Source organism: Lampris incognitus, chromosome 2 (genome assembly GCF_029633865.1).
Source record: "Lampris incognitus isolate fLamInc1 chromosome 2, fLamInc1.hap2, whole genome shotgun sequence".
NCBI classification, from domain to species: Eukaryota; Metazoa; Chordata; class Actinopteri; order Lampriformes; family Lampridae; genus Lampris; species Lampris incognitus.
In genome coordinates, this window is record NC_079212.1 from 32,257,008 (window position 1) to 32,401,186 (window position 144,179).

General features: G+C 43.0%; 5 protein-coding genes across 6 annotated transcripts in view; 4 read left to right on the forward strand and 1 right to left on the reverse strand.

Moving 5' to 3' along the window:
• The window catches only part of si:dkey-11f4.7 (piezo-type mechanosensitive ion channel component 2), a 70,960-nt gene extending 39,161 nt beyond the window's left edge, over window positions 1-31,799 (reverse strand). Inside the window, exons 1-16 of the mRNA XM_056299401.1 lie at window positions 31,736-31,799; window positions 28,017-28,112; window positions 22,203-22,304; window positions 21,344-21,389; window positions 19,760-19,919; window positions 16,847-17,057; window positions 16,124-16,337; window positions 13,444-13,636; window positions 12,926-13,024; window positions 9,312-9,353; window positions 8,123-8,255; window positions 6,835-6,989; window positions 5,211-5,477; window positions 3,143-3,251; window positions 2,593-2,714; window positions 1,824-1,883 (exon numbers count right to left, since the gene is read on the reverse strand). Of these exons, the coding sequence (XP_056155376.1) occupies window positions 1,824-1,883; window positions 2,593-2,714; window positions 3,143-3,251; window positions 5,211-5,477; window positions 6,835-6,989; window positions 8,123-8,255; window positions 9,312-9,353; window positions 12,926-13,024; window positions 13,444-13,636; window positions 16,124-16,337; window positions 16,847-17,057; window positions 19,760-19,919; window positions 21,344-21,389; window positions 22,203-22,304; window positions 28,017-28,112; window positions 31,736-31,799 (2,073 nt within the window). The remainder of the gene's footprint in view (window positions 1-1,823; window positions 1,884-2,592; window positions 2,715-3,142; window positions 3,252-5,210; window positions 5,478-6,834; window positions 6,990-8,122; window positions 8,256-9,311; window positions 9,354-12,925; window positions 13,025-13,443; window positions 13,637-16,123; window positions 16,338-16,846; window positions 17,058-19,759; window positions 19,920-21,343; window positions 21,390-22,202; window positions 22,305-28,016; window positions 28,113-31,735) is intronic.
• A 21,926-nt stretch (window positions 31,800-53,725) lies between these two features.
• On the forward strand, window positions 53,726-107,451 carry LOC130134086 (guanine nucleotide-binding protein G(s) subunit alpha). The gene is made up of 12 exons (XM_056302151.1): window positions 53,726-55,193; window positions 72,919-72,991; window positions 81,255-81,309; window positions 81,772-81,891; window positions 94,820-94,917; window positions 100,341-100,395; window positions 101,095-101,168; window positions 101,476-101,534; window positions 101,884-102,004; window positions 102,344-102,474; window positions 103,946-104,013; window positions 104,324-107,451. Exons 1-12 carry the CDS (start codon window positions 55,055-55,057, stop codon window positions 104,468-104,470), a joined length of 1,140 nt encoding a protein of 379 aa, XP_056158126.1. The 5' UTR covers window positions 53,726-55,054; the 3' UTR covers window positions 104,471-107,451.
• Window positions 107,452-110,172: 2,721 nt separating this feature from the next.
• Window positions 110,173-119,492, forward strand: LOC130106970 (vesicle-associated membrane protein-associated protein B/C-like). 2 transcript variants are annotated; one of them, XM_056273341.1, is made up of 6 exons: window positions 110,173-110,424; window positions 111,915-112,067; window positions 112,797-112,900; window positions 115,146-115,226; window positions 115,861-116,034; window positions 117,494-119,492. In XM_056273341.1, exons 1-6 carry the CDS (start codon window positions 110,367-110,369, stop codon window positions 117,680-117,682), a joined length of 759 nt encoding a protein of 252 aa, XP_056129316.1. In that variant the 5' UTR covers window positions 110,173-110,366; the 3' UTR covers window positions 117,683-119,492. The 2 variants fall into 2 exon arrangements, with proteins under 2 accessions (XP_056129316.1, XP_056129317.1); XM_056273342.1 differs by having other exon boundaries at window positions 115,864-116,034.
• A 15,905-nt stretch (window positions 119,493-135,397) lies between these two features.
• On the forward strand, window positions 135,398-141,611 carry LOC130107665 (charged multivesicular body protein 4b-like). The gene is made up of 5 exons (XM_056274376.1): window positions 135,398-135,722; window positions 137,081-137,258; window positions 138,442-138,556; window positions 139,319-139,445; window positions 140,286-141,611. The coding sequence occupies exons 1-5, from the start codon at window positions 135,539-135,541 to the stop codon at window positions 140,354-140,356; spliced, it is 675 nt and encodes a 224-aa protein (XP_056130351.1). The 5' UTR covers window positions 135,398-135,538; the 3' UTR covers window positions 140,357-141,611.
• Window positions 141,612-142,210: 599 nt separating this feature from the next.
• Window positions 142,211-144,179, forward strand: part of LOC130107332 (eukaryotic translation initiation factor 2 subunit 2-like) — a 16,418-nt gene continuing 14,449 nt past the window's right edge. The window contains exon 1 of the mRNA XM_056273875.1: window positions 142,211-142,315. Coding sequence (XP_056129850.1) covers window positions 142,301-142,315 — 15 coding nt within the window. The 5' untranslated portion in view covers window positions 142,211-142,300. The remainder of the gene's footprint in view (window positions 142,316-144,179) is intronic.

Here is a 144,179-nt window from a genome sequence, read left to right on the forward strand (position 1 = left end):
CTGAACACATTGTATCCACAAAAGACATCACCCAAAATTGCAACTCTAACATCAATAATACAAGTATCCGCACTGAACACTTCTAATATGCTGCTGATGTGTTCAAAACAGATGGATGATGTTGCCCTACACCACCTCTTGAGCCATTAGGCATTTATGTAAGTGGTCAGCAAAAACCCAGGCTGAGGAAACCAGGGAAAAGCAGCAAAAATGTTTGTGTCCACGTTCATAAGTCATAATCAATACTCTCAACTGTAAAACAGTATTGATGAGAGTTTGAGAGCTTCGCAACTGTGTTTGGATGTGTTTGGGGCGGGGTGTGTGTGTCTGCTTGTGTCTGTCAATAGGGTCTAATTTCAAGCTTTCATGTGCTTGTGTATTTATTTCATTGTGTAGTGTGTTTGTGTGCGTGTGTGTGTTTTCAGGGTTCATGGTAGAGCAGGACCTTTTCTGAACCTCTTCATACACTGCTCAGTCAGCTTAAAATTGATACCTGATAACACATCTAACTGTTAGCGGAGATGAAAACAGCATCAGCTTTGAGTTGTTATGCAGCAGAAACAGATTTCCTCTCTAAAACCTGAGGATCATATTTCGCTTTAAAAAACAAATGGATTTTCCATTCTACATCCACATTAATTTACTCTACAGACTCCATTTTGTACAAAGTCAGAAAAATCTGCAAACATGTTGGCAAGTTTTCACGATAACTCAGTCTTAGCCTAAAAACATTTAAGATGTTAGCATGAGACAGAAAACACATACTGGACTTAACTCATTGTGGAATAACAAGCTGAGAACAATGAATTCCTTTAAACGAGACAATTTATCACTCATCCCCACTGATATAGTTATAAACAGGACCTGATGTAACTTCACATAATTTCACATGCAAGTGACCGCTACGATGAAAGAAAAACCTCTCAAACCTGGAAAGGTAAAGGGTTTAGTGGGATAAAACAAGGTTGTGTACTGGAATAATGTTACGAAACTGTATTTCAGAGTGTTGTAATGAGCTGTAAGCGGATACAGAGTGATTGCTTTCAACCGTCAGCACTGAGTTAACTTAGGTCACTTCCAGTAAACGCAACACATGCAAGAAGATGCAAAGCACATATCAAAGGAGAACAATTTAACCCTCATCACAACTCCTCATGAGAGGGACTGACACATAATGACCATTTACCTTTGACCAAGAAAAACTGACCAACAGCCTCTAGCTGTCAGTTTACCTCATTCAGAACCAATGAGGTAACCTTCCTTGTATGTTTCCCAAAGTATTCATGACTAACTAGTAGCAATATACACTATTGGGGAAAGGAATTTTATGGATAAAGACGATCCAATATGTTGTAATTTGCTGAACAGGTTACTGCTGACTGTGGACTGTGGTCCAAATCTCGCCTCTCTTTAATCACGGCATGGTGGCCCAGTGGTTAGCGCTGTCACCTCACAGTAAGAAGGTCCTGGGTTCGAACCCTGAGGTTGTCCAACTTTGGGGATCATCCCTGGTTGTCCTCTGTGTGGAGTTTGCATGTTCTCCTTATTTCTGTGGTGGGTTTTCTCTGGGTGCCCCAGTTTTCCCCACCATCAAAAAGACATGCATGTTAGGGTTAAAACTCCTGTCTGTGCCCCTGCCCAAGGCATGGCAAGATGAACAGGAGCTGGTCCCCGGGTGCTGCACGGCGACTGCCCACTGCTCCTAGCTACACAGCTATGATGGGTTAAATGCAGAGAAAGAACTGCTCCACAAGGATTAGTAAAGTAGTGGGGAAAAAAACTAGTCAGCATATCTGTGTGTATTTAATGCAAAAGCAACTAACCTGGTAAAGGACAACACATAAGAGGAAGAGGACAATGTAGAGGATCTTGTAGACCATCACCTGGACAATTGAAAAGTTAGCCACTGTTAGCTAAACACTTTCATTGAATATGACGGACAATAAACTTTCCTATACATATTTTTTTCAATTGTCCAAACCCTTCATTACTCCTGAAGGATTTCCCAGAAAAGAAATCTCAAGTGCTATAACGGTTCAGTGAACAGGTAAAAAATGAGACTCATCCCATGCTGTGTACAAAATCATCATTTCATATTAAAATAGTTACATATAATTTTTCCCCCTTTTTCTCCCCAATTGCACTTTGCCAATTACCCCCACTCTTCCAAGCTGTCCCGGTCACTGCTCCACCCCCTGCCAATCCGTGCAGGGCTGCAGACTACCCCATGCTTCTTCCAATAAATGTGGAGTCGCTAGCCGCTTCTTTTCACCTGACAGTGAAGAGTTTCACCAGAATTGCTATTCCCTGCAGTTCCCCCTCCCCCCTGAACAGGTGCCTCGACCAACCAGAGGAGGCACTAGTGCAGCGACCAGGACACACACCCACAGCCAGCTTCCCACCAGCAGACATGGCCAATTGTGTCTGTAGGGACGTCCGACCAAGCCGGAGGCAACACGGGGATTTGAACCGGGATCCCCGTGTTGGTAGGCAACGGAATAGACCGCTATGCTACTCGGACGCCCCAATATTATATATAAAATGTTGTATGCATATATTATGAGATTAACAATCATTTTAATTTGAATGCACCTTGCCAGAGAAGCTGACCACAAAGAACATGGAACAGCAGAAGAAGATCCAGTATTTCACCAGCACTCCTTTCACTGCAGAGCATAACACGGCCACCAGAGGTGATGTCTCACCTTCCTCCGCTGAAGAAAAGGAAGAAGAGGGCAAACAAGAAACGATGAAGAGGAGATAATTGTGGTGGTGGTGGTTGACGAATGACAGAACATAAGCAGAGGGGGTGGGATGAGAGAGGGAGTGGAAGAAAGAGGACAAAATGTGAATCTCAAGGGAGGGAGAAGGCAGGAAGAGAATGGAAAAGGCCACAAAATGTTTCACCACCTAAAATATCTTAATTCACTGAAAATGACAACTTGAGGTATACCTTCACTGACCTGATACAAAGAAAAACAGTCATGTAACCCTTGCTTAAAACTAACTTGGGTATCCAGGGTTAAAGGTCACCATATTGCCATAAGAATTAACCTCAATTGTTTGGAAGCACAGATTTAATTTTTTTAACTCCATGGAAACAATGGGAGAAAAACAAAACATTAAAAAACAGGCTGATTACGTGGTACGACTTTGACTTCCTCCAACGAGTCCTTCTTCAAACTTTGCTCCTCTTGTCTCTCCTTCAACTGCTGACGGAACATCAACCAGAAACTGAGGGTATAAAGGACCTGTAACACAAACGGTACACCCTAAATACAGTGTCTACTCTATGTCCACGTCTGGACTGTTTCTCTATTTTATAGTACTTAAGAATTAGGTTCTATTTTTTTTCCACTTTCTCTTCCAGTTGTACTTGGCCAATTACCCAACTCTTCTGAGCAATGCCGGTCACTGCTCCACCCCCTCTGCTGTTCCAGGAAGGGCTGCAGACTACCACATGCCTCCTCCGATACATGTGGAGTCACCAGCCGCTTCTTTTCACCTGACAGTGAGGAGTTTTGCCAGGGGGACGTAGCATGTGGGAGGATCACGCTATTCCCCCCAGTCCCCTCTCCCCCCTCCCCCCTGAACAGGTGCCCCGGCTGACCAGAGGAGGCGCTAGTGCAGCAACAAGGACACATACCCACATCCGGCTTCCCACACGCAGACACTTCCAATTGTGTCTGTAGGGATGCCTGACCAAGCCGGAGGTAACACGAGGATTCAAACCGGCGATCCCTGTGTTGGTAGGCAATGGAACCACCACACCACCCGGACACCCCCTCGGAATTAGATTCGTTTTGACACAGATGGAAAACCTGCAGTAGGCCTACAGTTGTGCTATCGCTCAGACTGTAGTAAACTTTGTCCTCATTTGGATAGACATGGATTGGTGGGAAGGAGCTGGCATGTAAGATTTTTTGGAACTTTTAATACACATAACTAACAGGACAATCCACTTTTTAGGTTTTAAAAACAAATATGAAATAGGAAATGACTAGTGCACATTTTCAAAGCAATAGTCTCAACACTAACTGATTTCTTCACATTTGTGAATTATATGGAATCTATAAGTAAAAATTGCAGACAAAATGTTTTTTAAGCAATTATTTGTATTTGTGGATTAAATTTTCACAATTCAATATTTGCTTTTAGGTGGCATGGTGGCACAGTGGTTAGCACAGTCGCCTCGCAGCAAGACAGTCCTGGGTTCAAACCCTGGGGTAGTCCAACCTTGGGGGTCGTCCCGGGTTGTCTTCTGTGTGGAGTTTGCATGTTCTCCCCGTGTCTGCGTGGGTTTTCTCTGGGTGCTCCAGTTTCCTCCCACAGTCCAAAGATATGTAGATCAGGTGAATCGGCCTTACTGAATTGTCCCTAGGTGTGTGTGTGCATGTGTGTGTGTGTGTGTGTGTGTGTGTGTGTGTGTGTGTGTGTGTGTCAGCCCTGTGATAGACTGGCGGCCTGTCCAGGGTGTCTCCCCACCTACTTCCCAATGACTGCTGGGATAGGCTCCAGCACCCTGCAACCCCAACTGGGATAAGCAGCTTGGATAATGGATGGATGGATTTGTTTTCAATTTTGTCGGTTATCAAATGACAAAACAAAAATTATGTGAAACATTTAAAGGCTTGTTCTGTGGGTTACATTAATTAAATATAGCCTGTATAACTTTTTAATAATCATAAAACATTATCAGTCATTGTTATGATACATTAAATTCACCAAAATCACTGCAGTAGATTGTCTCTCCCCAGCTTCCCACAAGTCTACCCAGACTTTTTTACTTTCTATTGGCCCAACACAATAGACCCCGTGTGTCGCCTACGTCACACAGGTTTTGATGTCTCTGATGTCTCCATATTAGATATGCACCACGGTGAGGGTTGATCGTAATGTGTTTTTTCTTCCGGACATAAGAAAAAGTCTAGATTTTCTTCCTCAAAATGGCCATGTGATGCGACTAATTTTTTTGTTGAATTTATCATGAGGAGAGTCATTTCTACCACCCTAGATCCATACCAACATCTTTTCAGCTCAAAAAGTGTTTAAAAAAACAACAACTAAACCCCCCCAAAAATCATTCACAAAATGCTGTAGGCTCTGTGTGTGTGTGTGAGTGTGTGTGTGTGCATCCCTCTCCCTATCTCTTTCTCTGTCTCTCATCTTTCTCTATCCATTTTTATCCAACCCCCAGTCCTTCTCCTCACCTTAGCACCCAGGTGAACGCAGGGTGCAGGGTGGTAGCTGTTCAAGTCAAAGTCCACAATCACGGCTGGGGGCAGGCCGCGGTATAGCTCTGCCCGACTCAGGCGCAACCCACTCAGGAATCCCAGCACCACCAGAACAGTGCCATATGCGGCCAGGAAAGGCGCCGACATCATAGCGTACCGGCGCCTGTCTCTCATCATCCAGATGATGCAGGACCACACCAGCAGGGCAAAGGTAAGCCAGCTGTTGTATGTGATGCTCCACACCTGCAGGAGGAGGGGTCATATTAAAGGAAGGCGCTGCAGACACAAGATGATCACAAGTATAGAATGCTGGGAAAAAAACCATTCAGATTCAAAAGATCAAAAGAAGGCCAAAGAGGGCACAATGGGCACAAGGACGAAGGGTCGGGGAGGAGAATGTCAATCAGTCTATGAAGAACTCGTCATGCGTAGAAAGTGTGAAGGCATGAGGGTCCGCGGTGGTAGCGGTCTAAGCATCGGCTTTGTGTCGATGCAGTTGCCCACTGGGGACTGGGGTTTGCGCCCCGGTCTCGTCAGATCCGACTATGGCCAGACTCGATGAAGCAGCAATAATTGGCAACGCTGTCTTCGGGAGGGGGGTGGAGTCGGCTTGTGTTCGTCACATGAAGCAGTGGTTCGGCCTGGATTCACCTTGTCACAGAAGTGGTGAGGCGTCTCCTTCGAGACTGCCGGCCGGAGAGATGCAGTTGGCGAACGCATGCAGTACGAGGGTGGGTGTTTGAGCTAAAATAGGGATCGATTGGCCACTAAATTGGGAGAAAAAAGGGAAAAATCAGAAATAAATTTATAAAGAAAGTGTGAAGGCATGTTATATGGTGGGGACTGACAAAGATGGATTTCAGATATCTTGGTGAAAGAGAGATCCTATTCTGATTATCGTCTCATTACAAATATAATAAGAGACCATCCCAAGAGGAACTGCTGGTAAACTGTCAATAATTCTGCTGCATAAACCATTAAGATGTTTTTCACATTTGAATGAAAATATAGCTCTGTCCCCCAGTCAGTTTGGATTTTGAAAAAATGTCATACTGAACAGACTGCAGAGGCTGGTAAGAAAACCAAAAAATATTCCAACGTAATCCTTTTTTTGGGGGGGGGGGGGGTCAGGAAGTGTGTGGCAGTGGTGAGGGGACATGCTGTTAAAAAGCGGGATTTCACAATGGCTACATCGGTACATTCATGTTTACATTTTTTTCATTTAGCAAACATTTTTATCCAAAGATGCTTACAAGACAGTCAGCAAATGGCAGATGTAGTCATGAGTCCACTTACGGGTGTCTTAGGGCACCAATAATTAACTAATTAATATATATTAACCATTATCATAATCAAGATGGCATGTCATGTTAAATGCAATTCGTATAAGTAGGCAACAAGTAAATCACCAAAATTACAAATTTGTTGGACAATAATGCCACAAATCAGTATAACAGTGATGCTTAGACCATTATACATTGATGGTTTAATGCAGGACTGGATTTTAGGCAGGAAGTCTGCCGCCCTGGCTGAAAACAGGAGTTCATTCCACCATTTTGGGGCCATATGAGAGGAAAAATGCGTCATACATGTAGTTTACCATCATCATGATGAGGGCGCTGATGTAGCTGTGTTTTTGTACCAAGCATCCAAGGACTACCAGACCGCTAGGGTGTGAAGAAGAGGGCATGTTCTCTGCCCCGCTCTGAAGAGCTCCCTCACTCCTCTCTCCTATGTCAACCTCACCTTCCATCTCTAGCAAGAAAAAATGAGAGTGAGAAAATGAAAGAAAGTGGTGAGGAGCTTTGATGACAGGTTAATCAGAGCTAGACTGCTAAGAGCGGATGATATGGTGGATAGTTTGTCTTCCACTTATTGACCCATTGACTTGCCCTTGTCCTTGGCCTTTACTGTTCAGGTGTATCAAGATGCATAGTATTCCAGGTTTAGATGCAAATAAGTCTGGTTTTGCTCACATTGCTGTAGAATATTAAAAACCCAGAAAGTCAAGTCCTAAAACGGGCATTTTGATCAGAATTTTATATAGTCTGGCTGTACTCCAACCATAATGGGTTAATGTAAAAAAAAAGATGGAGAAGGAGATTTTGGAAAAAGTAAGGCTGGCAGGAGATTTAAATAAATCCAACCAAAGGAGAAAGATAACAGTCTAGCATGGACACAAGTAACAGTAATTTTATTGAATTTTATCCCTCACATCAGACCTCAAATGTCATGTCAACATAACTAGAACATTGTGGGTTTGATTTCAGCACAGGACCTGTGCTATATACCATGTTTCCTGTCTGTCTCCCCACTTAACCATCAAATAAAGGCTAAAACTGCCAAACATATCTTAACAATAACAGGGACAACTGTAGCTACTGATGGTTCTATAAGTCAAGTCAAGTCATTTTTATTTGTATAGCCCAATATCACAAATTATAAATTTGCCTCAAAGGGCTTTACAACAACACAACATCCTGCCCTTAGACCCTCACATCGGATAAGGAACAACTCCCTAAAAAAACAAAACCTTTAACAGGGAGACAAAATAGGACGAAACCTCAGGGCCAGCAACAGAGGAGAGATCTCTCGCCCAAGACAGACAACATGCAGTGGATTTTGTGTTTACACAATTAAACAGATTGTAAATACAGAGTGACACCTTGTTGTAGTCAAAGCACAACTTAAAATGTCTCCAAGGCTTATTCTCCCTCCTATCTGACTCCCCTTTACAGATAGGAGCATTTAACATCCCTGTAGTTGTTTCGTGTATACATATTTATTAGACAAATACATAGAAACAGCACACCAAATCAACCAGACTTGTTAATTTAACACGGGAAAGGTGCTGCACTTTTTGAGGTTGTGAAAATGTGAAAGATTACCTTGTAATGGGGAACCTTTGTCCCCATACTGTGGTAGAGAGTAACAGTTTGTGTACCCCGCTCCCCCTAACAAAGATCCAAACTCATTCCCAGGGATATCATGCCAGGAACTGCCCATCACCAACACCCTTGACTGAGGAGGGGTTCAACACAAGATTAGATCAGAGACGTTTAGATCATACAAAGCGGACTAAATCACCATGATTTTTCAGACAACATGTGTTAGGCTACTGACAACAATTGGTGCATTTAAAGACGCAATCGTCTGTCTGATGCTTCCAGCGTGTCTCTGTTGCTTCACACTGTACATAGTAGCCCAATTTATGATGTTCTCAGTCACAAAAAATTGGGTGTTAATGCGAAAACAGTCTGCGTGCAACAATTAACAAGCTATTTCTAAAGTCAAGTGCCTTGAAGTTCAGGGATTTAGTAGAATTTGACACAGCACAAATAATGTTCAAAGCAAGAAACAATCTACTACCGAGTAATCTATAAAAAATGTTCTCAGATAGGGAAGGGGAATATAATTTGAGGGGAAAATTAAACTTCAAGAAATTATGTGTTTGTACAACTTTGAAGAGCATGGGCATTTCAATCTGTGGGGTAAAATTGTGGAACAGTCTGAGCATGGAACTCAAACAAAGTACAAACAAAGGACTGGTCAAGAGATAAAGGGATGATGAAGAGTTGTGTTAACTGTCTAAGTTTTATTTATCTCTAAACATTTCTTATTACATTTTTTTTCCATTTTTCTTTCTATGACACCGAGTGGCTAATTGGGTTGCATGTAGCACTGAGATCTGTTTATTCTTGGTGCATGACATTAGAATATGTTTTTCTTTTTCTTTTTTGTTCTTTCTCTCATGTGTTTTTGATGTGGTTTTTTCTCTTATTGTTCACAGTAGTTGAATTTGTATTGCGCGGCACAACTTGCATTGAATTTGAACTATACAGTACAGTGGGAATTGAGTTTGAAAAGAGTAGGTGAGAAGGGGTAGGAAAAAATAAGTGTTTACTTCCTCCTACTTCTTTTCAAACGTAACAAACATATGGAGATTTGTTCACTGAGTTTGATGTGTGGATTTGTTGATCACTTCAGATTATTGGCAATGGCTTATCTGTATGTTATATCCTGCTTGTTTACATGTTGAAAGTAAATCATCACTCATTCATTCATTAAACGACTCACCTCATCCGGCAAGCAGGTTTCATAATCAATACTGGTCAGGACCTTCAAAGTGGATGAGAGAGACGGTATTATATACACAGATAAATGTCGAGGAAGTGCAAAGTAAACCTCAAGCTCCTACTTGTGTCTCTTTGAAATATGGTACAGGATGTTCAAATGGTGACTCATGTAGATTAGCACTTACAGCTGGGTTAGCATTTGCGCTCTCCTAACCTTACAGCATTAAAACTGCAAACCTGCATTGAATTGTTTATTAGTTACATTACAAGTAACTCGTGTAGCTGTCACTTACCTGTATCAACTTAACATGGAGGGCAACAGTCAAATAAGCTGCTACCTTACTTTTCTGTTACCCTTATCGCATGTTCCTCTGCTATAACTTATTTCATAATAGTAATGATAATAATAAAAATAATAACAATAACTTTCTTTATATAGCACTTTTCTAAAACAATGTTACAAAGTGCTTTACAAAGAAGTAAAACCAGACAAGGCAAAAATAAGAGTAAGACCAAATAAGTAAGAGTTAAAATTGAAAAAAGAAACTGAATAAATAAAAACAAATATCAAACATTTGTAAAAGCTTTCACAAAAAGAAAAGTTTTAAGACGAGATTTAAAAGAAGCTAGAGACTTTGTTTGTCTTAGTTCAACAGGAAGAAAGTCCCATAGTGCGGGGGGCTCCCTGATCACCCTTTGTGACAAACCAAGACCTGGGCATAACCAGTAGGGCTCCATCTGCAGAGCTTTATGGTCGAGAGGGTGTATGTAAATGTATGTAGGAGATAGACAGTTTAAGGCGTTAAAAGTGAGCAATAAAATGTTTAAATCAATACAAAATATAACAGGGAGCCAGTGTAGTGAGGCAAGCACAGGAGTGATATGGTCATGCCTCTTTGGCCCGGTAATGAGCCGAGCAGCAGCGTTTTGTACCAGCTGCAGACGGTGGAGGAAACCCTTGCTGATACCCAAGTAAAGTGCATCGCAAGAGTCAAGCCGAGAATAGATAACAGCATAAATCACTTTTTGCAGATCAGCAATTGATAAAAATGACCTAATTTTACCTGTATCAACTTAACTGTATCAACTTGGAGATTGCCTTGAGCTGGGGAAAGCATGACTGAACAACATGTTTGATTTGATAATCAAAAACAAGGTTAGCATCGAATAGTACCCCAAGATTCCTAGAGGCCTGCTTAAGACTACCTGACAGAGCACCAAGATTAGTGCCAAAAGGGCTGATGAAATTTGGGGGACCGAACAGAATGACCTCAGACTTATCAACATTAAATTTAAGAAAATTTTTGGATATCCAGGATTTAATGTCAGAGAGGCAAGTTATGAGATTTGCTAGGGCGCTAGGATCTGTACGTTTTAGTGGCACATATAATTGAGTGTCATCAGCATAAAAATGGTAAAACACATCGTGATTTTGAATGACCTGGCCAAGCATGTACACTACCGTTCAAAAGTTTGGGATCACCCAAACAATTTTGTGTTTTCCATGAAAAGTCACACTTATTCACCACCATATGTTGTGAAATGAATAGAAAATAGAGTCAAGACATTGACAAGGTTAGAAATAATGATTTGTATTTGAAATAAGATTTTTTTTACATCAAACTTTGCTTTCGTCAAAGAATCCTCCATTTGCAGCAATTACAGCATTGCAGACCTTTGGCATTCTAGCTGTTAATTTGTTGAGGTAATCTGGAGAAATTGCACCCCACGCTTCCAGAAGCAGCTCCCACAAGTTGGATTGGTTGGATGGGCACTTCTTTGAGCAGATTGAGTTTCTGGAGCATCACATTTGTGGGGTCAATTAAACGCTCAAAATGGCCAGAAAAAGAGAACTTTCATCTGAAACTCGACAGTCTATTCTTGTTCTTAGAAATGAAGGCTATTCCATGCGAGAAATTGCTAAGAAATTGAAGATTTCCTACACCGGTGTGTACTACTCCCTTCAGAGGACAGCACAAACAGGCTCTAACCAGAGTAGAAAAAGAAGTGGGAGGCCGCGTTGCACAACTGAGCAAGAAGATAAGTACACTAGAGTCTCTAGTTTGAGAAACAGACGCCTCACAGGTCCCCAACTGGCATCTTCATTAAATAGTACCTGCAAAACACCAGTGTCAACATCTACAGTGAAGAGGCGGCTGCGGGATTCTGGGCTTCAGGGCAGAGTGGCAAAGAAAAAGCCATATCTGAGACTGACCAATAAAAGAAAAAGATTAAGATGGGCAAAAGAACACAGACATTGGACAGAAGAAGACTGGAAAAAAGTGTTGTGGACGGATGAATCCAAGTTTGAGGTGTTTGGATCACAAAGAAGAACGTTTGTGAGACGCAGAACAAATGAAAAGATGCTGGAAGAATGCCTGACGCCATCTGTTAAGCATGGTGGAGGTAATGTGATGGTCTGGGGTTGCTTTGGTGCTGGTAAGGTGGGAGATTTGTACAGGGTAAAAGGGATTCTGAATAAGGAAGGCTATCACTCCATTTTGCAACGCCATGCCATACCCAGTGGACAGCGCTTGATTGGAGCCAATTTCATCCTACAAATGGACAATGACCCTAAACACACCTCCAAATTGTGCAAGAACTATTTAGAGCAGAAGCAGGCAGCTGGTATTCTATCGGTAATGGAGTGGCCAGCGCAGTCACCAGATCTGAACCCCATTGAGCTGTTGTGGGAGCAGCTTGACCGTATGGTACGCAAGAAGTGCCCATCCAACCAATCCAACTTGTGGGAGCTGCTTCTGGAAGCGTGGGGTGCAATTTCTCCAGATTACCTCAACAAATTAACAGCTAGAATGCCAAAGGTCTGCAATGCTGTAATTGCTGCAAATGGAGGATTCTTTGACGAAAGCAAAGTTTGATGTAAAAAAAATCTTATTTCAAATACAAATCATTATTTCTAACCTTGTCAATGTCTTGACTCTATTTTCTATTCATTTCACAACATATGGTGGTGAATAAGTGTGACTTTTCATGGAAAACACAAAATTGTTTGGGTGATCCCAAACTTTTGAACGGTAGTGTACATAGAAAACAGAAGGGTGCCAAGAACTGAGCCTTGAGGGACACCACAACTCAACTGAGCCATCAGGGGAGTAAGTCACCCAGAACAACAGAAAAAGTTTGTTGGTGAGGTAAGAGCATAATAAACTAAGAGTCGAGCCCTTGATGCCAACCCAAGTCTCTAAGTGATGTAAAAGGATGCTGTGATCGACTGTGTCAAAGGCAGCAGCACTTAAGTCTAAAAGAACTAAATTCGAGCAGTCACTTCTGTCTGCAGTCAGCAGTAGGTCATTAGTGACCTTAACTAGAACTGTCTTGGTACTATGAAGTGCTCTAAAACCAGACTGAAACCTGTTAAAAACACTATTAGTGTTCGTAAAAAAATCATAGAAGAACCCATAATAGTATGGTAGAAGAACCCATAATAGTATAACAAGAACAGAATAGAAGTAGAATAGAAAAAGGTGTACTTCATATTACAAGCAGCCAATTGCTTGAAGTGGAAGAGTCAGAGCGGAGAACAATGCCATGGTAACTTTAATGAACCCCAACAGCAGTGATGTAGGAGAGTACCAATCTCTTAATCTTAATTACCTCCTGTTTCTCTCCAGAGACAGAGAGAATCCGGGAGAAGCTGGGAGGAAACTCTGGGAAATCCAGTGGACTCTCACTCTCTTCAAGATCAATAACATCCTAAAAAAACAACAAACAAGTTCCATGAAATCATATTAAAATTGATATTAGCTAAATACAACCTGAAGGACAAGCAATAAATTCAAAGCACTCTATGAGATACACGTACCCACATGCACATGCATCGAACTATACAGTATTTTTTGGAAGAGTATTGGTAGTGGTAATTAACATAATAAAAATGTTAGCAGTGATGGAAATAGTGAAAGTTTAAGTAGCACTGGTAGTGTCAGCTGTATTAGCAGTAGTGAAAGTGGTACATGTAGTGAGAGGTACTGGTAGTAGTACCAGCATCAGTAGCTGTAGTAGGATAGTAGTTAAGCACTACAAGAGACCAGCCCATGTATATGTGCAAGCACACACACACACACACACACACACACACACACACACACACACACACACACACACACACACACACACACACACACAGGCAAATTCACCTCCTCCTCTGTCACATGGACCCATTCGTGCAGCAGGACCACCAGTGTGTAGTACAGCAGTAGCAGAACCAAAGGGTTGATGAAGTCGGGCCAGCTAACATCAGAGTTCAGACCAATACTGTACGGGTCTGAACTGTTGGTTCTGATAACTCCTGTCATACCAAACAACCTGGGAGAGGAGGAGAGAGAGGCAGGGAGAGAGAGGAGCAAAGATTGACTGACTGACTGACTGACAGTAGCCCGGGGGGTAGAAAATCAGACTTACATCAGGGCATTCTGGTGGCTCACCCAGATAAGCATACCACATAGACTCAGGCCTAACAAGCAACAAACCAAATAGCTCTGTCCTTGCTTCATATACAACCCAGGACCATCCCCCTCTCTTAGCCCTCTTTTTTGCTGTTCTCTCCTTACCCTATTTCTTTATAAAAAACAGAAGATGCCCAAACAAAAGTTAAAAAAAAGAAAAAGAGGATCACTTGTCTGAATCTGCCAAGTATTGTTGACGTATTGCCTGAACAAGACAGTGGAGCTGCTCGGTGGCCCAGTGGAGGGTTGTGGTCTGTTGCCTCTCTTGGTAGCTATGAAGGAGTGTAACTGTCTTAAAGTTGAAGCAGCTGTAGAAACAGCATGTACAGTATACCCAGTCAGCTTTTTAGGCATAGATAAAGATTAAAAGAAAAAAAGACAAAGGGGCATAGAATAACAATGATACAGTGCTGTTTAGTTTGTTACAATGGGCCCCTGAGTGCAGATGCCTAACCCCCCCCAACACACACACACAGGTACTCAATTAAAGCCATTAGCACAGTAACAAAATACACCTCTCTCAATATGAAATCAGTTAAAGCCTCATATTAATGATGACAAAGCCTTAAAAAACAGTGACGTGAGCTTTTATTGAATAGGAATGACTCAGTCCTCCAACTCTGCAGTGAGAACTGAAAGGTTCATAATAATGACTTCACACAGAGACTTTGGCTCAGGGCCCCCCTGACCCTTTTGGCCCCTGGGTCTATGTGCGGTAGACCTGTTCGGTTATTCATCCATTCACATGAGCAGAAAGCGAGTGAGTGTGACATGTTCAGTTATACCTAGAGAGGTGAAAAGCCAAAACTGAGTCGCCAGTATATCCTTTTTCCTGGCACAGAAACTCAACTTACATCACCATAAGGACTAAAGGTGTGCTTAATTTATCGTATTTTGCTGTGGATGTGTCTACTTTTAAACATACTTCAGTGCGGCACAAGATAATAAATAAGTCAAGTCACAGAAAGGTGAATCAGTTCATCTGGACACAACCATGGACGGATTAATGCACGGGCCGACGGGGCCCAGGCCCCAGGGCCCCGCCCTTCTGGGGGCCCCCAAGATAAGCGAAATTACGTCCTCTGAAATCCGCCCAATGATTACCCCTTCTATAAATAATCATTACAAGAGGTAATGTCGATTACCAGGGTTTATATAAGACATGATTTCACTATAATTCTCAATCATGGTGGCAAAATATTGTAATGTGCATGGATAAGTAGACACGCTGGCCGCTGGCTGGCAGATCTGACCCTTTAGGCGAGCGGTTAGCGATGTCTCCTGCGGTGCGGGCGATATGGGTTCGCTTCCCGGCCGCGGCAGTTCCTGTGGTTGCGTTGTCCCCCGAATTCGCTACAATATATTTTTCCAATTGTATGCCAAAAATATTCCTGTATTATTTCAAATATGGATTCATTAGCACCAATGTACAATTAAATGTTATAGGCTACACATACAAACAAAAACAAAAATCATTAGGGTGATTCAAGGGTGATGCAGGACCCCTCTGCTTCGCGTCGGGGTCCTGCATCACCCTGTCAGGGTTTATTTCGTAATAATAACCGGCTCACTGTACATTATCCCTTACATATTCAATGCATTCTGGGAGGTAACGTTAACGTGACGTTTGCGCGCCTTAGCAGTTAGTGCTGGTGATGGGTGAAATAATAATAACAACAACAATAATAATAATAATAATAATAATAATAATGTAACGTTTTGTAGGTCCTTTAATAATATCACATGCGTTGCGTTGTTTCCGGTGATTACTGTAAATCACATGACTAATCAAAACTGCTTGGTGAAATTGCATTCAGACTCTCTGGTGTTGTTATAGGGGGGCCTCGTGAATTATTGTGCCCCGGGCCCCAGATTGGTTTAATCCGTCCCTGGACACAACGTTTAGTGGGAGAAACGATTCATCACTCATCCAAGTGACTTCATCAGTCTCAGCTGACTGAAGGTATCCCCAACCTCATAAACTGCACACTTGCATAATGACTGAAACCAACGATTGGTTTTATATGCAAATTGCTTGACCATTAACTAGTTACAATGGCCATGTGTACTATTCATAGAGGGTTGCGGAATAGTTTGGGAATAGTTGCAATCACAGCATTGTAAGATGGTGACAGATGTACTCTTGCCCCCCCCCCCCCCCAGTTCAGGGATGGTTGTTCTCTCTTCACACAGATGGCCTCTTTGACTCCCCGTTCAAACCAGCGTTTCTGTGATTTCCTTAGCTGGATTATTGAGCATGCATAAAGATAAGTCAAACGCCTCAGGCCTTTTAAGATTTTAAGACCACTTTTTATAGGTTGGATAAGGCATGTTATAGCCCTCATACCTGGCGTAGATATCTTGTGGGGGCACTACACGTTGGAAAAGGGGCAGCTGGTAGAGGTACAAGGCCAGTAGGTGCCCTGCACTGAAGATTGCCATCATGACACATAGGGTACTGAAGAGGAGCAGGGTGATGGAGCGATTGAAGACCCACCACCACACCAGACCCAGAAACACAGCAAAGTACACACCTGATGTCAAGGAGGGTAGCATGATGCCTGGACAGGAAAACACATTCATGTATAAAGCAAGCGTGAATGCATACAGACAAATGCAGGCACTTCCACATAGACGCATGTGCGCATGCTCGTGCGCATGCTCGCACGCACACGCACACGCACACACACACACACACACACACACACACACACACACACACTTAAGACAAAATAAGAGGGAAGTGATATTTAACTAAGTTAGAGAAATTGTATTTTAACAGTTATGTATTGAAGCATTCAACATATTGTGCAAGTATACTCTTACTGTACAAATACACACATATGAGCATACATAGAAAAAATGAGTTTTCAAAACGTTCATATTTCCACCCTGCTTGGCCTGCTTCTTTTCATCATATGTTCTTTTACAAAGTTTTATAAAAGCTTGTCTAATCCTTTGAAAATTATTTTATCAAACAGCATTTTAAGATGGTAACACATTAATGAAATGTGTTGTATATACAACTATTATTGACAATAATTGGTCAATAATAGCCACTGTGCTCTACCTGCCAGCCCCAGCAGCACTGTTACCACCACTTTCCCCGCGGTGTTCATGATGGTGGACAACAGAAGACGCAGTCCGGCCACAAACACAATGAGCTTCTGAACAAACTTGGGGGGACCCGTTTTGACCGCATCGGTGCTCTCATCCAAGCTGGATGAGCCATCTGTGATGTCACTTCCTCCCTCCGACTCCGTGTCAGAGGTTTCAGGTTCCTGTCAGGTCAACAGAGAGCTAACAGTCACATGCCCCACAAAGTGCAATGTAATAGGTAGAACTGGGAATTGGCAGGTACCTCCTGATTTGATGTTACAACGGTACTTTAGTAGCAATACGATACAAATCGTGACTTTTTTAAGATTATAAATATTGCAGTTTGATATTACAACTTATTGACCTTGCCAACACATATGGCTCAATACTCCACAAGCTGATCGAAACTACCCTGAACCGACACCATGTACCTATTAAGATCAAGGACCTCATCCTTAACTACTACAGGAACTTCAGGCTCAGAATCATTTCTGGGAACACAACATCTGACTGGCACCGGCTTGAGAAGGGGATCATAACTGGGAGTACTAGCTCAGCTACACTCTTTACTCTTGCCATGAATATGGTGGTCAAGGTAGCTGAAATTGAGTGCAGAGGCCCTCTGTCCAAGTCTGGCGTTTGGCAGCCCCCCATCAAAGCCTTTATGGACGACCTCACTGTCACCACATCATCAGTGCCTGGTGGTAGGTGGATCCTGCAGGGCCCGGAGAAGCTCATCTCCTTGGCAAGCATGAGTTTTAAACCAACCAAATCCAGAGCCATGGTGTTGAAGAGGGGAAAAGTGGTGGACCAGTTTCGCTTCTTTCTAGATGGCATTGCAATCCCATCCATTACCGAGAAATCAGTCAAGAGTCAAGGCAAGGTCTTTGACTGTAGCCTTAGAGATACAGCAGCAATCCAAGCAACCATCAAGGAGCTTGAGAATTGGCTCACCACAGTAGACAAGTCTGGCCTACCTTGCAGGTTAAAGGCTTGGATTTATCAACATGGCATCTTTCCCCGAGTCCTCTGGCCTATGCTTGTTTACGAGGTAACTCTGTCAACAGTGGTGACCTTTGAGAGGAAGATCAGTGGCTACTTCCAGAGATGGCTCGGTCTGCTGCGCAGCCTTAGTGGTGCAGCACTGTATGGGAGGAGCAACAAACTCCAGCTCCCTATCAGCAGCCTCGACAAGGAGTTCAGGGTTTCTTGCACGAGAGAGGCACTGCTTTACTGGGACTCCAAGGACTCTAGAGTGGCATCAGCAGGAATTATGGTGTGGACAGGCAGGAAGTGGAGAGCCCAGGAAGGCCTAGCGATAGCAGAATCTCAGCTGAGACACAGGGCTTTGGTGGGAACATTGGCAACTGGACAGGCAAGGCTGGGAGCCATCCCACAACCTCGCTATGATAAGGCCCATGGCAAGGACAAACGCCATCTAGTCCTGGAGGAGGTGTGGGCAGGTGTTGAGGAGAAAAGGACCAGCAGAATGGTGGGCATATGGCAGCAGGGAGCATGGACAAGGTGGGAGGGTGTACTGGAGAGGAAGATATCCTGGGCAGATATCTGGCAGGCAGAACTGCAGCAGATCAAGTTCAGGGTACAAGCTGTGTATGATGTTCTACCTAGCCCAGCAAATCTCCATCTCTGGGGCAAGATTGATTCTCCATCATGTCCTCTGTGCCCTGGAAAAGGTTCACTTGAGCACATCCTCAGCAGCTACCCATCAGCCCTGGGGGAGGGCCGTTACTGCTGACGACATGACCAGGTGCTGAAGACAGTTGCAGAGGCCATCTCCAAAGCTGTGGCCAACAACAAGCAAGCCTGCAGACAGAAGAACATTGCCTTTGTCAGGGCTGGTGAGCCGCCTCAGTCATAGCCCAGATCAGCAGCCGGTTTCCTCACCTCTGCGTCAGACTGGGAGCTGCAAGTCGACTTGGGGGGGCAGCTCAGATTGCCAGACCACATTATGACAACTTCGTTGAGGACAGACATAGTGCTATCAACAGCCTCTTCAAAACAGGTGCTCCTTATAGAGCTGACGATTCCCTGGGAGGACCGGATGGAAGAGTCAAATGAGTGGAAGCGGTCCAAGTACTAGGAGCTGGTGGATCAGTGCCAGAGGAGAGGCTGGAAGGCGCGTTGTGAGTCCACTGAAGTGGGGTGTAGAGGCTTTGCTGGCTGCTCACTGTGCAAGGTCTACACTCTACCTGGCATCACTGGGGCTGTTAAAAGGAAAGCCATCAAGTCTTCCATGGAGGCTGCAGAGAGGGCCTCCAGATGGCTTTGGATCAGGAGTGATCTGTGGGCCAATGCTGCTGGGATACATGTCAGGGCCTTATCAATCCTGGCTGGGTCACCTGAGTGAGGGTGTATGATGTTGAAAGACCCAAAACACCTGAGGACCTCAGGAAACATCACTGATGATGTGTCCCAGTGCATCCTAGGATGTATTTTCGAATCACTGAAGACTCCATCCTCTTATCTACAGAATAATAGGAAAGATGCAGTAATCCAAAGAAAATGTACAACCTACCCACAGCAACCAATAAAATGAGTGGCTACAAAACTATTCATGATTCAGATATTCAAGGATTAGCTATTGTGTTAAATATGACGATGATAGAAAAAAAACCCCAAAAAGAACATTTGTTTGCATGTGAATCTTCAGAATCATAATTTAAAAATAGGATTGGGCTTGGCAAGTTTCACAGCCCACATGACAAAGATGCCTCCACAAAACTTGTTGTACAAACTGAAAAAAAGACCACAGGTGTCAGTGTGTCAAATGAGGGTTGATGTTAGCATTCTGGGGGTGCTATGTTTTGATCAGACACCAGTGTGTTTTGTATGATGTCTGCTCTATAGGTGCGTATGTCTTTACCTCGGGGTCAGAAGGGACGATGCCGTTGTCATGGAGGCTGATTTGGGGTGCAGGATGCAGCAACTTGTTGCACAGCCTCAGTACAAAGAGGGAGGAGACGAAGAGGCCCACATCTGGCGCCAGCAGACGCACAACATTCCTCATGTCCACAACACTGAATCTGGCGACACACATGTAGTATATGCACATATGTACACTTGCATATACACATTTTTATACAGTCAGGTACACAATACATACACACATAGACCATACACACATATACATTTATAAACAGAAACACACACATATGTGCATACACATATATGCATGCACACACACACCATCATCATCATCGGCGGTCACTTGGGGTCGAGTATGATTGTCCCCTTCTAGGTCCTTGCAGGTCTTCAGGTGGGCATAGAGGCCGATCCTGGAACCTCATATTTTGAGGCAATGTGGGCACGGGTGGGAAGTAATGGTTAAGGATGTGGTTTGGGCCTTTCTGGTAACTTGTTTTCAGCAGCACAGTGGAGGTCATGGTTGTAGTGCCCAGCACCCTCATGGACAGCCAGTCTCCAGGCCTCTCTGTTTTTTGCTGCTTGTTCCCAGGTGTTAAGGTCAATGCCAAACCTTTTGATGTGGGCCTTGATGTTATCTATATATAACTTCTTTTGTTCTCCTGGGGCATGGCGTCCTGTCACGAGCCGAGAGTAAAAGACTTGTTTCGGGAGGTGAGAGTCAGACATGCAGAGGACATTGTCAGTCCATCTCAGCTGATGTTGTGCGATGGTGGCAGTTATAGTAGGCATGTTGGCCTCCTCGAGGATGCTGAAGTTGGTGCGTTTATCCTCCCAGCTGATGTTAAGGATATTCCTGAGGCATCGCTGTTGGTATGCCTTGAGTGCCTTCAGGTGTCTGCTATATGTGGTTCAGGTTTCTGACCCATACAGGAGGATGGGCAGCATTACTGCTTTGTACACCAGAATTATTGTTCTGGCCTGAAGGTCACGGTTTTCAAAAACCCTTTTACTCAATCTTGAGAAGGCCCAGCTGGCACAACTGAGATGATGGTGTATTTCAATATCAATGTTGGCTTTGGAGGAGAGAAGACTGCCAAGATATGGAAACTGTTCCATGTTTTTGAGTCTGGAGTTGTCTACAGAGATGGATGGGGGAAGAGCAGACATATTTGTTGGATGGGGGTTGGTAGAGGATATGGATCTTTTTTATGTTAATGGCCAGGCCAAACTGCTTGTATGCCTTTGCAAAGGCGTCCAGTATGTTCTGTAGTTCCTCTTCTATGAGGGACATTAAGGCGTGGTCATTGGTGTACTGCAACTCAATGATGGATGTGGTGGTGGTTTTACCTTTAGCCCTGAATCTGTTAATATTCAGAAGATTCCCACCAATCCTGTATATGATTTTGACTCCCTGAGGCAGATTGGGACCCGTGAGGTAGAGGATGGTGGCAATGAAGACAGAGAACAGGGTTCACTCACACACACACACACACACACACACACACACACACACACACACACACACACACACACACACACACACACACACGGAGTGCAGGGAGTGTGACGTGTTCACCCATACCTTATGATGCCCAAATGGTAAAGGAAATCCTCCCAGTGGCCACTGACTGTTGAAAAAAATACATCGATAGATTAATCAACTGAATCACAACTATTTTCATTTTGTCTCTTGACTTTCTGAGTGTTGACAATATGCCAATAATAATGCCACCACACTCATTTTACATCCATTTAGTTCGTTCAGGACCCACAGCAACCAGAAATTCCAGCATTTCCCTTTTGAGACGTTAAGACACAAGCCACTTTTCATTACAAATATTAACACTACAATCATGAAGATTTACAATGCAAACGAGAGTCCATTTGGAGTCTTTCTATTGCTCTGTTATTTACAGTAAGACAATATCAATCCTCACATATCCAAGTCCCAATGTTTCTGTCAGGAAGGATTATCTTGGCAAATTTATTGTGGCTGATAGCATTTCACATCTTCAAAATGGTAGGCAGATAAGTGACAAGTCTGAAGGAAGTAAATCTGTTGTGGCTATAGAAACAGTGTGTGTGTGTGTATATTTAAATATATATATAGTTTTTTTTCCCGGAAACCATCAATGGTGTTGGTAAGAATGCTCAACAAACAAGGAGCGGGGAATATTAAGATACACACACACACACACACACACACACACACACACACACACACACACACACACACACACACACATCGGGGTAGTTGCTGACACAACAGCACTGATGACTCCATTTTGTTTCTAATGGATCTCCAGTATTTAGAGTGGACAAACTCGAATGCATTTACCATTATCACTGTCAGCGCCTGAAAGGTAAACAAAAACACAGATCTTCAGGATTTGTAGCTTTAACTTCCTTCCCATGAGAAGTGCCCTAAGTCTTGTTCTCACCATGCTGAGGGATGTAGGCAAAGGGGATCTGCATGAAACATTGCAGGGTCAGGAACGTTATGCTGGTGTAGCTGAGCAGAAGAAGGAACTGACCAGATTTGCCTGAAGAGAACCACAAAAAATTCAGACAAACTGGGAAGAAAAGATGGCAAACATTGGACAAGGACTACTCTACAGAGGTCTGACTGGTCATCTGTTAGATTCAGCATTACAATCTGATTTATTTGGTTAGTAGGTTATCACAAAACATCGATCCGATACAGCAGTTTGCTCACTTGGATACTTGCAAAATTATAAAGGTAATATAACTGAACATATATATTTTAAGTCTGCAAGCCTCAGATGTAGGGAAATAGTCTTGACTGAAGCTTTTTTCTGATGGATAGACGAAATTACACTTGCTCTAAATTTGCCTAAATTTGTCAAAATAAAAGTCCTAATGGGAGAACGTCAGTACACCATAACAAACTGACATTTAAGCTAACCAAAAATATTACCAAATAACATTATGGCTCTTACACAGTGAACACGTCAAGACTTCTGGTGTCAGAATAAAAGTGTAAATAATAATGTGAGAAAAACATAACAGTGTAAGCATCTATACTATGTACAGATAGAAATAAACATAGACACAGATGTTTATACACAAAAACACAGAAATGAGCACACACTTATGCAGAGACAACAACACACACACACACACACACACACACACACACACACACACACACACACACACACAAAGCATGTACAATTAATGCACACTTTTTTACTTTATAGAGATATTGTATGCTACAATATATTCAGACTGTCTCTCCCAGACATCTCAGGGCAGTGACTAAACATATATCAAAGCTTTTACTTTGTGTGCTCATTAGGTTAGAAAACGTAGGAATTACAGGTCTAGTCTCATAGTAGTCTTATAGACCAGTCTTATAGTCAAAGCATAAAACTCCTTATACAAGGATTTAGCATTCCATTCAAATTTACAAGTTCATCTGTGTTTTCTCTGGTTCTCCGATGACAAGAGTACTGCTACATTTCAGTTTTCCCGGGATCCAAGCTAAGGCAAAATTTACTTAGTTTTAGGGACACACACATGTAAAAAATGTGAGCTACCAAAATATACAATCCGTTTTGTACAGTTCACACTAAAGAAGAAGAAGAAAGAACAAAGCAAGCCACTTTATTTTTGTTATTGTAGGTTACAATGAAATCTGTTCTCTACATTTAACCCATCCTGTTATATAGGAGCAAGGTGCAGCTACAGCACCCAGGGCCCAATTCCAGTTCTTCTTTCCATTGCCTTGCTCAGGCGCACAGACAGGAGTATTAACCCTAACATGCATGTCTTTTGGATGGTGGGAGGAAACCGGAGCACCCGGAGGAAACCCACACAGACATAGGGAGAACATGCAAACTCCACACAGAAAGGACCTGGGATGACATGGGGTTTGAACCCAGGACCTTCTTGCTGTGAGGCAACAGTGCTAACCACAGGGCCACCGTGCTCCCCCTAGACTGGACACCTAGAGAGGATGTGTTAAGGGGGTTGGAGAGGGTCAATTCATTGACTTTTCACATCATAGTTGTCACAGGTGGTCTGATTGAAACTGGCAACGTTTTGGTGACACTCCTTTCCTCTCCAGCTTTCGGGGTGCATTCATTGAGACCCCCCTGATTTTGTCAGAAATGTTGAGTCAGTAATAAATAACGGATGGCTGCTATTTTCAGGTTTTGAGTTGCAGTATGCCCCACAGAAGACTTTCAACGAGAGTGCTCTTAAGATGGCGTTTACTTTTGGCTGCTTCCATTGGATCATCCGTTTCCATCTCTTCCTGTCCTCTGCATCTTCCTCTGTCACACCAGCCACCCATCCTCCCTCACCACATCCATAAACCTCATCTTTGGCCTTCTTCTTTTCCTCTTCCCCGGCAGCTCCACATTGAGCATCCTTCTCCCAATATACACAACACCTCTGCTCCACACATGTCCAAACCATCTCAATCTTGCCTCTCTTGCTTTGTCTCCAAACCATCCAACCTGAGCTGTCCCTCTAATATACTCGAGCCTAATCCTCACTCTTAAGATGGTGTATCTTTTTTAAATGTGTCTTCTTTATCTTCTTCTTCTCCTTCTTCTTTTTCTTCTTCTTCATAAACAAGTTTTGCAATATTGGAAACTGTTGTTTAAACACAACTTTACCCCCCATGCAGTTCCAATTTGGAATAATATAAGTATCCTGTTTAAGGGAAAATCTTTGTTTTTGGAAGCGTGGTGGAAGAAGGGTATTTGGTCCTTTACACACATTATGGATGACACAGGCAATTTATTGAATTATAATGAGTTGTGTTTGAAATATAGTTTATCCTCCTCTGTAAAGGTCTATGACATGGTAATAGGTGTGATCCCTATACAACTCAAGATGATGGTCTCACAGTGTCTTATTTACTCCTCCGTCAGCCCCATACTTAATGATTGACAACTTAAAATTTGTCGACAGAACTTGCAATAATCTCTTTATCAGAAACTCTCTGTTGAAGATATGTTATCCTAACCCTTTAAGAAGGAATTATATTTTAGGCATGTACTCAAATTTGAATGCCCATGAAATTAGAAAAAGATACATTTCATTCCCTATCCCCCCCAAAGCCAAAGAGGTTCACTTTTTTTTTTAACCTTTATTTAACCAGGAGGATCCCGTTGAGATTACAAACCTCTTTTTCAAGGGAGACCTGGCCAAGATAGGCAGCAGCAATTAGAAAGCGCAGTTACAAAATCACACAGTTGCAAAATTACACATTTGAAAACACAAACAACAGACAAAAATATTTAGAAAAAAAGTAAATTACAAGCAGATTATAAAAAAACAAGTACATGTTGTGAAATCAGCTTCAAGTACTCTCAATTTGGATTTAAAACGGCTCAGTGAGATTAACTCTGTAAGTTTCCAGTCATTCTGCAACATATTCCAGGTTAAAGGTGCAGAATGAACAAAAGCCTTTTTACCCAATTCAGTGCGGGCATATGGAACAGAAAGCAACACATAGTCAAGAGAACGAAAGGAGTAAGGGCCAGCACTTCTCAGTGCAATTAAGTTACAAATGCAGGAAGGCAATAGACCAAGGATTGCCTTATATATAAAAGTATACCAATGACTGATACCAATGACTATACCAATGACTGATACCAATCACTTCAAGATAATTAATGATATTTACCCCTCCAGTGAATTTATAAGATTAAAATTAAATGTAGACAGTAATTTCTGCCAATTCTGCAAGACAGACATAGAAACAACGGATCATTTATTTTTCCACTGTAACATTACTTATAAGTTTTGGTATAATTTGTATGTATGGATGAAGTCGAGCATTGGTGCTTTACCACCATTTCTACAAGTAAGTGTCAAATTTGGAATGTTTATGGAAGATAGAAATATAGAGTTCTTGTTGAATAATGTGATTATTTTGGCAAAATATTTCATACACAAATGTAAATATTGCAAAACGCATCCCTGTTTAGCAGCCTTTAAAACCGAATTAATAACTTTGTCCAAATCTCTAAAATGAAAAACAGAAATGCCCAAAAATTATTCTTTGCATTTGAATAATTTAATGTAATTTAACCCCTGGAATATTGTATTGTCCTATTTTATTTTATCTCTTTTTAATGTTCCTTTTCTGTTTCCTTGTTTTGTTCTCATTGTCTTTGACATGTTTGATGTACTGTTCTTAGCCTATTCTGTTGTTTTAGAGTATACTGGCTTTGTTTGATGTGTTTGTATATTTGAAGTCTTGATTAAAAAAAAACTTGTTCTTTTTCTTCTTCTTCTTCTTCTTCTTCTTCTTCTTCTTCTTCTTCTTCTTCTTCTCCTCCTTCTTCTCCTTCTTCTTCTTCTGGCTTGTTCCCTGTTGCTCGGGAGTTTATCTGTGTCTTTCACTATTGCTGTGATAGCAACTATCTGGTCGTATAATTCCCTTTGGTTGTGTCTACTTGGCTTGGCTTATCTTGCTGCTGCTGCACTAACATTTCCCCATGGTGGGAGAGAATCATAAGCGTATCTATCTGGTCAAAGTTTCCATAGCTCATCATTAGGAATGTACTAAAACCTCCTTCTCCCCTTGTTATACCTTTAAAACTTTTGCAGTTTATTTTCTACAGAATTTAGAATGAACTACTGGGGAAATAAAGGTAGTTTTTGTAGTTAACATTTTCCAATTTGTAATTTTTTACTGTTCATATTAACCTGCTGACAGGACTAGCTCATCTTAACAAGTCTTTAGCTAGCCAGTAGAAAGGCTTGACTCTCACAATCAAAAACATAGAGAAAAAAAAGCATTAATAGCAAGCCAACACCTCTCTTCCTCCCACTAAGACCTGCATGCAATTGTCAACACACACACACACACACACACACACACACACACACACACACACACACACACACACACACACACACACACGCACACACATACACACACAAATGCCTATACACACAGAAAAAATGCATACATGCATAAACACACACATGGGCACACACACAGGTACTATCTATACACAGAATAATTTGTTAAGATGCAAACAAACATGTACACATATGCAAAACAACACACACACACACACAGACTGTACACACACAAACATACACTTATCCACACACGCATGTAGCTGCCCATTCTCACACTCGACCACTTAGCCTAAGGAGGGTGAAATCGTATTAGGGAAATGAAGATAACCATGGGATCTACAAAGCTTTTAAATACAGCCTGACAGGCAAACTGTTTTAGATGGAGGGACAGAGGAACTGCAGTTAAAATGCTGACACCACATCTTTTAATTCCACACAGTAATTACCAGGTAATGTATAATTGATTTGACCGTTGTGACCGCATCCCCTTTACAAAGTACTCTGAGGGAGGACTGTGGATACTTTAATTCATCATAATGCATTGATCAATACAGAGAAAGCACACACACACACGCACACACACACACGTGTGTGTGTGCGTGTGTGTGTTAGCAATGGTTATAAAAGACATGCACACACAAATGCACAAGCATGCACACACACACACACACACACACACACACACACACACACACACACACACACACACACACACACACACACACACACACACACACACACACTTTCGTTCTTTCTTTCTTTCTTTCTTTCTTTTTCTTTGTCTGCCTTTCTCTCCTCCTCCCTCCCCATCTTTTCTCTGTTTCAAACATTCACACTGTGCCTTCACTGTTGCACCCCCTGGACTCTGGAATAGGCGTCAGGTCTGGCCCCCACCATTGCCCTATTTCGATCCCATATCAGAACCCATTTCTACTCTTTAGCATGTTACCACTATGATCTGGTATGTGTGCTGGTGTATGCTATGTCTCCTCATACCAGCTGTTTGTTTTTGGTTTTTTTTTTGAAATTATTGTTATTATTATCTACTGGCAGCAATTTGTTTTGGATGTACTTGAAAACTTGTGTGCCACTTCACACTTAGTGTGTTTTATAAGTGCTTTACATACATACATACATACTGACTTGTTTTGACGTGACGGTGACATTCCTTTCCCTCACCTCACTGCTGTTAAGGTGTGCATTTATCGCATATGTAGGGCAGTATTTTTTGTTCGATTTGTTTCCATCTCAGTGTGTGTTTATTTGTTTGTGTCTGTACGGTCGGCGGTAGTGTAAAAAAACAATATTTGTGTGTAAGAAAACCACAAGTACAAAGACCCAAACTAAGACTGGGATAGGTGACTGAGTGAATGCGGGGGTCTTTGTCTCTGGGGGTCTCTTACCTCTCAGAGTGATGGGGGTGGGGGTTGGCAGCAGGGGCAAGGCGAGAAGATAGAGGAAGTACACCACGGACAGTCCGTTGTAGCGGAATGAGGACGCTGGGGAACAAAGGGCAGACTATTAAAATCACTTCTGTTCCTTGCTTATATCAGACGACACGCATCTCCCCTGAGTAAATCAGTCACAAACAGGTCTATTTCTTTTTGCCTCCTCTATCGAAACATGTTTAACTAGACATCCATCCATTATCCAAAACGCTTATCCAACTCAGGGTCGCGGGGATGCTGGAACCTATCCCAGCATTCATCGGGTGGCAGGCGGGGAGACACCCTGGACAGGCCACCAGTCCATCACACAAACACACACACCTAGGGACAGTTCAGTATGGCTTATTCACCTGACCTGCATGTCTTTGGACTATGGGAGGAAACCCACGCAGACACGGGGAGAACATGCAAACTCCACACAGAGGACGACCCGGGATGACTCACCAAGGTTGGACTACCCCGGGGCTCGAACCCAAGACCTTCTTTCTGTGAGGCCACCGCGCTAACCACCGCGCCACCGTGGCGCCCCATATTTAAGCATTTTTTGCTAATGTAATATTGATTGCCTGTCCCCCAGAATTGCCGCATCATCGTCACATTTCAAATGGATAAAACAGTGTGGAAAAAGTCACGGAATGCACCTTTAAGAAAGATAGCAGCACCCTAAAAAAACAACACGCAAAGCTTTTACCTAATGAATCAATGCAGAAGAATAAAACAATCTACAGATGAGCTGGAAAATTAAGTCCAGAAAATGACCGGATCCTCTATATTTTAGAATTAAAAAAGGATGAACTACAACTAAACATATTTTGGAAAATGGATATTTGGAATTTCAGGCATTAAATCTTTAAATATTGTAGTGAGCAGGAGATTAAAACAAAAGCGACCTGAAAATCTGACTTTTAACTTTTAAAGGACATGAGGAGGTACAGTTTTTATCTTCATAAATACACAAATTGATAATTTAGTAAAACAACAGAGCTGTCTCACCATAAGTCGTCTAAATAAGAGAATTGGCAGTTCAGTACTGTGCAAACAAACAAAAATAGAGATGCAAACAACTTCAGACACAGAAAAACTATTACAAGGATGCATATATTTTTTACTTGTTTGGCACAACAATATCATAATATGTATATAAATGATTAGCCTCTGCATCATTACCTACCAGCTGTGGAACAGTGTGGTAAAGTGTCACCATACAAACCGACACACAGAGAAAAGGACCTGACACACACAACAGTGCAATTACAGTGCAAGCCATAGCATACTACTTACACTATGTGTTACAGTGCATGTAAATTGTGCTTTAGTATATCTTACCTGTACGTCTGAGGTTGGCGCTGACTTATTGGATAATATATGAAGTTTCTAAGGTGATTTGCTTGCTGTATAGTTTTGGACTTGCAAAGTGCTTTGTGTCTGCAAAGTAATGGTTTTTCTGCTGCATCAAGGCACATCTCTACAATTTAGGCAGGGCTGTAACTAGCCTACTGAATGGGGTGGGTCTTTTTTTCCCCCAAAAATTAGACCTTTTGAATCCAAGCACAGGATGCCTTATGTAATCTGGCCTTTTATTTGCTTTGGCTGCAAATACTCTATTTTCTAATGTACTAACTAATTTTGAGGAAGGCTCGCCAATTAATGGATATTTCAGGCTTAAAAGCATCACATGGTAGTGACTACGCTCTTCTTTTGTTCCTAAGGTTTTTGGGGTAGGCTGAATGACCCACCCAACCCCGCCCCCTTGATTACACACATGTCATATACAAGACCTGAAAAAAAAAACCTAAACTTAAGTGCCAGCCATATTAACCACAGTGAGTGAGTTATTGTCACAATATTGGTGAATGATATGGTATTGTGAGCGATAATAGACCACACAGGACGCTTGCTGGAACATATTCCTCCAACAGGACCAATCACTTCAACAACCCATAGTGACAATCCTTCAGAGGACGTGCTGACACTACATAGGAGCTGAAGCCACTATTGATACCATGTGCATTTTGTATTCACTCAGTTCAAATAATACATTAACTTGATATTCCTAAAAACAAAAGACAGGTGAACTTATCATAAAACAGGAAGTAGTAGTAAACTGCATATAATTATCCACAGCACACTGAGCCTCAATGCAGCGCTTCAACCACTCATAATGGGGAATTACCATTCTACATTCACCTCATGTTTACAGGATAATTTGGGACGGGCCAGCTAACCCCAGAGTGGTACAAGAATGGTGTGTTGTGAAGCAGTGGTTCCTAACCTGGGGGTCCCAACCCCCACTACGGGTCACCAAAGCTCCACGGGGGGTCCACAAAGCCACAAAGCCGTCTTCACTTTAAGGTTGTAAGAATATATATATATATATATATATATATATATATATATATATGTATATATATGTATATATATGTATATATGTATATATGTATATATATATGACGTCTCACCATTTCATGGAGAAGAAAACTTCTTAAGGGTTATTTTAGAAGTTTATATCTTTATTTAGAAAAAAATTAATAAAGATATAAACTTTCAAAGAAATATTGCGAGGATAAGGGAGCGTGTAGACGCGAACACCAGCACCAGCAGTATTCACAGAGCTAAGCTAGCAAAGCAAGGCGGCTAAATTAGCTGGTCCTGTATTACAGAGGTACATAGTAGAAACAAAGAGTTGATAGAAAAATGGCAAAAAAGAAGAAGATCTCAACACTCTCTTCAAGATTCAAGAAGAATGTTGAATTTCTCAAAAAGAAAGAGGAATTATATTGAGTTTGGCTTCATAGGGGCAATGGACAAAATCAGAACTGAACGTGTCATTTGCGGTGAGAAATTGGTGAATGAAAGTATGAAACCCTGCAAACTGAAGCGACACGACCCAGGGAGTTGTTCTGTAATTCTTCTGTGCTGTTATTGTTTTTTAAAGATATTTTTTCCCTTTTTTTGTAATTGTACATGGGTGGTGGGCAGTGGGGGTCGTCAGTGTATAAAATGGTAAAATAGGGGTCCCTTAAGAAAAAGGTTGGGTACCACTAACAGTATTTATTTTGCAATTTACCACAAACACTGTTTTTTTCCCTATATATAATTTTTTTTCTTTTACTACACACTATTTTTTGTATGCATGTATATGTTTCTTTCTACTGTTTTTGCCATATACATAATGTTTACATGCCATTATTTTTTTTATTTTTTTTTAAGTTGAAACAATTGTAGAAACTAATTTGCAATGTTAACAAACACTAATAAAAAGAGTTTAGAAGAAAAAAAAAGAAAAGAAACAGGTTGGGAACCACTGTGTAAAGCATTATAGAAGACTAAACACACACACGCACACACACACGCGCACACACACACACGCTTCTACTGTTTAACGTCACCTAGCCATTTTTCCTGCTCTCATCACAGCATGGACATGAGACCAAAGACCACACCAGAAAAGCCATTTGGATAAATGGTGTAAACTATTACACATTTACCCAATACTGTACATAGAAAACTATTCAGTGCAGACAAACACATCAGCCATACGTGAAAATAGCACCTCTCTAACCATTATGCTCGCCTCTGGAAATGAACAAAAATAAATAAATCTATAAAATCTAATCTATTACCGACACAGAAACACTGTTTAAAAGGATTTTGAGACAGATAAAACAACTTACCGGCCAGAAGGAGAAGTGGCAGTAATAAGTTATAGAGCATCCCCACAACAATGTCTTCAGCCATGTCTTCTGCTCTGTGTCAGAGACACACACACACACACACACACACACACAAAACACTCCTCGAAAAACAATTAACCTGTCAGTTTCTAGGAGTCTGAATGGACACGCATTCAGGAAGGAATATGGTTCAGATCTGTGCAGACGAAGTCCCATCCGCTCATACATCTCTCTGGAGGAAGAGGAAGATATATGCTGCCTCAATTAGCACCATTCTCCCCATGCCGAGAGAGAAAGAGAGAGAGAAACAAACTAAAGGTAAACAGACCAAAGCTTTAAAAAACTGTTCTTAGAAATCAACAAAATTGTAAAATGATGTAAGCCTAGCAATGAGCGGCGGAGAGGAGTCTCGGTGGTAAATGCAGGACTCCCCTGATGCCCTCCTCTCTCATCTACTGCCTCTGTCACACCCTCCCTCTCTCCTGTCTTTGTCACCCTTTATTTCTCTCTCTCTCTCTCTCCTCTCTCTCTCTCGCTCTCTCTCTCTCTCTTTCTCTCTCACTTTTCAACATAATGGGTTGTAAGCCAGCATCACTGTTATTACGTTGAGGCCAATATTACTCAGGAAAATATGCTCTATCATAACCTGACTGGAAAAAGCATCCCCACTCACAGATAAATTAATATTACCCCCCCACCCAAATAAAAAAACAGGGCCAGGATGTCCTTTGTATTTTCTGTAGTGTGAAACCAAAGTACACTAGTCATTTTAACTGTGCTCATGTTTTTGCTGGTAGGCTACATGTGGATGCGTGCACATCCGTGAACATAAGTGTATCCATCATTTCATGCATGCACTTGTGTTTTGGCTGTGAGCACATACATGCTAGTGTTTTGTTTTTTGGGAGGGAGGGTACATCTATGTCTTTATCTTTATTTCTGGTATCCTGTGTGTGAAATTCACAGTCCTGTGTTTGTTTCCCTGTCGGCAGGCCAGACTAGCTCATCATATTTGTGCTGTGTGGCGAGGGGAAGTGTATCTAATATTCATGGCTGCGAGCCCATTAAGAGCTGGTGTGACTACAGAGCATTGATCAACGACAGAAGCGATGTTAGCAACAAAAATAAAATAAATCCAAGTTTATTTAAAAAAAGAAAGGCTAATATGTACCACCCCTCTCACGCAAATTTAGTGTGATGTAGATATTTAGTGCCACGGTGTGTGTTAAATGAAAAAAAAAAAAGAAAAGAAAAAAGACCTGTAACTTTGTATAGTGTTGATGCAGAGCTGTGTCTGCTGACAAGTAAGGTCGGTTTAGAGGTGTGTGTGTGTGTGTGTGCGTGTGTGCGTGCGTGCGTGCGCAAGCGCGTGTGCGTGCATGTGTTACACTAGTGGGAAACTGAGCATCGTTTTATCAGCTTACAAAGATATTTAAACAAGTCTGTGATTTTAATCAAGGAACACTTCAGGTATTCAATGTATGCCAGGGGTCCTATTAAATCATTTAAATCATTTAAATTATTTAAATATATTTCTAAAATGGGGGGAAGTGCAGATATGGCCAAAACGTCATATTCTATATTGATTTCCAATATATCATATTAGAATGTAGGTTCCAAACAACGATGCCATTAGCTTCTGACGCTCCCAATGCTAAACTTCAATCTCCAGTCTTCCATTTCCACGTAAAAGGAAATCCACGGACCATGAAGTAAAATTAACTGTTTAATTATCAAAATCAAAAAGGTTCATACATATTTTCACGATTCCTAAACTTAAAGAGAGGGAGATAAATAAAGCTGAGCGATAGAGAGAGAGAGAGAGAGGTCAAAAGACTGTCTGGCTCCACTCTCATACTTGGCCTGGCTAACCGGATTCATCTGGATATTTCTTACTAAACTAAACTTGACCAGAATGCAATTCTTACATCTGACGATAATAAAGTCCTATCTTCAAAATAAAAGTCCCCTATACTATGTCATACTATCAGCTAAAACGAACTCCACACATGAAATCACTGTCTAATCAATAAACATGAATTATTTCTTAACATTTTATCTCCTGTAAATACTATACTGTATCTATTTATTATCATGAATTATCTTATTTAAATCCAATGAACTAAATGTACGAAATTATTTTCTTATTCATAAGAAATCTTGTAAATGAACTTAAATTATTTTTATTTATATAAACTATGCATTTAGGCACCTACATTACTGGCCCCTAATTGTTATCAACGGCCTTGAAACAATTACTAAAACATCAACTTAAGGCATCTAAATGCCATCCAACTTGAATATCACCTATCTAAAGTCTCTAAATTAAACTAGACTTAAGAGGTGAAGCTCTTGATCTTCGCCCTGCCCGAGACCAGGACTTCGGTTCATCATCTTCTCCCCACCCGAGGTGAGGCTTTGCCTTCAGATACAGTTCATTAAAGTCCTCAGACTCATGAAGAAGGATAACCTTTGTTACAGGGCGACAAAGCTCGTTGGTCTTGGTCTAGACTGTCACTTGGCGAACGAAACCTTTCTTGTCCGGAAAGGTCTCAACAATCCTCCCAAGTGGCCATGAATTTCTGGGTGAAGTGTCGTCCATGATCAGCACCACATCACCCTCACTGAAGTTTCTTCTAGGTGTGGACCACCTTTGTCGTTCTTGGAGCTGTGTGAGGTACTCCTTGCACCAGCATTTCCAGAAGACATCTGTGATGTACTGAACTTACCTTCACCTGCGGCTAGCGTACTGATCATCTTTGTTGAACACTCCAGGTGGTAGCTCGGGCTTGACCTTGAGTGGCAACAAGTGGTTGGGCGTTAAAGCCTCCAGGTCGTTGAGGTCTGGCGATGTCTTTGTGATGGGTCTGCTGTTTATAATGGCTTCAGCTTCACACAGCAGGGTATGAAGCCCCTCCTCATCCAAAGTTTGTTCCTTCACTGTGGTGTTCAGAACTTTCCGCACAGAACGGATCATCCTTTCCCAGCTCCCTCCGTGGTGAGAGCGTGCTGGCGGGTTTAAGTGCCACTTGATACCTTTCTGCTGCAAGGTTTTTTCGATCTTGCTGGTATTCCACGCCTTCAACGCTTTCTTCAACTCCATGTCAGCCGACCTGAAGTTGGTTCCATTATCTGAGTACATCTCTGTTACTTGTCCTCTTCTTGCAAGTATTCTCCTGATTGCATTAAGGCATGCATCTGTGTCGAGTGAAGACGCTACTTCTAGATGTACGGCTCGTATGGTGAGACACGTAAAGATGACTCAATATCTCTTTGCCTCCCCTCTTCCTCTTTTCACCAGAAATGGGCCGAAGTAGTTGACGCCAACTCTAGTAAAGGGGGGGTCGTCTGGCAGGACCCTGAAGGTAGGTAGGTCTGCCATGAGTTGTTGTCCTGTTGTTCCGTGTAGTCTTTTGCAAGTGATGCACTTGAGCAAAAAACGTCTGATGGCTCCATTTGCTCCAGGTATCCAGAACCTGGATACCTGCGTGAGCTGTGGTGTCGTGGATATGTCTCAGCACATGCCTTGTGATGTGCGAGTCCTTGGGCAAGATTACTTGCTGCTTGGCTTCGTGAGGCATTGCCACTCGGCTCAACCTTCCTCCTGCTTTCATGATTCCATCCTCCAGTATTGGATTCAACTTGAAGAGTGAGCTACATTTCTTCACCCTTCCTTGTTCCTGTAGCATTGTCAGGTCTTCCTCAAAGGTTTGTTTCTGGTGGTACTTGACAATTTCCTTTTCCGCCACATCTAGATCTTCGTAGGTGAGACCTGTTCCTTGGAAAGCCCTTTTGAACCGGCTCACTCTGCTTTCTCCATCTGTTGCCTTTCTTTCTTCTTTCAGCTCTTTAAACAGTCCCTTAAGCTTCAGAAACCAGGCAACGGCGCGTTTACGCTTCGTCCAGGATGAGAAGTGGTTCATCAACTGTCCTGTTGCGTCTTTCGGCTCTTCCGCCTGGATGACATGCACTTGAGCTACTCTTTTGATCTCCAGATCATCAACATCCAGCATTCCAGGATCTGGATTCTTGGGCCACTGCTCTTGTGAGCAGTGCAGGAAACTCGGTCCTGACAGCCAGCTTTCTTCTTTCAGGAATGTGTCGACAGTCTGTCCTCTTGAGACGAGATCTGCGGGATTCAGAGCGGTATTGACATACCTCCACTGTGAGGTCTGAGAGTGTTCCAGGATAGCTGTGACTCTATTAGCCACGAATGTCTTGAATCTTGTACTTTCACTGTTCAAGTACTTCAGCACAGCCGTACTGTCTGTCCAAAAGATAGAATCATGCAGCTTGAGTTCAAGCTCTTTCTTGAGAAACTTGTCCATCTTGACTGCGACCGTGGCTGCGGTCAACTCCATCCTTGGTATGGTTGGAGACTTTAAGGGTGCGACCCTCGCCTTGGCCATCATCAGGGCAGTTTGAGCTTTGCCAGTCGCGTCGCGCAGCAGCAGGTAGCTTGTAGTTCTGTAAGCCTCTTGACTTGCGTCGACGAAGTGTTGGAGCTGTGCGGAGACTGGAGCTCCAAACTGCTTTGTCTTGATGCATCTGTCCACTCCGAAGTTCTTAAGCCTTTGCAGTCCTGAGATCCACTTTTCCCAAGTCTGGATGACGTTGTCTGGTAGCTCCTCGTCCCAGCCATACTTCTGCCTGCAGAGATCTTGTAGGAGTATCTTCGTGGGCAGCACCACTGGAGCGAGAAACCCCAATGGGTCGTAGATGGAACTGACGAGGGAAAGCAGGCCTCTCCTAGTGTGCGGACGATCTTTGAGGTTGATCTTGAACCTGAACTGGTCTGATTCGGCGCACCACTGGATCCCCAATGCTCTCTCCATCGGCAGGTTGTCTTCGTCCAAGTCCAGGTCTTGAAACCCTTGGGCTCTTTCCTCTTCGGGGAATGAGTTGAGCAACTATTGCTCGACCATTTCGTTAAACGAAATCCACCTTTCGCCAACATCTTCCTCAAGTAGGCACACAGAGCGATTGCTGTCTCTTCATCAGCGTCGACTTAAGACAGTCGTCTACGTAGAAGTTTTTCTTGACTGTTTTGGCAGCTTCATGGCCAAACTCATCCTCCTAGTCTGTTGCACATTTCTGCAGTGCAAACGTTGCAACACTTGGTGATGATGTTGCACCGAAGATGTGGACCAACATCTTGTGTTCAACGAGTTCCTGTTCGTAGTTCCCTTCAGGCCACCAAAGGAATCTGAAGAGATCTATGTCTTCATCACTGACTCTGACCTGGTGGAACATAGCCTCCACGTCGGCCATGACCGCCACGGTCTCTTGTCTGAACCTTGTCAGGACCCCCACTAGGGAGCTTGTCAGGTCCGGTCCCTGCTGAAGTTGCTGGTTCAGCGATGTTCCTTGAAAGCTTGCTGCGCAGTCGAAGACAACGCGCAGTTTTTGTTTGACTGGATGTCTGACTCCGTGGTGAGGCAGATACCACTTTCTTCCCTTTCCTGACTTCTGATCAGCGTTGTCGAGTCTCACGGCGTAGCCCTTCCTGAGGACATCGTCCATGAATGCCACGTATTCTGTGCGAAACTTGTCATCTTTGCAGAATCCTTTCCGTAGGTTCAGCGCATGTTGCTCGGCGACTGATCTATTGTTGAGCAAGCACAGTGTCTTGTTCTTGACTGGCAGGCAAACACTGTAATGTACATCCACGAGTTTTGAGGATTGTGACACCATGTTCATGAACTGGTGATTCCCCTTTGACATCTCGATGTCTTCATCTTGTCCTGCGTCCGGAAAGTCCAGTTTGAACTGCTGCTGCCAAAGCTCGTCTAGCCTGGCGACAGAGATCCGATTTGCAGTCACTGCTGTCCACTTGCTCTTCTGGCTTGCATCGCTTCCGCCTCTGGGCAGTCCATTTACTGTCCAGCCTAGGATCGTTCTGACGGCATATGGTCCTTTGTGCACACTGCTCACCACTTGGAGCGGCTCCATTGCCTTTGGGACGTTTGCTCCTATGAGCAATCCAACCTGGGCTTGGATAGTGGGAAGCTTCACCTCCTTTAGGTGAGGCCATCAGCTGACATCCTCTTGCCGGGGGATGTTATCCTTGGATACGGGGATGGTTTTCTGAGAAAACACCTCTGGAAGCTCGATGAATTGTTTTCCATCCAGGCTGCTTATTTCCAGTCCAGTCACAATACTTGTGCTCATAACAGATTCCGATCCCATTGTTCGCAGCAAGATGCTTGCTTTGCGTCCATCCATATTCAGTTGTGCTATCAGTGACTCTGCAGCAAAAGTAGCTGAGCTACCCGGGTCCAGAAACGCATACGTCGTTACTTCTTTGGTTCCCTTTTGTGCCTTGATGCGCACTGGAATAATTGAGAGAGCACAATCTTCTTTTCCGGCCCCTGTGACACCAAAAGTCTCCATCATTTGTACAAGAGCACTTGTCACCTCTTGTTCAGTACTTTCCTTCCTTCCTTTCTTCTTCTTGAGAGTCTTTAGAGCCGTCTTTAGAGTCGTAGTGCAGCAGCGTAGGGTGTTGTCTAGAGCATTCTTGACACTGCACTTTGTTTGTGCAGCTGTTACTCATGTGACCGTGTTTCAGACATGCAAAACACAGACCTTTGCTTTTTAGGAAGTCTATCTTCTCTTTGTGTGGTTTGCTCCTGAGTTTTCTACAACCGTTAGGCTGTGCTGCTCTCCGTTACAATAGCCACAGGGCCTGCTGTTTGCATCCACTGCAGCTGTTGGTGTTTTTGGCGACGCTTGTTCATCGCTCTCTTTCTTGGCTTTAGACTTTTCAGCCTTGGGGGAATCAACTGCTGTTGTGAAAACTTTCTGCGACTTGTGTGTCTTTGTCTTGTGTGGTTTTGATTTCTGTTGGCCTGGTTCTTTTGTGGCTGGAGTGTTGTCTTTTATGTTTCCATAGAGCGGGTGTAGAACGTATCTAACTTGCTTGTTGACAAAGTCTACGAAATCCTTGAACCTTGCTCTTTGGTTTGTTTTGTCTTGTAAGTCGCAGGCGTGTCTTCTCCATGTTTCTTTGAGTTTGTACGGTAGCTTGTTAGCCAGCGCTCTTATATGGGATGCGTTTTCCAAGTCCTCCGTGTAGCTAATATCTGTCATTGTGTTGGAGCAGCCTGTGAGAAACAATGCAAAGGACTGCAATGCTGCACCATCTTCTGGCTTGATTGTCTGCCACTCCAGAGCCTCTTTTATGTAGGCTTCCGCTATCTTGAAGTCATCACCGAAGAACTGTTTCAGCTTTTGTTTCGCTTTGGCGTAGCCTGCTATCGATTCCATGTGAATGCAGCTTTTAACCAGCTCATGTGGTTGTCCACTTGTGTACTGCAACATAAACTGTAGGCGGTCACGATTGTCACTGGTGCGGTCTTCAATTCCATGTTCCATAGATCTGATGAATATCTTGTATTCGAGAGGGTTACCAGTGAACGTTGGAATGGTGAGATCAGGAAGTAATGACACTTTGTGATTCTTCACGAGGTATTCGGTGACATTGGCCTGTTGATAGATAGCCTTGCTTAGACTATAAAGCTCCAATCCATCATTGACTTCCCTTTTTGGTGCCTTTAATGTGCTGGTAGTTGGTGGCACTGCTTGAAGCTGCACATCGTGTTTGATACTGGGAGGAGGTGATGAGGCATGTTGATATAGTGGTTGGAAGTTCGCAGTCTCTTTTGTTTCTTCAGCCTTTTCAATGTTTAAGACAGTCTTGTCCATTGGAGTATATTCATATTTTTCCAGAACTCTCATTTTTGCATCTGACTCAGCAAGAGCTGTCTCCATTGCATGTATTTCGTTCCTTCTGTTTTGTTCTGCCTCGAACCTCATTTCCTCAGCTTGTAGTTGAGCCTCCCTGCATCGCTTTTGTACTAACCAGTCTGCTTCTTCCTGCTCAATAGCTAACTTTTCCTTTAAAGCTGCAGCCTTTGTTTGTAGAGCTGCACGCTCCATCTCTGTATTCAGTCTGACTGTGTGTTGAGCGCGAGCCCGATGAGCTTTTCGTTCTTACTGATCCAGAATTACTATCCATAGGCTTTAACTGATTATCACACTCTTCAGCCTGCTCGGAGCGTTTTGCGACCTCTTTCATCCATTCCTCACATTTCCAGAAGAACTCATTCAGTGATTTAATTTTAGGATCAAACAAATTCTTCTGATCATCTTCATAGTCTTCTTCATACATAAAACGACCCAGTTCAGCATTGAGTTGTGTGATTTCTTGTTGCAAACCACTGAAGTCAACACGGATTTTATTATTAACAATGCCGACATCTGTATCATCTTCCATTAACGTCTCTATCTCTTTCATCATGCTAGTTAGCTGGGATAACTTGTGCCTGCATTCTTGTACATGTTTAGATGCCTGCTCTGCCATGGCTTTCTGAGTCATTTTTACTATCCGTCTTCCAATTCCACTGCCTTCCTCTTGATCCTCCATCGTAATAAATCAACAGTCGGGCTTTCCACACTTAATTGGTAAAGATGTCGAATCACCGTAGCGCGAGCAGGCTAGCTAACATTTTTACTTTCACTTTCAGACCGCATGAGCCTACCGTCCTCGTGTGGGCTATTTTCCATCAACAATCCGTTGCTAGCTTCAATCGGCACTTCCAGGCAGTATAGAAAAGATACGACTTGCGGATTGACGTCTTCTCTTTCATTAAACGACCAAATGTCCGTGAAAAGTTTCCTCCTGAGTCAGGCCAGTCCACTTGAGTTCCATTTTTCCACGAAGAGTGAGTCTTTTGACTAGAATGTAGGTTCCAAACAACGATGCCATTAGCTTCTGACGCTCCCAATGCTAAACTTCAATCTCCCGTCTTCCATTTCCACGTAAAAGGAAATCCACGGACCACGAAGTAAAATGCACTGTTTAATTATCAAAATCCAAAAGGTTCATACACATTTTCACGATTCCTAAACTTAAAGAGAGGGAGATAAATAAAGCTGAGCGATAGAGAGAGAGAGGTCAAAGGACTGTCTGGCTCCACTCTCATACTTGGCCTGGCTAACCGGATTCATCTGGATATTTCTTACTGAACTAAACTTGACCAGAATGCAATTCTTACATCTGACAATAATAAAGTCCTATCTTCAAAATAAAAGTCCCCTATACTATGTCATACTAATATCATCTAAAACGAACTCTACACATGAAATCACTGTCTAATCAATAAACATGAATTATTTCTTAACATTTTATCTCCTGTAAATACTATACTGTATCTATTTATTATCATGAATTATCGTATTTAAATCCCATGAACTAATGTACAAAATTATTTTCTTATTCATAAGAAATCTTGTAAATGAACTTAAATTATTTTTATTTATACAAACTATGCATTTAGACACCTACACACAGTATTGGGCTAGGTTTTAGCCAGGTCTCAACACCTTTCCTGCAGCATGATGGTCCACATACAATAGGGCTCAGCTGCTCTTCACTAAGAACCCTTTGGTTATTATGCTGGAATTCATCAGCTCTGAGAATTGAACCCACAAACATTTGAATGCCCTTCCAGGTGGGATCCAAATCCAACCAATCCGAGTGCAGAAACAGAGCATATCATCAAGTGTGACAAATAAATTAAACATTGTTGCCTATAGTCGTATATTCCTCTAAATACCATATTACTGTCATTGTGCGACAAGTCTTGCTGAGGTACAGATCTGATGGTAAGAGTTGGTGGTTGTTATTTTGGGTCTGTTCCATCTTTGATGATGCAATGGTGATAGGATCTGGTTGCCAGGCTCTGGCCTTGTGCAGCGATTATCAGGCCCTCTGTCTCTGCTTTCAGTCCGGTGCTCCTCAGACGCTGGTGTGTCTTTTGTTGGTCCACGTCTGCGTCTTTCATTCTTTTTGGGTACTTCCTGTGCATTGCTTTGTCTTCCACGGTTTTTTGCAGTTGCTGCTGGCCATGGTGTTTTGCCTTCTGCTTCACTCGTTTGGCATAGATGGTAGGCTCTTTCTTGGATTGTGCAGCTTCTTTACTGATGGAGTAGATCTGATGTTTTACTATTTGGAGGAGTGGGTCATCTGTTTGTGTCAGGTATAAATCCAGCCCGATAGTGGTAGTCTTGAAGGTCAGTCAAGTTGGACCAGGCCTCGTCCTCCTGAAGCTCTTGGTAGGTACACCCTGTCGACAACTGCTTTCAGGTGGTACATCTTCTCCATGGTCGGCAACTTTCTTATCTTGGTGTCTAGTCTCTTGATGTCGTTCAGTTTCCAATTGATGATGTTGAAGTTGTACATCACTACGGGTATCGCTACGGTGTTGATAGCTTCAATTCTGTTAGCCGCATTGAGTTGCGATGACCAATGCAATACGGTGATTTAGTTAGTCGTAATTGCATCATTGTGTTTAATTGTCAGAGCCACTTTGGCCACTTGTATTGCTGGTTTGCCATACTTGCATTGCCATGTGGAGTAAGAGTTGAACTTCTACAGACGATGTTATTATTATTATTATTATTATTACATTTCCCGCGACCCGAATTGGGATAAGTGGCTTGGATAATGGATGGATGGAATGGATGGATATTATTATATTATATATATTATGTTATATATATTAAAGGAATATAATATTCCTATAATATATTATAGGAATATTATAGGAATATATTATGATAAAATTATCTATATTATAGGAATATTATACATACATACATACATATGTGTATGTATGTATGTGTGTGTGTGTGTGTGTATGTGTGTGTGTGTGTGTGTGTGTGTGTATATATATATATATATATATATATATATATATATATATATATATATACAGTGCATCCGGAAAGTATTCACACCCCTTCACTTTCCCACATTTTGTTATGTTAAAGCCTTACCCCAAAATGGATTAAATTCCTTTTTTTTCTCATCAATCTACACACAATACCGCATAATGACAAAGTAAAATTTGCAAAAATTTCTACAAAACCTTTTTTACTTTGTCATTATGCGGTATTGTATGTAGATTGATGAGGAAAAAAGGGATTTAATCCATTTCGGAATAAGGCTGTAACATAATGAAATGTGGGGAAAGTGAAGGGGTGTGAATACTTTCCGGATGCACTGTATATGTTTATATACATACATATTATAGGAAGAGTATGTCAAGAGTAAGCTGGAGGTGAAGAGAGTGTCAGACAGAGTGATGAGAATGAAGCTGGAAATCGAAGGTGTATTGATGAATGTTATCAATGCATATGCCCCGCAAGTTGGGTGTGAGATGGAAGAGAAAGAAGAATTCTGGAGTGAATTGGATGAAGTGAAGGAGAATGTACCTAAGGAGGAGAGAGTAGTGATTAGAGCAGACTTCAATGGACATGTTGGTGAAGGGAACAGAGGTGATGAGGAGGTGATGGGTAGGTATGGTGTCAAGGAAAGAAAATTGGAAGGACAGATGGTGGTGGATTTTGCAAAAAGGATGGAAATGGCTGTATTGAATACATATTCAAGAAGAGGGAGGAACACAGGGTGACGTACAAGAGTGGAGGAAAGTGCACACAGGTGGACTATATCTTATGTAGAAGGCGCGATCTGAAAGGGATTGGAGACTGCAAGGAGGTGACTGGGGAGAACATATAGGCAGCATCGGATGGTGGTCTGTAGGATGACTTTGAAGACCAAGAAGAGGAAGCGAGTGAAGGCAGAGCTGAAGATCAAATGGTGGAAGTTGAAGAAGGAAGACTGTTGTGTGGAGTTCAGGGAGGAGTTAAGACAGGCACAGGGTGGTAGTGAAGAGTTGCCGGATGGCTGGGCAAGCACTGCAGAAATACTGAGGGAGACAGCTAGGAAGGTACTTGGTTTTTCATCAGGACAGAGGAAGGAAGACAAGGAGACTTGGTGGTGGGATGAGGAAGTACAGCAAAGTATACAGAGAAAGAGGTTGGCAAAGAAGAAGTGGGATAGTCAGAGAGATGAAGAAAGTAGACAGGAGTACAAGGAGATGCAGGGTAAGGTGAAGAGAGAGGTGGCAAAGACAAAGGGAAAGGCGTATGGTGAGTTGTATGACAGGTTAGACACTAAGGAAGGAGAAAAGGACTTGTACCGATTGGATAGACAAAGGGACCAAGCTGGGAAGGATGTGCAGCATGTTAGGGCAATCAAGGATAGAGATGGAAATGTGGTGACAAGCAAGGAGAGTGTGCTGAGAATGTGGTGGAAGGAGTACTTTGAGGGGCTGATGAATGAAGAAAACTAGAGGGAGACAGAAGGTTGGATGATGTGAGGATAGTGAATCAGGAAGTGCAGTGGATTAGCAAGGAGGAAGTGAGGGGAGCAATGAAGAGGATGAAGAGTGGAAAGGCGGTTGATCCTGCCGAGAGAGGTGGCGTGGTATTGTATGAGGAAGTCGGGAGTTGTGAAGAAATATGTAGGAGTGATGCAGGATATGTATGATAGGTTGACAGGTTGACGAACGAGATCAGGCAGGAGTCTCCGTGGACTATAATGTTTGCGGATGACATTGTGATCTGTAGCGAGAGTAGGGTGCAGATTGAGGAGAGCCTGGAGAGGTGGAGGTATGCACTGGAGAGAAGAGGAATGAAAAGTCAGTAGGAGCAAAATGGAATACATATGCATGAACGAGAGGGAGGACAGTGGAATGGTGAGGATGCAAGGAGTAGAGGTGACGAAGACGTATGAGTTTAAATACTTGGGGTCAACTGTCCAAAGTAATGGGGAGTGCAGAAGAGAGGCGAAGAAGAGAGTGCAGGCAGGGTGGAGTGGGTGGAGAAGAGTGTCAGGAGTGATTTGCGACAGAAGGGAACCAGCAAGAATTAAAGGGAAGGTTTACAAGATGGTTGTGAGACCAGCTATGCTATATGGTTTGGAGATGGTGGCACTCATGAAAAGACAGGAGGCAGAGCTGGAGGTGGCAGAGTTGAAGATCTTAAGATTTTCACTGGGAGTGACGAAGAAGGACAGGATTAGGAATGATTATATTAGAGGTTGGACAGTTTGGAGACAAAGCAAGAGAGGCAAGATTGAGATGGCTTGTACGTGTGGAGGAGAGATGCTGGGTATATTGGGAGAAGGGTGCTGAATATGGAGCTGCCAGGGAAGAGGAAAAGAGGAAGGCCAAAGAAGAGGTAGGTTTATGGATGTGGTGAGGGAGGACATGCAGGTGACTGGTGTGACAGAGGAAGATATAGAGTACAGGAAGAAATGGAAACAGATGATCAGCTGTGGCGACCCCTATACGAGAGGAGCTGAAAGTAGTAGTAGATTAGGTGAATCGGCTGTATTAAATTGTCCCTAGGTGTGAATGTATCTGAACGTGTCGGCCCTGTGATGGCCTGGTAGCCTGTCCAGGGTGTCTCCCTGCCTGCCGCCCAATGACTGTTGGGATAGGCTCCATTATCCCCGTGACCCTGAGTAGGATTAGTGGTTTGGATTGGATGGATGGCTGGATGCCTATAGTCAAGGCTGGATTAGTACCCCAGCAGCCCCTGGGCACTGAAACGCATACCCCCCCACCCCTGCCTCCCACACTCAAACCACGCCCACCCCACGCCATCCACCGCAGCCATTAAACCCCACCTTGAATTATTTTGAGCTTCCAGTCAAGCTGGCATGTGAAATCTACCACACCATAATCACAGACCTATTGGTCAAAGGCTGAATAACCAGTCCAGCTAAGCAGGTATGCCTATACCGCTCAATAGACCAAGTACTGCCATTTCACTCACAAATCACAAGACAAGAGAACAACGGATTAAATCATCCCAAGGCAGTGTATGACTCGAGACTATGGCAATATTTGTGCTCACTGAAAACCATCCAAGCAGACAGCTCACCAGTTATTACTGATACATAATAATGTGACTGACTAGGAGTAGGTTTACAACAATACCATCCTAAGGTAATTACACAGCACAGCTGAATGCAGGTTTCAAAATCAAAATAAGGCCCACTAAGTGAGCTAGACAACTTCACACAGAACTAAGCCAACGTATAATGAACTTAACAAACCGACTCCAACACAATACAGCAGCATCGCACCACAGTGATGCAATCAATACACATTATGCAAATGGCATATCAAATGAACTCATCTGCCAAATATACAGCAACACAAAATCACAACAGATACTGCTCAATGCACAGACAGCATAATCAAATGGTTCTTACCTTTGGAAGTTCTTCTTTCTTGACTTTTTCTTTGCAAACTCTGTGATCAAGTCCTCAAAATCCTGCTGTGTATCATTGCAACTGTCGGTAGACGCTTCCAGGCTAGCGCTACTGCTAGCGAGCTCAACGTCCACCATCGGAATGCCCTCTTCTTCACTTTGTTTAGCTTTTTTGAAAAAGCTACTTATTATTGTGACATTTTTTATTGTGCCCGCTTCTTTCACTTCCTTTTCCTTTCTTTCGGTAGCCCCGCTGGGCTTTTGGTTAACGCCGTCCATTTTCTGCTGCTTGGCAAGTTTTCCCGCGCACTTCTCACTGATGCAACCTAACTAATAGTGGGTCAGGTAAAAATTAATTCCACTGTTTTTAACCTCAACTTGGTTTAAGAAAAACAGAATCTGTACAGTGTAAGCCCCTTGCTCTCTGTGCCCACCTACCTTGACCATTAGCCATTAGCATTGCCGCTTGCTTACCAGTCACCACTTGCCCAGCTATCTCACCAATAAAACAATCAATCATGAGACTTAATTTTCTTGGTAACAACATTTATCTGTTTTGTAACCTGTATTGTTAGTAAGGCTCCTCTATGGATGGATAAAGTGTTTGGAGGTTGGGGGTTAGGGGTTGCAGTGTGTTTGTGCACTTGTATGTGCACTTGTATGTGCATTTTGCTTGTATGTGTGTGTGTGGGGGGGGTTGTAAAATACCCACTCAGTTATTCTTCAGAAGTAGACCTAAATTGATTATGATGAGAATGAGTGCTGAATAAGCAGCTAACATTTCATTGACACTGCAGTTAGAAGGCACTGTGAGCAGATGTACTGTAAGTACAGGGCAGAGTAATTTGTGTGTGGATATTTGTGTACGTCTTCGTGTGTATGGTTTTGGTTGTCTGTGTGCATGGTCTTCAGGGTTTGTGTGTGTGCAAGCATGTTTCCGTGTATGTGTGCGTGAGTATGTGTTTTATAGAATATGTGGGTGTGGTTTTCTAAACATGTTTGTTGTTGTGTGTGTGCATGCGTGTTTCTGTGTATGTGTGTGTTTGTGCAGCATGTGTGTGATTTTCTACACATGTGCTGCTGAGCATGCAAGCACATATGTATACAAAATAATATGTATTTAGACTTACTTATACATATTTATATCACGTTTTTCTTTGTATTTGTGTTGTATGTGTATCACAGTGAGAAACATCCAATTCAAAAGAGCAGCCAAGTATGCGCACATCCAGACAATATTAAGTTGCAAGACAAAAACAGCAAAACTAGAGTGAAGGAATAAGGTCTGCTCCCAAAACTGCCCCCAGAAACTATTTTATTCTGCAGTGTTTCAATCAGTTAGCTCTTCGTCAGGCCTGAAGAAGATCTACCTGATCGAAACGTTGCCAAATAAAATAGGTTTAGGGAGCAATTAAGTGTGCAGACCTTACTCCTTCATTCTAAACATCAAATGCAAGTCAAATTCCTGATATGTGAAAAGGCACATGTTTAAGTGGGAGAGTACTGCTGGCGTCGTGTGTGGCTGCCGCTTCTCCTTCTCATAGCCCCCCCCCATCCACCCCTGTATGTCTGTGTTATGTTTATCAGTTGTCTTGTTTCACCGCCGTTTATTGTTAAGTGACTTCGAGTGTTAGAAAAGCACTTTATAAGTTTGATGTATTATTATTATTATTATTATCATTAATCATAAATAGACTGCAGGGATAGGCTTCCCGTGACCCTGAGTAAGGATAAGCGGTTTGGATAATGGATGGATGGATCATAAATAGGTTTCTGTATGTGCATACAAGTGTGTTTCCATAGTGTTGCATACAAGTGTGTGTATGGGCAGTTGTGTTCAGGTTTTGTGTGTGTGTGTGTGTGTGTGTGTGTGTGTGTGTGTGTGTGTGTGTGTGTGTGTGTGTGTGTGTGTGTGTGTGTGTGTGTGCTCTCACATACTTAGACCATAACAGGTCCTTGCATTGATGACAACTATGAATGGACTATTATGAAGTGGGCAAGATAACATTTCCTTTCACAATCAGGCAGACTGAAGAGAAATTCACAGCGTGAAAAACAAAACGTAGCAAACAGAGCACTGCTTTAATTACACTTAAGCGAGCCCCCCACGTTCAGAATGTAAGATTTAAGGGAGGAGATTTGCCCAAACACTGCAGGCAAGACTGAAACAACAGCTGTTTTTGTTATTGATTATTCCATCCCAAAGTGGTTTGAGGTTAAGCATTAAATAGATTTTATTAACTCAAGCGACACCCATCCCTCCAAAAAGGGAGCATCACATGGGTGGAAGTGCATTGCCTTCTGGGAATCACAGCTTTAAAGGAAAGGTAAACTCATGCTAACTCTTTCTTTACACTATTTTCCTGGGCTAAAGGACAATGTTAAGTTTAAGGGCTAAACAACGTACTCTTTGGAAGGCCGGATAGCATTAAATACTGTTGGATTGTGGAGGTCTTCCCACAGTGATTGGCCAGATGTGCTTAGGGGAGAATACAGGCCAGGTTTTAAGTGGTCTACGATTCATTTGTTAATTCTTCACAGAAATACTTCATTGCCATGTTGACTGCCCAACACTTATTGTGAACTGCTTCGAGGAAAAACTCTCTGGGAGTGTTTACCTTTATTTGCATTAGACTCTTGGTGTCACAAATACAAAGACTTCCTGTTTATAATGCCGCCCCTCTCCCTCTCTATGATGGACACCTTCTTGCCTCATCTTCAGACACAGCTTGGAAAAGGTTGAGTGACTCAACCGAAACGACCTGTACAACTTGGCCGGACAACCCATCATACAAACTGGCTGGTTTGAAACACGCAGCTGCCCGAATCTGTACCCGCTGCCTTCAGAGTCAGAGTCACTTTCTGCCACCTTGTCTGTGGACGTTATTAAAGAGCAACACTAGCGTTGCTCTTCCAGCAGACTGCGAGGCGCCGCCTAGTGGCATTAGAACAGTAATACAAAAGGTACTGGAACAGCCATCCATCCATCCATTATCCTGCTCTCAGGGATGCTGGAACCTATTCCAGCAGTCATTGGGCGGCAGGCGGGGAGACACCTTGGACAGGCCACCAGGCCATCACAGGGCCCCCCCACACACACACACACAAAATTTAGTATGGCCGATTCCACTGACTTACATGTCTTAGGACTGTGGGAGGAAACCGGAGCCCCCAGAGGAAACCCACGCAGACATGTCTGGGGAGAACATGCAAACTCCACACAGAGGATGATCCACCAAGGTTGGACTACCCCGGGGCTCAAACCCAGGACCTTCTTGCTGTGAGGCGACCGCCCTAACCACTGTGTCATCGGTACTGGAACATATTCTAGGAAAACACTATGACTGTCAAGACTAAATTCAAGTGACGGCCAATAAAATGTTTCATTGAAAAGACTGTCCATGTGTTGAACCAGATGTGATATGAATGATTTGGAGACAAAAAGAGGAAAGACTTTTCCAGTCATATCACCCCGCGTTGTAGGTTTAAGGCTTATATGAAACATTTTCTACTAGTGTTTCTACAGTTAAATACACTGCTCAAAAAAATAAAGGGAACACCTAAAAACACAATATAGACCTCGATGAATGAAATATTTCAGCTGAAAATCTTTATTTATTAGACAGAGGAATGTGTTTAGAGCAAAATAACCTAAGAATGATCAATGGAAATCAAAATCATTAGCCCATTAAGGTCTGGATTCAGAATCATACTCAAAATCAAAGTGGAAAATGAGAACATAGGCTGATCCAGCTTCTGTGGAAATTCTTCAAGACGATTCAAAATGAGGCTCAGTAGTGTGTGTGGCCTCCACGTGCCTGTATGCACTCCCTACAACGTCTGGGCATGCTCCTGATGAGACGACGGATGGTCTCCTGAGGGATCTCCTCCCAGACCTGGATCAGGGCATCGGTCAACTCCTGGACAGTCTGTGGTGCGACATCGTGTTGGCGGATGGTACGAGACATGATGTCCCAGAGGTGCTCGATTGGATTCAGGTCTGGGGAACGTGCAGGCCAGTCCATAGCATCAATGCCCTCGACATACAGGAACTGCTGACACACTCTGGCCACATGAGGACGAGCATTGTCATGCATGAGCAGGAACCCAGGGCCCACTGCACCAGCATATGGTCTGACAATGGGTCTGAGGATCTCATCCCGGTACCTAATGGCAGTCATGGTACCTCTGGCTAGCACGTAGAGGTCTGTGCGGCCCTCCAAGGATATGCCTCCCCAGACCATCACTGACCCACCGCCAAACCGGTCATGCTGGAGGATGTTGCAGGCAGCAGAACGTTCTCCACAGCGTCTCCAGACTCTCTCATGTCTGTCACATGTGTTCAGTGTGAACCTGCTCTCATCTGTGAAGAGCACAGGGCGCCAATGGCGAATCTGCCAACCAAGATGTTCTCTGGCAAAGGTCAATCGGGCTGCACGGTGTTGGGCTGTGAGCACAGGCCCCAATTGTGGACGTCGGGCCCTCATACCATCCTCATGCATTCTGTTTCTCACTGTTTGAGCAGAAACCTGCACATTAGTGGCCTGTTGAAGGTCGTTTTGTAGGGCTCCGGCAGTGCTCTTCCTGTTCCTCCTTGCACAAAGGACCAGATAGCGGTCCTGCTGCGGGGTTGTTGTCCTCCTGCGGCCCCCTCCACGTCTCCTGGTGTACTGGCCTGTCTCCTGGTACCTCCTCCATGCTCTAGACACTGTGCTGGGAGACACATCAAATCTTCTTGCCACAGCATGCATTGATGTGCCATCCTGGATGAGCTGCACTACCTGAGCAACTTCTGTAGGTTGCAGATACCGCCTCATGCCACCTCTAGTGGTGAGGACACTAGCAAAATGAAAAACTAACCAAAGATCAGCCAGAAAAGATGAGGACAGGCAAATGGTCTGTGGCCACCACCTGCAAATCCATTCCTTTTATAGGGTTTGTCTTGCAAATTGTCTAATTTCCACCTAGTGGAAATTAGACAATTTACCAACAGGTGAAATTGATTCACAAATCAGTGTTGCTTCCTAACTGGACAGGTTGATATCTCAAAAATGTGATTGACTTGGAGCTACATTGCATTGCTTATGTGTTCCCTTTATTTTTTTGAGCAGTGTAGATGTCAGATGGACAAATTAAACAGACAAAATAGATAGATGGTAGACAGAAAAAAAGGCTTTTGTGATGACATTGTGATGGCTCAACCAGATAAATTGCGTACTATGTTGGTTCAGATTGCAGCATTTTGGATTTCTAGTAGTAGTAGTATATTTGTTTATTTCGAACATTAAAAAAATAAATGAAATGAAAATGTATAATAAAAGAAAACAAAGACAAAAAATCAAAACAAGCAAACGATATCATCAAACATTTGTTTCAAATCTCAGCAGTTCGAAACTTGACTTTCAACTTGACTTTGGATTTCTGCTGCATGTCTCTTCACCCTACAACCCCTGTCTGTCTTCAATATCCTGTCAAAAAAGCTGGAATTGCCAAACAATAGATTAATTAGGAATTTAGCATATGCATACATGTACAGATCCCCTGATTTTGGCAAGTGAGACATGTTTTCAAGATTTGAGACGTTCTCAATATGTTTCTCGAGATTGGGCTGTGATATTATTTATCCAATCAGATTCATGTTAGAAATGGGGTTTGGGTCAGGGTTAGGGTTAGTCCAAGGTCATCGATTTGTTTATCACTGTTCAACAAGCAAAGATTCAGTGGTTTTTTTTAAGGCAAAACCAGGTGGTTTCAGGTAAAACACAGTTGCTAGCCTTGGGTTATGGGCCACAATCGTAGTTTATTTGGCTCAACCATATGTTGCCTAGATATTGATGGACACACATTCAGTTTTATAGACCTTTTTAGGGACTCTTGTTTATTTATTTTTTCTTATGTTAGAGTGTTGTGCTTACGTCCTTCCTTTGTGTTCTTTATGTTGTGCATCCCATCAAGTTAAAATCTCTGCATGTGCAAATTGCTATCAACATGAAGTCCCCCAACAGCTGTATTTTATGGATGACTCCTTTTCCACTTCAGTATTTTACTTTCAATTAATAAATTAACAAATAAATGAAAAACAAATGTCCATCATTTAGTCTTGAATAGTTGGTTTATCGTTAAAAGCCCAATATAATACCAGGGCTTGAGTAGTTCTAATTTAAGATTTCGGCCTAGTTCCAAAATACGTACTTCACACAATAGTGTGCAAAAAGTAGAGAGGATAAGTGACAGAGTTAATCGAACAGATATCCTGACATCTCCTATCACTAAGTACACTGAGAACTTTTTAAAAAAAAATCAAATACTTGACAAAATGCAAAAGGACATTTTGTGAGCCAGTTTACTTTCAGAAATTCATTTCAAGCACTGGATTATAATCTCATATCTGTGTTAAACTGTGAGTAGGAATGTATTTTAATAGGCAATTGAACGTTATCTTCTTAGTACTTTGAGTGCACCTGTTAGAGATAGTAACTTGACCCAAGAACTGCTGCTTTATAATTACTGTAGATGATCGCTGCCATCTAGTGTTTATTGGACTGAACAGCAGGAAAAGTGGGTGGCCTAGGGTTGGGACCCTTTCATGGTGCTTTAAGTATTGAATTTTTAAAACAACATTAAAACTGGAGATTTCCTGTATTTTATCCACAATTTATGTTCATTGTTATGTTAGCAATTGTACTTGGTTAATAAAAAGCGTCGACCTGCTGTAATGTAACAAGTTATGTTTAGTTGTGACTTTAATTTTGGTATACATTTTGTCAGTGTTTCACAGTAACCCACCTTTTAACCGTCAAACATTTAACTCATTTACCAACAATAATGTGAATAAAGCCTGATGGCTGTGGAGTATGGACCGTTTTGTTTGTTTGTTTGGGGTTTTTTTTCTTGCTTGATCAGAAAAACTCACTATAAAATGTGATGTAAAACATCCATCCATCCATTTGTTTTGTTTTTTTGTCTTTGCTGAATAACGTAAATAAAAAAATTGGGTAAGGTACTCTCATATAATGTTATGGTAAATAATCAAGTTTCATCACTGCGTCAAATATTTTTTTGCAAGAGGAGGTGTAATGTGCCATACAAAGCCCAACAGCTTTATCGCCCTTGACAGTGACTGGATAAGATACACAACCGGGTAAGGTTTACCTTTCAACTTATTAAACTTGATAAATAATTACTTGGAAAGTGTAAAACAACAATTTGGAAATTGTAAAAAGCAAAGGACTTACAACACATGAATATGAAACAATATGACGGCCTACTACCGGATCGACGATGGACAAATGAGGTTTGACAAATTTTGTATCCCCTCAAGAATGTGTCCTATATTATCCTTGGCGTTGCGGGAACGCGCATACTTCGCTTGAAAGCGAAGCTAGTGGCACACTCCCCATTTCAAAAATAGCGTCATCAAAAAACGTTTCCCCTTGCTTTTGTTACGCTACTTTATATATAAAACCGTGTGGGTAATCTAAAATTACTAGATAAAATGACAATCTAAAAATATATTTAAAGAAAATGTTTTCTGCACATCAGCGGCGGCCACGAAAGTATGGCAAACGTATTCTTTTGGGGATCCAAAATTGGGCACCACAGGGTTGGTGTCCCAATAAAATCAACCCTGTGGTCTCGAACGACTGAAATCACATTAGCCTCCCAGCCCGACCCGACCTGGCGGCACTACAGGGGGAGAGGAGCCCCGTGTCCGTCGTTTTCTTTGAAGAGGGCGCCGTTTTCTCCGCAGAATATGCAGCCATGCTGACGTTCAGTGCAATCATGTGATGAAACGCTCTCGGTCCTTCCCAGGGTTCAATGAGCGTTGTATATGCCCCACCCCGTCTCTTCAACGCTGTCTGTCTCAATGTACTATTCCCGGAGCGAAAAAGGGGGAGAAAAAAATAATACCTTCAAGAATCGGTTATTCCTATCTTTAACCTTCTACGACCGGCCCGGGAGGAAGCGGCCTTCGCGGTGGAATGTGCCGTTTAACAACCCGTGTCCTATTTGTGAACGTAAATGCACATGTGTAAGTCAGAGCCTGCCGTTTGGATTCAAGAGGAATATATAAAAACCGAGCCTGACAGCGGGGCTTTTTCTTTTCTTTTTTTTTTCACCTGCAAGAAACGTCAAAATTTCGAGGGATTTTCGCGTCCTCGTCGCGTTTAGCAGGAGCGGAACCGACCAAAGAATGAGTGGGGGACTATCGGTGCGCAATTCGGAGGCTTGACGATGTGAGGGGCTGATACACATTTCAGCAACAAAAGCGAGGGCAGAGAAGGCCCCTTTGGATTGAGAAGGGGAAAAAAAACAGCAAGGAACAGCCATCACAAATAAGGAGGAAAATCGGGGAAACGGAATCATTTCGGGGACCCAAAAGGACAAACGTGGTCATAATCGAAGTCTTTGGGCGATTTAACGCGCATAAAAGCGGAGCCGAATGACGACGGAAGCAATGCAAATATCACACATGTAGTTCTCCTCGGTGTAAATATTTTTTTTTTTTTGCTCCTGTACTCCTGTCCGTCTCTGCTTGGACGAAGGCGGGCTTCCGGAGAATAAACAGATAATACAAGTGTACCTAATAGAAATGTTTACTATAAAACGTGCCAAAAAAGAGCCGTGCCGTCGTCCAGGCGACTTTTTCCGACACGCCGAGTTTGGGTCCCCTTCACGGGCAGTAGCGAGACGCGAGACCCGGGCCGCGCTTTGGAGATGCTAAATAGGCTTTCTGCGCTGTCCCCGTTCGGAAGCCAGAGAGGTGAAAGCCTCTTTTAGTCTTTAATTTGTGGATTACAATTCAAATCGGCAGACGGGAAATAAAAAAAACTGCCCTCGAAGGAGGAAAAGCCGAACAGAATTTAGCAAACCGAGAGAAAGGCGGCCTCGGTGTCGTCATCAACAGTATCCTGCCCTTTTTCTGACAGCCACATCTGAAAAATACGCGTTATGTACACATAATTTCCAACGCGGGGACAGCTGCGTGCCAACAAAAAGGACAATAGCCGGACCGGACACGCAAACCTTCGACTGTGTAAATGTGGGCGACACCGCTGCCGAATCCGCGGGTCAAACGAGGGATCTAGGATAGTTTTGTTTATTTATTTATTTTTCTTTCCACGTCTCCCCCCCCCCCGTCCCTCCCCACTCACTCTGCCCTGGACCCTTTTTTTTTCTTGCGGGAAGATGGGTTGTTTGGGCAACAGTAAGACCGAAGACCAGAGAAATGAGGAGAAGGCACAAAGAGAAGCAAACAAGAAGATTGAAAAGCAGCTCCAGAAGGACAAGCAGATATACAGAGCAACACACAGACTACTACTTTTAGGTAAGTCTGAAATATATATATATATATATATATATGGTATATATATGTATGTGTTTTTATCCTTTTATTTCTTTTAGACAAGGCCTCTTCTCAGTCTGGCTCTGTTCCTCCTGCATAACGTTATGTCATGTTGTTTTGGACATTTTAAAACACTTGCCACCGACGGAGCTGAAAGCCACATTTCTAGTGCTGTCTTGACTTTCGGCATGTTGTTGTGACTTGACCATCCGCCTACCAAAACGGTGGTGGAAGACTGCAGCTTATTCCCTTTTGACATGAACGTATAATGTGTCTTTTATGTGTAGCCAAAACAGTGTACCTACACAATGTTGTTGTAAAAACAAGAGGCTATTCATGCCAACTTCATGAAACATGATGTATGGACACTGGCTCATGCTTGTATTGAAGAGAAAAATATGAAAGTCTAACTTTCCTTTACCTTCTCCCATCACGAATGATACTCGCCCCATCATCCTGCCAAAGCACTCGCAGGGAACTTGGTTAAAATCCTAATATTTGATTAGAGAAATGCCCCAGTCAGTGACTTGCCGGTATTTACGTGAGGGAGGAAGTTGTGGTGACTTTAGGAAAGCAGAAGGACAGAAGCCACATGAAAACCAAAACAGAGATGTCCGCTAAAATGCTAGCTACCTTTCCATTATATAATCTGCTAGTTTGACTTCTTACTGAACTGTGGATTTCACAGCCCATTATTTGTGAGTCCGCACATTTCTGTTTTCATGGGGAAAAGTTTAAACAATGAGGAAGACCAAATATAGCATAAGAGCCTCACTGTCACTTAAAGCCAGGCAGAGCAGAGAAAGTAATGTAAGGAAGTATTGTCCAGGGTATAAGCTAAATATATCAACTTGAACAAAATATCCACACAGTGCACCATTCAATATCTGATTAGTCAGAGAAGTTGTTATGAGAGTCGAATCCCATAGTTGGTTTCAAATTTGTGCTCTCGATCATCGCGTTGAAGTAGTCGCCACTTTTCTTTGTACGTTTCTGCACCAATATCTTCAAAACCAATTCCTTTCCTTTTTTTTCTTAACGATTAAATGATTCTGTCAAGCTTGTCCAAAGCAAAAGCTTGAAACAGAAAGTGCTTCAAAATCAAGGCAAACAAAACGCACAGTAACAAAGTCATACCACTGGTATGTCTAGAAATGAATTTGTAGGTGACCTGATTGGCTATAGCCACACACAAGTCACACACAAGCCCTGAATAGTTTATTGACCAAGTAGTCTTATTATAGGAAAACAATGACATTACAATAACCAATGTCACACAGCGGGTAGCATAACAGCATCGTATCAGCCACAGAAAAACATTAACGCAGACAGTACTACTGCACAACAAGGAGGCACAGCGGTCAGAAAACGGGTGCATTGATGGCCTACTAAAGGCATGGCGGTATTAATTTGAACCAAACCCATTCACCTTAGCTGTGAATTGTTACAAAACTTTCCCCTCAAATTAGAACAGAGTAATTTGGATGAACAGTAAAATGTCTTTCCTGTCTTTTTGCGAAAATGATCCATATTACCCTTTGACTGGGTGAGCCTGGCTGCCACTCTGGAATACAAACCATGGTTAGGGTTAAGGGGAAAGATGGCACCTATGTGGGTAAGGAGGTGTTGGGCGAAGGAGATGATAGGAGCCTTCTGGTAAGGGTTACGGTTGAGACATGGGGATGGGATGGAGCCCAGCCATTTTTGTATCATGATACCAGTTAAAGCTAAAGTGTGATATAATGATTTCTGAAAATACTCACCGGTCAACATCACCATTTCCTGCCAAAGTATCACAACATTGTCCTCCTTGTCTATAAATTGCAATGACCTCTTTTGACACCTTGCATAGGTAATCAGACTATACTTGTACAGAGAAAAAATGCTAAAAAACCAGGATGAAAATCATCTGGCCACATTATCAATGAGGTGTAAATGACATGCATCCCCAGTCCACATCTTAACAGCTTCATGCATGGAATAACATACGCACTGATTGAACCAGGAAGGTGGCAGGTGACTTTCAGTGATAACAAACCTGTCAAAAATGAATTGTCAGAACACTCATGGATGGGGAACAAGCAAAATGAGCTGTTTGCTCTCAATTGTAGAGGTTGTAAATATTACAAGAGGAAGTGACGTACCAGGGCAATCTGCAAAGGGAAAGCAGCGTCATATTTTGATATTTGTACTGGTGACTTAATGTCTGGCTTAAATGTAATTCAGCCAGCTGAAAATGTCACCTTTCCTTATAAAAGGACTGGTGATGCCACACAGTCCAATCATACATAGTTTTAAAGGATTGTAGGTAACTTAAAGTCTTGAGTTAATAAAATAACAACGCTTACACAAACTGGATCTTTGGGGTTCAAGCAGTATGTGATGATGTTTTTGCACACATAAAAATCTGGAATTTTACTATACAGAGAAATCCCCTGTACACATATTTATTTAACTTTTCTTAAAATTGTGTCATGTCCAAATGTCAGTTAGCAAGGTTTTGAGTCGGTATGTGAAAACATAAAAGTCGAAAAACATATTCTTATTCCAATATGACATGAAAAGTTTGTAGGGAGAAAATAATACAATATCATACTGCATCTCTTCCCACCTTAAGGTTCCTGCACATTTTTGCAAGTGACGGACCAAGTGTACGCTCTGACAATTCTCAGACGTATAGGACAGTTCCCATGACCATTTGCATTGGCATTTCTAATGAAAGCAGAATTTAGCTTCTTTCTAATAAAACAGCCATGTAATATAATAAGAAAATGTAAGATTAAGTTTAGTAATTTTTGAACATGACAGGTCACCTAGCAGCTAAGCTTGATTTTTAACACTTCACTGCTTTTTCTTTTTTTGGGGGGTGGGGGGGTCAACAAATATCATAACTTTTGTAAAACTTTTTGGATATATATTAATTTTTATAACTTAAGCAGACCAAGTCTCCTCAGTGTTTGCTGAGAAGAGTAATATCTCATAAAAAGTTTTTCTTTTTTTTATCTTGATTTCTACCTGCTCCGTATACCTGGCTTGAAAGAGCTAACAATTATATTTTTAAGTTTTGTGGTTTATGTTTCCAATTTGAATACATACACTGTATTCTTTGGTGCCCTCCTGCCACCACCCTGCCAAAATGCCTTTTTTTTAAAAATGTCCTATTCATTTATGTATTTCTGAAGAATACAGGCAAAATACACATTGGTGGTGGTTGAAGTGAGTTACCCCCTTCAATGTGAAGCGCTTTCGGTGTCTAGAAAAGCGCTATATAAATGTTATTGTTATTATCATAAAATACAGTATTGTTATTATGCTGGCAAACACTACATACAGTCCATATGCAGTGAGTAAATTAAATGATTTCTGTAGTTTTATATTGTGGGACTTTCTCCAGTTAGACTTCCCATTGATGACCAGTCTTGTGCGCCTACTGATTGTGTGGATAAGAAAAATGAATATTAAAAGCCCCACATTGCAGCTTCGGCGCTAGATATGTCATTCCGTCAGTACAGGATTTCAGTATGAATTTGTTTCTCTTTGCGGTATCCTGCCCGTAATGGTAGGAGATCTTTAAAGAGAAATAATCACAATATTTGACTTTCTCCAGCTGTCTGTCCACCTGTCTGTCTATCCATCTATCTATCTTGTAGGAATAATACTCCATTAGCAGCCATAATACTGAGCAGTCTTCTGTTTATATCTGAAATTCTGCTTAAATTGTGTGGAGCCTGTGAATGTGAAAAGTTACTTCCTGGTTTACCAACAGACTGCATTGTATAAGAAATTGTGAATATCAGTGCTGTATTATGCCATTCAGTTGATGCGCCAAATAATGAATGTTCACAGGAAATGGCTCAGTTCAGGAAATATCGAACTCATTAAAGATCCCATGGAATGAAAAAACATATGTTCATTCATGTTACTTCTTTTATCTGCACTTAAGTTAAATCTAACTGTTCTAGAAAAAAAGAAATAGTTTTATTTTGTGTTTATGAGAATGTTTATCTCTTACTGATTTTTGTTTTTTTATTTTAAGTTATGTCACTGTGCACTTAAGGGTGTACTCTAAAAATATGTCCAGTGAATTGGAGCGAGATTTCATGAAGATGAATGATTTTCTGGCATCAAATTGAAACTAGCCAATGGCATATTTATGTCTGCATTCATCAAAAAATGCCTGTTCATTATTGGCTGTCAGTCAAATCAAACTTTCTCCCCTCACAAAATCCCACCCAACAATTTGGTTTCATTTTGATGTATGTCAGTTTGCGGCTCTCGAAATGCCATTTCATGGGACCTTTTAAAAATCAGAAGTAGGTTTATTCACCATTGTCCTTCACATCCATTAGCAGCTTGGTGCTCTGGTTTACACATACACACTATATACAAAGAAAGGCTTCTGATAACAAAGAAGGAGTACACGAAAGCTATTTACTGTTATATGTTATCAGGGGGTTTCCTGGTTCAGAAAGGGTCTGTGATGGTGCCCAGCATGCGGGTTTGGCACTCACCACAGGGAAACCGGACCCTTTCAATTTTGGCCCCTAAACTCATATAGATTTTTGGTGGGCTTCAATTAGAAGTACAAGCAGGAATGTATTCAGGGGTTAGGGTTTCTAAATCTTTACCTACTCTATTTTACCGTGTCCTACAACACACAGAAACAATACCGATGAAAAGATGAAATCAAAACACCAAAATATAGTTTGTATTAGGGGTGTAACAGTACAAGTATTCGTACCAAAACTTTTCGGTATGGGTCTTTCGGTTCGGCACGCATGTGTACCGAATGAATCCGGAGTTGCTTTAACCACTACATGTGCGGAAGTTTTGTGTGTGCAGAATTTAATTTAAAACTCAAGAGTTTTCCCCCCTAGCAACTTTCGCAAAGGGCCAGATGTTGTATGTTTAGCCACCCCACTAAGCATGCGCGTGTGTGCATGCCACAGAGAGATTGACGGTAATATAGCAAAGCACAGCCTTGTAGTTATGGCATACATAGATAAACCAGAGCTTGAATAGTCATAATGTGAATACAAGTACAGTTCAAATACAGTTAGTAATCGTCCATGTCAAATTCCATGTTTGTGCAAACCTAAATGGCCAATAAACATGATTCGGATTCTGATCTTCTAAATTCTGCACCTTAATGGGTGTTTATTTCATTATATTTTTTATTTATTTGAGAGAAGATTTATTTTGGTTTACTGTTAAATTAATTTTACTTTATTATTCATTGATTGCAGCCGGTTGCAGCAGTGTTGATAGACTTTTTTGTATTTAAGAAAGACGGAGCCATAGTTTGTTCAGTAAACCACTAAAAAAGATGCAATGTTATGTTTTGTTCCCCCCCCCCCCGTACCAAAAACACACCGAACCATGACTTCAAAACCAAAGTATGTACCAAACCATGATTTTTGTGTACCATTACACCCCTAGTTTTTATGTAATCACAAGGACAAACTTTATGGGAAAGCTTTATAATGAAAAGCTGTAAATAGTAATTAATAAATGAGTAATGTGGTACTTACATTTAGGATCTTGTTCATAAACTTAATTTTCAAGGTTCAGAAGGAAATCGAGCTGAGGGTGAGGAGATGAGCATCATATTGCCTCCTGCATGCAGGCGTTGAACCCTCTTTATAGCAAGTGTACTAGTGAGAAAATCTGGCTACTGGCTAACCTGTTGTACTGATTATTAACTATTGTATTTAGAAATCACGTCAGGACACAGCGCTGTCGCTCGACACAACCTCTCCGTGGCATTCTTTATTTAGACTGACACAGCATCAAAGGCAGACCCGATCAAACAACCCAGAGCCCGCAGGCATCACCAATCGATCCCAGCACAATAGAACAGCACCAAATCAAATGCAGCACTGTCGATGTGTGCATACATAACATTCCCCCCCCCCCACGGCAGGATTTCAAACATGAAAGGTTGACACAAAGTCCTCTAGGTGGCCAGGGCGTAAACGTGTGCAAACAGGTCGCGGGGCGGCCTGAGGCTGGGCAGGCCGAGGTGGGGAGGGAGATGGCAGGGGAAGCTGAGGCCCAGAAATGTCTGGGGCCCGTGTAGGAGCTGCATGAAGCCCCGGGGCGTCTCGCCATGCTGAGGGAATGGCTATGGTTGTGTCACCAGCTGTGTGTGGCGGAGCTGACACCTTCCGTAGACGACTGGAGTGCCACCGAGTGCCATCGCTGAGGAGGTAAGTGGCTGGGCCCAGCTGACGGGTGACTTGGAGAGGAGAGGACCAGTATGAAGCCATTTTATTGTCCCTGTGGGGCCTGCGGACCCTGACCCAGTCTGACACATTGATGTCTGGCACCCTGGTTTGTTTTGACTGGTCAAACCGTTGCTTCATCCGCGTCTGCTGACGAGTGACTGAGGCTCTGACCCCAGAGGGAGGTGCCTGAGGTGTGGAGGGGCGGAGCCTGTCAAGGGGCATGCACAGTTCCCGGCCTAGCATGAGAGAGGCTGGGGAGACGCCTGTGGTCGAGTGCTGTGTGGCCCGATAGTGCAGCAGAGTGTGACGTATGGCCTGCGTGAAAGAGCACCCTTGGGCCATGTGTGCTCTGAGGCCGTTCTTCAGTGACTGGTGAAAACGTTCAACGCCGCCATTGGCCTGGGGGTGGTAGTACGCAGTGCGTATATGACGGATGCCCTTGCTTTCGAGATAAGCAGTGAACTCAGCAGAGACCAGCTGAGGGCCGTTGTCAGTTGTGATGGCCTTTGGGAGGCCCCAGCGAGAGAAAAGAGAGTCCAGGAAGTCGATGATGATCTGTGAGGTCACAGTGCCGGAAGTGGTGAGTTCAGGCCATTTTGAGTGTAGATCGTAGGCGACCACCATGAAGCGTTGGTGGTGGGGAACTCCATGGATCGCACCACAAATGTCCAACTGCAGGTGTTCCCAGGGCTGAGAGGGCCAGGCGAGAGGTTGCAGGGGTGGGGGAGCCTGGTGGCCAGTCTTGCCACTCACAAGGCAGGCAGAACAGTCCTTCACCAGAGCCTCAATATCTCTGTCTATCCCCGGCCACCACACCAGGTCTCGGCAGCGCTGTTTCAGTTTCACAATGCCCAGGTGGCCTTCATGCGCCGTATTCAAAACACGTGCACGGAGAGCAGCTGGGACCACTGTGCAAAACCCACGTGCCACGCAGGTGTCGTTCCAGCAGGAGAGCTCCTGTCTGACTCGGGCGAACGCAGCCAGCTCCTCTGGGACCTTGTGAGGCCAGCCGTTCTGGATGTAGGTGCGGAGCTGGGAGAGGACATGGTCCTGTTCAGAGGCTGCCCTCAGCTCCTGCAGAGAGACAGTGGCCTGGAGGGGTGTGTGTAGCATTTGGACAATGTCCTTTTCCACACAGTCAGTGTCCGTCTGTGGAGCTGGGGTGGAGACAGAGCGAGAGAGCAGGTCGGCGACAACATTGTCTCTGCCTGGGGTGAACTGCAGGCTGAAGTTGTACTGGCGGAGGCGGTCAGACCAGCGGTGCAGCCTCAGGGGTTTGTGGCCTGTCCCAGATGTGGACAGCAGCGCTTGTCGTGGATTTCACTGGTGGGCCCGTGTACCACTATATCGTCCAGATAAATGGCCACGCCCAGTATGCCAGCCAGCACGGAGACCATGATTTTCTGGAAGCAGCTAGGGGCGGAGCTGAGACCGAAAGGCATCCTGGTGTAGCGAAACACTCCTGCATGTGTCACAAAGGCTGTGAGGTTTCGGCTGCTGGGGTGGAGGGGCACCTGTAAGTACCCCTGTCTGAGGTCGAGCTTGGAGAACACCTCAGAGCCATAGAACTGAGCAGTGAGTTCTTCTGAGGTGGACAGTGGATACTTATCAGGGACCACTCCCTTATTTACTGCACGTAGATCGACGCAGACACGCAGGCCCCCCGACTTCTTCTTAGCCACCACGAGGTTTGAGACCCAAGGTGACGCGTCCACCGTTTCAATGATGCCAGCTTCCAGCAGTTGTTGCAGCTCGGCGGAGACCCCATCACGGAGAGCCAACGGGATGCGGCGCAGTGGTTGGATGACAGATTTCACAGCAGGGTTGAGGAGAGGTTGATGGGTGAAGGCGGAGAGGCAGCCCAGCCCCATAAACAGCGATGGCCACTTCTGCTGCCAAGGTGTGGCGACAGTCAGGATTGCTGCCCCCCTTGTGTCTAAGAGGGAGAACCCCAGAGCGGAGAACAGGTCCAGGCCCATCAGGTTGGCCCCACGGCGTGCCACATGAAAAACTGCATTGGGCACCAGCTTGGTTCCATAGCGGACAGTCAGTTGGAGAGAGCCAACCAGATCGATTTTGGAGTCACCATACCCACAGAGGACAGCTGAGGGTGCGGACAGTGGCAGTGAACCGAAAAATTGACTGTAGGTATCAACATTCAGGAGAGACACACTTGCACCGGTGTCCAACAGCAGGGGGATGCACACATCATTAATGTTGACTGTGCATGATTTGAATGACACTGGCCCAGAGCTCACCTTGTGAATGACGGCGGTTGAAGACTGGGGGGTGTGGCCCTCTGACCCAGCCGGGGAAGATCGACAGACGTTGGCAAAGTGATTGTGCTTACCGCAGCTACGGCATGTCTGGCCACGGGCAGGGCAGTTCTGAGCCCTTGAAACATGAGACCGAGACCCACAGTTACCACAGGACTGTTGAGGGCGGGGCCGAGAACGCCGTCGTTGCAGTTGCAAGACGTCCCCAGTGGAGTCGGCGCCCGCCTCGCTCTGGTTGGGTTGCGTCCCGAGGGGCAGCCGTGAGTAGAGGGAGGAGTCGTTGGCAGCTTGACTGGAGGTGGCCACTTGCTGTGTATTTAGCATAGCAGCACACTCAGCTGCTCCCTCAACCTGTAGTGCGATGGTAATTGCTCTGGACAGCAGCAGATCGTCTTTTTCCAGCAGGAGAGTCTCACGCACCTTTGCGTTGTTGGTGTGTTCGATTAGCTGGTCGCGAACCATCTCGTCCTGAAGCGGGCCAAACTTGCATGAGCTAGCTAGCCCTCGCAAATTAGCTACGTACTGCCGCACAGACTCACCAGGCAGTTGGTGTCGCTGACGGAATATAAATCGCCGAAGGAGGGCACTCTGTGGAGCAGCGAAATGGGTGCTCATAAGTCCCACAGCTTCGGCAAAGCTTGTGACGTTCCCCAGAGACCCGAGCACACGATGACCCTCTGCTCCCAAGCAGTGTAGCAACAGAGCCGTCTTCCTAGCCTGGCTCACGTCGTCGAGCCCTGAGGCGATGATGTAATTTTCAAAACTATGTAGCCAGCGAGTCCATGGTACCGGAGGCTCGCCAGGTAATGCCAGGAAGGGGGCAGGTGGTGGGAGAGAGATATCAGCCATCCTCGTCGCCAATATTGTATTTAGAAATCACGTCAGGACACAGCGCTGTCGCTCGACACAACCTCTCCGTGGCATTCTTTATTTAGACTGACACAGCATCAAAGGCAGACCCGATCAAACAACCCAGAGCCCGCAGGCATCACCAATCGATCCCAGCACAATAGAACAGCACCAAATCAAATGCAGCACTGTCGATGTGTGCATACATAACAGTAACATAATGAGGTAAAAGTACCTTTAAGTGTCTACTAAGATGATAGCTATCATCCCTAGTTCAGTTCAGCATACCATGCCCTTATTAAGGCTTTTAACTTTTTTGAAGTTCGTGTTTCAAACATGGACTGTATAAAATAATGAACGTAGACACCATGACGTCACCCATTGGTTTGTGGACTACCGTTTTGAAGCCTCGAGTTTCGCATTTTCCCCTCGCCATCTTGGTTTTTGATACCGGACGTGACCATATTTGGACAAGAGGGTGGAGCGAGGGGTGGCTCTGACTAAGAAACCGAGGTCAATATGCGCTCCCACAACCTCGGTGGCAACCTGACTGCCCGGCTCCGCCGTGCGAACTTGCATTCCAAATTTATCGCATGCTATCAGAACCAACTCGAAAATGGCTGCTTCACATGAAAAATAATTCCGTAACTGACAAATTAGCTGGAAAAAAGTGTTTTTCTACACTGATAGATTATCAACTATGATTGATACAAGTTTCACGAGTCTCCCTTTGGCATATCCTGGTTGGCTGCAGCCCATTTCAAATTTATCGCACGCTAAGAAATGACCAACTTGAAATGGCTGCTTCACATGGAGGATATAAGAGTAAGATTCGCTGAAAAAAATAGTCAACCGGACAGCACCCAAATAAAGTTAACGGCTATTTAAATACACAGTGCTATGGATACGCATTGCGACCAGGTCCTGGCCCACCTGGCACTCAAAGCAGACACGCTCTTAATTATGCTTACATTTAAGCCTTAATATAATTTAAACAGGTGAGTTATATACAAATTCACCCCCAGTACAGTTGTCGTGAACGGGGAAATTAGAGGCCAAAACCATTTTTTGTACCAGGCTGTAAACATGGTTATTTCTGTTATAACGTTGGGCATTTCAACATTGTGGTCGTATTAACTCGGTTTTGGAGCCAGCCTCAAGTGGCCAGTCGAGGAACTGCAGTTTTTTGGCACTTCCACGTTGGCGTAATTTTTCAGCCCTGGAGGTTGCCGCTTGGTTTCAAATCCATCCATCCATTATCCGAACCAATTATCCTGCTCTCAGGGTCGCGGGGATGCTGGAGCCTATTCAAGCAGTCATTGGGCAGCAGGCAGGAGACACCCTGGACAGGCCACCAGGCCATCACACAGGGCCGACACACACACACACACACACACACACGCACGCACACACACGCACACACACACACACACACACACACACATTCATACCTAGGGACAACTTAGTATGGTCGATTCACCCTGACCTATATGTCTTTGGTTGATGCTGGATTTAACGGGGTGTAGGCACGGAAGTGGCCGTGATTGGCTGTTGTGTCGGCCAATAGCGCGGAACCTCGAAGCGCACTGACTTGAAACAAACGATGCGCACTGAAACATTTAGCTAGCTTGCTTACGACTGACCTTAATATTGCCAGATCGTACTGTAACGATAGCTAACGTTAATGCTTACTAACAATGGAAATTCAGAAAGAGTTTAAACCCTAACCAACAACCAATTACGTCTACGTCCCTGCCTACACCCTGTTGGATCTAGCATCAACCTATGTCTTTGGACTGTGGAAGGAAACCGGAGCACCCAGAGGAAACCCACGCAGTCACGGGGAGAACATGCAAACTCCACACAGAGGATGACCCTGGATGACTCCCAAGGTTTGACTACCCCGGGGCTCGAACCCAGAGCTTCTTGCTGTGAGGCGACCAGTGCTAACCGCTGCGCTGCCGTGCCGCCTTGGTTTCAAATCATTGTTTCGATATACGAGGGCTTTTCATCCAGTGTGCCATGGCATGCTCAGAGCTGTAGAATACTGCTGCTTCTGCTTTTGGAGGTGTTGTTTGTTACAGCGCCTTCTACTGGTGATAGATAATATGTAAGAATTCAAGGTCAAGAATTCAAACCACTAAAACTGATTCAAATGATTTTGTCCCCCCCCCCCCCCCCTTAATATGCAGCCCCAATTTGTCTTTGGCAAAGAAAATCATTTTGGTGGCCACTGGAAAAAAATTCTGCAAGAAAAACCCTGGTCGTACGTTTCATATGTACAAGTTGATACAGTACACCCATCCAGTCTTTTACTTTTTTTAATGAACATAGAGACTTGGAAATCTAGTATTGGGTCACTGAACAAAAAAAAAAATCATTCATTTGTTTTCTTACATTAATGCAAGAATTAGTCTAATTAGCCAAGTGTGTTTGCACACAAAAATAATTTGACTTAGTTTATTGCCCAAATGAAGTATGTAGGATGTAAGTTATAGTTTGTAGGATATCTAAGTTAAATAGACAAGGAAAGTAAGAAAGCTTAGGGAGGTACTTGCAAAAAAACAAAACAAAACCTAAAATCATCTGTATGTGAAAAGGGAAAGTAAAGCCTGATTGAGGATGTGTTATGGTTAAGCTTAGGTCTATGCACCGGGTTTTTGCTTTTAGGAGCACATTTAAGCAAAGATGCTGTATTTCTAGCCTGTATCAGCCACATTCTGATCTCAGCATTAGCCCATCCCTGCTTCATTTAACGCTTCCTGTCCGATCCAGAAAGACTTTAACAGTTACAGGTCTCATCACACAGGCACATTTTTTTTACTGACATGAACAGTCGATAGTGACACAAATAATGCTATTCTCTGGTTGTAAATCTGACCTTTTTAAAATGAAAAGGTCACTCAGTTTTAGAGATCACACACTTTTACTTGACAAAGCACAAAGAACATAGGCCTGTTCCTCAAAATAGATTGAGCTGTTGGTTTTGAGCTATAGTCAAAGTTATGAACATGTTTTCATTTTGGCTGTTAATTTCACATCAGCCCTGACCGGGAGATTTGGCTGAAAGTGAGGTGGCAGGATAAAGAATAATCTTAAATAGGGCTGGGGGAGATTTAATATTACAAAGATATTTTAGTGCCGATTTGGTAATGGATCTGTTGGATTTACTTTTAGCAAAGAGCAAGTATTGACAAAAATATTGACTGATATCTATGTGTGCTCATTGCTAAAACTGAATCCAACCAAGAGACAGTGAAGATGTGGAATGTGCAAAAAGGCCACAACATGTTAACTGGCTCTGTATTAGCCAGTGCATTGGTATGACGTATGACACCACAGCATAAGGGCTGCAGGGCCACGTCTTATATCTAGCAGCAGATAAGCAGAGGCCATCCATTGATAAAATAATGGGTTGCAATTAAGTAGCTAAAGATGCTACCAGCACCTCTTTAATCCTGGGTTATAGTGATATCAAGTTTTACCATATCACAGATCTCCAAATGTCAAATACAAGAAAATTGAATGTCTTAAACCAGGCTAATAATAATATACATATGAAAAAAAGTATCAACACAGATACAGGAGAAAAACGTTTTAATGCTGTTTTTTTCCTGTTTCTGTGTTGATATTCCACTCCTCATTAGTTGAGCACTTATAACACCATTGATGGTTTCAGAAAAAAATGCTATGAAAAAAAAAAAATATATATGTATGTATACACTCACACACACTCGCACACTGCACAGACTCGATACATTTAAGTTTGGTTTCACAGTCATCCATCCATTATCCAAACTTCTTATCTTCCTCTCAGGGTCATGGGGATGCTGGAGCCTATCCCAGTAGGAGGAGACACCCTGGACAGGCTGTCAGTCCATCACAGGGCCCACACACACACCCATTCACACCTAGGGACAATTTAGCATGGCCGATTCACCCGATCTACATGTCTTTGGACTGTGGGAGGAAACTGGAGGAAACCCATGCAGCTATGGGGAGAACATGCAAACTCCACACAGAGGACGACCTGGGACAACCCCCAAGGTTGGACTACCCCGGGGCTTGAACCCAGGACCTTCTTGCTGTGAGGCAACCGCGCTAACTACTACGCCACCGTGCCGCCATTTACCCGCCTGCCGCCCAATGACTGCTGGGTTAGGCTCCAGCATCCCCGTGACCCTGACAGCAGGATAAGCGGTTTGGATAATGGATGGATATATATATATATGTATGTGTGTGTGTGTGTGTGTGTGTGTATATGTGTGTATATATATATATATATATATAGTTTTTTTTCTGAAACCATCAATGGTGTTTTTTATATATATATATATATATTATATTAAGATAGATGTAGAAAAAAACTTTAATTCATAGCAGTACAAGCCTGTTTTGTGTGTCACACACCCAGAGTGAGCTTTGTGGACTCAAAATCGTTTACATACTCTGATGCAGTTGTAGACATCAATTTTTGTATACTGCCGTGTTGTCGAGCTTCTCCCCACACACTATAAGCTGAATAATGCAGATGCAACATCAACTGGCTTTACAGCTCCTATCTCTGTCAGAGTAATGATGCCATACCATCACCTCACACACACGCGCACACACACACACACACACCGGTGCGACACAGAAGAGCGTCCCACAGCGCCATCAGTGTGCACATTAAACGTTTCACAGACGATAAACAAAAAATTCTGTGAGCAGGTGATGAGTTTGTATGTCCCTCACACCTAAATCACACCTGTGAGGACTTGGGAGTGTATCTCATAAAGACATTACTGAATGTTCATTAACATAGGCCCTGTTTACATCCAGCATTAACTAATTAATTACTGCATTTTGAGTGACCGGATCACAAGTGAAAAGCTCTAAGTACAGGTGTGAATGCACCCAAGACGCATTGAGGACATATTGCGATCCGATCGCTCCGACCACATTTGAAGGTGGTCTGGGCTGCATATGGCTACATTCTTTTAGCAGTGTGTATGCGAATGTGTCTTGGGCCACATTGAAGGCCCGCCTACTCAACTGATATCTTCTGCGTAAGTGGAAGTACCTATTCATTTGCATGCCAGCAGAGTCATATTGTGGTCTTTTCAGGTGGCAAGTGACACTCCGCCTGCGTGCCTGCTTGGATCCGCAGGTTTTCGATGCGCTCCTCATGTGAATAAACAGGTGGAAAAGCGCTCCGCAAGTAAACGCCAGGCGCTCTACACGTGGTGACCATGGAAAGGGCTTCTGTGCACCACTGTATCCCTACCAGTATAACAGTATTTTCTTCATAGGCTCTACTACTACTACTACTACTACTACTACTATAGCAACATACGTTACAATATTAAAATATATCTTCTTGAAATATTTGTAGTGTATTTGAAACATGGCTTCCACCACGTCATATATTACAATATTGAAAGACTCTATAACTAAATAACTTAACTACTAACTTTCAAATTATTCAGTTTATTGAGTTGAGTTTAGTTGATATATATAACGGTTTAGAAAACATTTATATATATATCCCACGGTAAGGATTGGTCTCTCTTTCTGGCAGCGGGTGTGTGCGTGAGACGAGCAAGACCACGACAGTTTCACGGGATTGCGTCTGCTTGTTGCTCCACCTGACAGATTGCCCGTGCCTCCCTACCTACCCGCTCGCTTCTCACTGAAAATGAATTATTTAGGGGCCGTTCAGACATTGCATCTGGAAATGCTAGCCATGCCGCTTCATCCTTCTATCCAAGGTTCTTGGGAGGTTGAGCAACTGTCATGCCTGCCGTTACTGAGCAACCAAAAGCTGCGTGCTGCAATGATGTAAGTTATCGCAACATGAAATGTGACAAATGGTCCAAATCACAAATAGTCTGACTCACAGAAAGTAGGCTGTGGGTATAAGCCTGTCATTGGGCGACTATTTCAATCGGAATTCTCCTCCCCTTCCACTATCTTGCGTGTTATCGTTTTCATAGCTGTATCCTATAACACAAGCGGTCTGTGGTGGTCAGTTGATTTTTTCATTTCATGCGGAAAGTTTGCTGTAATTTAGCAGTACGCCTCACTGACCAAACTAACGTAACTAAGAAAAAAAGTCAAAACAAAGATTAAATGGATTTCCAGCACCTTAAATCCCTCACAGCTTTACTGCTTGGTTTGTCCTTGGACGGAAAGGGTGAACCAAGTCCTGTGGACATGATTGATTAATTGACTGATGTGAAAATGATTGACATGAGAGCATTTCTTTCGGTTTGGAGTGTGCTTGTCGTGCGTCTCCATTGAAAATAATGAATTTGTGCGTGCAAAAGATGTAATATCCGAATCGCCCCTTCGGCGCATCAATCACTTGCCATCTGAAAAGACCAGTAAAGTGTGAAAACAAAAAAAAAAGCCACAACGATTCGCTGCACAGGAAGTGCATTGCTGCCTCCCATCGGTTAAAAGCAACAACGCATTGCAAACGGAAATGAGATCCAATCACGTCACTCGAGACGCATGTGGGGACTTATTCTCATGCCAGGTGTGAACTGACGTACTTATAGCTCTCCACGTATGTGATGAGATCACCTAAGACGCATGCAGTGATGTAAATAGGTTTTGCAATGTAGTGAGTCCTCAGGACCTACAGGTGGTGATTTGAGTGGGTCCCAGGGAAATTGAGTAGATCCCCAATAAAAAATAAAAAAATAAAATTACGACAAATTATAGTGTTAAACTCGTGTTTGGTGTCATATTTAGTTATAATCACATTCATGTATGTGTTGAAAATGTATTGGAAAATTAAACAAATAAAATCCCAAATCTGAAAACTTTATTTACAAAACAATGTCACATCATCATGACATGCTACAAAATAGTATGAAATGAACAAACTAGTGTCTGTAGCAACATAATAGCGCCAAAATTAATTATCAAATAAACGTTTAATAGAACACATGCGAACAAAACATTATTCAAAGAAAAAACAAAATGGTGTCTGTGGCACCATAGTAGCACCAAAATGATTTATAATGCACTGCGTAAAGCCTTAGATCATTGGTCATCATCGACATGAGTGACAGTGGCCACGTGAGTTTATTTACTAATGCCAAGATTGTTGCCTTGATTGTTGAAATTAAATCTGTGTGGCAAGCTTGTTGCAACTTAAGTAGCATGTCGCGATGCGCAAGTTAGATGTGCACTTGTGCAGAAGGTTAGAAAATGGTGACTCGGTGGCGAGGTTTCTTTTGTTTCTTCCTATGATTTCAACATGGATTCGTGGATTTGTTGTTCACAATGTAGCATTATCAGGGAAAAATATGTATGCGTTGATAGTGAGTTTACTGCGTCCTTTCAGGTTTCGATGTTTCAGAGGCACAGGACGCATACCTATTTACATCACTGAGCATGTTAATGCAAGGTGTAAACAGGGCCACAGACTAAATGTTTCCTCGCTAAGCTTTAGTTTTTGCCTTCAAAGTGCTGAAAAATTTCCCACATACTGAGGAGAATAACAGTTGCTTTTGATCTATGCCACGTTTAAGCCATTAACAAGCCTCCTAACTAGCTGTTCTTTACAAGTTAGATGTGCTAGGGAGCTCTTTGGAGCTTGATGACTCAACAAGTTGAGGACTTAGCTTGTTAAATTGCAGAATAAAACGCTTTAACCAAAAAATGTATAGCTATTGTATCCCACTGTACTTGATAACAACTCACTAAATAAACTTTCCTTTAAAAAGTATGTACTATTGGCCAACCTCATCTGATGAGTGTGTCGATAGTGTGTCATGAGATGGTTTCTGCGCCACGGACAATGAGGCAAAAAAAGTCATAATTACCAAGGGCTACAGTATATAATCCTGTAATCAGCGATAATTTAATAATCTTTGCATAGTTATTCATTATGATAGAATAGTGTCAGTGAAATGAAATGTCTTATTTGAAATGTTCCTTTTTGAACGTCTGCTGAAGTTGAAAATGGTCAAATGGTTTTTGTGTAAGTTGCAAAATAAAACAGTACACAATAAAATCTTGCTGCTAAATTTCAAGTATAATAATTGCGACTAATAATAGCTTTCACGATATCTAACAACCTAATCAGGATTCTCATTTTGGCCCTATTGGTGGAGGCCTATACTTTCCCCTGCCTCCTGTTCCCTGATAAAAGACATCATTCTGTGTGCCATAATGCTGTCATTTCACAATTAACTTTTCCCATCTTCCAATCTTTCATGTATTTATTGGTACTTGGGTGTATGTGTTGTCTCGCTCCACTTTTTACCAACTGAGTCTTAACAGTTCTCTCTCTCTCTCTCTCTCTCTCTCTCTCTCTCTCTCTCTCTCTCTCTCTCTCTCTCTCTCTCTCTCTCTCAGGGGCTGGAGAGTCAGGAAAGAGCACTATTGTGAAACAAATGAGGATCCTGCATGTCAACGGCTTCAATGCAGAGTAAGTATGATATGATAAATATTAATGCAACATTTGATTTTCTCAACAGGTGTGTGCATTTTAGTCCAGTCATGGCTCAGAAATTTGACTTGCAAACCAACACATGATATGTGATTGTGATGCTATGGGAGAGCTGAATTAATATATAAGTGTAGTGGTCTTTTAAGACCCCTCCCCTCTTGACACTGGCTTCAGGTTTTGGTTGCATGTGGGGTGAGAGAGAGAAGGAATACAAGGAAATAATGGCATACAACTGTAATTCAGCATTGGGTGTCATTGGGATTAACTTGTTAGAAAAATCAGATCCACGGTCAAATTTTGAAAGACTGCATATGTACGAAATGTTGTGCTGTTGGTCGTTTTACATTTGACGTATGATTTGTTGAGTGAAAATCCTACAGGTGTTAGGTTTTAAAGAAACCGAAGAAACTATTTTGACTCTAATCTGCTTTAAGGAGCCGCTTCTTCCCTCCCCATGTGGTGTTTCCTTGACATACCCCATAAAACCCAGCCAACAATGTCAAGGGATGGTTGGTGGAAATGAGAGACTTTGACAAATCAAACATAGTTCATACATAGTTTATAGTTCAGTTTCTGGTTCTCTCTCGCTCTCGCTCTCTCTATCCATCCTCTAATGCTAGTCAATTACCAGAACATTTAGGCTGACCTAGGTTCATTGAGCCTGGTTGGCTACCATCAGGCAGACCTTTTACCAAGCTCTATACTGGAGCAAACCGGGCCGAATTGTAAATGCAAGTTGTTGTTGATGTTTGTTTTAAAGGTGCTTTGTGTAGTTCTGCTTGAACCTTGACCTGTCATTTGTTGATATGAATAACAACAAACCAAAGCAAGACATGCAAATTCAAATAGAAAGGTAACAGGTACACCGTATATTTGGCAGCTTTTGCTATTTTCAAGCACCCTCACAAGGCTGTGATTGTTTGCTGCAATCACAGCATAGTTTGCTGAGGACAGAGTGTAGGCCAAGCCTTTTAAGGGGACAAGGCATCAGACAAACACAAAAACATCTCAGCCGGTCTGGCTGTTGTGTTTTTAAATGCAGAAATCGGGGGGGGGGTCACTTAATTTGTTTCAGTCAGTGCCATCCAGCAGCCCCTGCTGATATTTACTAGTCATATTATTACATTACATTATTATGCTCCGGGAAAGCTGAAATATTACTCATGGCACCTTTAACCTGTTTGGAACACCAGGCGGGTGGGGTTTACTAGATCAGGACAACTCAGAGGTTATCTGTTCATCATTAAAGTATGCCAAATTGACTTTTGAATACACTGGTGGGACTTGTCGGCATGCTTTGTATTGTTGTGTGTGTGTGTAAAACACTGCCCATGTACCCAGGTTAATGAAAGGAGTGCGCAGATTCTTGCTCCTATCTTTTGAATTAATCTTTTGAAGTTGTCCAGCTCCTTTGTGCTGGACTAGGATTTAATATGCTTAATTTATGATGTGATGATGTTTTTTCTTCTTTTGCCCCCTCCCCCCCTTTTTTTTCGGGTAAAAATTCATTGTTGTCAATGTGGGGTTTTTTCTTTAGTTTTGTTTCTTTTTTTATGTTTATGTTGTGTGTGTGTGTGTCTGTCTATCTGTGTTGGTATGTGTGTCTTTGTGTGCTGGTGTGGTGGACGCAATGATGAAGACAGAAGCATCTTGCTAGGTTAGACTAGAAAATCATCCCCTAAGGCATACAGCAGCGTGTGACCCAGCTCGTGACTCCACAACACTTTGGAGTGTGTGTGTGTGTGTGTGTGTGTGTGTGTGTGTGTGTGTGTGTCTATCTTCATTAACAAGACACACAAACACGCAGACAAAATCATCACGTCCTGTCAGATCTGTGACATTGTTTCGTAAAATTGGATCATCTGGGTACTTTCTGTTATGTTATGTACTTTCTGTTAAGACTATGTATGGTTCCCACATAGCCATGTGTGCTTATTAATAAAAAGCTGGTTTATTCCCATTTAGATTGTGATGGTAGAAAGGAAAAATAGTGTGTGTGTGTGTGTGTGTGTGTGTGTGTGTGTGTGTGTGTGTGTGCGCGCGCGTGCGCATGTACACATGCTGGAAGCATATGGATGTGGGTAGATTAAACATTTTGGACGCTGTTTTAATGTTTCTAATCCTTAAATTCTGGTTATGTCTGCGTCATCTCTAAGAACACTAAGATGAAGGTTTTTTTCCTACGTGTGGTAGTTAGTTTGTTGCTTTTATTTATTTATTTATTTATTTGTAACTATGTAGGTCAGGACCTAAAATGGCTCCTGCGGGCCAACTGCTGTTGGGTCTCCACATGATGGGAGAACTAAAAAGTTTTAATGAGTCTGGATTCATTGTCCAGAGATGAATCTACTGATTTACTGCTGAAAAGGTCCCAACTTCTTAGAAAAATCCTTGTGATTTAAGATTTTTGGGACAAAGGATTGTGGGTTGTTGTTGTTGTTGTCTAAAGGTTAGGGGGAAAAATCATCCTGTGACCAAGAGTTCATGAGTTTAAATTCACAGACTGGCTGGAAAAATCTAATGATTAATGCTCTCCTTTTCCTCCCCGATGGGGCCTTTGACATGCACTTCCTTATGTAGGCAGAGATGCATTATGGGAAACAGAGTACTCAGTCCCATTCCAGTCACCATCAATATGCAAAACCTTAAACATGCGAAATATATAATTGATTTTTAAGTGTTGTGTACATATATGCAAATATTTCAGTCCATAAAATTGAGATGAATTACAAAACTGATGTTTTGATTTGCTTCACTGAGTAATTATCCGTGATCTTGTGGGAGAATACCAAAGTTATGGAAAAGTGTGCGTGTGCATGTGTGTGTGTGTGTGTGTGTGTGCGCGCGTGCATGCGCAGGGTCCAAATTTAACTTTTTGGCTTACCTACCAAAGTGGCTGGTAGATGAAAAAAATTACTGGCCAGACAGATTTCTTTTACCTGCAGATGGGGGAAAAATTGCTTTTTACTGTTGCAATTTGCTGCTACTATTTATCATGTTGTCTTGATTTCATATTCGATTCTCAATCAATATTATAATAGTGTGCAGTGTAATAATAGTAGTACCACTAACTGTATGCAGAAATATTAGTTCAATTGTTTCAACACTAAAGTGTAACACATTTGAATTGATAAATTCAGTAGTTTTCACCTTTAAAGGCAAGAAAGATAATTTATTAAGACATTTGAGAATATAACTATTATAGAGGAATTAAAAATTACAAGTAAAAACAAGTAACATTAATAAATTCAGTCAAAGGTCATACCAAAGAGGAGGTTTATGGATGTGGTGAGGGTGGGCATGCAGGTGGCTGGTGTGACAGAGGAAGATGCAGAGGACAGGAAGAGATGGAAACGGATGATCTGCTGTGGCGACCCCTAATGGGAGCAGCTGAAAGTAGTAGTAGTAAATTCTGTAGTAGCATGTTCAGTCTTCTTCAGACAGTTCACTCTCAAAACAATTTTCCTCCTTGTCTCCTGCTTGACAGTGTCGGTGGATGAGATGAGGGAACGCATGCATTTTTTTTTTTTTTTTTTTTTTTTTGGAGGGGGGATTTTTACCCCCTTTTCTCCCAGTTGTACTTGGCCAATTACCCATATTTTTCCGAGCTATCCCGGTCGCTGCTCCACCCCCTCTGCGGATCCGGGGAGGGCTGCAGACTACCTACCACATGTCTCCTCCGATACATGTAGAGTCGCCAGCCGCTTCTTTTCACCTGACAGTGAGGAGTTTCGCCAGGGGGACATAGCGCATGGGAGGATCGCGCTATTCCCCCCCAGTTCCCCCTCCCCTCTGAACAGGTGCCCTGACCGACCAGTGGAGGTGCTAGTGCAGTGACCAGGACACATACCCACATCCAGCTTCCCACCCGCAGACACGGCCAATTGTGTCTGTAGGGACACCCAACCAAGCCGGAGGCAACAAGGGGATTTGAACTGCTGATCCCCGTGTTGGTAGGCAATGGAATAGACCGCTACGTCACCCGGATGCCCCTGGGAGCGCATGTATTGGCCATGGCAGCAGTGGTCTCTTCGGCCCGAAGTTCACCTGTTTTCTTTTTCTTTTCTGAGGGATCCACTGCTGCAAGTCTCTACATAGCTGGGTTTGTTTCAACTTCCCAGATGACAACAAGTACCTCAAATACTGTAACAAAAAAAATCACGTACTTTGAAGACTGACGTAATTACGTATTATGCACGACACACATAACTTTGCAGGTCTAGCAGATTGAAGTGACAGCGAACCAGCAGCTTTCACTGGCACGTGTGGGAAATTCATTTTTTTCTACTGGCCAGAATGGCGGGTGGTCTCCATAATTTACTCGGCAAAGACTAAATTTACCCGTATTTGGCGACTGATGTGTGTTAATTTTTGATGCTGTGTGTGTGTGTGTGTACTGTCAACTGTTTCTCAACTGAGGCCCACTTTTTCTAAATTTTTGTGTTGTAAATTTGATAAACGCCTTTATTTACAGACTTTTATTTGACTTTTAAGCAACCATTTGTGCATTGTGTGTAGCAGACCCACTTTCCCCTTTTCTGAACTTTCTCACCTATTTTGATATGCTGTTTTTTATAACCCTGTGTGATATCTCGTGTTCTACGTGAGCCACCCACCCTGCTCAGTTTGCTCAAGAGTCAAATTCCTTTCATGTGCAGGCTGTTGCGCACAATGTCAGGATTTTAATACAAAATATTCAAAAGACAGAAAATGGTAGTTAAATCCTCATATTTCAACTGGTCAAACAAGACATATAGCTCTCGTTTGTCGCAAAGTTTTGCAGCCGAGAATGAGTGCATGGCCGTTAATGATGCCACGTAATCCAAGCCGGGAGAAAACAAGCCGCTGATCAATATTGTTGTTCAGCATCCTGTCCTTTTATGACAAAAACACAAGGACTCCAAGCTGAAGGAAGATTCCTGGCTGAGAATAGCATCCTCAAAAGGACGTCAAGTTGCCCCAGACATATTCTGTGGTAGTTTATAAAGCCGTCATGGTAAAGCTTCAGGTTTCGGATGAGACGGTGAAGCTTGTCATGCACTAATGCACCATTTCAACATAGGGTGTACCCAATATTTTGTCTTTCTGTTTTCAGAAATATTTTCTGCTGGCTGAGCTTGGTGAGTCCATTTCTGACCAGGGGCACTAAGAGAAAATGAAATGTCACCCGAAAAATTAAACTTATTTTATATCGGCTTCAGTGTGCATAGTTTCGGTTTTGTTTCTGTTTTGTCATTTCGACCTTGGTGTGCAGCGGTCCATACTTGGGTGATTTAACAAAAAGGCTTAAGATTCATTCCTTCTTTCATTCTTGCAATCCTGTTGTATAGACGTATTTATTTTCATGTTTACATGGCAGGCCATTCGATCAGACATGCATAGCTGCGTGCACTTGAGTTTTACTTCCTGCTTGATTCATTCTTCCCACTGTCATCCACTCTTACCTTCATTCATGGTAACATGTGTTACCTATTCATTGTTGCACCTATTGCTGTACATTCCTTTCTCCCTTTTTCTCTGAAAGCACGTACAGCCATGTGCACATGCTCCGAGAGCTAAGATGGGATAGAGCGCACACACTTTACTTTGTAAGGGCCGTGTGATTTTTATTAACCATCAGGTTGAAAATGTAAACAGGCCTTCTCATTCTCTCTCCTAACTCAATAAACCCTCTCTCTACCCCTCTATTGCTCTCATTCCCTGTCATGGCCTGATTCGCTTTTTCTCCTTTCTGTCTTTCTCTCTCTTCTGTCCTCTCCTCTGTCTCTTATGATTTAGTTACTCATTGTGTGTTTGCAGGCTTTTTATGCACTGATGCTGTTTGTTGAAGGGTGTCGCAAAAAGTGTGTGTGTGTGTGTGTGTGTGTGTGTGTGTGTGTGTGTGTGTGTGTGTGTGTGTGTGTGTGTGTGTGTGTTAGGGCCAGTTTAATACAGGACTCTATGGTGTAATACTGGAAATGATTTTTGGGATAATGTAGCTTCTCAGTCTGGTTCAAGTTAACCTCTTTCCAGACCAACGTCTCAACCAAACTTGCAAAACATATATATATATGTATGTATGTATGTATGTATGTATATATATATATATATATATATATATATATAAAACTAGAAATGCACCGATTGCAAAATTTCTTGGCCAATTCTGATTTTTTTTCTTAAGTCTGACCTGCTGATTCTGATTTTGGTCGATTCAGTTTTTTTTTATTATTTAAGAACTGTAATTGACAACATACACAAACATTTTAGTAACTTTTCTTCAATGGACACTTCAATTGTATATTTGTATATTTTTAAATTTTCTCCGAAACTGCAGCAGGTTACAGAACCTTCTCTCACTCTCCACTCGAACAAATCTCAAAATAAAAAAGTGCCCCAGGTTACTGGACAGAGCTTTTTTTGTAAAAATAAAATCCCACTGAAAATGATTTGCAATATATCCCACTTTATCTAACCTGCTTTACTTTCCCAAAGTAAAGGATGGTTTCCGATGACATACTGTAGTGTGTGTGTGTGTGTGGCTGTGATATTACTGTCTGTGCCTCTTTATGCGCAACATGAACCATCGTGCGGCGCATGCATGTAAATTTGACCGGCACAGAATTGGTTCTATCTGAGACTGACCAGCCAGTCACCAGTGATGGCCCGATCAAGCTGAAAATCATCCGATTCCGGTCACCGGCCAGTCGATCAGTGCATCTCTATACAACGCAAATGCTGGTGCTGTATTTTAGAATTGTTTGAGGCTGTAAAAAAAGAAGTTTTATATGTCGACTTATTCAGGGTTTTGCATCGTGTGTGCATGTACATGTCATTGTGTCTTTCAGTAGAGGGTTGTGATATATGAATTAGGTCTGGAACGGGAATGATCCTGTCATATCAAAACGCCACCTGATAACACATACTTGATACTAAACGTTTTGGGGTCAACAGGATGTAACACGTACGACTATACGCCCTTCTGTCTTTATCAGTACCTCTTTGCATTCCTCTTCGGCCTGTTTTCATTGCTCAGTCCGGTCTGTTTCTCTGAAAGGTAAGGTCCTGTGTTGAATTCACCTGTCACATGCCACATCACTTACAGAGTGGAGATGAAATTGAGGAGTTGGTTGAATAAGGTTTTGGTTGCTTGGTTCTTGTTTTTTGTTAAGATCAAACTCCTGGATGGGACTGAAATTGATAAAAGTGTGATCTGTATGGGGAGAGGTCTTCCAGCTCCCCAGTCCATCAGACAGGTCATTTATTGGCTGTCACGCTGGGATTTCTGCCCAGCATCCTAGCTCTGTGCAGCAGTGTGTCTCATTACAGAGTTAAAACTTGGACAAAATAAAGCTGCAAGTCTCGCTTTTTGCTGCTCTCATGGAACTAATGTTAACACAATGTGTGATCATCTATACCGGCTCAAAGTGAAACCATCACAGGTTGCCTGCCCTGTAATATAACCATTACAAACACTCCAAATGTCTTGTATCAACAGCTACTGTTTCAGCTCAGACAGGCATGATTCAGCTTAACTGTGCATATGCTGTTGAAGGCCTGTTTACCCAGTCTGGATTAAAAGCAAATTTTATGCAAGGGACTGTTGCATACTGTCATGGTTACATGCTGTATCCCCTGGGGGGGGGGGGCTAAACAATACTTGTTCTTGGAATCAGTAATGGTACAGGAGCAGGTTAGCAAGCATTTAAGATATGGGAACTTATGATCACTGCTTCTGCACTGTAGGTGTGTAATCTAGACCCTCGGTCACAGTACCGTACAAGCCTGTAAGCACACTGTTCATGCTAGTATTTACTAATTGACCCGGTGGCTGATGTTGGTACTACAGTATAAATTTGGCTCATGTTTCAAAGGGAATTATTTTCCACAGACAGCCTGCTGAAAAACATTCCTCTAAATTGTTTGTGTTCCTTTTTATACTATTTTAAGTCCAAAAACTACACGGACAACTTTGAAAAATTACTGTAAAATTAATTGGCGTTCATTTTTTAGCAAAACCTCATCTCACAAGCAGAGCATGTGCTTCTGAGAATCCTTCACCTGACCTATGAAAGATGCTATCATGCTGATGAGAACCTAACTGGGTGTGTTTCCACTTGAGGAATCCATAAAAAGACTTCAATACACGTACTGGTAAATTTGGGAACCGGAAAAGTTTGAAGAAACTGCTGTAATTTGTGGTTGTAATTTACTCCTTATGTCACTGAGCCCCTGTGTGTCGTTTTCTGTTTTGTTCTGGTAGAGAGAAAAAGCAAAAAATCCACGACATTAAGAATAATATTAAAGAGGCCATTGAGGTAAGTCTTTTTGTCATTTTTGCTATCAACAGATCTCTGCAAAAATACTGCATAACTTCAGATATTATATATTTAGATACCGTAACCTATAAACAGAAGGATAAAGCAGCTTTTTAGAGTTTTTATTTAGATAGTCAAATGATATTTGCTAACTGTGTTTCTCTCCTCCACTCTTAAATGCGTGTGTGTGTGTGCACGTGTGTGCGCTCCCTCGCGCGTGTGCATGCCTGCACGTGCTTATGATTGTGTATGGTTATTTGTGAGTGGCCATTTGTATGGGTATGTTGTTAATGTTTTATGCACTTGAGGGTGAATATATATTTTCAGTTCTGGATAAATGTGTGGTTTATTGGTGTAGGCTATGTAATCTTATGAAGTGGTTTGTGTATGTGTGTGTGTGTGTGTGTGTGTGTGTGTGTGCGTGCGTGCGTGCGTGCGTGCGTGCGTGTGCATGTCTTCCAGACCATTGTAACAGCCATGAGCACGCTGACGCCACCTGTGCAATTGGCCTGCCCAGAGAACCAGCACCGGATCGAATATGTCCTCAACCTTGTCAGCCAGAAAGACTTTGAGTTTCCATCTGTGAGTAGAATAAGGTTACGCACATACCCAGAAATATGCAACACATACAGAGAAATATGTGAATACACTAATCCAGAGCTCTTCAACAGGGGGTCCGCAACCCCTAGGGGGTCCTCAGAGTTACTGCAGGGGGTCCGCCAAATTATTTGATCCCAAACTTTTTTTCTTCCAAAAATATGTCCAAAAATACAAATTAACATAAATACAGCCTATAATAAGCAAAGATAAATCTTCCTATTCGTTAAAAAATTACAACATTGAAGATACCCATGAATCCTCGTGAAATAATGTGATCACCCTGAAAGCCAAGCATCAGCTAGCTATCCTATCTTAAACCACTCTATGTGCGGCGCCAATAAAACACTGAAAATAATTGCATGCCATATTAGCCAAATAGGTACGTATTATTAGCCTAAATATACGGCCATTCTTACATTAATGTGATCTACAATGGATCGCTTTGTGACTTCTTGACCAAGAAACTCTGACAGACCCTGCACTTTGTCACGAACCACTGGCGAAAGTTCAGAGGATGAGGCTAACGCACCTGCTGACAGCATGCTACAACTGCTGCTAAGCGCAAATGACCCGAAAGACCTGAAAATATTCAGAGAATTATCTCGTTTGGATTTACCTTTAAAGAGACTGAGGGAGTTGAATTACCAGTGTGTGTCATCTGCTCTGCCGTGCTGTCAAACGAAAGTATGAAGCCATCAAAGCTGCAGCGCCACATGGAGACAACCCATACTCACTTGAAAGAAAAACCAATGGAATACTTTCAGGCCCGTCTCAAATCTCTCAAAGGCCAATAGACATTCATGAGACAATCAGCTAAGGTTGGTGAGCTAGCTTTGAAAGCCTCTTATCAAGTTGCTCTTCGGCTTGCTCAGAACAAAAAAACATACACAATTGCAGAGGATTTAATATTGCCTGCAGCCAGTGATATGTACAAAACAATGTTTGGGAATGATGAGTACGTTAATAAACAGAAAAGCATTCTGTTGTCGGACACAACTGTTGCTCGCCGTATTGATGACATGGCATCTGATGTGAGGGTGCAACTAGTAGAGAAACTGAGGCTGGCAGAGGCTTTTGCAGTACAATTGGATGAATCCACGGATGTGTCAAAAAGAATTACAAAAAAACATGTTCTATTAATATATGAATCTGTCAATAATTATTATTTTAATGGCTTAGCATTGTATACACCATTACAATATACGTTTATACATGGCACTATCGGCCACCCTACACATTATTGTTGGCATGGTTTAATAAGCAACACAATTTTATATGATATGTAACAGGGGGTCCCTCTGCCGTGTCTCTATCAGCCAAGGGGTCCTTGGCCTGAAAAATGTTGAAGACCTCTGCACTAATCTGTCACTTTGCAAGCTGATGTAGAGTGTGGTTTGGGCAGGTATCTGTTTTTCTGTGTGTGATTTTAGACTTGTTTGAGGCTGTAAAAAAAAAAGAAAAGAAATGTTTTAGATGTCAAGACTGATTCAGGTTTTGGTGTCGTGTGTGTGTGTGTGTGTGTGTGTGTGTGTGTGTGTGTGTGTGTGTGTGTGTGTGTGTGTGTGTGTGTGTGTGCGTGCGTGCGTGCGTGCGTGCGTGCGTGTGTGTGCGTTTGTGTAAGAAAATGATAGTTTTAGTACCTAATGTTCCTTGTCTTAAACCCCATGACAGAGGAAGCTGTGAGGGTTGAGGTTTGCTAATGACCTGCTAGATGATGTCTCTGGGGTTTGTGCACCCTCCGGGGTATTCCCATTAACTCATTCTAAGGTTTCTGAATGCCACTGTTAAATTACAGTTACCTCCAGGGTGAGAGTAAATTCAAATTTCAGTTAATTCACATCCAGCTGTAAATAGAAACAACTATGTGCTTGTCATCAAGGTCATTCTGGGTTTTTGTCCTTGTTTATGGTCATACAGAAAATCATTGCCCTTTTTGATTATTTGATTGAAATTTATTTGCTGTATTGACGTAATTGAAAGGGAACTGTGGCCAGTCTTGGGATAGTGGGCTAATGGATGTATGGTCAAGGTCTTGGAGCAGTTTTAGGGTCAGACATAGGCTCAAGCATTCTCCTCCTCTTGCAGGGGCTTATCATCTGGATTATACAATCAGGGTCCATATTATTTGCCCTATAAGTTTTGGCATGGCAGGTACTTGACTTGGTTTGTTTCTCACTTACAGCAGGTAAGTGCAACACATCAGATACACAAATCAACTAAATGCACTGCCTCCGTTTGTGTCAGAATTGGTTCGGTTTTAACCTACGCACTCCGAAGTAAAAGGTCAGGGGCATTGTATGGAACTGAATGAATACTTGCTGCATGAACTAGAAGAAAGGGTATTGGCAGCTGCAGGCCTACCATATAGGTCTATGGACTTGTGTTTGCAAAATGCAACCTGTCATATGAAATGCGTAGGCCTAAGTAACCAGACTCTTTTGGATAATTATTTTGTTTAGTCCACCTATTTTGTGTTGTTGGGACGAGAATTGGCTCTTTCATCCCTCTATCAGTTGTCAGTGAGTCTCCTAAACTCAGGACATAAGCAGGGTGTGAAATGAGGGGCTGTGTTGCACGTATGTCTGCACTTGTCCATGTTATGCACTTTTGTGGCGGACACTAGGGGCTATGCCTCTCACCCAGCAGGACTGTGAGCTGGGGGCGTGGTTTACGTTCCCGGGCTCGCCGGGGCAGGGTTGTTCCTGCTGCAGTTGGTTTTTGGAGTTGAGGAATAAACATCAAACTTGCCTTGGTCTCATGTGTTTTTCCTCATTCCTGCCACATTGGTGACCCCGAATTGAACATGTTTGGAGCAGAAGATGTGTGTGAATCCACTTCGGCCACACCGCCCCAACTCTCTCAGCCGGCTGTTCTCGCCGCGGCTGTGAAGCTCCCAGAGTTCTGGCAGAGCGACCCGGCCTCGTGGTTCCAGCATGTCGAGGCGCTGTTCCACCTGCGTGGAATCTCCGCGGACGACTCCAGATACTATCTGGTCGTCGCTGCGCTGGATCAGCAGTCCACACGCCGGGCCATGCAGCTGTTGCGCGCCCCTCCGCAACACGATAAATACGTCGCCCTCAAATATCTTCTGCTCCGGAGGTACAGCCTATCTGCCGCAGAGAGGGCAGATAGGATCCTTTCCCTATCCGGTTTGGGCGACGGGACGGCTGTGGATCTCATGGACAATATGCTGTCGCTGCTAGGCTCAGACGAAGGCGGGTTCCTTTTCCCGCACGTTTTCTTGCGCCAGCTCCCGTCTCCTGTGCGCGCGGCTTTGGCTAACTCCCCGTGTCTGGCCGCTGGTGACTGCCGAGGTTTGGCTGAGGAGGCCGATCGGGTCCTGCTGGCTACCAGACGGTTCTCTGTGCAGTGTGGCATCGGAGCCTCTGCAGCCGACGTCGGAGGACGCGGACCCGGCAGTGGTGGCTGGAGTGACTGCCCGGAGACGGCGCGGGAGAGGCCTCTGTTTCTTCCACCAGCGGTTCGGCGGCAAGGCGAGGCGCTGCGTCCCTCCGTGCACGTTTGAGACGGCGGGAAACTCCAGGGCCAGCGCTCAGTAGCAGCTGTGGGCGCTGGCGGATGTAGTGAGCTGCTCTTCATTAAGGACACGATGTCAGGAAGACGGTTTCTGGTGGACTCAGGCTCGCAAAAGAGCCTACTCCCTCCCGCTAAGACAGACAGGTCGGCCGAAGGCGGCGGCCCACAGTTAAGTGCAGCTAACGGTTCGTCCATTGCGACGTTTGGCACAAGGTTGGTGACTGTTTGCTTCCACGGGCGCCATTTTGAGTGGGACTTTGTAGTGGCCGCCATTACTGTTCCTATTATCGGCGCGGATTTTCTGTGTGCTAATGGTCTGCTGGTTGATGTTTTAAACCGCCGTTTAATTGATGCTGTGTCTTTCGCCACTGTTCCGTGCGAGACAAGGGGAGCCGGGCCGTTAACACACGCTAACTTTTTAGCATTAGGGGATGTTTTTCAGCGTTTGCTGGCGGATTTTCCATCGGTGACTACGCCTGCCTTTTCCACCGCGGTTACTAAACACGGGGTAGAACATTTCATTCCCACTCTGGGACCACCAGTTTTTGCGCACGCGCGGTGCCTCGACGCAGTAAAATTGGCTACAGCTAAGGAGGAGTTCGCCATCATGGAGCGTCTGGGTATAGTGAGACGTTCCAACAGCCCGTGGGCCTCGCCGCTTCACATGGTGCCCAAGGCGGATGGGTCGTGGCGGCCTTGCGGCGATTTTCGCCGCCTGAACAACGTCACCGCCAATGACCGCTATCCCATCCCACACATACAGGACTTTTCCATACGCCTGGCAGGTACCACTATTTTCTCTAAGGTGGACCTGGTGCGCGGCTATCATCAGGTTCCCGTGCGCGCAGAGGACGTGCCCAAGACCGCAGTGATCACCCCGTTTGGGCTTTTCGAATTCATGCGCATGCCTTTTGGCTTGAAGGGGGCAGCGCAAACCTTTCAGAGGCTGATGGACTCGGTGTTGCGTGACCTTGATTTCGTGTTTGTTTATCTCGACGACATATTAGTGGCTAGTCCGTCAGCTGACGAGCACCTGGCGCACCTGAAACAGGTTTTCCGTCGTCTGGACGAACACGGCCTGATAGTCAACCCGGCCAAGTGTCAGTTTGGACTGCCGGTGATTGACTTCTTGGGTCACCGCATTTCGCCGCAAGGCGCGGTCCCGTTGCCTTCTAAGGTGCAAGCGGTGGCGGAATTTCCCCGCCCGGTCTCTGTTAAGGCATTGCAGGAATTCTTGGGAATGGTGAATTTCTATAACCGTTTCCTCCCTCGCGCTGCCCACCTCCTTCAGCCACTTTACGAAGCCCTGCGGCTTAAGAAGGCTAACGACCCTGTCGACTGGACTGCCGAACAGGTCCAGGCCTTTGACGGAGCTAAGTGCGCCCTGGCTAACGCTGCCCTCCTCGCCCATCCCACACCCACGGCGTCCATAGCTTTAACAACCGATGCGTCTGACATAGCCGTGGGGGCTGTGGTTGAACAGCGTGTGGCGAATGCGTGGCAGCCACTCGCATTTTTTAGCCGCAAACTGCGAGATAGCGAGCGTAAGTACAGCGTTTTTGACCGGGAGTTGCTGGCACTGCACCTTGCAACCCGGCATTTCCGCTTCCTGCTGGAGGGTCGCCCATTCACGGCTTATGTGGATCATAAGCCGCTGACTTTTGCCATGTCCAAGGTGACTGAGCCGTGGTCTGCTCGTCAACAGCGCCACCTAGCGGCGATCTCCGAGTTCACAACGGACATTCAGCATGTGGCCGGGAAGTCCAACCCTGTTGCTGATTGTCTGTCGCGTGTGCTTGTGTGTCCTGTGCACCTCGGTGTGGATTTCTCCGCTATGGCTGCCGACCAGCCCAGTGACCCGGATGTCCTTGCCCTTAGGTCAACGCGTACCGGTCTCAAGCTAGAGGACGCTGTGATGCAGGAAGGCAGTCCTGCCCTCCTCTGCGAGGTCTCCACCGGCCGTCCCCGCCCCGTTGTTCCAGTGGCCTGGCGCCATCGAGTTTTCGATTCGATTCACTCCCTCTCGCACCCTGGAGTTCGGGCATCGGTGAAGTTGGTCGGTTCCAAGTTCGTCTGGCCTGGCCTCCGCAAGGACGTCAAGGGGTGGGCAGCTGCATGTGTAGCGTGCCAGCGCACTAAGGTCCACCAGCACACTAAATCGCCCCTCGAACCGTTTCCGATCCCGGCCAGACGTTTCGACCACGTGCATGTGGACCTGGTGGGCCCTCTACCTTCTTCACAGGGTTTTACGCACCTGCTCACAATGGTAGATCGGACCACCAGGTGGCCAGAGGCTGTCCCTCTATCCTCCACAACATCCTCGGATGTTGCACGCGCTTTTCTTTCCTCCTGGGTCGCCCGTTTCGGCACTCCGTCAGATATCACCTCAGACAGGGGCCCCCAGTTCGTGTCAGAGCTCTGGTCGGCACTTGCGCGATCCTTGTGTGTGCAGGTACACCGCACTACCGCGTATCACCCTCAGGCTAACGGGTTGTGTGAACGTTTTCACCGGTCGCTCAAGGCAGCGCTGCGCACTGCGCTCACAGATGGTAACTGGGTGGATCGTTTACCTTGGGTTATGCTCGGGTTGCGTTCGGCTCCTAAGGAGGACCTCGACGCGTCACCTGCTGAGCTGGTGCTCGGTCAGCCACTCCGCGTCCCTGGGGAATTTTTGCCTGGGAGTTCCGCTCCTCGACCCCGTCCGGCCGTTTATCCTTTTTTGTCCGACAGCACTCGGGTTCCAGGCCCCGTTCACCACTGTTTTCCGCGGTCGTTCGTGCCTGCGGAGCTCATGTCGGCTCGTTTTGTTTTTGTACGGCATGATGCTCACCGCTCACCCCTCCAACCCCCATACGATGGCCCATTTCGGGTTCTTGAGACGGGTCCTAAGGGTTTTGTGCTAGATATGGGTGGGCGTAGGGAGCGTGTCACGCTTGATAGGCTTAAACCGGCGCACAGGGTGGCAGGCGAAGTTGTGTTTCCGGCCCAGGTTCCCCGTCGGGGTCGTCCTCCTTCCCGGACCCCGGCAGTGTCTTCACGGGTTCAGCGTTCTGCTTCTCAGCCGGCTTTGGACTGTGTTTCACCTACTGTTTCGGCTGAGGGACGGCGCAGCCGTTATGGCAGGCTGCTTAAGCCTCCAGTGAGACACTAAGTTTCTTTCCAGGAGTCCCTTCTGGGTGTTCGGGGGGGGGCCTGTGTGGCGGACACTAGGGGCTATGCCTCTCCCCCAGCAGGAATGTGAGCTGGGGGCGTGGTTTACGTTCCCGGGCTCGCCGGGGCAGGGTTGTTCCTGCTGCAGTTGGTTTTTGGGGTTGAGGAATAAACATCAAACTCGCCTTGGTCTCATGTGTTTTTCCTCATTCCTGCCACACTTTGTCTATTACTGCACTATAATGTATGTATTTTTATGTGGCAGCCTTTATGTCCAAGACATATTTCTGTAGGGACAAATAAAGTAATCTTGAATTCATTTAGTCATTATATTGTATAATATTGCTATAAAATATGAAAATGGCAAAATTAATATTAATAATAATGATAATATGATAAATTTAAGAAATGTATCTTATCAGAAAGCTTACATAGTATGAATAAGTGCTTTGTTTACTCACATATGTAAAAGTAGACATGACGCTTAAAAAGAACAGGTTGGAGTGACACGTGTCGGATGTATTTGAGTCACTTATGTACTGGTGGGGCTAGACAGCAGCATTGATTAAAATCAGAGAATTTCTGTTGCGAGAGACATATGACTCAAAAAGCACACACATGGTGTAGCCCAGCAGTTAGACATTGGACATTTTTTCAAATTTGTACAAATGTATAGTCAACAGGGGATAGAAAAGATTGCCAGTAAGAATGAGAAATAAATGCCAACCAACAGCTAAATATTGGTAAAGTTTGGCGCTGGCTGGTAAGTTTTAAACAGCCAGTGTGTCTGGTAAATTTGGGGAAACGCCGATGTGAGATGGGCCAAGAGAGTCAGTTTCCTTCCCAGATGCTCATGAAGTAAACATTCATACTCAGGTGCACATTTTTTAATTAACACTATTAAGTTATGCAAAGCAGTTTTTTGTCTTTTGAAAACTTTGTGACAATTAGGACTCTATGCTGTGTGATGGTCCCATTGATCCCCCAGTATTCTAACTGGCATGACTGTTGTAAGCAGTGTGCATCGTTTGTGTCAGCCGTTGTCATAGAGTGCCTCCCTAATGCTAATTGCACTGTTTTTCTAAAAATGTTAGGGAGAAATCGAATACTCATGTGCTTACACATTCATGTTGAAAATGTACATACCAAAAACAAATTATGACGATACCATCTGAATTAAGCCACCATGTCCTCCTCGGCTAGTTACCGGTCATTGAAATGAGCTGCTGGTGTTTGTTTGCATTAATGGAAACCAAACATACTCTTGACCCACAATGGCACATGGTTGGAAGACAACTTAAATCAAGAGTTTCTAGAGAGAAAAGAGAGAAGATGTTACAGAAGGAAGAGAACTTGAGGGGAGATCTTTTAGAGAGAAAGCATTAAATCAAGGAGGGGGATGAGAGGGAAGGTTTTTTTGGTTTTTTTGTTTGTTTTTTTGTTGCTTTTTTGCTTTTTGCTTTAAGCACATGACTGATGATAAAAGAGGACTCTGTTTGTAGAATACATGATGAGTTTGCCTTCATGAAGAACTCATTAATGGAGAGCCCCCACAACACACACAGTAAGAATCGACGCAAAACTACAAGATATCTTTCTCAGTAATTGGGCAACATTATTGCTGTTAAAGCCAATTTATATGCCTGATTTGGTTAAAATAACAAAGGTCTGGACAAACCCTGATTATGGGATTTTGTTGCCCTTCTTTTCTTTTCTTTTTTTTTTTGGCTTTTTACCTCGGACTTAATCGTGGAGATGTCTGTTTTGTCAGTCCAACATGGTCAAGCTGAGTGCACAAAGAATAGGGTGCATTTATGATATTATGATAGAAAAGGTGAATGCAAGCTGAGACGATCATTTGTTTTCTAAATTTCAGTACATTGTAAGAAATACACATACTATACAATGCCAGATGAGCCTTTGCCATTGTAAAACTCGGGTCAGTTTGACTTCACAGTTGTTTTCATTATTTATTTATTTATTATCCATTCATTTATTGTAGGCATTTTGCTTACATTGTTGTCCAATGTGGCATATATCAAGCAATCAGTTAGGGATTGTGTGTCTTGCCCAAGGACACTTCAAGCAGACTTAACACTGTTTTGGTTATCAAATCTTTTATACCGTTGCACTCATGAGATGGTCTCTCAAGCCAAAAGAACCACCCTGCTCTCTCAAGAATCCAACACATGCCCATTTGATGGGAAGCAATTATGTGTTTGAGGGTGCGCTGTTTGAATTTGCTTATTTGGTGTACTTCTTTGTTAAGTGCGGTGCATAGTTTCCGAGTTATAAAACAGGATGGCGAAAAGTGGATTCTGTCTTGCATCAGGATTCGCAAGAGAGGGAGAGCATTCATAAAAAGCATCTGTGATGAAGAGTTAGAGTGAAGGAAAAAAACACTAGAGTGAGCAGGACAACAAATAGGACAGTCTGAATTGCAATAAGTCTTAATCTGAACTGTAATAAGTCTTAATTAATTTTGGTTATGTGGTTTACTAAGCCATGTATAGCTCCTACATTTTCTTGTAGGGTAAACCATTGTACTCCATCATACATTGAGAGAGTGCAAAGCAAAGATGTGTGCAAATGGACATTCCCTTTCTGAAATGAGGAAGTAGCCCATGTTTGGCCTGGATTCAATCCTGTGAATGGGCACATCAACCGCAAAGTTCCTGTTGATTAACTGACACTCCTGGGCTGATTTAGCTGGCCCACACCTTATCTACACGGACACCTTTACGTCAACAAAACCAGGAACTTGAACCTCTGTTGATACAGTAGAGCTTGGTTTACCCTGACGTTAGATTTTGTAACCAGTAGATTTATTAAACTGGGAGATAGAGCAGTAAGAAAAAAAGCAAACTCTGCGGTGCAAATTGTGAAAATGTAATCTATCAACTGAGGGTAATTGCTCAATCAAAAGTTTCTGTGTCAGTACATACTGAGCAGTAAAGGAATTTCAAACAGCTGCCCAGGTTGGATTAATTTAACCATTGGAGATCGGGGTTAAAAAAATGTCCCCCGTTTAATTTGGTGTCTATAGCCTCACTGTAATTTGTCATATTTTCTTTACAGGGTTTTGCATACTCGGACATATGGATTACCTGAAAAAAGTACCTAAGTTTTTTCAGTGAACACTCAATTCTCCAGTCATTACTGTAAAACCGTCTGTCAGTCTACTTCTGATGAAAATTATCACTTTTCCCAGTTACTTTTTCAATGGCCATTGTAATTCTTGTTTTGTCTCTCACACTGTGTGTACATGCCAGCAAGTCAACCAATGTGCAAGTTGTATTTAGATTATACGTTCCTTGTTAAAGACAAAAAAAAATTGTAAGGCGTGTCCGAAATGAAATGCCGCCTCAAAGTTTAAGAAAAGTGTTTAATCATATCTCTCATAATGTAGAGAATTGCATTTCCTTGGTCCTATAAAACTCAACCTGTCTGCATAGCAGTGATAGTGTCCAAGAAATGGTTTGAATAAGCTTTGAAATTTCGACACTTAACAGTACTGGCGTCTTGTTTTAACGGGCTGAAATAGGGACAATGATACCCAAGTGCTTTTTACTAGGAATCGATTAGAGTCAGAGACGTGAAACATTAAATAATTTTTTTAAATTTGAAGGAGTTACAAAATGTAAAAATTGAGCTACGATGATATTGCATGCATAAATAAAATATCTGCTGAGCAGTTTGGAAAAGTTAACCACATCTCTGTGCCTTTTTTTTTTTTTTTTACCCGGCGGCATGGTGGCGCAGTGGTTAGCGCGGTCGCCTCACAGCAAGAAGGCCCTGGGATCGAGCCCCGGTGTAGTTCAGCCTTGGTGGATCATCCCGGATCTTCCTTTGTGTGGAGTTTGCATGTTCTCCCCGTGTCTGCGTGTGTTTCCTCCGGGGGCTCCAGTTTCCTCTCACAGTCCAAAGACATGTAGGTTAGGTGAAGTGGCAGTACTAAATTGTCCCTAGGAATGAATGGGCGTGTGTGTGTGTGTGTCGGCCCTGTGACGGCCCGGTGGCCTGTCCAGGGTGTCTCCCCACCTGCCGCCCAGTGACTGCTGGAATAGGCTGCAGCATCCCCGCGACCCTGAGAACAGGATAAGTGGTTAAGACAATGGATGGATGGATTTTTTTCCCCCTATTTTCCAAGCCGTCCCAGTCGCTGCTCCACCCCCTCTGCCGATCCAGGGAGGGCTGCAGACTACCACATGCTTTCTTCGATACATGTGGAGTCGCCAGTCGCTTCTTTTCAACTGACAGTGAGGAGTTTTGCTAGGGGGACATAGCGTGTGGGAGGATCACGCCATTCCCCCCAGCCCCCCCCCCCTGAACAGGCACCCCAACCAACCAGAGGAGGCACTAGTGCAGCGACCAGGACACATACCCACATCCGGCTTCCCACCCGCAGACACGGCCAATTGTGTCTGTAGAGACGCCTGACCAAGCCAGAGGTAACACGGGGATTCGAACCAGCGATCCCCTTGTTGATAGGCAATGGAATAGACCACTACGCTACCCAGACACCATCTCTATTTTGCCTATTTTGCTCAAAATTGCACTTTCTTCTTCAGTCTTATGAATTTGAAATCTCAGCTTTTGTGGACAGTGAAAAACACCCACTCCAGAGTTTAATTGGTTTGACAATTACCAGTGAAACAGGTTTCATACACTGAGTGTGTCATACAGATTGAAGACCCTTGGTGGATAAAACCTTGATCTTGTTAATCCATGCCCTATACGAGCATAACATGCAGTGTGCAGTCCCTATTTTCTTTGTGTATATTATTTCATCTGTTGTGCACCTGCCCATATTATCTGCATGTGACAGTTCTGCTGACCAAGTTTTACAGTTACCACACTTAATGCGCTGAATGCAGCAGTATTTTTTGCACCAACTATATCCTCAAGTCCTTAAACCACAACAGTTTTGCGCTCAGCTAGATTAAATCTACAGTTGAGAAAATTGTCACTTTTTTTTCCTTTTTTTTTTTTTTTTTTTTTTTGCTGGCTTTTGTGGGGCTACAAGTAACAGCACTGGTGTTCGACTCCAAATCCCACAAATCCATTTGAGATGAAACAGTTGTCAAGTGCTGTTGTGTCAGCACCTTCCCCAACACCAAACAAAATAGATACGGTTGAACCGAATTTTAGCTGGTGATGCTGTGGTATCGGTTAGTAAAAGTCTTCTGCAAGCTCGATGCTTACCTGCCTACTACTTCTGCATTTGTCTGCTATGATCAGGATGTCAAATCCTATGCACTGCTCTTTTTTTTTCTAAAATCCCAACGAACAATAACTATAAAAATTAGCAACTACGTTTTTTTTTTCATTATTTGGGTCTTCGTGGTTTAACTGCTGTCCTAAACACCCAGAAAGTTTTAAAAAAAAACAAATTTGTTTGCATGTAAATCTTAAGGATTGCTGCTTCAGGGAATCTGTAAGAACTTGCAAAGTTGTCTGGCCACACATTGTCCCAGCCAAGCAGCTGGTTAGTCCAGTGAGGTGCCTCTGCCATGTTGGAATGTGCCTCTTTCTCCCTCTACCCATATTTATCTTTACGGACATGTACACAGGTATCGACCAGGCACCACGTACACCGCATGTGATGTCAACAAAGATGCCGAGTGCCCAGTGCTCTCACTTAAGACACACACACACCACACCATGCAAGACAGACGAACCCTGTCCTCCTTTCTTTCTGTTTTGTAGTCACACTTGGGGATTAGATAACATTCAACTTTATCGATCCCCATGAGCAAATTTGGTCAATGCAGCAGCAGAGAATAGAATGCAGATAAGAGTAGAAAAAGAGCAAGTATTAAATACATCAAGTCAAAGAACTCCTTGAAAATAATAAAAACGATTTGCTGTTTAGCAGATGTTTTGCAGTACACAGAGCTGCAGCTTACCGCTCATGATTAGTGTGAAAAATGTGATTCGCTGACTCTTCCCATCGCATTAAACACATTGACTCACACACACACACTGAAACAGAAACACACAATGTGCACCTGAAATATTGTGAATATGCTATCACACGGACATATTTGTCCTTGCACAGCAGGTCTCATAATACCGTTTTGTATTTAAACTGTCCTTGGTTCTGCGTTTCCTTTCGGCTAATTTTATTCCAAAACAGATACAGCTTAATGATCCCTGTTATTATGCAGGCTTCCTCTATAGTTTGTCATTCTATTACTTTCTTACTTTGTCTCTTTCACAGGAGTTCTATGACCACGCAAAGAAACTGTGGCAGGATGAGGGCGTCAAGGCATGCTACGAGAGGTCCAACGAGTACCAGTTAATCGACTGTGCACAGTAGTAAGTATCCATAGTAGTTAAACCAGGCTCATGATGGTATGACCTCTGTTTTGTTTGTTTGTTTTTTATATGTTGCATTAATTTATTACTTGCTTGGGTGGAAAGGCCTCACAAACAAAACTTGAAACATGTGACACGAACTTTCTATCAGGCTGGGGTGTACACCCCATCTTTTGAATAACAGTGGTGACAATGACACTAAGACAAAATACGATGACTATACCTTATAAATCAGATTAGTGTTCACTAGTCAAGACACATTGGAAGTCTGACACATTTCTGAGTACAACTTGGTCACAACACACCATAAAATTAATGGAAACTTTTTCTTAAGCTTCCGTTATAGCTGAGGAAATTTCATGGTGGTATGGCTGATTGCCAGTTTTATAAAAGGCCTTACAAGACAACTTCAGGTGTCTCGTATCAGTCAGCCATGCACTTTATGGTAACATGACCTGAAAAAGAGCTCCAGAGTAACATGGTGTACAAGAAATCATATTAGCATGCATTTAAAATACCTTGCAAGGATGGTTTCTAGATATACATGTATGCACTAGGGTCTTTCTCTCTCGCTCTCTCTCACTCACTCTCTTTGTCTCTCATTTACAATAAACTATAAACTGGTGGAGTTACAGTAAACCAGCTGGCGGGGTAATATAACCTGAACCAGGAATTGAAATAGTTATGTGTCATCACACACATACACACACGGTGGCTAATATGTACACTAACAACACGCTGTGTCGACTGATTATCTTTGTCTCAACACGTGCAAACAGTGACACCTCTCTTTTAGATGTACTATTCTGCTGTCTCTACTCGTTCTCACCGATTGTGTATCTTTCTTTCTCTTTTGCTCCCTCTGAGTAAGTGTCTTTCTTTTTCTTTCCTTTTTTTTTTTTTTTTTTTTTTTTTTTTTATTTGGAGGTAAATCTTCTCCAAAAATTAAGCTGTTGGTATTCTAACTGGTGCCTGTGTATTTTTGAGACCATAAACTGTGATTTCAGTTGGGTTTCGACAGCGGCGGGATCAAAAACTTTGGCCATAACACAGAAATGATGCCTACTTTAATTTCAAGTAAGAAAAAAATGTTTTTTTGAAAAACTGAGCCTTTCAAACTTGGAGTTGAATTGCTTTCATTGAACAGGAGCTTTTTATAGTGTCGTGGACCAAACATGGCGGTAGTAGCTGAGTCATAGTAAAGATGGTTGAAGAGATAGCTGAAAAAAGGGATGTTACATGTGGTTACATGACATTTATACTGCTAAACTGCAGACTAAGACAGCTATGGGTGAAAACGGGTTTTTTTTTTATGATCATCACCTAAGGTAGATGTTACATGAGCTTTGAATGATTTGCATTTCATTGTTCTTTAACTGGATGGTGAGGTGAGGACCACCCCCTTGCCCAGGGGGGTGGTTTAGATGGGTAGACCGATCGTTTTGTTTCCCCTCTCTCTCTCTCTCTCTCTCTCTCTCTCTCTCTCTCTCTCTCTCTCACCCTTTCACGAGCTAACACAGCCTCGTCTTGCTTTCATTTCCTCCATTTGTCGTCCCTGAAGCTCTCCTTCACTTTCACATTAGTAACCCTCTCCTACTTTCATTCTGTCTGCCTGCCTGCCTGCCTGTCTGTTTCTCCGTGTGTTGATCTGTCTTGTCTGTCTGTCTCCCCCTCTGTCTGCTTGTCTGTCTGTCCCTTTCTTTTCCAGCTCAGCCACAGTAGATTGGGAGCTGATAGACTATTAATAGTGCCTGTGGTTGAGTCTCCATGGTAACCGTGCTGGAGGCCAGGGTGCCAGAGAGCTATTTTTGAAATGTGCTATGTAATGTCAGACAGACACCACTACGCTTTCATTCTCCTCCGTCTCTCTGTCCCTCGCATGCTCTTTGTCTCTCTCTGTCTGGCTGCCTGTCTCTCTCTCTCTCTTCCCGTCTTGTCTTTTCCTCGCTCCTCCTTTCTCCTTCTCTTGCTGTCACCTAGTCTAGAGGTAAAACCAGGTCCAGGAAGTAAAAGTCATAACCATGTATTTTACTCCACCCACGTACTTAACCAGCTGATTGTAATCAACACCGCTCGTCAGCGAGGTAGGGGAAACTAGTTAATGATATCAGTTGATTTAGTATGCGAGTGGAGGAAATACGCGGTTCAGACTTTTACTTTCTGGATCTGGTTTTGCCACCGCTTGTCACTATCTCTCCCTCTCTTTCCTCCTGCCGATCTGTCGACACCTTTCTCTGTCTGCCTTTCTCTGTGTCCCTCTCTTGTTTACTATATTTATATCTATCTGTCTCTCACTATGTGAATGTAAAGCCCTCTGAGACTGGGCTATACAGTTAAACTTGAATCTCTCCCTGTCTGTCTCTACTTAACCCCCCCCCTCTCTCTAAATGTCTTTCTCTCTACCACTTCACCTCTCTCATTTGTGCTCTCACGTGCACTTCTTCTCCTGTCTGGCACGTGCACCAACTCTGTCTTCCCAAACACATCCTTCCTCTGCCCTCCCCCCTTACACACACACACACACACACACACAATCCCTTACACACACTCACACACACACACACAATCTGTCTCTATCTGCTCTCTGCCTCTCACACATGCGCTCTGTTTCTCTCACACATTCATTCTCTCCGATTCACATTTTCTGCAAAGACTAAATTGAAATTTAGGGGATAAAATTAGCTCTCTGATAAAATAGTTGTTGTGCAACAGGGAGGTGAGCTTATTAGGAGTAGCTGATCGTGGTTACATCTCTTATTGTCTGCTGTTTCAACAGTCTAATGCATGTTTGAATGTACAGAAATTTAACATAGTATGTGTTTGGATGCAACAGGGACCAGTTGCACCAGTTGTTTATAAGTCCAAACTAGCCTAGTGGTAGTGCGAGGTTTTACTAAGTCCATGTTTCATCCACACTCAATGAAAATGGGTTGCACCACACTTACTAGTTATTATTACTTAGAGCTTAGTTGTTGCTAAATACTTTACACCTAACCATAGCGTTGATGCTTCCAAACAAATTATTTGCAAACAACAGCAATAACAACAACACAACATCATTGCAGCAATGCAAAGACATGGCCCACTAAGAGAATTTGGATCAACTATTACTTTGAAAGTATGTTGTCAGTAAATTTTACGTGATAGGCTTTTTTTCTTTTCTTTTTTTTTTTATGTGATATGCTATTTCCCCTGGATATATATGATGATGTGGACTTAACCTGCTATTGGCTTGTGAGGCTGGTGTGAATGTCCATATTTACATGGGTGAACAATTTTTGTTATTGCGTGGTTGCTTTGGCTTTTGTATAGTAACAATTTGCACATCCTAGTGTTTTACTAACTGTGACATTCCTTGCGTTTGAGCGGTGCAACCCAAATGAGCAGATCGATAGTTTACACCTCATTTGTTGGTTCTAAGAGCTTAAACGAGTACTTGACCAAACTGACCAAAAAATTTACAAATGATTGGTGCAGCCCGGTCCAGACTACCTCAACATAATTTCAGATGTGTTTGTACGTTTTCCCGAACATGCTGCATGTTTGACTTACAGAGGTGAATTCCTACCAGTCTGTATCCCTTCAACTTTTTCTCCTCTTAAACACACACACCAGTACTCTGCCATTACTACTTCTTCATTATCCCTCTCTTTATATCTCTTTCCATCCTGCTTCATTCTCTTTATGAGATTATGTCCCCCTGTCTGTTTTCCCTTTCTCTCATTCTAATACATTCGCTGTTTATTACCTTTCCCAATTACTATGTGCATGTTTGTGTTTTTGTCTTTGTGCATTTACATGTGTATATGCATGCCTTGTTTATTTGTATGTTTTTGTCCATATGGTTGCCTATATACCTACATGGATGCATGCACTTTAAACACACACACACCTCCCTCTCTCCCTTTCTTCATCTCTGTTCCCTGACTGCAGTCTCCCAGAAGGCAGGGTAGGTTAACTGGTTCCATTCCAGCCCGCCTTCCTGTCTCACCTGAACTTGCTCCTGTCACATTTCAATGCTCTGTGTCACATTCCAGCTCCGTCACCCGCCTAGCATTCCTCCTGCCTCCCCCCTCCTCCTCCACTCTCTTGCAGCATGCAGGGACACACCACGGCCGCTGTGGGAAGCACCGATTGAGTCCCCAGTGCTTTGTTAATCTAAGGAACGATTGATATGCTGGTGAATACTGGTTGATACTGTGCTATCATTGAAGAAATACACATGCACTTCGAGTTCAAGTTTAACATGTGTGTGTTTACATGCTAGCAGTCTTCCTCTGAAGAATGCCTAGCATTAACAGATCCAAGGACATAAACGTGACGATCCAAAACAACAGTAAAATGTGACTGTCCAAAAATGCATATGAAAGTGTCTATGTTAAGAAAATCTGAAATATTGAAGTATCGATGTTGGCAAATAAGTTAACGGGTAGGGGAATGGTAAGTTTCGTCTGTAAAGAGGGCAAAAAGCAAGAAAAAGTAAGCAAGCACTTTAGTTGGGGATTTTTTTCCCCTGCACTCTTTTTGTTATTTCAGTTTCAGTTTTTTTTGTTTGGGTTTTTTGGTAAGATATTGAGGATTTTAGTTGTTTATGGCAAATTTCCAAAACTAAATGGCTCCTTGGTGATTTCAGGAACAGTATTTAAATAGGTCCACCCTCTATAAAGCTTTTTTTTTCTTTTTTCTTTTGCTGACAGCATGGAAATAATTACAATCTGTTACCTTGTTTGTCGTAATTGAGAAGTGGCCAAGCCATGTGTCTGTTTTGATTTGTTTGTTGTTTACATTGTTTACATTAGAGTTCAGGGTTCAGGTAGAAGTTACATGACACCTTCAAATGTTTGTATTACAATGGATTGGAACACAAGGGTCTCACTGGAAGAGAGCTCATATCCCGTCTGAGAGCATGTCACTGAATAGAGACTGATGTGGTCACATGACCTAAATGCCATGTCAGAGGCCTTTCCATCATTCCAAGTAAAATGTGTGTGTGTGTGTGTGGGGGGGGGGCTTTATCTAATGTTGTATGATAGCAAAACTGGTCAGTATTTTAGTTGACAAAAAAAAATGTTTTTGCAATTATAATGACGCATTTTATATCTTTAAACTTTAAGATTAGAATGCTAGTGAAAGTCTAATGGCACTGTCTGTATGCATGGAATGTTTGCAAAGATTGTGTGTGTTTGTGTGTTTAATCTTATTGTGAATTGAAACATAGAGCTGAAACAGGAAGATGGAAGAATGTTAAGTGTCATGTATAGAGTTGTAACAGTTGCTTAGTGAAGAAGTCTGCTCTAAGACATTTTTTGGGTAAACTTTGGTCCAGCTGTACAACTATTAATATTTCCCATCAGTTTCACCATATAACTGATATCGATGCCAAACTAGTTTCCTAACTATGTTTGCCTCTTTTGTCTCTGCAGCTTTTTAGACAAGATTGACATTGTGAAACAGAGTGATTACACTCCAACAGATCAGGTGAGTGATACTCTGATGCCAAACAGCCAGAATTGATCATGTGTTGGTGGGTAGAAAAAAATATAGCTGGCTAAAGTAAACCCACAGCATTTTCCCAAGGTTCCCTTTAGCAAGGCACTGAAGTGGAGCTGCTCAGTGGAGCTGCTCGGTGGTCAGCAGCAGAAGACTGTGGTTTCTGAATGTGTGGAGGATCATGAATGTGAAACAGGTTGTCCCTGGAAAAGAGCTTGTATACTCAACATTCCTAGATAAATAAAGGTCAACATAGTGAAAAGCTTTTTTGGGGGGGGGGGTGTTCTAGATATACTCTTTAAAACTTCAAGGAATTAGTTTTGGTTTGTAACAAAGGTCATGAGACCTATAAACATTCCTAAAGACCATTATTCATGCAAAATTTTACAAACTATCCAAAGCATCACAAATGAATCACATGTAGGGATTTGTCGAAGCAATCAAATCACAGTCCTGATGCACTCTACAAACCTTTACCAGAGTTGCCCACAGTGACCGGTTCTAGTTTTCCCTCAGGCTTTCTCATAATGTCTCAAGCTGGAATGTGAGTACAGGACTAAACAGTATCTTTTACCTGTTAATTTAGTAGAAGAAATTTGCAGTGTAAACTCATCCAAATGCATGAATCAGATTTTTGGTTTGCTGTTTCATCTATGTCTTTTTGTTTTTGTTTTGTTTTGTTATCAGGACCTGCTGCGGTGCAGAGTCTTGACTTCAGGAATCTTTGAGACAAGATTCCAAGTGGACAAAGTTAATTTCCAGTGAGTAAAAAAAAAAAAAAAAAAAACCGTTGTAGTCTATTAAATCAAAAAGTTAGGTCAAAATATATGCAGAGATACTAAGCCACTGCAGTGATGACAGTATGATGAGAAAATAAGACAGATTTCTCACAACTGATATTTTTATTATTGAAACATGTCCCAAAACATCACACTTATGCACTTAAAGAGAGCATGAGATTAAGTCAGAAACTGTGTGTGAAACATATGTTCTGCACAAGATGACCGTAATGAATCTAAAAAAATGTCACCTATCTAATTGTGACGCCTTACCCTCTTATCCACACAGTATGTTTGATGTTGGCGGCCAAAGGGATGAACGCCGGAAGTGGATCCAGTGCTTTAACGGTAATTCAAATGATATATTTATTTTCTGTTCATATCTGTTGCTACTCCTGCTCTTTTCCCCTCATATCTAACCCACCTCCTCTGCTCGCATGCCATTCACTCTATTATTACTCGTTCCCCCTCTCCTATGTATGTCTCTTACTCGATTGACCTTGTCACTCCCTTGTGTAGTCCTGTCTCAGTCTATTCTTCCTTCTCTTTGTGTTCTTTCTTTTTTCTATTGGTCTCTTCCTTTCATACTGTGTTAATTTTTTCTTTCATTCTGTGCATCTCTGGGGTTATCTGCCTTAACCTTCTCTCTCTCTCTCTCTCTCTCTCTCTCTCTCTTCCCCCCTCCCTCCCTCCCCAGATGTAACGGCCATCATCTTTGTGGTGGCCAGTAGCAGTTACAACATGGTGATCAGAGAGGACAATCAGACCAACCGTTTACAAGAAGCCCTCAATCTCTTTAAGAACATCTGGAATAACAGGTGAGTGTATGAGGGCAAAGATATGCACACAGTATGGGGAAAAAAAATTGTATTGCACACTATCTTTTAGTCCTATGCATCTGTCTGTCCATCTGTCTGTATTTCTCTCACTCTTTCTTTATTTACATGTTGGGAGCTACCTTTGTATCATCTGTTGTCTGTCTGTTTATCTGTCAAACTGTCCACCTGTCTTACGGATGGATCTCTCTGTCTCTCAGTAATTTCAGCCACCTCATCAGATGCCTCATGTTCTTTAATTTCTTCCAGCTCAAGTACAAACCAACACACTTTGCTGCTTCACTGCCGAGTGAGTAAACATGCTTTCACTTTCCTCTGCAGGTGGCTGCGGACCATTTCTGTCATTCTGTTCCTTAACAAACAGGACCTGCTAGCAGACAAGGTGTTGGCGGGAAAGTCCAAGATTGAGGACTACTTTCCAGAGTTTGCTCGCTACACCACACCAGACGATGGTGAGCAGTAGTGCTATGGCAGTGCTGACTTAACAAGCCTATGAGAAGTACTAAACAGCACTTATCTATGTCCATTTCATCTATGTTTTTTTGTTTGTTTGTTTGTTTGTTGTTGTTGTTTTCTGCTTTAGAATGTGTTGCGTTTATAATCCTTTCATCTTGGTAATGTCGATCCCACCAATTCGAATTCCTCGAATGTGCCGAGCCTCCTTTGCTAATAGTTAAAAATAACTTGAATCTGGACTTCAATTAACTTGGAGATAGTTTAGCGATTCTGTTTGCTGCCTCTGCAGTCACATGTTTATCTCTGCTGCCCCAGGCCGGGAACTTTCTCTCCTGCATCTCCACTACTCGGCCCCCCTCCTGACTGAATGAATAAAAAAAGTTGAGTGGACTGCCCACTCTCCTTTAAAAAGAAAGGAAAAAAAATCAGAACTCAAAACTTGAACAAACTCATTTTCATGTGCTATACGTAACTACTCGTTTAAACAGATAGAAACCTTTGAAATGGTAATTTCTATGATGTTTCACATCATTGTCATAGCGTCATTTTGGGGGTGGATACAGTTCATTCAATTGATAGATGGATAAGAGTGTTCATTTTGCTAAAGTTGTCATACTACCTCACGCACACAGACTTTCACTTAAACTGATTTTCTATATATTCTGATTCTGATAGAAATGTGGGTATACATGAGCACTAAACTTATCTCTCTGTATATAATTTGCATTTAAAATCTTATGTCAAGTTCAGGTCAAGTCATGATACATGAGAATCATTCTGTGAAAGTGACTTCTCTTTGTTAAAGTTGGACATGAGTTGCACACTAACCTTTTCAAAAAAATTACTTGACTTTTTTTTTTACTCCATACATTTGCTCATTTATTTTGAACAGTTTTCACTTTTTTTACCCAGGTCGTAGATGTCTTATTTTGGAATGAATCTTTTAAGAGACGATGTGACATTTCTTTTGCAAAGTAGGGTGCCCAGACACCCTTGATTGTCCCAGAGAAGTCCCAACTGGAAACTAGTGCCCTGATATGTCCCAGAGAGATATACTAAGATGTCCCAGTTTTCATCACTTGTGCCAGATATGGCTTTGCTGCACGAAAGAAACAATTCACAACCTGTTACAAGCTATCTTACCAAGCATAAAACATCTGTCGCACTTTCTTTCCAGTCAGAACAAAGAAAAACTATCATTGTAGCCATTTTATGGTTCAGATAAATGTCTTTGTTTCTGTAGAAGTTTGGCATGCAAAAAAAAACAAAACAAAAAAAAAACGTTTGTGCACCTACTCCTGCTTTTCATTTTGAGGCATGGAAAATATGGCAATCATATGTGCGTGCGTGCGTGTGCATTCATTTAAAGCAGCCACAAGGGGGCAGCTTTGGAAGGTCCTCCTGGACACACACAAGTCTGTGGTTGTGTAGCTTGTAAGAAAATCCTCATCTCTTCTCTTTTTCCAGCGTCACCAGAACCAGGGGAGGATCCACGCGTCACAAGGGCAAAGTACTTCATAAGAGATGAATTCCTGGTGGGTTGCAGAGGAAACCTGTACACTTTATCCGTTACAGTTCTTACTTCATTTTGTTTGTATATTAGTATGAGCAAGTTTATTTGTAACAAGTGAACCTGAATAATAAGTACATGTCTAGCTGTGTCCATCACTATAGTGTATTATGAACTGAGAAAAAATGAACACATATATTACATGACCAATCCTGGAGACTACATCTCAACATTCAATGTGCACCTTTGTCACTCTAATCTGAAGCGCACACCAAACTCCTTTCCTGTTTTCACTCTCCTGCACCATCTTATCATGTCTTCTTCATCCTCAACAGAGGATCAGCACGGCCAGCGGGGACGGGAGACACTACTGCTACCCCCACTTCACCTGCGCCGTGGACACGGAAAACATCCGCCGCGTTTTCAATGACTGTCGAGACATCATCCAGCGGATGCACCTGCGGCAGTACGAGCTCTTGTGATGGGAGAGAGATGGGTTTATTGCCAAATAAAAAAACACAAAAAAAAAAAAGAATAAAAGAGTAAATAAATAAACCGACGAAAAAGATTGAACTTTGAACCCTGAACTGAGTCTCTAAACTCCCCTCTCCTGCAGCAGTACAAGTTATCATGAAGGAACGGAGGACAGGGACCGAAAACACACATGTAGACATGCGTGCGCGCACACACATGTACACACACACACACATACAGATGGACTTCGAACTCTCAGCCTTGAACTCTGAACTTCTCCCGCCCATCCTCTTCTGATGCAACCTCCATATTTGCAGTAGAAACAGCTGTTTGGATGGAAATATAGGGAGGTACAAAAAAACTTACTGCACCTACTGTCGCCACCATCCTCAGCTAAGCCCCAGTTCCTCACCTGACCTGATATGACCCCCACCCACCCACTGCCTGCATCTTTCCTTTGTTCCCTATATCCTTCAGTCCTCACCGCCTGGTCCCTTATCCACCTGGATAGATTTAAGGTTGTTGGGTTTTGTTTTGTTTTTTGTCTTTTTATTTTATGTTCTCCCTGAGATTAAGATAAAAAATAAAGACACCTAACCAAACAGCGCACCCTGGAAAGAGGTAACTATTGCATATGGAGAATAAAAGCATCACATCAGATCAACTGAACTCCACTGTATTTAAAAAAAGAAAAAGCACTGTGCTCAGGACTCGAAATGATCTTATGGCGTACGCACACACATGCGAAAATGCAAGAAGTCTTTCCTGTCACAGATGCACTTCATTTCTGCAAACACACACAAACAGACACTTGTTTTCTCGACCACAGCATCAGCTCGCACACAGAAAAATATCACACCCATGCTTTTTACTGGACTGCATGGCCACCGGCCATGCCTGAGCTGCCTTTTAGCCAGCGAGTCCTGAAAAGAACTAGTCCACCCACCAGGGGGGCTTACGAGTGACCAACTGATTTCCTGGCTGGTTCGTCGTCTTACCGACTGATTTTTCTATCTCACTGGCTTGCACGCAGCGCAATGCTTTTGAGATTAAGTGACTGACTGACTGATTCCACAGCCAGTCCCCACGGAGCAGTGTTACCATGTTGACTGACTAAGGACCCCGGGGCCGTGTTGTGGACAGTTAAAAGTCATGGTGGGACAGGGGGGTTCGGGAAAGGGACAGGACCAACACCGATGTGAATTTCTCTGGCGGAGATTGGACGCCTTGGACACGGGGGACGATGGAGATCATTGCTCCCTCACCTTCTCTGCGGGATTGTCTTGCCACCTTGACTTTGCCTTGTTCGGTGGCAAAAGCGAGGAGGATGTATTGAAATTTAAAGAAAAAAAAGCAAAGAAAAAATGCCAACTTTTACGGAACTCGACTAATGGGAGTGCAAAAAGCATCCTTCAACAGTGCAGTACCTTATATGTTAAAGAGAACTCATCTTGTCATTATTGACCCTCTTACTGTCTCCACAGCTGTTTTTGTCTGTGTGGACCTTTGTGCCATTGTGCCCTGTGCGCTTTTTTTTTCCATCGTCCCGACACTTTGTCATTCTTTCCCCCCCCCCCTTTCTGTTTTACTAATTTTTTCTCTCTCTCCCCATCTCTCTTTCAATCCAGTCTGACAAGTTTATTTTTCCTCGCTCTCACTCACCCCCCCCACCACCACCACCACCTCCAATCCCCCAATCCTCCTCCTCCCTACACACCACCTCCTCATTCACTCACTACACCCTTGACATCTACCCCCCTCCTGCACTGTTACCTTACCGGCATTGCATTGTTTTTTTTTGTTTTTTGTTTTGTTTAGAAAATTAATATAACAGTCGTCATCCTCAATTGAAAAAAGAAGACAAACAAAAGCAAATGGGACACTAATCTTTTCTCATATGGTTAAACACCCACCACCACCACCATGCCCCTTCATTCCTCCTACCGCTGTCCCCCCCCCCCCCCCCCACCCAACCCCCATCTCTCCTGTCCCCCTTTACTCACTTCTGGCTCCTTTGTGTGTCCGTCTTTACTTTACTGCTGATCTATTATTCTTGTACAGACTGTAAAATCTATTATTTTGTACAACTTTATTGAAAAAAAAAAGAAAAAAACTTTTAGAAGATCCCTGTGCCTTGATCACGACTGTACGTGTGTAATGAGCTAAAGTGGAAGTCATACTGCGCTGTATAGCTTGGCCAATTCCCTCCCAGCTCCTCGCCTTCCTTTCCACCTCCCTCTCTTTCTGTCTGTCTGTCTGTCTGTCTCTCTCTCTCTCTCTCTCTCTCTCTCTCTCTCTCTCTCTCTCTTCCCTCTCTCTCCTCAGGGACAGAGGATAACCATTCGTAACTTGACAGGTTTTATTTCTGTGCCCCTATCTCCTCCTTCTCTCTTTATGATTTAAATGTCTATTTTTGGATCCATATACCCCCAAAAAATAAATATATGAAATGTATATGGGTTTTAAAAAAAAAGTATTTTATTAGAATCAAATGAACCTTGACAAATTGTACACTTGACAGTGTGCGTATTGCTATAACTTAAATCCTTTCAACAGATGTTGTGTTCGGGTTTCTTTTGTTTCATCCGTTATATCTGCAAATGACATTTTGAAGTGTTGAGATGAGAAGTGTTATTCACCATTTTTAATTTCATCCAGATTTCTTTTTTATTTAGCTTTAAAGTGAAGGTGCCAATGAGGACCCGAATGCAAAACATTTTCTTTTTGTTGTTTCTACACAAATCTTTTTTCTTTTGGTAAAGAAAAGAGAAAATAATAACAAAGTCGAGAAATTAGTTAATTCGTTTTCTTTTATTTTCTGATGGGGGGGATCTCTTCCTTCCTAGCCTTGCACAACAGAGGCAGCCTGTACAGTATTAGCCTCTCTCTCACTTCAGTGCCCTAGTCTTCATTTACTGTGTTACATCAAATATGGATCTCTACTTTCTGAACAGGAGCTCTGAGAAATAAAGGTTTTTTTTTTGGTGCAGACAGCAACAGATCCATCATTAAACACACACGCACAGATACTGATCATCAAGGCAAAAATCCTATTCCTGTGGTTTTTGCTTCGAAGTTGCATCACTACAGTCTTGTCCTTAAGTTAACTGTAGCGGGGCTGAGCAGAACTGCAAAGGTATTCTAAAGAGCTGGAGTTTCCTGTTCATTTTACTTACCATTTCCCTTTGAGTCATGTCAAGTGTGCACTTTCGGGACAATCGGGAAGTTTGCAAAGTCTGCCGTTTAGGGGAAGTCAAGTCAATTCAATTTTATTTGTATAGCTCAATATCACAAATTACAAATTTGCCTCAGGGGGCTTTACAGCAACACAACATCCTGTCCTTAGACTCTCGCACTGGATAAGGAACAACTCCCTAAAAAAAAAAAAGTTTAACGGGGGGAAACATAGGAATAAACCTCAGGAAGGGCACTTGTTTGAAGTCCAGGTCGGTACAAATTTTGGCTCCAAATGGAGAGCTTATTTCCCTTTGCAAATACAGCTCATTTTGTCTTCATCCAAGATGCTCGCAACCCACATCACATACTCGGGGACTTGAATTCTTGAGTATGTGATGGCAAAGGCCAGTTGTACTTCTAAGCAAATCAAATGCACCATCCCACCATCTCAGATGTTTGTTGCAAAAATTTACTTGAAATAAGGCATATTTCCCTAAGTAAAATTAAAATCTGTTTATAATCAAGGGCAGAATGTGTATAAGATGTCAGGGTGACACTGGTGCAGAGCAATGTTGGAAGCACATATGGAAACAGTACAAGGACAATGCCACCTCAGATATAGAGCAAACAGACTATGGAAGGCATACAATGGCTGACTGTTGGCAAAATCAGCCATTTACATTATCTCTAAATGTTGCAGGGTCATGACCTCAAGGTCTGTCAGCCGAACCATGTTCAAAGGTAGTGCCTCTATTTCCATGAATAATGTTTTGCCCCAAAATGACCGAGAATGTTTGACATTTGTTATTAATTTATACTGTTTTTATTCCTTTGTCTTTACATCATCATATTCTTTCATCATATTCTTCATATTTACTCATATTCTTCATATATTTTATAATTCCATTATAATTCTGTTATCCTCTTTCAATGTTGAATTCTGTAAATTGTGTAAACACGACATCCATTGCACGTTGTCCGTCTTGGGAAAGAAATCCCTCCTCTTGCTCTTCCTGAGAGTTCTTCCTATTTTTTCTCCCGGTTAAAGGTTGTTTTTTTTAAGGAGCTGTTCCTTGTCCGATGCAAGGGTCTAAGGACAGGATGTTGTGTTGCTGTAAAGCCCCTTGAGGTAAATTTGTAATTTGTGATATTGGGCTAGACAAATAAAATTGACTTGACAAGAGGGAAGTTAACTAAAAAACAGGAAAAAGTAGCACCTCCTTATGATGGAAAACAACTGACAAATTAATAATAATACGCTACGATATAATTTTACGGGTATAGATGCAACACAAGCAGAGCTGCATAGCTGCTAACAGTTATGTGAATGAAGCAAAGAAAGATGTATTTAGAGAAAATCAGAATGAGAACATGATACTGTTCTGAATGATGTTACCTAGAAAGCACGTTTCAGGAAAATAACTCAACTGTTAAGACTACACTCAAAATAACCAATATGCCTTTGTATTTAGTTCCAATACATTTTATCTTTACACATTATTTAAACATTAGGCTTTCATGTGCTTCTGGACACTGATCTAACCTTATCCTGATGGTTTCCTATACAGCAAATGATCTGTTGGTTTGCATTTGACACAACAAATAGACATTTTTATTGTATACCATCAAAAACCATCCCAGTTCCCAATCGAACCATTAAAACTATCTGAAAATGCTATAATGGTTTTTGATGGGGGGGGGGGGGTCCAGCAAGGCTGTGTTGAGGCAAAATGAGAGGATTCAGCAAATTTGCAAAGTCTCTCAATACTGCCTACACTGCCCTTGAGGAAACATTTTAGTGAGGTCCAGGTTTAAGAAAGAGAAGAACCTATCCTTCATAGGTGCTACATAATAAATCTGAATTATAACCATTATCGTTCAGTGTTAAATATGAATAAGAACACAAATCAAACTCCAGTTTTGAAAAGAACGCCTATCAGCAGTTTTAGAACAAGCTGCTGCTGATTGTTGATTCGTGGTGAACCTTTTATGGATGATGGTCTGGCGTTTATGTAATCATTTAAAATGTCAAGCCCGATGGATTGAAAATGCAAAACTATAGTGTCAAATTCAGCTAGCCGTATTGCATTTAAACTCCAGATATCTGAATCAACAAGAACAGGAGTTAACTTTGGGGTTAGACTCGTCTATAGTGTGGGTGACACTGTAGGGTGACAGCTGACAACCACTAAAACCGCTTTTAATATGTCCGTCAAATCATGTCACTGATACTGGGAAGTTATTGCGGTCAGTCGTGGTGGGGCGATGCTTCAAGAGGGAATACCTTGGTCCAGATCACTGCAGCCCCTATTAATGTACCACGGCAGAATATTTGATTCAAGGGGATATGATGGTTGCAGTATGCTATTTGTTTTGTGATCAGATGCAATTACGTTTATTCAACTACACACACGTAACTTGTAATCACGCTGATGTGAATTTCATTTTCCACAACCTGCTGACATCTCCAAGGAGTCCGCCCCCTCACGTGACGTAGTACGTGGCCCTTCCCTTTTCTCCTCACCTACCCACTACCGTTAGCATTAGCGCGCTAGCCCCAGCTGTCGTTGGCAGTCCAAGTGCATTTGTAATCACCCTCGTTCCCTTCTGCAAAACCGAGGATTGGCTCTACACATCTCCGGCAGGCAGTTTCAATTACCGACGACAACTGTTAGTATATCATTGTCCTCGTAATCACGACAGAGTCGGACCCCGACGCTCCGGGACATGGCCAGACCAGAACAAGTCCTAGTGCTGGAGCCAGCCAACGAACTGAAATTCAGAGGTAAGAGGAAAGAGGGCAGGGCCCTACGGCACTGTGGCTCTGCAGTTGCGAGTAACTAAACGCGGAATAGCTAACCTTAGCTAACTATCTTAAACACAAGCCGCAATCGCTACCATTCCAGTTCACCTCTGTGATGGCTGCTTGTTTTGATCGTTGGTGAAAATAACGCCATAACCCTTTTCGATGCGTCAGCCGTTCGGCTGTCCTGTGTGGCGGTGACAGATGAAGCGTTGCTGTGTAACGATGCTAACTAGCCACATAGCTTAAAGCTAAGCAGCTAATGCTAACTAACGGAACCAGTTGTCAGTGCACCATTAAGACAGACCCCTCCGCCCAATTTGTACAATCTAGGGATTTGCCAACTGTGCTCCATGTATGTGTGTAGAGAGTAAAAACGTTGTGATGTTTAACACTCCTCTGCATTTCATCATTACATTTGCAGCAGCCGACTAGTAAGAATGGACTATTCTAGTATTTTCTACGGTCAGGGGGCACGATAAGGGGCTTACCTTGCTCCTATTCGTTTAATGATAATACTAATCAGCGAGCTATGATTCGGGGGTCTGCTGTAACTGTGCAATCTGAATTCCTGACCAGCTTTTCTGTATCCGGGCCGCAATGGTCGCGGAAATCCTAGCTGAGTGGGTGGGCCAGGAGTAAAAACGAAACTATTTCTGTAGATGTGAAATTATTGGCTAGGGTGTGGAAACTGCTGTAGAACTGGGTCAGGTGACAGTGATGTGAGAAGGCTCAACAGAAGGCTGTCTACAGAGCTCTACTGCCTATGTAGGTAAAGATAAAGAAACTAAAGGTGCATGTATCTACTGAGGTGCCGATGCACACGATTTACATAGCACCCCTCATTAACAAATTGGAGCAGCAGATAACGTTTCTGGGGGGTGAGAGGGATCGAAATTACACATTATCAGTTTGCATGCTCAAACGGTTTGCATATGTGAAATTTGTGGCCATTGAAATGTAAAAAGTCTGAACCAAAAGACATTCAGAAGGGTGAAGGGTGATCTGAGGTTACCCCCCCCCACACACACACACACGCACACACATATATATGCAATTGAAGATATCAATGTTCTATAAACCCTCTAATAGTAGAAGCGCTACATTATCCAATGCGTGTGTTTTGGGCTGAGGGTGAGGTGTGAAAAAAATGAATCCAAAGCCTGAACATTCTTGCCATTTCCAGAGTTTTAATGTGCAATGTTTACAATTAGCAGCTCTAGACATTCTCTGGTCATACCCCTTCACATCCCTGTTCATATGTCAGACATTTAATCTTACAGATGTGCAATGTGCTGGGGTTTTTTTATCCCCCACTTTGGTTGAAATTATAAATGTATGCCATGTAAGTTTTTTATTAAAAAAAAAACCTCTACCAACTAACGCTGCTAAATAACTGCTTGGCAATTGTGAAAAAGACATACACTGCAGCTCCTAATGCCAGCACATGTTTCTCTGTGTCCATCCTCCAGGCCCGTTTACAGACGTTGTCACTGCCACACTGAGGCTCAGCAACCCCACAGAAAGAAATGTCTGTTTTAAAGTCAAGACGACTGCACCTCGTAGATACTGCGTGCGCCCTAACAGTGGTATCATCGACGCTGGAACCTCCATCAATGTTTCTGGTTTGTAATTACTTATTTACTCTTAGTATTTTGAAGTAATTTAAAAAAAAAAACAAAGCAGGTTTTTGATGGAGGTCTGTTGGCATTTTTTAAATGTTATTATATCATTGGGGTTTTTTAGCCAGCACGTTTTTATTGTTAGCTCATGCTGTGCCCGGCTTTCAGCCACCCCCTTTAGTGTATATATATTTTTTAATCTGCTAGAAAAAGACCTTCATCCTGGGTTCAGTGTATCTGTGTACAGTACCATATTGGCCATTAGGCACCATAATGTTGAGGCTTACAAAGGCATGTCCCATTTTTGGCAAGAGCCTACGCAACAAAATGAGATGACATAGGACCTGTCCTCTAAAATACAAATTTAATTCATTTGAGTGTTGTTGTTTTGATTTTTGTTTTATTATTATTGTTATTATACTGATGTTTGGATAGTAACAAAATGTCTTAGAAAGCCCAACTGGCTGCAAAACTGCATTGCTGTTATAGAGAACAGCAGTAGTGACTCAACTACATCATTTTTGGTTGAAAGCTACTATAATTTTTTCACTGATTCAGGAAGTTTTTGAGCAGACAGGCAGCAAAATAGAAATTCAGGATGTTCATTGGTAAGTTTGTAGATTAGTCAAGTTTGCAGTGACACATTTGTTGTGTGATAATTGTCAGCGGTTCTATCCAGCAATATGGACATGCCCTAGCATTCAGGCTCTCTTCTGTTTCTGTCGTGTACAGTTATGCTACAGCCTTTTGACTACGACCCCAATGAAAAGAGTAAACACAAATTCATGGTGCAGTCCATGGTGGCTCCCTGCGACATGACTGATATGGAGGGAGTGGTGAGTAACTGAACCAACATAGAATGTTAGTTCTATGAAAATAAGACAACTTTCACTGTTTGTAAGAGTTCTTGACAAGTAAATTATTCTCAAGTGCTGGATGACAAAATTGACTTGTTGAAGAGAGCTGTCTGAGGCATCTGTCCTCCAGAAACATGTAATCTTCTTCTTCCCTGTGTCCTTGTGTTTGTTGTAATGTACTGCTAATGTGTATGCAGGTGTTTTCTAACACTTGTAACACCTGGTGCAAAGGTGTACCATTGATAATGCACTGCAGAAAGTAAAAAACACAAGGAAATCGTTGATAGTGTAGAGCAATTTTTCTTCTTAAAGCTAGAGTGCAGGACTTTAACATATAAATGAATGTCCGTGACATCCAAGCCCTTGCCAAACAAGTTCACACAATCAAAGAAGGTTGATTCAGTTTATCTGGATACGACATTTATTGACAGATACTTCTTACCTGGATTATTGGAGGGGTGGAGATTTTCTTTTGATTTTCTTACCTGGATTATCCACTCCGAGATGACTGACATCTCGGGGTGGATGACGACACACCACCTGAAACTCAGTTCGGACAAGACAGAGCTGATGTTCCTCCTGGGGAAAGGTTGCCCGCACCGAGACCTGGCCATCACCATTGCCAACATCATGGTGACGCCATCTCGGGCTGCGAGGAATCTGGGTGTGAGGACAACCAACTGTCGTTTGCTGCAAACGTTGCATCGGTTGCTCGCTCCTACAGATTTCTCCTCTACAACATCAGGACGATTCGCCCATTCACCGACGAGACGGCACAGGTGCTCATCTAGGCTCTGGTCATCTCCCGGCTGGACTACGGCAACTCCCTCCTTGCTGGCGCGGCATCGGCCGTCAGACCTCTGGAGCTTGTTCAGAAAGCTGCAGCTCATCTGGTGTTCAACCGCCCTAAGTTCTCCCACACAACTCCCCATATCATATCCCTAAACTGGCTCCCAGTAGCTGCTTGCATCCGGTTTAAGACTCTGGTGCTAGCCTACAGGGCAGTGAAAGGAACAGCTCCTTCCTATCTCCAGGCCATGGTCAAGCCCTACACCCCCGCCCGACCACTTTGCTCTGCAGCCCCTGCTGCCGATCGACCCGGTCACGGCTCTTTTCTGTCCTGGCCCCACAGTGGTGGAATGAACTCCCCACTGATGTCAGGACAGCGGAGTCACTGACCATCTTTTGGCGCAGGTTGAAAACTGACCTCTTCAAGAACTACTACCCTGTTACTTGCTCTTAAGTGCTTATTGTATTCACTCATCTAGAAAAAAAATCTCTTTCCTGCACTTTTACTTGAGCACTGGTTTTGCTCTTAGATGCTTGTTTAGAGAGAAGATGCGCTTATCACCTGTGATGACTAGTAGTTCTCCTGATTTCCTACGTTAAATACACTTATTGTAAGTCGCTTTGGATAAAAGCGTCAGCTAAATGACTGTAATGTAATTATTGAGCATGCATCAAGACGAGTTCATACAATGATGATTAAGCCTGTCATCGCCAGGTAAAATCTCTACTTCACAGTATAATGGAGTTTTAAATCTGGTGTCAGGGGCGACATTCCCATGCTGGCGCACCGGAGGTGATGCGTTTTACATCAGCCAGAAATGATTGCTTTGCCAGAGCTGAACTTCCATGTGATGAAAGTGTTCGCATGCCTCTAATTGGCTTGCCTTCAAGGCTTTCTGCAAGAAAGCTTCCGGGTATGGAGGCTATGGCGGAAAAACCTAAGTAGCATCCAAGAAAAGTTTCTGATGCCCTAGAGAAAAATAAAACTCGGCATTCAGAGGAAGGATTAAAGTTAAAAAAAAAAAAAAACAGTTGACGGAGACGACGAACGCGGTTAACCATTGGTCTAGCTTTTCCTCGCTGGAGAGCACTTCAAGAAGAGAAGTAATTAAGTGATCACTGCCAGAAGATGGAGACAAAACTTCGGCACTGCAGGTTTAAGTTACTTCAGAGACAGGAGCTTTCTTTTGCATGTGCTGATATTCATGCATTTGAGGTTGTATGCAACTTGACTTATAGATCGTTAATTACAATCGCATGAAAGAAAGATAAATGCCTTTCATCCATCGTGTAATGTAGATTTGATCTTATTTAATGGGGTACATACCTGATCATTTGAGTCCTTAACAGTCGAAACTGTTTTTCTTCCTCTCTGTATCTTTGTGTGTGTCTCTCTCCCCCTCTCTCTCTACCCCCCCCCCCATCTTTTGTGCAGTGGAAGGAGGCCAAGCCCGAGGAGCTAATGGATTCAAAATTGAGATGTTCGTTTGAAATGCCGTTAGAAAATGACAAAACTGTAAGTAAAACCCCTGCCCTCAATTGCAAAAAGTATTCGTACTGCATGGTGCACCTTGGTCGTCTCATTTTTGCTTGGTATTTTTTTTAATTTATTTTCTTTCCTTTTGATTTTTACAAGCACAGGGATTCATCTGAATGATATTTTTAGCTTACCAAAAACCCAGAAAAGCAAGCTGACAAATCAGAAATACTTAATAACTTTTATCAAAAGATTGATTTGTTTTAGCATGTTAAAGGTGATAGAGTACATCTTGCATATCTGTGGATAGCGTGTCTGAAACCTACCTCGAATGAAACTGCATGGCAATTGGCAAATGGCCAAGTGGTATAATATTAGGGAGAGGTCCAGAGGGTATTGTAATGGGGTGTAGAAAATATACATATATGTGCTAAATGTTAGACTGAATGTCATTCTGTGTGAGCGACTTTGAAGCCAGGTTCATTGAGGTGCTTTGCATCTAAAGCTGCCATCTGTCAGTGACACATTGCTGGAAAGTTCACTTTTTATTTTTCTCATTAAATCATTCTGTACGATTTCTTTCTATTTCCTTACTCCCATCCCACCCTGCATGTCTCCACCCCCCACCCCATTCATCCCCACTCTTCTACCACCCCACTCCCATCCTCCTCAGCAGCATGAGAGTGAACAGTACCAAACCGTGTCCTCCTCTGTTAAGACGGAGCACTCCCTGCCCAAGTCTGCCAGCGCCTCCCTGGATGACGGGGAGGTGAAGAAGATCCTCGAGGAGTGCAGGAGGCTGCAGATGGAGGTGCAGAGGCTACGGGAAGAGAACAAACAGATCAGGGTGAGGAAATGAATCGGAGTTGACTAAATGGCTAATGTTGCAGTTGCAGTACAATGATTAGAGTTAGGGTAGAGGCTGGATTTGGGATTGGGTTGCTGGTTGGACTAGCAGACAAATGTAGTTGAGGGAGGTGACTGAATAGTGCACTCTCCTTCACTGGTGTTTGTGTCAGAATGCAATGCTTTTTTACTTTTTCTTTTTTTATTTTAGTGCACATCAATGGGTGATTGATTGGGGTGAAAATGCTATGGGATGGGCCCTGTATTTTGTTTTTTCGTTTTAAGAGGTACTTCACTTTTTTTCACTCTTTTGTCCTGAAACATTCTGCTATCTCCAGGATGGTAAAACTGGTTGCCTTTGATGATAAATTCAGCAAACTCTGCTGTCCCTCTCTTCCCTCCCTTTTTAAAACCGGAGTGAGCAGAAATAGGGTAAAATGAACTTAATCCTTAAGGCAACAATCCTGCAGATGGGCCTTTTTGTTTAATTTGCTTACAACTAGTGATACAGGGTAATTGCATTGGTGTTTGAGCCCTCCAAATCTCAAGAGAGCCGTTTGGAGTTGCCAGAGCTATTGTGTTAACGCTTTCCCCTCCACCCAACAAAAACAACGTGTTTGAACACAAGTTGTAGCTGTCGATATTGTATGAGGTCTTCTACAAGCTGGGACCACCATATCTGCTTGTTTGCCACAACAACTTCATGTCTTCTTCAAAATCTCCACTGCCTGCCATATTCTTCTGCAGTGAGCAACTGTGGTGAAGATATAAAATGCTGTATTATTTTTTTCATGGGAAAATCCTGCTGGACAGTAACATTGGATTGAGCAAGTACAGTAGCATTCAGGATTTGGATATTGACTGCAAACAAACTATGATCATATTAATCTAAGTGCCTCTGGGGTAATGAACATTTAATCTGTTTTGGTGTCATCCCTGGACACCAGATATTTGACAGTGTAGCAGGCATGGAAGTCAAATGTTGTTTAGCTTTCTGCAGAGTACTTTAATTTTATAAGCCTGTCTTTCATGACAACATTGTATAGATATTCCCGCACTTAAAGAAATCTTAATAAAAAAAAGGGGCTGTTAAGTGGAAGAACACTCAAACACAATCAGGTTTTGCTGTGACTTTCCTAATGACTTTGTGTTGAAAAGTGCATGAAATAAGAGTTGCATTAAAATTGTCTACATTCAAAAGGTTCCTATTAATCAAGTGCTAATTGATGTCACTAATCCCAGTCAGGTGGGGTTTGGCTGTATTGATGGGAACATTTGGGTGGAAGATAAACCTGTATGCTCTAACAAAGTGGAGCAGACTTTTTTTCTTCTATGTGATGCAGTAAAATCCTGAGTCATCCCAATTGGTGGTTGAATGTGGGGACAGGGCCTTCATAAAAGCCATTATTTAGGGATGTGGCTTTACCCCTAACCTTTCAACTTTGCTCTCTGTATCGCAGGAGGATGATGGACTGCGAAAGAGAAAGGTGACATCATTGGCCGTTCCTCACTCCACCACCCCCTCCTCTACCTCCCCCAATGCTATGGCCACCTCTGGTATAAGGGAGGAAGGATTAAACACCCGCATCCTGGCTTTCTGCGTGCTCTTCTTTGTCATTGGAGTCATCATCGGCAAGCTAGGCCTGTAAAGACAGACGGATGGACAGAGCACAGTGATCGACAGATGGAAGGACAGACAACAGTAACAACAATGGAGATGTCTTCTTGTTCTTTGTTTGTTTTTATTTTCTGTTATCAGGGTTTTTTTTAGCATTTAAATCAGTATCACAGATTTGTGGAGTAGAGGTTGAAAGTTATTTATCATGTACAGAGAAAATGAAGGAAGGCAAGTTAAACATGAGTAAGAATAGAGTTTTTGTGGTCACAGCTCTTGCCTTGGTTTTTTTGTTTGTTTGGGTTTTTTTTAATTGCCATCTCTCTTCTGTTCTCTCCGTCCATCCCTGCCATCTTCTCTAACTTGCACATATGACATTTCATGGTGTGAGGAGGGTGGCTTTGCTCTGGTTGTATGTCTGAGGTCTCTTGCTGATTCCCTGTTGCCTGCCCAGAATGCATCAGAGGAGAATGTCCTCTGCTGATGATGTTTCTTCCATTTGATTCTGAGGGGGGAAATGCAAGGGATCAGTGGAAAACCTAAGATTCAAACTCTAAGTCTGTCTTCTATAATGTAAAGTCTGAATAAAAAATGTGAGCCAGTAGAAGCCATGATTTTTTTTTTTTTGTCTTTTTAAGGGAGGAGATCACATGGTGAATTACAGGCAGTTGAGTTTTAGAATAATGGTGGAGGGGATGTTCGAAATAATTCAAATTCTGTCATAAGATTTCTTGACACAAGGAAAAATGGAGAAGATGGTAGATGAAATTCATGTTATCTATAAAATATCTTGCAGATCAAAAAAACAAATGTGCAGCAGATTTTTTTTTTTTTTTGTCATTTGTAGATTTAAAATTCATCACATGTACTTTTCTCCTTTGTGCTTTAATGTAGCTGTTATTAAGCAGTTGAGTTCAAGGTATCACTTTGGCCCACCTAATGTCCAAGTTTTCAGGCTGTTGATAATGACTTCCTCAGGTTGAGAGCAAAAAAATGGATAAAAGACCTAACACCCCCCCCCCACACACACAAACACACACACACCCTTTATTGTAAACTGGTGGACTTGTTATGCAAAGCAAACTTGGACGTTGACAGTATATAACGGTATTTAACAATACAATTTAAAACCATAGATTTATACTGTACTCATTCAATTCTGCCCATTGAGTATTATAGTATTTCTGTCTTAAAGCGTATTACAGCATTTTTTTTAAATATCATGTAGCCACGATGCTTCTGTTTGTAATATCCAAATGCACTATATTGAAGTGTCCACTCTGCGTTCTGCATGGAATGACCTGGATTTAGTGTTATTCTGTCTCTTTTTTTTGTGTGTGTTGGAATTATATTGCAAAAACAAAAATAATTATCATTGTCTTCTCAAAAGGGACCATCTTGAGTCTGGTTTATCGGTTTGTGTGTATGTTTTACCCCCCTCCCCCGTTGTTTCCTTTCAGGCTTGGTGGTGGTTTGATAACTAAGATGATGCAGTTGCACTGTCTTGGCTATCCAGAGCCCATGTAAGCCAGTTCAGTTGTATGAAAGGATTTTATTTCTGAGGGAGCAGATATTGTTGGTGGTGTGGGCGGTTAGGAAGGAGGACTGACCTGTGAATAATACACTACAATTTTAAAAACCGCATCCGCGCTTCAGACCACACATGCAATCACTTAATGATGTAACCACCAAAAAAAATTGGATACTGTTTTGTATGTACATAAAGAAATAAACCAAATTAAAAAGATAACTGGCAAAGTTATTAACAAAAATGTAGTCGTGAGAAGATAATAAAGCAGCCATTATGGACCATGTAGCATCAAAGTGAATTAAAAGATGTAAACCCTCCCAATGTCTGTTTTTGTGGGAATGTTGCTCTTATGGCCTTTATTTTTCCTCTTTAGTCTAGAATTACGCCCTTTAAAAGAAGGGATTTATCCTGTGGTAGAGATTTACCTGTGTGCATTTCTCCGGCACACAAGGCTGCAAAACAAGATGCCTGCATTGTAAATTTGGTACATTTAGTAACACATACATTAAAAAAAAAATCACAACACCAGATGTTCTAGTGACCATTAAAACTATCGGTACATGTGTTTCTTGTGTTACGGGTCAAAAATGATCCGCCACTGTTTAGCAGCAGAAAAAAAAACACTAAATGATCCTTTTTTTTTCAACTTGAACTTTAATGGCTACCTAGAGTAATCCCAACGTTAGAAAAAAGGAAACATCACTTTTGTTCATATTTCCATGAAAGATGTACACCACCATTTTACAAAGATTGTCTTCACTCACACACACACACACACACACACACACACAATGAGAAATTGAGATTATGTAGTACTGTTTGAACTCAGACAAAACTAAAACGTTCTTGTACATGTACAGCATCTCCCCTCCGTGACCCCACACATGAATCAAGTTTACAGACAAATTAAACAACATTTCAGACAAAATAAGCATTTCTTGAAAACATTGTTTACTAATGGGGGATGCAGTCAGAGGCTGTATAGGTGCCGCAGGTGACGGTACCCCCAGTTCTCTCTTTGCTGAAGCCATGAGTGCACATTTCAGTGCCCAATAGGTCAAAGATTTGATTTTTTTTTTTCAGATGTCCAGGAGGAACAAGCTGCATCTGAAGAAGATGGGGAAGAACACAACCAAGAGCACGATGCATCATCTTCAGATAAAGGGTTCAAACCCCGGGGTTGTCCCACCTTGGGGGTCATCCCAGGTCATCTGTGTGGAGTTTGCATGTTCTCCCCGTGTGTGCAGCGGGTTTTCTCCGGGTGCTCTGGTTTCCCCCACCATCAAAAAGACATGCATGTTAGAGTTTATACTACTGTCTGTGCCCCTGACTGAGGCATGGCAAGATGAACTGGAGTTGGTCCTCGGGCGCTGCATGGCAGCTGCCCACTGCTGCTAGCTACACAGCTAGGATGGGTTAACTACAGAGCAGAATTCCCCCACGGAGCTCAATAAAGTATCGCAATATCAAAAATCCCCCAACCTGAAAGAGGGACATTTTTGTCAAAGAACAGTGAAATAACATGGTCCTTGTCACCATATGACAACTAGGGCAAGATGGCAGCACAAAATGTCATAAGGTTGACCCCCAGGGCCCACAAGACATGCAGTTGCCTCTGGCCAGGATATCGCCTCTCACCTCAACATTCCACATGCTCATCACACTAGCAATTGAAAAAACTCATTCTGGAGATGACAAATCTGAGGGTTTCCGTAAATATGGAGACAACTGGAAAAAGATGGACGAGACTGACCTGCATGCCTACACAGGGCTGCTAATCTTAGCGGATGAGTATAGGTCCCAAGGCGAGGCTACATCTAGTCTCTGGGAGGCTGAGTGGAAGGGTGATTTTTCATGCCATGATGCCACCAAAAGTCTTTCACGCTTTCTCAAGAATGTTACACTTTGATAACCATGAGTCAAGACCTACAACACATGTGGGAACCAAGCTGGCGTCCATAAGAGAGGTCTGGGAGGAGTGGGTGGGGTGTCTGCCATACCTCAACCCTGGGCCTGAAGTAACAGTGGATGAGCAAGTGGTTCTATTCAGAGGTAAATTTTTATTTTCATATCTGTGACATAGGGGGTGGCACAGTGGTTAGCGCGGTCACCTCACAGCAAGAAGGTCCTGGGTTCGAGCCCTGGGGTAGTCCAAAATTGGGGGTCATCCTGTGTGGAGTTTGCATGTTCTCCCTGTGTCTGTGTGGGTTTCCTCTGGGGGCTCCGGTTTCCTCCCACAGTCCAAAGACATGTAGGTCAGGTGAATCGGCCATATAGTCCATGGGCCAGAGCCCAAAATTTCCTATTTCGGTACACTCAAGGTGGCAAAACTTACTTATAATTTTTGAAAGGATCCATGTCTGTAGATGATATTTTGGTATGATAACCATTCCTGAGTGGCAGCTGTATCACAGTTATCAGCTCATGAAGTTAACCACCCCCTAAACTAAATTGCATTTTAGACGCTGGTGCATATCCTGGTTTAGCCTCATGGTCAGGACATTTTTCAATGTTCTATAATATTGTCTTTGGTATAATTTTAAAGGGGACCTTCTTAGCTTTCATTCAAGCCCTGTTGTGGATATTTCTCACAAATATAGAGGTCACTTGAGCTCTTCAACCCGTCAATAACACACATCTTTCTGCAATGTTCGCCTAAACTATATACTTTCTTTTAGCCCTGTGGCATCTAAGAATATCAGGGACACAAAACACAAAAACTGGAATACTCACAGGACTGTAAAGATTCAGGAAATGTATAATATACCCATACTATTTCATTGTGTGAGGTGATTGTGAGCCTTAAATTAGAAGGGCATTATTACTAAGAAACTAACTAGACCAAAGCCAGTTAGTCCATGGGTCAGACCAGATATCGATATCACCCAAGGTGACACAACTTCACTGGTGCCATTTTATTTGGTACACTAACAGAAGTAAAATAATACATGATAACCTTTCCAAATGAGCAGCTATTTCATTTTTCTTTCAGGAAACCTGTTTCTGTGCCTCTCACGATTGTGTATTTGCCCAGATTTTTACAAATATAGCATTTCAACACCCCTTGTACTGATTAGCCTAGCTTAAACTCTGGGACAGTTCTTAGTTGGCCAACAACCAAGGATAACCAGTACTGTGTACTTCCATTCATTGTGCTAAGCTAGGCTAACGTGCAGCCAGATAGCTTTCTACTAAACACATATAGAGGAAACTGGTATCTATCTTCTTGTCTCACTCTGGAGAAGATTGTAAGCTAATTTCCCATAATGTTAGCATGTTCTTTTAATGTATATGTTAATATGATTAGTTAAAGTGGCTATGAGGAACTTTCATCATGTGTTGATTTTAGCGGCCTCATGTGGACAAAATACAGCTGTTGCATAGCAACTAGGTAATGTATCTATTTGTGGCTATGTAAGATAAATAATGGTAATATGACGCTGGTGAAGCAAATTAAACTTTGTTTTAGTAGTGTTCATACACCTAAGTTACATGTAGTTGTTTGTATGTGGCAGGTGAAAACTGACTGAATATGGCCACTGGTGAACAAGCAAGTTTTTAACCAATACCAAAGCGCCCACGGGTGGAGTGCATTATCCACTGTTCTGATGATACAGATAAGCTGGTTTCACTACAAAGTGTCGACTCATGGAGAACTCTGCTCAGGGCAGCTCAGATACGAAATCATGCACCAGTTTTGAAACTGGCAAAAGACATTCCTGAGGGACAGATTCCAGCAATCTACTACCACAGAAAGTGTCGCAGTATCTTCACTATGAAGCAAATTCTTGATGGCCTCCTTGCAAAAGAAAAGAAAAGTTGTGTCTCTGCTGAAGAGAAACAATCTAAGAGAGTAGCTGGACATGCTCCAAGTACATCTAGGACTTATGATGCAGAGTGCATATTTTGTCAGAAAAACAGCAAATATTCTAAGAGACAGAATACGAGAGAAGTACTGGTGCAGTGTCGAGAACTGCGAGCTGATGCAAAGATCAGGAGTGCAGCCACAAAGAAAAGGGACAGCAGAATCCTTGCCATTGTGAGTAGAGACCTTGTAGCAGCTGAAGGGCACTACCACAGGTCATGCTATAGACTTTACACCAAAGAAGAGGTTTCCAAAGGAGAGGTTGCCAGTAATGAAGATGATGATGCTGCAGCCCAGTATGAAGCTGCTGTGAATAAGGCATACAATGAGCTGTTCCTCTTCATCAGGATGGAGCTTTTTGGCAATCCTCAAGTGATGACAATGACTGATCTCTCTTCTAGACTGGTAGCTTCAATGAACTCCCAAGGCATTGCCCAAGTCAAGGAATCAACCAAGAAGCACATAAGGCGAAACCTGGAGAGTGAGTTTGCTGGAGCCTTGCAGATATTCCCTGATGAGAAAGGAAAATTCCTCCTCTATCCCGATAACTTGTCCATGAGGGAACTTGCCAAAGAAAATCAGTCTCTCAAAAGGGAGCTGCAGACCCTGTAAAGTGTAGTGCACAAGATGTTATAGCCAAAGCAGCCATCAAATTGAGAGCAGACATTAAAAGTCAAGATGTTCCTCAAACCTGGCCGCCTGAAGTCAAACCAGAAGCAGAATGTCCTACCATTCCAGAGTCGCTCATTATCTTCCTGTACTCTCTACTCACAGGCTCAAATGATCCTGATCATGCATCCCAGAGAGTGCAGTGCCTTCTGCAGTCATTTGGCCATGACATAGTATATGCAGTGACATGTGGAAATACCAAGCCTTCCAAGCACATTGTTCTGCCATTCAGTGTCAAATCGTTGACAGGAAATGTAGAGTTGATAAACATCCTCAACAGACTTGGTCACAGTGTGTCCTATTCACAGATGGAAGAGATCAACACTGCCCTGTGTCTCCAGAAACTTTCATCATCAGGGAGTGGCTTTGCCTTTCCAGCTAACATCCATCCTGGCATATTCACAACTTTAGCCTGGGACAATATCGACCGTCTTGAAGAAACTGTCAGTGGTGAGGGAACATCTCACAGAGTCAATGGGATTGCTGTGCAAGCAAAGCCAGTCAACCCACTTCCTGTCCAACCCATGCCCACTGTTCCCAAAACAAAGAAGAGAAGCGTTGATGGACCCCCAACAATGTTACCAACTTACAATGCTGGACAACGGGTAGGGCCACCACAAAGCAAAAAGTCAGGTGCCGATACTGCAGCCAATACTAAGCTTGCTAGAGAGAAAAACCTTCTTTGGGTCCTAGCACGCATGTCACAACAAGAAGAACAGTCAGTCAGCAGCTGGACAGGCTTCAACATCCTGACTCGAGGAGAGATGACGGTCATCCCCGACAATATAGGCTATCTGCCTACCATCAATGCTCCAGCGACACAAATGTCTACTGTCAACGAGGTGCTTAACCAGTCACTGAGCATCATGCAGTGCTTAGGCCTGAGGAAGATTGTCTGTGTCTTTGACCAAGCCCTGTATGCGAAGGCTGTCGAGATCACATGGAAACACCATGACAAGTTCCATGATATCATCGTTAGGCTTGGGGTATTCCACACCATCTGCACACTGCTGGCAATAATAGGAAAGCGTTTCCAAGATGCTGGACTCAAAGACCTCTGCATTGAGTCTGGCATGATTGCAGAAGGCTCAATTGCTGGTGTTATGGATGGCCGCAAGTACAACAGGGCAGTGCGACTACACCAGCTCCTGTATGAGGCTCTCATGCGACTTACCTTGAATGGTTTCCTGTCCTGGTTGGAAGAAACTCACAGGAATGACATGGTTCACCTGAATGAGACACTGAAGACCATTGACAGCCTTGGGAAAGAAGTCTCACAACATGCTTTGAAGGAGGTCCTCGAGAACAGCTCTTGTACACGCATCATGGATCTATTTGAAGTCTACCGTGAGTTCCTTAGAGGTGGAAATGGCAGCCTCTCGAACTTCTGGATGTCCTATTTGGACATGGTTGAAATCTTGTTGGGGCTCATCCGAGCATCCAGAGAGGGAGACTGGATGCTACACTTGGCTAGCATTCGAGCAATGATCCCATGGTGCTTTGCTTATGACAGGATGAATTATGCACGCTTCCTCCCCTACTACTACGCCCAGATGTCTGAGCTGCCCATCACACACCCAGATGTGTACACAGAATTCATGGAAGGAGGCTTCTCAGTCCAACTGGGCTCCACCAATCCCTTTGGCCGAATCCCTGTTGACCAAGCTATAGAAGAAACGGTGAACAAAGACACCCAAACAGCTGGAGGGACAAAGGGATTCAGCTTGAAGCCAGGAGCTGTGACCAAATATTATCTCACAGCTGAGTATAGAAGCATGTACCTCAGACAGCTGAGAGACCTGACAGGTCAAGGCAGGTGCAAATGGTCTCATCCAGATCTACAGAGTCCAAGGATCAAGAGAGATGAAGCAGATGTCCAGTCTCTCATGGACCTTATGGAGAATAACTGGCTCAATCCTATGTCCCCTGATGAGATTGATTTGGTTAGCCTCTCCACTGGCAACATGGCTCCACCTGATGTGACCACAGATCTCTTGAGAGCTCTTGAGAAAGGAGAAGAGGCCTACCAAGCATTCCAGCAAACAAGGTTAGATGCAGACCCACCACCTGTGAAATTCCACGACAAGATGACCAAGCAAAGTCTGAAAACATTCTCCAATGTCAGCACAAAACAAGCTCATGGAAAGAAAGCACAGGATGTGGTTCTGAAGGCAGATAGAAACCTTTTCAGTCACATGATCCTGGTGGCTGAAAGCAGGAAGGTGAATCTGAAGGATGTCCTTGCCTACCCATTGGGCCCACTACCATGGGCACTGGCAAATGCTGATGGGTCCTTACGAAAAACAAACAAGGCTGCACTTGCCAGAGAGCTTGAAAAGAATGTATCTCCTGCAGAAGACATCCCAATCCCATCTACTTCCATCATTGATGGGATGAGCCTGGTCCAAAAAATGAATGGCAACAACAAAACCTTTGCACAGGTGGCAGAGTCAGCCTTGACCCAGGTCCTCCATGAGGGAGCACAGAGTGGGAGGATTGATGTTGTTTTTGATGTCTATCACCAGACTTCGATCAAAGATGCTGAACGCCTGAACCGGGGTGGAGACATCACTCTCCAGTACAAGAATCTTGCAGGGGGACACCACGTCCAGCAGTGGAGAAAATTTCTGTGCAGTTCCTCCAACAAGACCAGTCTCATCAAGTTTCTGGTGGAAGAGTGGAAACTCCCACGATACAGAGCTATGCTGCATGGCAAGGTGTTGTACATGACCTGTGAGGAAACCTGCTACAAGTTGACAGAAGATGGGTGTGAGGAAGCAGCAGAACTGCACTCCACACATGAAGAAGCTGACACCCGTCTGCTCCTGCATGCATTGCATGCAGCAAATGCGGGCTCAAAGTCAGTTATCATCACAGCTGAGGACACTGATGTCATGGTGCTTTGTCTTGGCTTCCAGAAGGACATCACCTGTCCCATCTACCAGAAGTGTGGGACTCAGAACCGCACACGGTTTGTCGACATCACCAAACTGGCAAGTTCACTTGGAGACAGCATCTGTGACAGCCTAATTGGCTTACATGCCTTCACAGGCTGCGACACTGTCAGTGCATTCGCTGGTCGAGGGAAGCTGAATGCCCAAGATAGTGAGAAAGCACACTTCCTGCCAAGAGACTTTTAGTCAACTGGGACAGACATGGAATGTGAGTGATGAGCTGTTCCAGAAAATTGAGCAGTTCACCTGTCGGATGTATGTTGCTAATAGCAGCACTGCTGAGGTGAACAAACTGCGTTACCAGCTCTTCTGCACCAAAAGGGGAGAGGTTGAGTCCAGCCAGCTGCCACCATGTAGAGACTGTCTCTTTATGCATGTTCAACGAGCCAACTATCAGGCAGCAATATGGAAGTGCTGTCTGCAGGCTAACCCTGTGGTGCCAAGCCCTACTGAGTATGGATGGACAGACGATGAAGGCAAGCTGGCCATTTACTGGATGCGCTCCCCACCTGCACCAGATGTGGTCTTGGAAATGCTAACATGCAAGTGTGTGCATTCATGCAAAATGCCAAGCTGCATGTGCCTGTCAAATGGACTTCCATGCACAGACATGTGCAGGTTACAGACCTGCAGTAACCAAAAACAGCAGGATGGTCCAGAACTGGAATTTGAACTTGGGGAGTCAGATGATGAGAGAAACGAGCAGTTTGATGAATGACAGTGTGATGATTCTGATGGTTTTACTGTGGTAGTAGTCTATTGATGCACAGGATGTTGATTCTGGACTTGGTTACCCAGAGCTTGATAACAACAATGTAACCATATTCACATATACCCATTACCCTACCCATTACCATTACATATACCCACTAATGATATGGGATTACATGTATCATTGACTAAGTATATGTAAATGTCAATGTTGTTTAAAATATTAAAATAGTTCATTACCTCACTATGGTATTCCTTTTTATCATGTATTTTGATTGTGTATTTAAACAAATGTATAGAGACCAGTTTGTGACCTAACTGGCTTTGGTCTAGTTCTCGTTTAAGGTTCACAATCACCTCACACAATGAAATAGTATGGGTATATTATACATTTCCTGAATCTTTACAGTCCTGTGAGTATTCCAGTGTTTGTGTTTTGTGTCCCTGATATTCCTAGATGCCACAGGGCTAAAAGAAAGTATATAGTTTAGGCGAACATTGCAGAAAGATGTGTGTTATTGACGGGTTGAAGAGCTCAAGTGACCTCTATATTTGTGAGAAATATCCACAACAGGGCTTGAATGAAAGCTAAGAAGGTCCCCTTTAAAATGATACCAAAGACAATATTATAGAACATTGAAAAATGTCCTGACCACAAGGCTAAACCAGGATATGCACCAGCGTCTAAAATGCAATTTAGTTTAGCGGGTGGTTAACTTCATGAGCTGATAACTGTGATACAGCTGCCACTCAGGAATGGTTATCATACCAAAATATCATCTAAAGACATGGATCCTTTCAAAAATTATAAGTAAGTTTTGCCACCTTGAGTGTACCGAAATATCGTCTGGCCCATGGACTAATACTAAATTGTCCCTAGGTATGAATGTGTGTAGGTGTGTGTGTGTATGTCGGCACTGTATGATAGTCTGGCGGCCTGTCCAGGGTGTCTCTCTGCCTGCCACCCAATGACTGCTGGGAAAGGCTCCAGCATCCCCGCCACCCTGAGAGCAGGATAAACGGCTCGGAAAATGGATGGATGGATGGATGGATGGATATCTGTGACATAGGTAATTTTTACTGTTAATTTTGATATGTATTGCTGTAATATTAATTTATGTGACTGTTTTCTGTGACACTAATACTTATTACTGATAGTAATCTCTTTTGTCAAAAATTTGCTGTCGTTTGTAGCAGTATATGCCTAGCAAGCCAGTAAAGTATGGCATCAAGATATGGGTGGCCTGTGACATACACTCACCGGCCACTTTATTAGGCACACCTGTCCAACTGCTCGTTAACGCAAATTTCTAATCAGCCAATCACATGGCAGCAACTCAATGCATTTAGGCATGTAGACATGGTCAAGACGATCTGCTGCAGTTCAAACCGAGCATCAGAATGGGGAAGAAAGGTGATTTAAGTGACTTTGAACGTGGCATGGTTGTTGGTGCCAGACGGGCTGGTCTGAGTATTTCAGAAACTGCTGATCTACTGGGATTTTCACGCACAACCATCTCTAGGGTTTACAGAGAATGGTCCGAAAAAGAGAAAATATCCAGTGAGCGGCAGTTCTGTGGGCGAAAATGCCTTGTTGATGCCAGAGGTCAGAGGAGAATGGCCAGACTGGTTCGAGCTGATAGAAAGGCAACAGTAACTATAATAACCACTCATTACAACCGAGGTATGCAGAAGAGCATCTCTGAACGCAAAACACGTCGAACCTTGAGGCAGATGGGCTACAGCAGCAGAAGACCACACCGGGTGCCACGCCTGTCAGCTAAGAACAGGAAACTGAGGCTACAATTCGCACAGGCTCACCAAAATTGGACAATAGAAGATTGGAAAAACGTCGCTGGTCTGATGAGTCTCGATTTCTGCTGCAACATTCGGATGGTAGGGTCAGAATTTGGTGTCAACAACATGAAAGCATGGATCCATCCTGCCTTGTATCAACGGTTCAGGCTGGTGGTGGTGGTGTAATGGTGTGGGGGATATTTTCTTGGCACACTTTGGGCCCCTTAGTACCAATTGAGCATCGTGTCAACGCCACAGCCTTCCTGAGTATTGTTGCTGACCATGTCCATCCCTTTATGACCACAGTGTTCCCATCTTCTGATGGCTACTTCCAGCAGGATAACGCGCCATGTCATTAAGCTCGAATCATCTCAGACTGGTTTCTTGAACATGACAATGAGTTTACTGTACTCAAATGGCCTCCACAGTCACCAGATCTCAATCCAATAGAGCACCTTTGGGATGTGGTGGACCGGGAGATTCGCATCATGGATGTGCAGCCGACAAATCTGCAGCAACTGCGTGATGCTATCATGTCAATATGGACCAAACTCTCTGAGGAATGTTTCCAGTACCTTGTTGAATCTATGCCACGTAGGATTAAGGCAGTTCTGAAGGCAAAAGGGGGTCCAACCCGGTACTAGCAAGGTGTACCTAATAAAGTGGCCAGTGAGTGTACAATCCAACTACACTTGGAAGATGCAAGTCTACACAGGGAAGCCGACCAATGGAGGCCTGGAGAAGAACCAGGGGATGCAAGTTGTGCTTGATGTGACAGATGGACTGAGGGGGCACAATGTCATGTGTGAAAATTTCTTCACCTCTTATCAACCAAGTCAACCAGAAACTCCTGAAGAGGAAGATCACCATGGCTGGCACAGTTAGAAAAAAGAAACCTGAGCTCTCCTCTGCACTCCTCGCAACAAGAGAGAGAGAGGCCTTCCCATCAAAGTTTGCCTTAACCCCACCACCACTCTAGTTTCTTACCTCCCAAAGAGGAACAAGAATGTGGCCTCCCTGAACACACTGCACAAAACGGCTGAGATCAGTGAATGTGAGGACAGGAGGCCAGCCATCATCCTGGACTACAACCACAACAAAGGAGGTGTGGACAACCTGGACAAGGTGATTGGAAGTTACAGCTGCAGGAGGATGTCTGCCTGCTGGGCCCTGATCATCTTCCATAATATCATTGATGTGTCTTCATAGAATGCCTTCATGATACGGAACAAAATCAACCCTACCTGGATGCCTGATAAGTGGAACAAGAGGAGGCTGTTCCTGGAGCAGCTGGGAAAGGCACTTGTAACTCCAGAAAGTTGAATCAGTTCATCTGGACACAACATTTATTTGGAGAAATCTTTCATCACTCATCCAAGTGACTTCGTCAGGCTCAACTGACTGCAGGTATTCCCCAACCTTATAAACAGCACAGTTGAATAACGACCGAAACCAGCGGTTGGTTTCATATGCAAATTGCCAGGACCATTAACCATTACAAATTGTAACTAGAGTAACAATTTGCACTTGAAATCCACATGTTCAAAGAAGGGAGAGCCTCCCTCACACAGCAGCCTCTGCAACACTTGTGAAAGCTGTTCAGGGGGCTGAATCTTGCCCTGACTCATGTGAGGCTGCAGTTGGGGCAGGCAAGAGGAGGAGATGCCAATTCTGCCCCCCAAAGAAGGACTGTAAAACAAATACTATGTGCTGCATATTTGAGAAATACGTCTGCAAAGTCCACACACATGTTGTGTTTGTGCCGGGGGACCCGATCCTTGGGTTGGACCACTTTCTGGCGCAGTGTGTTTTAGGGTTTGAAAGCAACTGAGACACGGTGTTTGGAAAATACATGTCTCAACTGTTCCGACACTTCTGCCACATACAGAATCACCATTGGTTTAGCAGCTGTTGTCCTTCTCCTGTCTTTGATCAGCTGGTGCACTGTTTGGGCATCTTCCTGGCTTTGACAAATTCCCAGTTAGGATAACCATACTTAACTAGGGCCTGTTTAATGTGGGATTTCTCCCCTTTCCCGGCTGCTGTGTTGGTGGGGACGTTGTCAAGCTCAGTGGTACAGCGTCCTGATGACTCCTAGTTTGTGCTCCAGTGGATGATGAGAGTCAAACCTTAAGTAACCCGTTGATCAGTATGTGTTGGTTTATGGTAAACATCAACAATCAAATGCCACCCATCACCAATTGCAATTTCACAGTCTAAGAAGGCTAGCCTGTCATTTTTCACATCTTCCCTGGTGAACTTGATGTGGTTGTTCATAGAGTTAATGTATGGCAAGCCCTTTTAACATTTGTGGTCAGTGAAATGTGGTACTACATCCTGAGATTTAACTTTAACCCAGGTGTCATCCACAAATCTGAACCATTGGCTAGGTGGTGTCCCTGAATAGAACATCAGGGCCCTCTTTTCCACTTCCTCCATATACAAGTTGGCCACTATAGGTGAAACTGGGGAACCCATAGCATTACACCGTAAATGACTGTGGACAGTGCCTGTTGTTTTTCTGCATAAGACATCAGTACTGTGAAGTTTTTACATTTCAGTAGGTGGTGGTAATGCAACATTTCGGATTCCAACCACCAATAAAAACCAACAAGCGGGAGAAGAGTCTTTATGCATGCTCAATAATCCATCCATTACCCAAACCGCTTATCCTGCTCTCAGGGTTGCGCGGATGCTGGAGCCTATCCCAGCAGTCATTGGGCGGCAGGCAGGGGGACACCCTGCACAGGCTGCCAGGCCATCACAGGGCCAACACACACACACACACACACACACACACACACACACACACACACACACACACACACACACACACACACACACACACACACACACACACCTACGGACAATTTAGTATGGCTGATTCACCTGACGTGCATGTCTTTGGACTGTGGAGGAAACCCACACATTCACACGAAGAACATGCAAACTCCACACAGAGGATGCCAGGGACTACCCCCAAGGTTGGACAACCCTGGGGCTCGAACCCAGGACCTTCTTGCTGTAAGGCGACCATGCTAACCATTGGCCCCTGTGCCGCCCCTGCTCAATAATCCAGGTAAGAAAATCAAAGAAGGTTGAATCTGTTCATCTGGATACAACGTTTATTGACAGAAATGTTTCATCTCTTATCTAAGAGACCTCTTCAGTCTAAACTGACTGCAGGTATCTTCACCCTTATAAACAATACAGTTGTATAATGACTGAGGCGGAGCTGGAGGTGGCAGAGTTGAAGATGCTAAGATTTTCATTGGGAGTGATGAAGAAGGACAGGATTAGGAATGAGTATATTAGAGAGACTGCTCAAGTTGGACGGTTTGAAGACAAAGCAAGAGAGGCAAGATTGAGATGGCTTGGACATGTGTGGAGGAGAGATGCTGGGTATAATGGGAGAAGGATGCTGAATATGGAGCTGCCAGGGAAGAGGAAAAGAGGAAGGCCAAAGAGGAGGTTTATGGATATGGTGAGAGAGGACATGCAGGTGGCTGGTGTAACAAAAGATGCAGAGGACAGGAAGAAATGGAAATGGATGATCCGCTGTGGCGACCCCTAACGGGAGCAGCCAAAAGTAGTAGTAGTAGTTGCATAACGATCGAAACCAACGACTAAATGTAGCCGTGACCATTAAGTAGTGTTTCAATGGCCATGTGTATTACTATTCACAGAGGATTTGGGAATGTTTGCAATCACAGCATTATAAGAAGGCGACATATTTGCATATTACATTACAGTCATTTAGCCGAAGCTTTTATCCAAAGCGACTTACAATAAGTGCATTTAACGTAGGAAATCAGGAGAACTACTAGTCATCAGAGGTCATAAGTGCATCTAAACAAGCATCTAAGAGCAAAACCAGTGCTAAAGTAAAAGTGCAAGAAAGAGATTTTTTTTTAAATGAGTGAATACAATAAGTGCTAAAAACAAGTAACAGGGTAGTAGTTCTTGAAGAGGTGAGTTTTCAACCTGCGCCGAAAGATGGGCAGCGACTCCGCTGTCCTGACATCAGTGGGGAGTTCATTCCACCACTGTGGGGCCAGGACAGAAAAGAGCTGTGATCGGGTTGATCGGCAGCAGGGGCCTCTGAGCGACGGGGCAACCAGGCGTCCCGAGGCAGCAGAGCGAAGTGGTCAGGCGGGGGTGTAGGGCTTGACCATGGCCTGATGATAGGAAGGAGCTGTTCCTTTCACTGCCCTGTAGGCTAGCACCAGAGTCTTAAACTGGATGCGAGCAGCTACTGGGAGCCAGTGTAGGGACATGAGAAGGGGAGTTGTGTGGGAGAACTTAGGGCGGTTGAACACCAGATGAGCTGCAGCTTTCTGAACAAGCTCCAGAGGTCTGATGGCTGACGCCGGGGCGCCAGCAAGGAGGGAGTTGCCGTAGTCCAGTCGGGAGATGACCAGAGCCTAGATGAGCACCTGTGCCATCTCGTCGGTGAGGAATGGGTGAATCCTCCTGATGTTATAGCATATGAAACTGGTCATAGGTTTGGTCGTTATGCCTGATCCCTGGCCGGGTCTTAAAAGCCTGTGCTAACCAGCTAGCTCCAGTATTTACATACATCTTCAACACATCCCTGGCCCAAGCTGTCGTCCCCTCATGCTTCAAGCCATCCATTATTGTCCCTGTGCCAAAGAACAACAGTCCATCATGCCTGAATGACTACCGACCGGTGGCCCTGACGTCAGTAGTGATGAAGTGCTTTGAGAGGTTGGTGAAAGATTTCATCTGCTCATCCCTGCCCAGCTCATTTGACCCCTCCAGTTTTTCTATAAAAACAACAGGTGCGGAGACGATGCCATCTCCAACCTCTTGCACACTACCTTAACCCAACTGGATGGGGGGAGAGGGAACTACGTACGTATGCTGTTCATTGACTACAGTTCAGTGTTTAATACTACACTCCCCTCAATCTGGTCACAAAGATGAGGTCGCTAGGAATCAACACCCCGTTGTGCAATTGGGTGTGCAACTTTCTCACTGACCGGCCCCAGGTGGTTAGGGTGGGTGGCCTAACTTCCTGAACATTGATCCTCAACACAGGTGCTCCTCAGGGTTGTGTACTGAGCCCTCTGCTGTACAACATCTACACACATGACTGCAAAGCCATGGACAGTTCCACCTTCATCATCAAATTTGCAGATGACACAGAGGTAATAGGCCTGATTTCCAACAACAATGAACAGGCCTATCTGAACCAAGTAGATGACCTGGCACAGTGGTGCCAGTCCAACAACCTGACCCTGAATGTTAGCAAGACCAAAGAAATGGTGGTGGACTTCAGGAGACAGCAGGGGAAAGGATACAACCCACTAAAGATCAACGAGGAAACTGTGGAGAGGGTCTCCAGCTTTAAATACCTCAGCGTACACATTGCTGAGGACCTCAGCTGGACTCTTCACACTCAGCACTCTCTAAAGAAGTCAAGTCAGAGGCTCTACTTCCTGAAGCTGAGGAAATTCAAGGTCTCACCCTCCATCCTGAAGACCTTCTATTCCTTGGCTGTGGAGAGCATCCTAACAGGTTGCATCACCCCCTGGTATGGAAGCTCTTCTGCCCATGACCGAGTTGACCTGCAGAGAGTGGAATGCACCACCAGAACATCCCTCCCCATCCTGCAGGACACTTACACCAGAAGCGTGAGGATGAGAGCCAAGAAGATCATGAGCGACACTTCTCACCCTAACAACGGACTGTTTGGGCTATTGGGGTCTGGTAGACACCTCTGTAGTCTTAAGGCCAAAACAGAGAAACTAAAGAGAAGTTTCTATCCACAAGCCATAAGAACTCTCAACATATATGACCTGTCACATACCTGAGACAGCTAGGTTATTTTTTATTATTATTATTGTTTATTTTCACTTAAGAATGCACTGATCTTTTGTCTTTTATCTAGGCCTATGTCTTTTTTCAAATAATGACAGGCAGAGTACCCCGCTTCATTTCACTGCATGTTTTACTTTGTATTTCTGTGCACGTGACAAATAAAGTACTTGAACTTGAACTATGCAACTGTATTGTTTTTAGGGTGGGGATACCTGCAGTCAGTTTTGACTGAAGAGGTCACTTAGGTGAGTGATGAAACATTTCTGTCAACGGACATTGTCTCCAGATGAACTGATTCAACCTGAAGAGGGAGAAGAGACCGAGCGCCCCACCCACTGGGATGTGACGTAATTGGGCCTTATCCCGGAAGTAGAAAAAACATCAACAATTCGGGCCAAGGCGGAGTGCCGTTCTGGCCAAACCGTTAGCTAAGCTGTCACGCACATTGCACATATATATATATATATATATATATATATATATTTCTTAAAATAAATTTGTGATTTCCGCATCGCTATTATGTCATTATTTGGCAAGATATTTGGTGGTGGGGGGAAAGGAGGAAAGGGACCGAGCCCACAGGAGGCGATTCAGAAACTCCGAGAGACAGAGGAGATGCTGCAGAAAAAGCAGGAATTTCTAGAGAAAATGATTGACCAGGAGCTGCTCACCGCAAAGAAAAATGGAACAAAAAACAAACGAGGTGAGATGTTCATCAGCGTCAACGTTTATTTGCCATCGGCCATCCTCAGAAGCCCTCATGTGCTAGTCGGCTCAGCTCCCTGTACTAGGTGAGCATCCCCCTGCTAGTGTTAACTGTATCGTATTCGGTGGAGATCTGATCGGATAATTTGGAGTAATGGTTGAATAATATTTGCATTGTCTTTAGCAGAGAGATAGCAAACCTCAGTCAAACATTTGGTTGTGGTTAAAGTGAATGATCAAAAGCACTCCACTGACTTAAGATCCGAAGTTAGGACAGCAATGGCACAGAGCCATCCATCCATTATCCAAACCACTTATCTAGCTCTCAGGGTCGCAATGTGCAATGGCACAGATTTGATCTTCTTATCACTTCTGAATGAACAAACTGCGAGGTGAGAGATGTGGGTGTGTTTATAACCGGAAAATCGATTTGTGAAATCGTGCTAAGCTATTTGTGTAACAGCCCACACGTATTCAGTTGTTTTTCCAGTGTTTCCTGGCTAAATTTCTAAAGAAACGTGTATCCTGCGAGGCTGCAGCGTTATGGGCTTACATAGTAGTTTAACAGCAGAAATGTGCACCATTTACTTCCACATCATGCGTACATGTAATGAAAAAGGCACCGAGGGCTGAAAACTATATTCCAGACCCTTCAGGGTTACAGCTGGTTCTAGACATATAGTTCAGTCAGATGTAACCAGCACAGACTACAATAATCCCAGTTTTTCTACTGCCCTTGTAACGATTAACCCCATTCCATCCGCTACACTGTAAATGACAACTGGTGGACTCTGCCTGTTGTTTTTGTGTCATCAAATTCCACTTTTAGTTTCCATCGCAAGCCTCAAACAAATGTTGCGGTTGTTGTCATGCGATAGTGGGCGGGTGAATTTATATATTTTTTTAAATCCCACCAAATATAAGACACTGAAAGTCATATCAGCCCTGATTATCTCCCACTGTTGTTGCTCAACAATCTAGGTGTCAGACTGCTGCTAAATATGCACACATCCTTTTTCTGATGTGTTCACAGCTGCACACAAAACTTTCTAACTTTGGCACTAGCAAGGATTGAATAGAGAGTAATGCCATCATGGATGTCTTAACTGTGGTTTTGAAAATGAAGTGCTGCTCATATGGTATCTCTCACCATTTCAGGTTGAAAAGCTAGTTAGTTTTGAATTGACCTCACAAGATCAGTTTAGTGATTTGATCACTTGGTCTTTCTTGGCAAATGGATGACTGCTCTGTCTTCTTCCTTAAAAGTATTCTTGAGGACAAAAACACCATGATTCAGATAACAACACGTGATCACATAAATTAATATCTGTTGCTCTTGTGCATCTTGAATTGCAGCGGCTCTGCAAGCTTTGAAACGAAAGAAGCGCTACGAAAAGCAGCTGGCCCAGATTGACGGCACGCTTTCCACCATTGAATTCCAGAGAGAGGCTCTGGAGAATGCCAACACCAACACTGAAGTGCTCAAGAACTTGGGATTTGCTGCCCAGGCCATGAAGTCGGCTCATGAAAACATGTAAGTGGTAGAGGGAATACTTTGGGTAGTTTATATAGGCTTTTAATGAATGAGTGAGATTGATTGAATTTATTTATTTGTGAACTTACAGCCTCCATGTATGGCTGCATTCTGAACATCCTAGATTTAAAAAAAAATAATCCAAAAACCTTATTTTACTATTGTTTATCCAGACCACTGCTTCTTTATTCTTAATTTGGATATCCTGTGGGAATTAAGGGGGGCTCAGGGTTTAATTCCACCACAGAGAATGTGTTATTCTGACCTGGCTATAAGACATTTTAGGGAAAGGTCAGTGATATGTTTTCATAGCAGAATTTGTGCCTTTTCCAGCAGGAGTTTTGAGCCCGTTTTTAGTAATACCCAACTAAGCTTTGGCTTTGAACTTTGGCTTTGAGCTGATCATTTGACTAAGTGAGAAATACTGAAAAAGCATAAAAATCTTGAAAATTTACAATTAAATAATACATACATGTTAAAAAAAATCTCCTCTATTATTTGATTTGCCACACTTTGCACAGTACAACTAAATTCTAGCAGTCTACTCAGATAAATACAGTTTAGACAAGGTTGTCATTAGGGCTGACTATCACTACTGATTACCCGAATCTATTTTGATTCTCAAGGTCCCAATTCAATTTAATTTTCGGTTTGATTCAGTATCGATTTATTTAGGGATATTTCAGTTACAATACCAATTTTGCTTGGATATGAATGATTCTCAGAGAACTAATGCTGTAAATTGTACAAGGAACCCTCTTATCTGGTGCATTATTAAAAATATTGATGTTTTCATTAAGAACCGACCCCAAAGCAATTTCCATTCTGTAATTTCTATAGGTCTGTAATTTCCGTTTCACACATCAACGGGGGAAATAAACATTAAAAGATCTAGTGAGGGATTAAATTAATCGATAATCAGATTGTTATGATGAAGATCTATTCGAATCAAGAAGACTATTAATTGAATCCAGCCCTAGTTGTCAGTCAGATTTCTGTGGGGCTAACATCGCATATTTGTCTGTCACGCCATGGGTTCCTAATCCAGCTCATTGCCTGTGTTACATAACATTCTTATTCTCTCCCATCTAACTATCATGTGAAACTGAAATGACATGGCCTTAAATGGTGTTTGTTTTTCCAATGCACATTAATATTAACCCTTATACTACTTTTATTTCAGGAACATTGACAAGGTGGATGACCTGATGCAGGACATCACAGAACAGCAGGAGCTTGCCCAAGAGATCTCCGATGCCATCTCCAAACCTGTTGGATTTGGAGAGGAGTTTGATGAGGTATGCCAGCATGTTTTGGGGTGCTGGGATGCATTTAATGTGATCTATGTGAGAAACTGACCAAGTCCAGTTCTTTATAATATGAAAACTGAACATGGCCATCAAAACAGATTATAGGGGGCATCTGGGTAGTGTAGCGGTCTATTCCGTTGCCTACCAACACAGGGATCACTGGTTCGAATCCCCATGTTACCTCCGGCTTAATCGGGCGTCCCTACAGACACAATTGGCCGTGTCTGCGGGTGGGAAGCCAGATGTGGGTATGTGTCCTGGTTGCTGTACTAGCGCCTCCTCTGGTCGGTCGGGGTGCCTGTTCGGGAGGGGGAACTGGGGGGAATAGCATGATCCTCCCATGTGCTACGTCCCTCTGGTGAAACTCCTCACTGTCAGGTGAAAAGAAGCGGCTAGCGACTCCACATGTATCAGAGGAGGCATGTGGTAGTCTGCAGCCCTCCCTGGGTCGGCAGAGGAGGTGGAGCAGTGACCGGGACGGCTCGGGAAATAGGGTAATTGTCCAAGTACATTTGGGAAGAAAAAGAGGGGAAAAAAGCCACAAAAAAAAAAGATTTTGATTGGACCCTAGTTTTAAATCCTAATTTCTCTCAGAGCATTACAATCTCCATAGTCGTGATTGAGAAGCTTTTTTTTTTATATCAAAACATCAGTACTGTGGATCCACACTAAAATGTAATGCTGGGTCTATTTGAATGATTCCCCCTGGGCCTTCATTGACATTGTTCTGGTTTGATCTGTGTTAATAAGGATGAGCTGCTGGCAGAGCTGGATGAGCTGGAACAGGAGGAATTGGACAAGAATCTGCTGGAGATTGCCGGGACAGAAAATTTCCCACTACCCAATGTGCCTTCCACTTCATTACCCTCCAGACTCAGTAAGAATCTAATGAAAGTCCAGGGTGTGAATCTTATTTGACTTGTTTTTTCAATTACACACACACACACACACACACACACACACACGAAACAAGGAATAAATGCTGTGTTCCTCCTCTGGCTGGGGCACAGAGGTCAGCCAGCTGGTGTGACCTTCCTGAGCATCAAACTCTTGGAGAACAGCCTTACTATTTGGCCTTTCTGCTCTTAAATGTGACCATGATTCACTGGTCCTCTATATTAATTTGAGTTGAGATTATACTTGATATTCATGTGGTCCTGTGTTGCAAATTTAATACTAGGCATTTAGTACTAATACTACCAGGAGTTGATGTTTGATTCCCGCTGGCTCCAACCATACTGGAATGTGAATGCAGTCATTTCATTGTAAAGCGCTTTGTGTCCAAGGACTAGAAACGTATTGTAGAAATGCATTCATTCATTAATTTTTTATACGAATCATTGCTATGGTTGCTTTTTAAGTAGTTCTTCACACAGACTCATTTTAGGAGATAATTAATATTTGTATTTGAAATCTTTATCTTACTGCAGTTGACTATAAAGTGCCTCTGTGAAACAAGCTAAGTGTGGAGATGGCTCTCACAGACTGCTGGTTAGAGCCCCAGTGTCATAGTGCAAATGCTAAACACTGGCCAGTTGCACCTGAGCAATAACTGCTGACCTCCATGTAGACATGTCACAGGTGTGGTACAAGGATGGGTGTTGGGAAATCTAACAAAAGCTGAAAACTGTGGTAAAATGACTTGCACATAGCTGCAATATCATCTACCAATTCATTCAAATTTCTCACAGCATTTACATGTTTCTCTACCCTGTAGCCAAGAAGGAGAAGGAAGAGGATGAGGATGATATGGAGGATTTACAGCGCTGGGCAATGGAAGCCATGTAGATACAACCCAACCGCATCACACTTGTATGAGAGAGAGAAAGAGTGAATGAATGGACGTCTCGGATATTGAGTCCAGATGTTTTGTGTGTATGAGGAGAGCTGTCCGTCCTGTAAATGTAACACTACAAAAAAAAGCAAAAATACTGTATACTGAGTTTTTGTCCTCTCCCCTCCTTAACCCAAATCCAGAGAAGGGACCCTGTGTTCTTGACAGGTAAAAGAGCATGTCAGGGTCTTTTATACTGAAGTTAAACATATAGCTTGACAAAATAACTTTTTTTAGCCTTCATTTGAATGCAACAATAGCACTCCATGGCTCACATGCAGGATAGAGCTGTCACACTTTAGCTACAGAAATCATACTTTACAGAATAATAAAATGTAATGTTATGGATTTTGCTTTGCAAACATCGAATCATCATTGCCAGACTATGGTCCTGTGTTTTAATGTTGTTAACATCAGTTGCAGGGAAATTTCATTGTAGTTGAGTTCACAAAGGCATCTGTGTTTGACACACATATTTCTGTTTGTCACACATATTTCTGTTTGTCTGTCACTTGCCTGTTTGAGCTCGCTTAATGATTTAGGTTTATTTTTCTTTTGACAAAAATGAAAATGTTACTTGCTTCCCTTTTTTGTTAATTGCTCCCAAAAATAGAATGACAACTGAGCATGCTCTGTTTTCCAGAACTGGTTTTCTGAACTTGTTTCTATTTCAGGCTCTATGCTTTAACCCCTCTCCCTTTTTTCCTCATGTCAGCATTTCAATGACCTCTATCTACCCCAACAGTGTTTCTTGATATTTAATGTAAATATCCCAAGTCATTTGTTTTGTTTCCTTTTTAACATCAGTATTTCTGTTACTTAAGTGTTTCTCTTGATGAGTGAAGCATGCAGCAGTGGGAAGTCATAATGAAGATTCTCACAGCACTACTAAAGGAAGAGAGATATATTAACCTCACACTGTCATCCCATTGTCTGTCTGGTCTGGGTCATTTACTCAAAGTTTATTTTATTTTGAGTTGTAAAATGTTTATAAAAAACATGAGTATTTCACACTCCCACATGTTAACTGCATCAAAAAGACAAAGGTTTATATAAGGTTAGGTTATTAAATGTTTCCGTTAAGCATTTTGCATTTCAGGTTTTACAGTTTTTTTTTCAAAAACAAGAAATACGATGTACATTTTTACATAAGAAAAAATATGTTAAACAAGGGTGGATAAGCACGTTTACATTTCTATGTTTTATTTATCCAGATGAGAATATTATTTGGAAAAATCATTAAAATGTTCAATTCTTTTAATGTGGTGGAGTGTCTGCTTTGCTGGCATCTTACCATAATATATCATTATTACAGGCTATTAGCCAAGTCATTTCTTCTGAACAGCTATACTGTTTGTTGTTTTGTATCTTTAGAGTAATATTACAGCGAATACAGTTCATTACTAGGGTTATTCATCTCTGTGACTTTGATAGTAACTCCAAATTTTATAATTTTATAAAGGTATAAGGACACGGATGATCCGCTGTGGCGACCCCTAACGGGAGCAGCCGAAAGTAGTAGTTGTAGTATATAAAGGTATATAAGGACCTAATCAGTGCCCTGCAATCGATCCTTAAAATCATAAAACAAAATGTGACGAGTGATCCGCGTCCCTTTGACCTTTGCCTTCAGCGCTCTCGGTGGAGGATTGCGCAACTATAGTATATCCATGGGATTACGTCGACTACGGTAATCGCCCGATTTCGCATCAGTGTTTCATAACCGTTGTTGTCTTGAATGTGCCCAGGCGTTGCGGTGTCGCGAAATAATGACGTAAAAACAATCGGCAACTCCACGCATGCGTACTGCAAATCCAACGCTGATGCAAGAAATTTTCGGCGTAGTGCACGTCGAGGGACAAAACTGACCAGATTTCCAGTTTTTTCAGTCCGCCAACATGTCAGGAGACGAGGTAAGATAACGTGTCTCGAGTTACACTTCAACATTTATATCTTCATCAGTTGGGTGTCAGTGCCCATAAATGAATTATAAACCCAGATTGTGGTGTAGAATGACTTAAGGCCTCTTGAACTGCAATTCTCCTCACTGTTCCCCTCCCTGGCTGCTGGTCTCACATGGCGAGCAGCAAGGATCAAGCTGGACAAAATCAAAAGACAATAAAACAAATAGATTTATCGTGTACTGTATGGTTGTGGAGCAAATTAATACTCAACGTGGCGCGTCAATCATCCTCGGTAAAAATGAATTGATCAAACCAGCAGGCTATTACAGGCTAGCCTTAGCTCCCTAGCCACCTTACAGAGCTTGATTACTGTGCTGCCGAGATGACAGCCAGTATCTTTCACCACGGACAGAGGCTTGCATTCTGCTAGCTAGACATCCGTGATGCCAATCAGTGAATTTGTCAGATCGCTGTCGGTTGTTGACTACGGGTGGGAGTCGCCAGGCACCTCACGATTCGGTTCCGATTCAGAGGGCTACGATGCGATAATAAAACGGTTATTGATGCATCGACATTTTTCATTTCAGTACATGATTTAATTTTCCCACTATGACTACTTGCTACTTTTAAAACATAGCATCTTTGTAATGACCCGTAATTAAAATAAAAAGATGAATTGACTTCCATTATCTTTTATTAATACAGTAACAAATAGGAGATGTGTCAACTGAAAGGTCACGTTTCCCAGCATTGCAAAGAACCAGCAAGAAAAGAAACAAAAGTGTTCCTGTGGCAGCATCCTTGTTGTAAATTAAGACGGGCTTCAGCGAAACTTCAGCAATCACTTGATAACATTAAAAACTGCCCTCATTCATAAATAAATAATAAAGAATTCAGCCGAAATCTTCCTTTTATGTGCAATGAACACAGAATCCCTCAGACAAAAAGAAACAAAACATCTTGCTGTGTATTAAAATCAAAAACAGCTTTCATACAAAAACAACAGAATTCTGTACCAGCTGTCATACAAGGCTAACGCTTTCTGTGGAATATTTTGGTAAAACATTAAATGATGGAGAAAATACAAATAATAGGCCACAATGAAATCATGGAAATGCATGGAAGTGCAACTTAGCAAATGTGCTTAGCTGGTGAATGCTGGAATGTGTAAGTTTTTGTGTAAGAACAGGAATTGGTCTACATGCTCCAGTTAAGTGTAAGTGTGCTCCGCTGTGCAGTAACCATATCCCCTGCACATGAGACACGAGCTGCCAGTCATCGGTAATAAAGTGCGCAGTTACGGTGACATAAGATTCTATGGCAATGGATGTCCACGCAACTCATGTTATTGCTATCTTACCCGCTTCCCTCAATGATCCTATGAATTTGGTTTTGGTTTCGTTGTAGAGTGTGGGTATCACTATGTCGGTGAAAAAACGTTGAGATGGGATGTTGTATCTGGGCTCCAAAGTGTGCAGCATTGCACGAAAGCCCTGGTTCTTAATGACTGAGTAGGAGCGCATATCGTTGGCAGTAAAAGTTGCGATTGACTTTGTGATTCGCTTCGCCCTTTCCAAGTTCGGTGGAAGTTTTGATATCACTTGTTCAGTTGTTCTCTGGTTGGCAGCAGCTACAACCGGCTGTTTTTCCTCCAACTCCATGGGGAAATGTGAAATATAGTTCCTCATGTTTGTTGTGTTCCCAAAATATTTTATTTTAGTTAAACACAAATTGCATATAGCATGGCTCTTGCCCAGGTCCCTTTTCCCTTCAACTTCATAGAAGCCAAAATGCTTCCATACTCTGGCTTTTAAGCCAGAGGGTGCCGGTTGGATTGTATCCAACTTTGGTCGCTCACACTCAGCCATCCTCA

Coding starts and splice junctions, on each gene's coding strand:
- LOC130134086 (XM_056302151.1), top strand. CDS start 55,055: ATGGGTTGTTTGGGCAACAGTAAGACCGAAGACCAGAGAAATGAGGAG. Junction 55,194..72,918: donor ACACAGACTACTACTTTTAG/GTAAGTCTGAAA, acceptor TCTCTCTCTCAG/GGGCTGGAGAGTCAGGAAAG. Junction 102,475..103,945: donor CTACACCACACCAGACGATG/GTGAGCAGTAGT, acceptor CTCTTTTTCCAG/CGTCACCAGAACCAGGGGAG.
- LOC130106970 (XM_056273341.1), top strand. CDS start 110,367: ATGGCCAGACCAGAACAAGTCCTAGTGCTGGAGCCAGCCAACGAACTG. Junction 110,425..111,914: donor CAACGAACTGAAATTCAGAG/GTAAGAGGAAAG, acceptor TCCATCCTCCAG/GCCCGTTTACAGACGTTGTC. Junction 112,068..112,796: donor AACCTCCATCAATGTTTCTG/GTTTGTAATTAC, acceptor TGTCGTGTACAG/TTATGCTACAGCCTTTTGAC.
- LOC130107665 (XM_056274376.1), top strand. CDS start 135,539: ATGTCATTATTTGGCAAGATATTTGGTGGTGGGGGGAAAGGAGGAAAG. Junction 135,723..137,080: donor TGGAACAAAAAACAAACGAG/GTGAGATGTTCA, acceptor CTTGAATTGCAG/CGGCTCTGCAAGCTTTGAAA. Junction 139,446..140,285: donor TTCATTACCCTCCAGACTCA/GTAAGAATCTAA, acceptor TCTACCCTGTAG/CCAAGAAGGAGAAGGAAGAG.